General features: G+C 42.5%; 1 protein-coding gene and 1 pseudogene across 2 annotated transcripts; one reads left to right on the top strand and one right to left on the bottom strand.

Moving 5' to 3' along the window:
* Positions 1-42,960: 42,960 nt before the first annotated feature.
* GRIN3A (glutamate ionotropic receptor NMDA type subunit 3A) lies at positions 42,961-110,895 on the top strand (the record flags this gene model as incomplete). Its single annotated transcript, XM_083884067.1, has 9 exons — positions 42,961-43,575; positions 68,029-68,633; positions 74,323-75,370; positions 91,767-91,912; positions 93,473-93,588; positions 96,231-96,382; positions 107,214-107,378; positions 108,119-108,192; positions 110,215-110,895. The coding sequence occupies 9 exons, from the start codon at positions 42,961-42,963 to the stop codon at positions 110,549-110,551; spliced, it is 3,258 nt and encodes a 1,085-aa protein (XP_083740193.1). The 3' UTR covers positions 110,552-110,895.
* Positions 110,896-114,171: 3,276 nt separating this feature from the next.
* Positions 114,172-133,787, bottom strand: LOC310923121 (E3 ubiquitin-protein ligase BRE1A-like; annotated as a pseudogene). The gene is made up of 15 exons: positions 133,677-133,787; positions 133,347-133,416; positions 127,161-127,279; positions 126,617-126,763; positions 126,350-126,427; positions 125,931-126,049; positions 124,515-124,694; positions 124,185-124,320; positions 121,813-121,949; positions 121,066-121,502; positions 120,742-120,892; positions 119,603-119,815; positions 115,726-115,866; positions 115,298-115,399; positions 114,172-115,075 (listed from the first exon to the last, which is right to left on the bottom strand). The product of its transcript is annotated as an E3 ubiquitin-protein ligase BRE1A-like (transcript).
* Positions 133,788-144,179: the final 10,392 nt, after the last annotated feature.

Raw genomic sequence — 144,179 nt, 5'->3', positions numbered from 1 at the left:
TCTTAGTTTCAATAAAATTAAGAATCGAGACATTTATACTGGGAGGACTATTTCTTAGTATTCAGATTTGAATACTATCTGATATTGATGTTATGTTAAATAAGCAAATGGGAAGTGCAAAATCAGCCTGAGGCACCCAGCTGGAGTACTGCAGTATTTGTAAATCTCTGAGCAGAGTACCAGAGCCACACTCTTAAAACATTCTGGACAAGTAAATTTTCCTGGTTAAATATTAAAACAAAAAGCAAAATTGGGATAGACAACATATCAATACTGTGTATATCACAAATATATATAAAATATGGCTTTCTTCAGCTTAAAATAAGATTTTGGCTCTCTTCTCCTAAGCACGTATTCATTTCTGTCAGTGAAGATTTGGCTATGAACAAATTTTCCAAACAGGTAACCACCATTTACTATTATTTACTGCAATTCAATAGCCATTTCAAGATATCATCTACAGCTAGGGCTTTGTTAACACCCCATCCAGGTACAAACAGCTGCTAAAGAGAGAAATCAAAAACATGTGTTTGAGCAAGTAGGACAGAGCCCTGAGGGCAAAAACCCCCCCTTCACCTCTGAGCCCTGTATTGAACCCACAGGCCACAGGTTTGTCTTATTAAAAGTTAAAATTGCTTGGCGATTTTCCAGTCCTTCTCTGGCCAGAAGGCAACACAGCTGGTACCAGGGGTGACATGCTGTGCACACAGCTGTTCTCTTCCCAGGTCATTGGAGAAAGATCTACTGTCAAACCAGTGAGAACCTGCTCTTGGGTGAGGCAGAGAAGAAGCAGAGCCAGGGAGAAGCTCCTCACTGCCCTGGAAGAGTCACAAACATAGAGAGTGCATCAGTGTAGAGACATCAGCAGAGATACCAGTATGGTGGGCACTAATTAAAAGGAAGGAGGCCACTCTTCCTCAAATATTTAGATGGTCTACAGTCCTCTTATATTCTTGACCCAGTCTGTGATGGAGACACTCAAATACATGCATGAAACAATGAAGAAAGGAGTAGCACACATAAAATTAGTGCTTCTCCTCTACTCATGAGCATGAAGAGTAGAAAGTGGAAAAGACTCTCCAGAAGCACATTACATACATTACCTTGCAGGAAAACCACAGAAGAAATTCATGTCCACAGTGGATTGAGATAACAACACCTAAATAATTGGGGGGAAAATAATAATAAGATTATAATAATATTATTAATAATAACATATAATAACAACCACAATAACAATAACAATAAAAAACAATTCAATTAAATGAATGTGCTGGTTTTACACTGACTGACATTTAGTGAGTGGGGAAGTAGCCACCCACGTAAATTACTTTTCTAAGAGGAGCTGCTCAGAGTCTTCTCCATGCCTGACAAAACCAATCAGTGACTAGTTTTGAATATTGACATCTTGTTAAACCACTAGGGAGCTGAACATGCTTCTATGAATACACATGTTAAAACAAACAAAGCCCAGGAAATCTCTCTTCTTCTTCCATCCTGGGAAGAGGTAACAGGCTGGTCCAGCCTTCCTCTGCACGGCTGGGCCAGGCTCCAGCAGCTCTCTGCCCAGCTGGTTCCCTCCCCAGCAGCACAGTCATGCCAACTCAGGGCTGGAATTAAACACAGTATGGGAATGAGACCAGCAATGCAGCCAGAGAGGCCACCACTGTTTCTGGCCAGGGCCCTGAAATCCTGGCACATCCCCAGCACGGCCTGAGTCCATCACCGTGACTTCATGACCATCATGACCACTGCAGGTCTGGGCGAGATATCAACACTTTCATTGCACAAAGGAAAATTGCAGGGCATTGATCCTCTCTCAAGTGAGAGAGGATGATAGAGTGAAGACATGCAGAGAGACAAAATGAAGACACCAAGGTCAGTCAAGGAGGAGTCAAGTCCCAGATGGGAGGAGAAGGAGGGGATGCCTCAGTCTTAGGTGAAATTCTTTTGCAAGGCCATGGTGATGGATTGTTGATACACTAGAATATCCCTTTAATTCCTGAAGACAATATGGGGAGATGGAGTATTCAAATTTCAGATATGAGCATAGGCATTTGTATTGAAGCAAGTAAATGTTGATCTGTTGATGTTGTAGCTGTGCTCTTACGAGAAGCTTGAACAGAGAGGAAGATGAGAGTGATGAATACCCTCTGTTCCCAGAGAAGAAGACCTCTATTCCCAGAGATGAAGATGATCTCAGAGATAGATGATGAGAACTTTTGCTTTTAAACAGCTCATCCTTAAAATAGTACCCCATAATAGTACCCCATTTGGCATGGCCCATGAATGCAGCTGTGGGAAGGCTGAGATGGGAGGGACTGCACGATTGCAGATTTCAGGGCGGCTGCTATTCGTGAGATTTGAAGGCACAAGAGAACTGTTTTCTTGTGGAGAAGTCTCCATGACATGGCAAAAGAGACTCTTCTCCCTAAGAGAACTGATGACAGACTCTTTTAGAGGTGATAAAACTGACTTAAGTCCCAGATTTTGTCCCTATACGTAGTTAGTGAGAAAGAAAAAAAAGGTTGTGGAGGGAGAAAAATATTCTGAAAGTTTTATTCCAATTTTTTTCCTTTAGTTTTGTTAATAAAGTGTTCTTTACACCCTTTAAAGTTTGAGCCTGCTTTGTTCTACTCCTAATCCTATCTCACTGCAGAAAAGGAGTAAATAATTCTAGTGGGTGCATTGATGTTTATCCAAAAATTAGACCCACCACATCATTTAGTGCATTGGCCAGGAAACTCCAATTGGCCAACTAAAATCACTACGAGAAATAAACAAATAAAAGGTGGGGAGAGAGGGAAAGAGAGAGGGAGACAAATAAAACCCAAGAGAAAAATGTGATGCACAATACAAATGCTCACCACCCACTAACCAATGCCCAGAACATCTTCAAGCAGTGATCAGCAGTTCCTGGCCAACTCCCTCCACTGGGACATGACATTCTTCAGTGTGCAATATCCGTATGGCCAGTTCAGCTCTCCTGGCCACGTTCCCTTCCAGCTTCTTGCACACTTCTTCACTGGAAGAGCTGGGAACTGAAAAGACTGTAACTTAAGGTAAGCACAACTTAGCAACAAGCAAAACATCAGTGTGTTATCAACACTATTCTCATATGAAATCCAACACCAGCATCATACCAGATACTAATAAGAAAATTAACTCTATCCCAGACAGAGCCATGACACCATCCATTCCAAATCACCATAGCACTGTCTATTTCAGTATGATTAATCTGGTATTCATTGATGGTGGATTAGATTCAAAGAACAAATGCAAGTAAAGCTTCATTCAGGAAGGGAGATTTAAAATTTACCTGAGAAATAAAGTATATTTACTTTATAAATATAAGTATATATATATATATTTTAAAAGTGGGGAGAAAATGAAGCACCCATTACACCAGCAATGTTACCCACTGTTCCCAAAATACAAAATGGGGAAAGTCCAATTCCAGCTTTTGAAACTGGCAGTAGTTTCCCTGAGAGAAAATCTAACACAGGGCTTACAAGAAAAGCCCTGGATTTGATCTACTGGTTATTAAAACATCTGATAATGCAAGAAAGAAAGGGAGGGAACAAGTGGCAAAGTAGGCAAGAAAGGAGGCAGGAAGGAAGAGGAAAAGGATGTAGGAATAAAGGAAAGACAGAATAAAGAGCAAGTATCAAGGTAAAGAGATGAGGGCCTTTGCAAATCAAAACCACTTTGCAACAAAGACATTTCTCCAAGCAGATCACAGTATCTACACAAAGAAAACTTGACTTTAACATGTGCATAGCCCAGTTAAAAGATAGCACACATTTTCTCATGGTTTTACTTTCATGACTTTCGAGTTTAGTAGGTCTTGACCAGGAAAGCAGAAATGGCTGGTTTTTTCAGAATATACCTGAAAACTCTAAAACAGGGAGAGCTTACCCATCTATACATAGTATGGGAAAGTCTGTCTCACTAAGGATACCACTCTGAGTCCAGTTTCCTCCAATGGGGAGAAAACCTTGTGCAAGGACAGAATCTTAAACAGAGCTCTGCTTCTGCACCAAAACCAGACAAATAACCCCACAGGTAAAAAAGTCCTGTACCCTTCTCCCCTCCTCTTATTATGCAGATGGTGAAACATCTGACTGCTCATATAATGCTCAGACTCTTCAAGTAAAAAGGAAAGAATTAAGACAAAAAAGCTGTCATGGGAGAACTCATTTCTTCCGCTCCAAGGAGTGTGCTTTGAAATGAGTCATAGCTCTCTTCCACTGAGTGTATAGAGCAGGACAGCAATTTCACTGCCTGCACACACAGGGAAAGACAGCAGCCTCATCTCTTCTATGCATTTCTGCCCCAGCTCAGGGAGAGAGGGTGTAGACCTCTTTCCAGCACTACCAGTAACACCAGGAGAAGGATTATCTGGGACTGACACACTGAGTGGTCCAGTGGACTGAGTCCCACAGCTGGAGCATCGTGGGGTGAGGAGGAGAGCAACCAGCACTGGTAGTGTGAGTCCCACAGGCACTCACTCCTCAGACTCCTGCTCAGCTGGCACCTCTCTAGAGCATGACATTTGGCAGACATTATGTAGCATTCCAGAGCACTCCCTTCCTCACCCTTCTTTGGCTTTCAAGAGCCATTATGCAGCTTAAAGTGTTTTGTGAATGCAGCTTCCTTTCCATCTGCTGGTGTTGCAAAAACATCAACACCACCACAAAATCCTCTCTCATGCAGATTGCAGCAGCAGCAGCCAGCAACTGTTTCACCCAGTCAGAGCAAGGAGCATTTTTAAGATGTACCACAACAGTAACAAAAGAAATCAGTTTGGGCGGGAGGAGAGTATAAGGGAATAAAAATCAGGACTTGATTGTTCCAAGGACAAAGATAAGCTGCACTTACAGGAAAAACAAGCACGTTGTTAGTAACAAGTGATTTTCAAATGCTAGTGGTTAAGTTCTCTGATATAGTCATAGCTTAAACTCTTACTGAATTACAGCCTTAATTTGCTCAATTGCATTTAAAAATACTTTGTGTATTCTTATATCTACATCTGAGGTGACTAGTGCCTTGCAGATACTGCATAATATCTTGCAGATCTTCTGACAAATCCTCTGTTCCTCTCTCCTTGTGAAAAGAGGAGAGTTTTCATGAGAGATCTCTTTGGTCTGTACAGAGAGAAAATTGACATCTTCAAATCTTAGTAAAAGAGGAAAAAGACATTATCTAAAAATGCCCTTGAAAAGAAGAATAAAAAGACATAACAAATTCTGCGAGTTGAAGCTGTGGAAGTGAAAACAGATGTGGCCTGTGAGAATAACCAACACAAAGGAGTCTTCTTGTGAAGTCTGTAGGTGATGCTGGATAACTTTCTGCTTCAAAGTAACAGTAACATGATGGCACTGCAACTAATTCTCTGAAAAATAAAAGAAAACTTTCAACAGTTATTGCATTTTGCAATTGTTAGCTAGAAAACTTTATTCTTCTACACTTGATAGAGCATACCAGATGTCTAATAAGACTTTTGAAAGGTCAAGATCAAATGACAAATGGTTTGTGTTTCAATTCTTAACATCTGGAAACTATAATTCCAGAAACATGAATGTTAAAAGTCATTCTGCGTATCTTGAAATGATTGCAGTTTAGCATAGGTATGTGAGCAACCTCTTCATTTAGTCAGCATTATGTTTTTCTGTTCATAACTTTCAACCAGTGTTCAATCTCCAGGTTGGTTCTGTAAAACACATTTGTCACCATCTCAATACTGCAGCAGAAATGAGATATTGGAGCCTCATTTTCCTGAATCCCAGTCATCCTGCAGCAGGTTTTAGCAAAGCAGAGGTGATGCAGATTTCAGAGCTGTGACACCTGCTGGCAGAGGATGCTGCATGTCCAAATGATGCTGGATGCCACACAGGCTCCTGAAGATGTGTCACAAGGTGTTGACTCCACATTCAGCTGACCTACTGCCCCATGAAAAGGATGATATCTCAGCAGGTTTCAATTCTCTCCCGTTTTCACCAGGAAAATCGTCACTGATTTTAACCACTGGACCAAAAGTAACTCAATAATTACCTGCAGCAGAGTAGGGCTGTTTGATATGGAAATCCTCGTAGCTAGTTAGGCTTTGGGGCATGAGTCTCTCCAGCAATGTCAAGCTGAGGCTGCTCTGCAGATTTTCTGCAGAATTTCCTTGTCAGTGTAATTATTCTTCATTACTTTGAAGGCAGATTAAACAAAATCCAGCTCATCTGTTATCTGTTGTTTGATGGTATGAGATTAATGGCTGTGATAATAGCCTGCAGAGCAAGTCAAAGTAAGGAATTTTGGAGAGTTCACTGTATTCCATACATCCACATATGGCTGTCTTTTGTACTGAATGTAAAGGTTAAACATAGCCAGGATGAAGTTACAGTGTCCCTGGGGACACATCCATCCTCAGCTTTCAGCTGAGAAGGTGGAACCAGCTGGAAATCAGTAGGTGAGGACCAGGTGCCTTCCCAAAGTGCCAGAGTATGGAGCTGTAAATCCTTTGGTGAGGAAAGGAGAGGGCTGGAGAAAGGTTTCATTTTCAGCTCTGACCAGGTCACACCTCACAAGCTGGAGATCCAGGTGTGGTCCCTCATGCAAACCAACTGCATGCCTTTGTCCTGCACAAAAAAATCAGTAAGATTCAGGACAGTCAGAGCACTTTGGTACACAGTCAGACAGAATTTTAATCCAGCTTTAACACACTGCTTTGTGGAATTATTCAGAAGATCTCTCCAAGAGGAACTGATCGGAGGTCTGATGTTTCCTCCTCACCGATGGCCCTCCACAGAACACTCCAGCTTATATTATTGTTGAGATGTAGATAAAAAAATATTACTTTAATCACTGTGCTGAAGAAACACATATGGCACTCATACATTGTGTTTTCACATAGTGCTTTGTTCTTTGTTCTTGTCTAAATATGGTAAAGGGGTCAGAAAAATGAGCTGATAGCTTAAAAGCAGTGAATTTGAATTATCACATTGTTTTGCCATGTCTTCCAAGTACAGTATGCAGCTTACACATCTTAAACACAAAGAGTCTCAAATATCTAAGCACACTGCCTTTGACACCAAAATAACAACAACAAAAAGAAAGACAAATAGAAAATTATTTTGGATGATGGCTCTTACTAAATATAGTCCATCAGAATATAAACAAAGAAAACTCTGTGAACAGTGCACCAATTGCAATGTCAGAGTTAATAGCACCATCTAGCTAGAAGGTCCAAACTATTAATGCTAATGCCTTTTTTTTAGTTGTGTTTTGTCATCATTTTCAGATAATAAAAGTAATATTATTCCTTTATTCTCAGACCCTGACCTCAACCCTTTTACCGTCTTTATGCATTCATAAAGTGGGGATGATTATTGCCAGCAGCAGTTCTAGCAAAGCCAGGTTACAAAGTGTTCAGTCTGGATTTATCCATTTATTCAATTAGACAGGTAAACAGACTATGAAAATTCTATTATACATACCTATTCCAGTGATTTGCTATATTAGCTCTTTTGACATCTGCATAAAACAAATAGCAGTTTCTACTCATTAGAGCCCCGGGGAAGGCTCATTTATGATTATTACAGATTGTTTTTAAAGTTTTTTTATGCCTCCCACACAGAAGGAAATAAATGTGTTAAATTGGTACCCTTCAAGGCTGATGGGCTTGCTGGCTCACACATGTGAAGAAACTCCTATCTATATGAACTGGTAGAACTAATCTTGCAAGATATAAGATTATATCTTTTGAAACTGGAAAAACAGAGGGGTTTTTTGGTCAGTTTGGGTTTTTTTCGGTGGTTTTGCTTGTTTTGTTTTTTTTTTTCAAAAAACAGCAGCTGTGAAGTGAAAGAAAGAACAGGAAGATAGGAACAGGAAGACAGATACCTTGTCTATTATGAATCTTAATATCCATTGATTTAAATGCATTTGTTCATGTAAATTCAAGGTGTCACAGAAAGACTATAATTAATCTCGTAATTAGTCCCCATGACATCTCATAGGGATTGTTAAAAAATCAGGCCCCAGGCAGGTTTCCTTATCTTCTCTCAATTAAGTGCAGCATTCAATAGCCTACTGATTTCAGGACACCTGTACATCAGTCCTAAATTTGGGAAATATCAGTTACTACATTTTTCAGGCATGCTCTGTATCTTCTTGCTTTCACATGAGTGTTTCACTCTACAGAATAAATTAAATTAGAATGAAACCATAAACCACTACCAAATTTGGTATCTCAAATGTCACCAGAACTTGGGAAGAAAATAAAAACCCTCTAACACTGTATTTGAAGTGATAGAGAACCAGGCATTACTTTATCCTGGCCAGGATGTGCCACAGAAAACGTTCCATATACACATGAGTTTTACTAGATTTTTCCCAAACTTTATACCCCTAGTCCAAAACCCATAGAAATCCATTGGTTTAATGTTCATTTGTCCCAAATTGAGTATTTCTTAGTATTTGATTTCCTATTGGATCTGAATTTTTTTGCCTCTGATAATAATTAGGTCCACACTCCTTGATTTCCTTATCAGCCTTTTCCAGACCAGGTGTCTCCAACTGTGCTAGGGAGTAGTGTAGATGGGGTAGATATTCATTGATGTTTTCTGATGGTCATTGATGTTTTGCTGATGGTTGTTATTTTTTTGGGGTATCTTTTGGGCTGTTCCCAGTCTGTTGAGATATTAAGGTCATCTTCCTTGAGAGGTGGAACATCCCTTAAAAAAGAAACTTTAAAATTCCTTTCACCAAGGCAAAGGCAAAACAAGCCTGACTATGGAAATAAAATTTTAAAAATTTCAAGTTATATTATTTCCAACAAAAGGACAAGACTTAATCCTATAAGTAGGTCAGCTACAGCCAGATTTCATCCTAGCAGAGGTTTGGATGCCAGGGCAGGAGTGTCTGGGCTCCTTAGAGGCCTTTATTTTTTCTGAAGGTCACTGCCAGGGCTGCAGTTCTTCCAGCTGTACCTGCTGGTGTCACTGACACAGCTGCTTTGGGAGCTGGTGACAGGATGGCCCCATGCTGGGAAAACATTGGTTTGTGTTGGTGCTGCCTTTGGGGTTAAACACTGGGCTGGCAGCAGTGCCCTGTAATTCACTGCTGCAGAGCTCAGAATTACTGTGAGCAGAGCCACAGCTGCTGCTTGCACCCCAAGAGACCAGAAGAAACACAATAAATTGCAGGAATTCTTTAGCATATTGTTAATATTGTCAGCAGACCCTTTATGCTCCTTCCAAGATATCTTTTGGGAAAGCCTGAGCTCTTTTATTTTGTGGCTGATGAGTGGCCACCTTGTCTAATAATCCCTGTCTCAGCAGAATTGATTCATAATAAACTCAGGTAGATCATGGATATCTTTTAAGTTCTTTACAAGCCAATAAAGGGACTGATTCCTTTCATTATTACAGTACAGATTTATGGCACCTGATCCTCCTTAAAGGATATCTAGCATAAAAAGAGGGATGTGAAATTGAGTTACTGATTTATGAGAATAACAAAATACCCAGATTTATTTCTGTGTATACCAAAGCAAGCACAGTATGGACTCACAAGAGCAAGCACCTCTTTCTCTCTGAAGCATGAATCCATGGCCAGACAGATCTTCATTTTCTCTCATGGTTTTTCACCTCATATGATGCTTTCATAACAACAGTTCTAAAGAAGGATTTTCACTTTTAAATGCACCTTTCAAACTTTGCTGATTTAAGCCTCTCATCCAATGTTAGCTGCAGTGTCAGTGTGTGAACATTGCTTTGCTTTTCTAATTATTATCAGGTGTTTTGCTAATGCACATCCAGCACTTGCTGTAGGCAAGTTCAACTGGGAGCAAAGCCAGAAATCAGACCAAACGAAGCAAAATATTTCACGTTATTAAAAGACCATTGTGAATTGAATTTTCTGTTTCATTTCTTTCACTGTCACAATCAGAAAGGATTTTATTGTAGTTACAAGAATTTTCTTGTAGTTACTTATTTGGATAGATGTTTTCACTATTTTTTTTATTTTAGTTTTTCAGGGTAAAGTGAATGAGCTTAACACTGTTTTTCTGTTCATCAAAAGTATATTTGGGGCAGATGAAGGTCTAACTGCTGAATTTTTAGCTGATGCTTCTTTTTTTTTTCTGTCACACAACTCAAACCCCTCCTACATATCCACTATTTAAATTATTAAAGAAACAGTTACCTTTTATTAAAACTGTTAAGAAAAGTGTTTGTTTTTCTTAAAAACATGAAGAGATTGATGAGATAGGGTGAACTTTTTTTTTGTGCTTTGTTTGACAACAAACCAAAAAACCAGTTTTGACTAAATCTTCATGCTTTGGAGTATATAAAAGCCAAAACCAAAACCAACATACAAAACAAACAAAAACCAGAGGAAAATAGCTAAAAAGCTATTAAAAAAAAAAAAAAAAAAAAAAAAAAAAAAAAAAAAAAAAAAAAAAAGGAAATGCTACTACAGATCATCTGTAGGTGAGCTACAGGGAAGAAAGTTTGTTACTGTTTCATTCTTGTCTCTCCCTTCCTCCTCAAATACAACTTTTAAAATCCCTGCACCTCTTCTACAATGCCCCTTGCTGTAGTAATAAATGTATCTGCATGAGCTTGCAAATAGAATAATTTAAGAAAATATGTTTCTCTGTTGCTCAGCCGCTCAGCAACCCAATTCCTCAGTCTGAGTCCTAATAGCAAAGATTGGAATTAATAAATCCTGATCTTAAGCTCTTTTCTACCTTCTAAGAGGTATGTAGACACAGCTATGTCTGTTTTGTTGTAAACAGAGGGATTTGGTACTTCTAACTATGTAATTAGATTTGTTTTAGCCTCTGTGAGATTGAGGTAACTCAATTGATAGTAACTCGAAGATATGGAAGAACTCTGGGTCTTGGCATATCATAAAGAAGAGAGCACAAAAACTCATATTATTTTCTTGTGGAAACCACAAGTGTGGCAGCTGGAATGTGTCAGCTCAGGGTTATGGACTGCAGGAGTGAGTGCTGGGCACGCAGACCCTTAGACAAAGGTGAAAACCTCTTATTATCCACCCAGACAATTCTGTTCTGAGCTGCTTGATGGATCTGCATCCTTCCTGCAGCCTGGCTGTGCCACAGGCAGAGCTCCTAAGAGCCTGTAAGACCCACATCATGGAGGAAACCATCAGAGTGATCCACAAAATTACTATAAAATAACAAATCCAAACACTCCTACTAATATAAGCAAGCAGGCAGACTGTTGGGAAATAATTTTAAGAATTTTAGCTCCATTTTCCTTTGTTTAGAAAGGAGAAATATCTTTGCAGCACCACACCAATTGCTCCTTTTGTCCTTAAATAAAAATATGATGATCCTAGGATTTAAAAATATCTAAAAACTTGTCTGCTAAAATAAAAGAAGAGGATTGGTATTATTAGTAGTAAGCAAATTGAATTCTCTTTTTTTCTCATACAGGTCCCTAAGCTAAGGGGACCATCCATATAAAAATATCCTTCCAAAACCTTCCATGGTGGCTTATACAATTCTCTGAGTCTGCAGAAGATCTCTGGAAAAACTTGCAGAGACCAGTGAGATCATTTCACTTTTTCTAGATATCACAACTTTTCTACTATTCCAGGTACTCCCCCAGGAAGGTATAAATTTGTCACCACAGCACTCATTTCTTGTTTTATAGGAAGGTATAAAGATCCATATACAGAGCTCCTCCCTGTCTGAAAGTGCAGGAAAGGCTACTTAACTCCATGAAAGGAACACAAAAGATCTCTGTTTTTTATAAAGGCTGCCAAGAGATAAAATTCCTCTATTTCATGCACTCTTTCCTATTTAACAAAATGAAAGAAAGCTCTTTTAAATCTGCCTTTAGAAGAAGATGAAAGTAGAAAAGGTCTGATTTAACTAATAGAAGATCAAATGTTTCTTCTGTCAGTGTGGTACAAATCAGTTCTTCTGAAATTAATGCTTTTGCCTGGGAAGTTCACAGAGGAAATTCAGCTCACAAAAGAGCAGAGCAAAAACCATTTCTGACACCTTGTCTCTTCACTGTCACTACCAAGTTAAATGGAAGAAAATGGAACAACTGTACATTTAAAGAGATCCAAAATCTGAATTTTTTAACCTAGTTGAACCAATACACTCTTCTACTGAAAGAGGAGCCCTACAGTCCATATTGTTTACTCCTTCTGATTAACAGATAATAAAAAGGGGGGGGAAAAAGGAAAAAAAAAAAAAGAAAGAAAGAAAGAAAGAAAGAAAGAAAGAAAGAAAGAAAGAAAGAAAGAAAGAAAGAAAGAAAGAAAGAAAGAAAGAAAGAAAAGATTCAGTGAAAACAAGGGCCTCTCCAGCTCCCTATGTGTCCTGAAGTATTGTAGAAGTAATTTTCCTCTCCCCTGTAGTGTAAACCTGAATAAAGAAGGAAAGTAACATTTGCTCTGTGTTTTTCTCTATTTAGGCCTAAAATCCCACCATGTTGTACATGAAAATACCAATACATCTCTACTGTAAACTTCATGCTCAGGAATATTCTCTGAGTTTCTTATGTTTGAGTCATGAAAAGCTAAACAGATTCAGTGAAAAAGTAGGGCTGGAAGGGATTTCAGAAAAGTCATCCAATTGCAACCCTTTGCCCCAAGCCAAGAACATATTTCAAGGTTTTAAAATCCATATATTAATTGTGATCTATTAAGCCAGACTTGTAAACTACAAAAAGGAAAAAATAAAGCTTTTTCGGCATGACAATATTGCAGATAATGAAGAGTAGGGAAGAGCATAGCTGCCAAAAGTTTGAATACATTTTAATTTGACATATCTTTGGTAATGAAATGCAAAAATATAAAAAATGTGATGGATACAAATTGCTGTTTACAGGCTGTCTTGCCTACTACCCTCATTGTAAACTTCAGCAATTTCCTAATGACAAAGAAAATAATTGACTTTTAAAGGTATATCTATCATGTTTATCTGTCTACATTTCCATTACATTATTACTTCTAAACATCTCTACCATGTGTTTCTGGCTACCTGAATACCCAGTTAATACAAGAAAATATTCCTTAGCATGTAACTGATACACTCTGTCTCCAGAAAAGCTAGAAGATTTCTTGAAATGCAAATGTCCTTTCAGAAGGACAGAGGTCATAGATCTGTACACACAACTTCCACTTCCCTGATCCCTAAATTCCTGCAGGAGAGGATTACTATTTCTGGGTAGCCCCTTCTCCCTCTCTTCTGTGGTATAATTTGGTAATTTTGACTCTACAAAATATCTACAAAATATTACCCTTATTTCTCCCTAAAGCATCCAGAAAAATCTATTTCCTAATTTCTCTAGGTAGGTCCTTTCATTGATCACCCACCCATTCTTAGTGTAAAAAGTTTTACCCAACCTCTCACCTGATCTTTTTCCTTTATTTTAAACTGGAAGTTTCTTTTAACTTTCCCCAAATAGAGGTCAAGCAGAATGGTTTGTTGCTGTCCCTTATGTTCCATAAATCCTGTTTCATAAATCTGTCCTCACTCCTTGTGTTCCCTCCTCCAGTTTGCAAAAAACATCCCTGCCCTCCTCTGCCTACACTATGACACAGAGCCTGTGAGCCCTATCCTCACTGGTGCCTAGGCATTATTTCCTTCTACATCCAATGTGTGATTTGCCTTTGAAGAGATATTTTACCTAAAAGTGCCTTCCCCTCATCCATCCTCCTCAACACAACAGCTGATGCAGACTCAGTCTGTGATCTCTGCATCTCTGTCACCCAACTTTTCTTTGTTCACTTTTTAAAAAAAAACTTTAAATAGTACATTGCATTCACTTTTACTGGATTTCATCTTGCTAATACCATGAACTTTCTGCAATGTATCAAAAGCATATTTAATTTTAAACCCATTACCCATCATGCTCATAGCCCTTCCCAGCCCCACACCATCTGGATAGGCACAACATGTCCATTTTATCATTTAAGTCATTAAACAAGAAATTATCTCCCTGCTACAATTGACTCTCATGACATCACTTGCAATTTCTTTCCAGAATAAGACAGCAAATAGGTTCACAGGTCCTAATTGTGCTTCATGCTCCACTATCCAGTTTATGTGGATGTCCCAGAGCACTGTGTCAGGAATCAATCACATTTTTTGTTTCTCTTACACCCAGCAAACCGTGTACCCTGTCAAGAAAAAGCTTTAGATTAGATCAGATCTGCTATTGTCATTTCTGGAGGAAATGCTCAAGTCCAATTTTTTTCTGCAGCTGAATTTAGAAAACTGAAACATTCTTCATACTTGAGACTCAAAGAGAGCTCAAGACCAAACTTCAGGCAGGTTCTCCAGGAATTTCAGTCCTTATGGAGGAATTTCAGTCTTTATGGGACATTTCTCTTCTTCCTTACTCTTCAAAATCTTACTGCTGCTGTCAATACCAAGCTGTAGTTCATGTTGGTGTTATGTTGAGCTCAGCTCCACTTTCTACCTTCTGTTCACACATCCTTCCCACTGGATGGTAATGTAAACCTCAGCCACCTGTATGTGAGTGTACACACAGGCCACACAAGCAGATCCAGAGAGTAAAGACAAATTTGAGAGGGAGGAAATGATCAAAGATATCATTAACCAGCCCAGCTTCCTGAGTTATACTACTGAGAGTAAAAATTACCTTCCAGGCTTTGCATCTGAAACATTCTCAGGCTTCTAAATTCCCCTAGCAATTCTCCTAGGACATGGACTGAAAAAGCCACAGCACCTGAGTAATAATGTCCTGATCTTCCACCGCCAAAATCAGCAGGAAAAGTGTCAGGAGTACAGGAGTGACAGGGTTGATGCTGTCACTTTCAGAGACAGGTAGCCAAACACCCACCGTGCAGCCTCTCTGTGTCCAAAGAGTGCAGGACTAAAAAGTAAACAAATGTCCAATCCAAATCCAAGCAGGAATCGGTGATCTTTTACACAGTGAGTACTCCTGTGCTACAGAAGCAGAGAGACACTTGGTCTCTATCCCGCACTACCTGAAAATTCTCTGTTCATCCCTGTCTTCTCCTGGTCTTCCTCCTTCCTTCCAGTCACTTAAACACAGACCTCATACTCAGCAGTCTGCCACAAAATTGTGTATCTGTCCTGCCCTGTGGCCCCCATCACTTCGATCCAATTACATTTCGGTGCATAGATAAGAAGCATCAGCAAGAATTGGTTTCTAATTCTGACACTTGTGACAGAGCTGCTATTTACTGCATTGTGTGCAGCAAGCAGCCTTGCTTTGTTGCAGCTCCTTTTTATGATGATCTAGGACAAGCTTTATCAACAGAAAACTAAATTCCTGTTCTGTGGCCTTTCTTCACGATCTGAAAGAAAATTGGCACTTGATATGTCTAAAATAAGTTCCATAATGGCAGCAAAACTGCCATTCACATTCAGTGTACTGAAAATATCAGATAAATGGCAGGCTTGGCTCATGTTAACAAGCTTTGCACTTCTTGTGTTCATTTCATCTGTGACAAAATTCAGCACTTACAAGCCATTAAGGCTGCATTGTGTGAGTAAGAAATGCAGACAGATATTCTGAAAGAATTTTAATCATGTAATCACTGTACAAGACATTCAGATATTATATGCTCAGATTTTTTGATTTTTTTATCTTTTCTCCTCCTTACAAAACATGCACACAGACAAAATAAAGAATTCTAAGAGACCAGCTTTTATTTATGCTCGTCAAAACAGCTGCTTTGAAGGTGGCAGGGTTGATGCTGCTGTCAGGGACCACACCAAGCCAAAAGGTCATATCCTAAAGCCGAGAGGAAAAGACATGTTATGATGGGATGTTTTCAAGCTCCAGAAATTTATAAATGGTGCCAGAGGCCTTTAGAGCAGCATAAGCCTGCACAAGCTGTCACTGGATAAGTCACTCTTTAACTGATATCCAGAACAAAACCTGCCTGAATGGAACATGTCCACTGTCACCTCTTTGCTTTTATTGTTCCTGTTATCTGTTCAGTATGGTGATAGGAAGTACCAGCACTTCCTTCCTGTGGACCTGGTGAATGGGGCAGCAATTCAACATTTCAGGGCATTTCACAGAAAAAGAACAAAGCAGAAACTTCAAAACTACTCATAGAGCCAAAATATAGGGAAAGCAACAAAGGGGTTAGGAGGAGCTACACACAAGGTTGCTCAGTACATTTCAGCCTCCCAGCTGCCTGCCCCTCTGTGAACTCTTCAGTTCTTTAATCCTGCACCCACAAAAACCATGGGAAGGGAGAGCAGTGCAAGCTGAGTAGAAAAATGCCTTGTCTCCTGCCATCCATCTTCAGTCCTATAAAATTTTACCTTTACAAAAAGCAATGCTTCACCTCTGTTTTAATCTGTCTGTCACAATACAGAACACATGGAGGTGACATCCTCGGGTACATGATAAAGGGATGAAAATTAAAGAGGAAAGGATCATGGCTTTAGGCTGGCTTCACTTCTGCCACTTCAAATTTTCAGTGGGTTTCTGGGCCTGCCAGTTCAAGACAAAGTTATTTCTGAAAACTTGATTTCTGAAAGTCAGAAACAAAAGGAACACTTTTGTCATGGTAGCCATGTTTGAAAGTCAAACAGAAAGTACTTTTAGGCTTGGTGAAATGTAAGAGAAAAAGAGAGAATCTTTCACGGTGTCTGAATTTTCATGCTTCAGAAACTGGAAAGACTAAACCCTCTCTGAAAAATCAAAATCAAAAAGTTCTCAAAATCCACAGCTAAAACTTTTTCTCAACAAGAAAAAAAAGGAAGTCCAACACTAAAAAGCTCACAAATTAGGCTAGTTTCCATATCCTTTTCATTTCAACAAAAAATATAAGTAAGCTTCAGAAAAATTTTGGTTATCAGACCTCTCAATCTCCTGCCCCAAAGGAAGGAGCCCCAATACAAAAAAAAAATCTCAGAGAATAGGTAACTCTTGCAGCTTTTCTTCAAAGCTGTTAAAAGGCCAGCCACTCTATCTGTTTTGAGAGCAGAGCTCCTCAGAAAGGCTTTCTAGCAAAGCTTTGGCTGTTTGCTGAGCCAAAAAACATGACTTTAACAACTTGGCAGCTGCAACAAAAGCAAGACCCACTTTGTGTTATCAAAATGACATTTATGAGGCAACTTCTGCTTGGAATCAGAGGGACAGAAACCCTGGTTCTGGTGGTGAATTTATTTGGTTTCAGGACTAAGGGTGCTTTTCATTTTGAGGTCTGAGTATTTATCAGCCTTAACTGATCAATCATTACAACATCCTAATACTATGACAGGAAAACATTATGAGACTGAAACATTACAAGTGAAGCAGAAGTGATGAGAAATTCCTTTTCTGCTATGGTTTCAGAAGTTATCTCTGGTTCTTGGGTTGACATGAGTTGTAAGACAAAGAGACATATTCTGTCTGTCATGGGAATATGTATTTTTTATTCCTGTTGAAGCACTGCAACATTTCTTTATAGGACTGCATTTAGCCAATGGCATGAGTTATAGCAGGTGTTAGTTTCATCTTAATTTTCTTTAAACTGGATGATTTTTTATCATAAGGATTCCTAAGAAGTCTGTTCACATTATGACAAATGTCAGTGAACATCCATGAGTCACTGCTCATCTGTTTAGGCCAGTGGCCTCTGGCTGTTTCAGCTCCTGACATATTAGCCACATGAAAATATATGTTCCTATTCCTAGAGCATTTCTAGAAACACATCTTAGCCTGACTCTTGTGGTGAACAATCCCACATCTCATTCAGGAGCTTCATGAAAAAAATTGGGAATTGCAGAAGGAAAGTTTTTCATGTGGAAGGTGTATTTCAACTCTCTTACTTCAGTTCAGAAAAAAAAAAAAAAAAGCCTGAAGAAAGACATATCTAGCCAAGATGTACCAAAAAATATATCTGAAATTAACAGTATGATTTTTTTTCGTGTCTATAGCCAAAGGGGTAAGAAAATAAAGGTGGTAAATCTGTGTATTTACTTATAATTTCATTCAAGAGACTGGCTCTGAAACAAGGGTAAGAAGCTGCACCATATTTTTTAGTTTTCATTGTGTTGGAAAATCCTGTTGTAAGAATCAGGTTGAAAGACTACAGGAAGTTCTAATTTGCATGCAAAGATGTTGCAAATTCACAGTCAAGCTTTTCCACTTAAGTCAGGCATGTCCAGGGCATTTATTTAAATAGACTCTAAAAAGTTAGATGCTTCTATTGTGTCCTTGCCTCAGCATGAATTTGAATCAAGTGGCACGTCAGTGGTCAGAAGTTGGTGAATTTATCCAAAGCATCTGCCCTGAAAAGCTTCCAGCAAATACTGTCAGAAAACTTTCTAAACCATCATGGCCTTAGTTACCTTTTCTTTCCTTGATTCTTCAGAGTCTTCAGTTTGGAGGTGATAAGGACATATGGTCACACTCTCTTCTTGGTTTCCTTCAAATAACAACTGTCTCTGTCTTGTGTCCTGTCTGGCATTTGACCTTTCACAGCATGGAAAAGGTGACAAATAACTTTCACTGTTTTCTCTCTGAATGTCAGAATTTAATGTTTTCTGGTTTATTCTTTCATATGTTGCCATCACACTTTGTTTTTCATCTGATCATGACAGAAGGGTAGGGAGGGTACACAGGTGTAATGCATGTAAGATGAAGGGTATAAAAAGTTGTACTGGAGAACAATAAAGTGCTGATGGTTGAAGCCCTCTTCAGTGTCAGGTGTAGCTCCTCTGCCAGCTGTTTTCCCATTTGATTTATTATGAACACAGAAGAGTTTGCTGCAGTCCAAGTACACTTGATATATTAGGTATTGGGAAGCATTTTAAAGTGTAAGAAAGGCATTTGATTCTAATAACAGATGTCCCAGAGAACCAGGATTTATTGTTTAGTTTCATTTTACTGGATTCACCATAAAGAATATGAGGGGGGAAACAGCAGACACGAAATTTAAGTCCAAATCTGGATTTGAAATGAGGTTCCTCATTAACTTTTGCTATGATTTCTGATTTCTAAGTAAAACTCTGACACAAATTTTGTCACCATATGCTTCCAACTGCTCATACCAAGCTGGACCCAGAATTACCCATACAGGCATGATCTGCAACATTTTCACCAGTTTAGAGACTGCCATGGAACTTCAAAAATTTGCATTTAATTTGCATTAGAATGTATTTTCCAAGGAGATCCTGGATTTACCCAGCCCCACAAATGGAGATGTTTGATTAGCAGTTGGAAGGGTAGTGGCAGAACTCCCTTTCCTACCAGCCTGGATCAGGTAGTGGAGCAGGATCATGACAGGGAGGATGTGAAAACAAAAGAGCTTCCTTGTCACACCACAGAAGTTCACAGCTCTCATTTCCAAATACTTACGGCTGCCCAAGTCAGAGTCAAGAGCCTAAAGGAAGTCATGAGATCTCAGCACTGTGGCAATCTTTTTTGTAGTCAAAGAAGAAAAGACAGATCCATCTGGCTAAATATTTTACAAGAACTAGATTTCACATGTAGATGCACTGCTTTATTGTGAGGAATTCACTTATTTTCTAACCATGATGTTCTCAGCTACTACAGACATCAGGAACAAACTGGTTATTTCATGCCCCACTTATTTAGATTTTTCTAAAACGGATCAGGATAATGGTATGCTATTCCAGCAAGGAGGAAAAGAAATGCACCTTTTTACTTTAATGGTAAAGCTGATTTGTCCCTGTATCTGTGCAAGATGCAAAAACATTATTGAATTACTGCACATCCAAATATACATTTTTGGGAGAGAAAATGGAATGATTATGTTAGCTTTATTATTCAAGAATGAAAAAGAAACAAGAAAAGTAAAACTGGAATTATAGGCAAATTTCCAAAACTGCTGTTGTTGTAGTATTGCAGAGTGTCATTAACAAGAGGAGTTGTTTTTTTCCATAACAACCATCCACAGATGGTGTGCCAGCTGTATGAGGCATCAGTTAAACCAGAGCAGTGTGGCAGTAACCTACAGGTCTGTTATTCCATGTTTTCCTTAACCTGCTGCTGGTGTTGACAGGGTTACATGACCTGAAATATCTCTTTACTTTCCTATTCAAGGATCTGTTTGGAGCTGCTAGGAGTAGTCTCAGACAGTTTCTGACTAATACCAGGGTTTTTTTGCTTTACTCAGCCTGCCCAGATCCACTGATCACCTGGGGCTGGGGGAAGCTCTGCCACCAGTGAGAGCTTCCAGCATGCAGCCCCTCCTGCTCTTCTGTGCTATATGGTAGCTGCAACTTGAACGACAAAATCTGAGAACCCCAGAGACTTGGAGAATCCTGGAGTCACTGAGGTTGGAAAAGACCTTTCAGATCACTGAGTCCAACTGAGAACACAACACCAAGCCCACCACTAAATCATGTCCAAAAAAGGCCATATCCACCTGTCTTTTAAATCCCTCCAGGATATTTAAAGCCCTCCCCAGGACTCCATTCATTTTTGGTGTCACCTTCTCCAGGTGTCAGCATCAGAGATGGGGTTTATGCAGTTCAGCTCTTCATTCTTCTCACCTGCATCCTCTTCCTACACTTGGCAGAGCACTAGTATGCAGCTAGGACTCATGTTTGCACATCGTTCTGCCTTTCTCATCTCAAAAATCCTTCCTTGGTGTGCTTCAGAGAAAGTATCTTATGAGTTAGAATCATTCTGTATACTTTTAAACCTTGTTAGCAAGCCCACTACTTGCTAAGAGCTGAACAGACAAAAACATTTGACATTAAAAAGCTGCACACAAAGACAGTGTAGATTTTTCTTATGTGTGCTAGTTTTTGTTTGCTTTGCAAATTAACATCCTGGGCAATTGTGCCTTGGTAAGGACTGGAATATTTGGTAGCAAGTTACTGAGCCTCAAGTACCTGATATGGCTTAAAATACATTTGGCCAGCTATTGGCTGTCTTCTCCAACCAGCAGCTCAGGAAAAATTATAGTGCATCATCACATAAGTCAATGCATTTAGATGTAATCTCATTCCTTAATGACCTTGCCTGTTTAACTAAGGACTAACTAAGGAATTTCAGTCTTTTGCAATAAAAAATATGTGGAATTGTCCCATCACATTCCAAGAAAGTTGTAAATATTTTAATTGCATCTCCATCTCCAAACTACTATGAGACCTTTCATAAATTGCTGCAAATCACTAAGGTTCATGCATCCTGAATACTCTGGCTTTTGGAAACACAATCTGGATCCAGGCAGCACTGACTAATCATAGAGGGCTCCTGCAGCCAGAGTTTTCAGCATGCAGCCTGCTGCCCACAGATGACTTTTGTGAGGTGATGAGAGAAGCCCTTCATTCAGCTGAAAAAGCCACCCAGTCCTCACAGTGCTCTCAAGTAACATAGAGCAGGAAACCTGTGCCAGGGAAAAAGGACAGAAGTGGAGCATCTCCTAAAAAATAAACTCATGGTACCAGGCAATGCTGGAAGATTAGGAAAGATGCAAACATAACTCATTGTGATAACATACTGGAACTGCTAATTTTAAAAGATATTTTGTCCTCTGAAACAAGTCCCTCCTTGTAGGAATACATTTCCACACCTGAACGGATGTTTTCATATAGGGAAGGTTTAGGACTCGTCCCAAAACCTTTTAAGAGAAGAACACTAGAAGTGTCTTTGCTCTCCTGATAGTAATTGACTCAGTACCAAGACAAAAACCCTGATAGGTCTGTTTACCTTTTCCTCAAAAAAGTAGCTATTCTCTATCGGGCTGTTTGCCAAAAAACCCACCTAAATCATTCAGTACTTAAGGGAGAGCACGAGGCTTCTCAGTGCATTCTTGAGGTGTAGCAGGTGTATGGGACCTGTCCCTACACTGTGCTCAGCTTTGTTAGTTGTTTCTGCATTATTTTCTTTTTTTATTAAAACCTTTATCCTTTTCCAAGACATGCTCAAACATGCCATCTCGCTAAATTCTTTAAGCCATTTTCTGTAAGGTGCTGGACACCCTCAGAGGTACTGAACCCCTTGCAGAGCTAATTCTGCCTGGCTCTTTGAGAAATTCAATACCTCCTAATCTGAATATGATATAGTAGCCATTACTACCATAGCTGTAATACTTTCAAGCCCCTTTTCTTATCATTGTTCAAACATGTGAATCCCCTTGAATATCAAATGAAGCACAAAATATCCACCATCCTCCATTAAAGTATCCATGTAATGCGTCAGAAGAGACAAAAATCCCCAAAACAATTCTAGGGGAGAGATTATGAACCTGTGTTCATAACCACATTCTAACCAACTCAAGGAAGAATAAATGGGTCAGTAGAGAAACAACAACACAATCTCTCAAAGGAAAGAGGGCAAACTTTGAGTCCATGTAAATTGCAGCTTCATTAAAGTCAGGGTATCCAGGCCTGTGTACACCAGAAGAAAATATGGCTCTGGATCTCTTCTTCTTCTGGTGGGGACCATATGGCAAAGCTTCACATGACTGAGCTCTCTTCATAAATGAATGCCTGTGTAAAGCTGACTTTATACACGAGTTTCCTGTTTGTAACTTGAGTAACACCATGAATAATTCATCATGGAAAATTACAGATTTACAGTGCTTTTCCATCATTTTACCACCAGACTTGTGCTCAGCACACACAGGCTGTACTGCTTCTGAAGACTTCAGTAGGCAAGACAACATGCTTCCAGTGGAAGAAGTACTGGTTTGGGTAACACCTTTCAATGCCTTTCTCACATAATTCCTTGAATTATGGCAACACAGTAAAGGACAAAACACTGAGAATGAAGACAAGGATGCCAGACCATTAAATCTGCTGTGGGGGCAATTTGATTTACATGCAGTTTATAGCATGGGGAATGCAACAGCTCATCATCCTCTAAATTATCTGAGAGATGTTTTTCACCTGCTGCCTCACATTCAAGATCACCTATGGCACAGGGCAAACTGCAGCACTGCCCAGAGGGCTTCCCCTTTGCAACAGAACCACTTATTTCACTCAGTTAATCACAGCAGACAGAGCGATTCTCAGTGCACAGGCTTTTAATGAAAAAGCATGAGTGCTCTCCCTACCCCTCCAGTTGCAGAACATGCCATTCCCCTGGTATACATCCCTTTTGCACTGCTAGCAAAGGCAATCAATCAACTCTGTCTCTGGCTACAAAAACTCCACATACTTATTCTGAATTTTTAATTGCAACTCTTTTGGTGTTTGTCTGTTTGCAAAAAAAAAAAAAAAAAAAAAAAAAAAAAAAAAAAAAAAAGTAGTAGTAGATTTCCCAGTGTGCTATATAAAGGAAAAGTCTTAAACTTCTTTTTTTTCCTGTTTTTTTTCTCATTTTTAGTCTTTTTTTCTCTTTTCCCCTTTTGCTTTGTTTTTGGGTTTGTGGGGGTTTGGGTTTGTTTGTTTGTTTGAGTTGGGGTGGTTTTTTTGCTTGGTTGTGTGGTTTCAGGGTTTTTTGGGGGTATGGGTTTTTTGCTTGATGGTTTACTTTGGTATTTTGGGTTTGTTTGGCTTGGGATTTTGGCTGGTTGGTTTGTTTGTTTTATGTTGTTTGTTTGGGTGGGCTTTTTTGTTTGGTTTTGGTTTGTTGGTTTTGGTTTCTTTGTTCTTGTTGGGGTTTGTTTTTGTTTTTGTTTTTGTTTTTGTTTTTTGGTTTTTTTTGTCCTGCCCTAAGATGCTGGCCTTTTCAGCAAAGATCCAATTCTTCAAAATCAGTTAGTAATTTTGGACTTTCCATTTTAGTGCATCCCACATCAGATACATCAATATTACCTCATTTTCTGAAATAGCTCAGTACTCAGACTTGGAAAATTGGACCTTCAGGATAACCAGTCACTAATCCTCAGTTCTTATTTTACTCCCTAGCCCTTCAGCCATAAATCTCTTTTTCGATGAGAGAGAGAGAGACTGAATTTGTTTCTTCAATGACATATTCATTTACTCATCAAAGGGAGAAAAAATGGGTTATCAAGACACGAGAAAAAAAAACCAAGAAGCAGCAACAAACCATGAGTCAGACTTGAGTCTGCAAGGAACTGTCTGGAGTCAGGGCTCTCCTAAATCCAAGCCATCACACACTGATGAAGAACACACTCATTTATTGCCTACAGGATTTTTTCTAAAAGTATTTCAATCCAAAATTCAGTTTTGAGAAGGAGAAGGAAGTTGGTGAGTCATCAGTTAGCAAATCTAATCTACCCATCAAACTTTAATTCTGCCAGCAGTGCCTATGCAGGTGGTTAGAGAAGGACTAAAGCACATAGGTTGGACATGTAATATATGTGTATACAAAATAATTCATGCAAGAGAATAAAAACTACAGCATTTGTATAACCAAAGCCAGTGACAGGGAAAAAACAACTTGCATCAAGAAAGAGAGATTCACCAAGGAAGGATAAGCTGTCTCCACAAATATTTATTCCAAAGGATTTTTCCATCTGACAAGGCCCCAGTGATATGCACTCGATATGCACCAACAATAAGATAATATTCATCACCAAAGATGTTAATTCCAGAACAAAAATTCCAGGAAACTTTTTGTCGGACCAGCAGCAAGAAAAGGAAAGTATATGACTATGCTGAAAGGATACAAAGAACAAGAGGAACAAGGAGACCCCAGCTCAGCTGAAAAAGTACAAAACAGGACCCTGTGAAACCAGGAGTGGTGAACCATGGAGATTTGAAGTGATAGATTTCAAATCTGGTTCACCCAGTGCCAATCACCTGGCTTGACACTGAGTGGCTTATGGCTTTTCCCAAAATTTATACTTTGATTATTTAATAAATTCTCTTTAATTATTAAATTGGCTAAGTAGTTTGTAACAGACAGGAGTAGGACATAAGACAAATCTAAACAGAAAAGAAACCCCAAACAAACAAAAAACCCAAACCAACCAAAACATGTCTTGGGGATTTGCAAGTTTTCTGTTTTTTTTCTCAGAAATGAAATACTTTTGCCCTCCTTTCACTCCTCTAGCTCCAGCAGCTAAAAACTCCTTGTCTTCACATAGTCACTGTGCCCTTCACCAGTACTTGTTTCCTTCTTAAGTCAGAGAATACAGCATCTTCTGCTTTTTCCTTGTCACTAGAACCAAACACCTCAACTAAAAACAGGCAATCAGAATAGTCTAGATAAAATTGCTTTGCATTGCATAGCTTGCCCATAAGTACTTGCTATCCTCAAGTATGGGATGAAAAATATCAATATTGCAGCTTTCTTAACTGGTAATATTCTCACTTTTTCTTCTCACTCTCATTTTTTTTTGTGTTTCATTTCCTTTTTGATTACAAGCCTCTGTTTTCTCAGTATTTCACCTTGATTTTTGAATTTGTGGTGGGGATTCCCCATTTTAGATTAGATGCTGAATGTTATCCCTTAGCTACACTGACACTAACCTGAAGAGAGGAAAGTGAAATTATCAGGTCAGGAATATAAAAAGGTAGAACAAAAGTATTACAACATGAATCCACTACAAACTTTTCATAACTGGGAAATCCTTCCACAAAATGTCATAAATTAGATGGGAAATATTTTAGTTAAAAAACCAAACAAAGCCAAAACCAAACCAAACCAAACCAAACTAAAAAAAAAAAAAAAAAAAAAAAAAAAAAAAAAAAAAAAAAACACCACTCCAACACCCAAACTAAAATCTTAACTCTTCTTTGTATTAAATCCCAAGAAGTCTGATGTTTTAAAACATTTCTCTATTATGAAATTCCAGACATTAATATTGACATTTTTCATCTTGGTGTCTGAAAGCTGACTTTTAAGTAAAAATGTTTTAATGGTTGGAAGAGGTTCTTATCCATTTCAGAAGCTGTTGTGAAAAGATGTGAAGTTCTCTCAGGGTTTATGTACTTAACAATAAATTCAAAGTGCTACCTTGTCACACTTCCAGGCATGTAAATTCTGATTCTAATCTCTAGGCTCAAGGTTTTCTGTTTTGATGACAAACCCTAAACTCATAAAGTAATTTCAATGTTTAATGTTAGCATTTGCAGCTCTTTTGTTGCTACAAAAGCACAAACATTATAAATCATACTACTGCAGTCATCATTCCTCTAATTAATTTGCATTTTAAATAGGCCTGCTCCTATTAAATAACCCAATATCCACTGTTGCCTCTCTATAATGAAGGAAAATATCTTTGTCACCTAAGTATTAACACACATCTGTTATTGGTCATTGCCATGAAAATCAGAGGAAAAATGTCTTCCGGGGACACTAGAAAATTGTTTTTGAGAATTTCATTTCAGTCCTAGCAATCAGGCATAGGTGACAGTCCCCTGGGATGCAAGAGTTGCACAAGCAACTTAAGGCATCTTTGGGAAATCTGATCCTCAGTCCCTTGAATGACTCAACACAAAGAATACTCTCTCAAGCAGTTTCTACTTGAAAATAACAAGGAGTGGGAGAAATACATTCAAGACATGCAATTTTCTCATTGGTTTCTATGTTGTGAAGATCATTAAATTAAAAGAGATGAAATGAGACAAAAGGAAAGTACTAGAGTTTTACAGAAGACTACAAGACAGCATGGGGGAAATTGCTTAGATAAGACTAACCAGGTCCCAGATTAGGCTAGAAATAAATAATATTTACATCAGGAATCCAATATTTTGCCATTTTGTAAGTCGATAGACTTGGGATTGATTTTGCTCATATACCTTTTATGGTTAACACAATGTGTTAGTAGACTGCAAATATATTTTGTGCCATGTATTTCATGACACAGAAATACTCCAGAACATTCCAGGTCTACTTCACAGATCTGCAAAAATCCACTGTGCACATACTCATCTGTGCAACTTCACTCTCATGTCACTTGGAATAGAATTACCAGCTCACTCAAGGTTTGCAGAGTGGCAGAAAATGGATGTATGAGTTACAGACAGGACAGAAAAAGAAACATTACTGTGTGAGGGGTGACTACTGATGGTGCTTGGAGGGAGCAGAAATTTTTAAGGCAAAGTGCTGAAAGATCTCAGGCCGTGAAGCTGTAGACAGTGACAAAAAGAAGCAAGGAAAGGACAACTGTCTGACAAGCTCCGCTGCAGGAAGCCTCTACTGTGCTTTGACATACTTCCTTTTAAGTGAGAAAATAAATGCCCACCACCAGGGAGTTACTGAGTTTATCTGAATTGGAGTAGAAATAAGGCAATATTCTGAAATGCCTGTGAAACCAGTGATTGATTGATTGATTGATTGATTGATTCACTCACTAACTTGGGTTGTATCACTGATTTTATTTCCACCATTGAACTGCAAAATCTACACATCACATTCAGACATCTAGATGATGCAAAAAGCTGTGAAGGCGGAAGAATTATAGAAAAGTTTGGCCTAGAAAGGACCTTTAATGGTCATCTAGTCCTTCTGCCACAAATAAGCACACCTACAAGTAGACTAGGTTGCTCAGACCCCTGAGCAACTTGACCTAGAAGGTTTCCAGGTATGGAACCAGCTCTCTGGGCAACTTGTGCCAGTGCTTCTCCGTTCTCTTCATAAACAATCTCATCTGTCTTAGATCAAAAACATTACCCTTTGTCCTATCACTACAGGCCCTACTAAAAAGTCAGCTCCTACTTTCTTGCAAGCCCCCTTAAAGTATTAAATGGCCTCAATAAAGTCTCTCTGGAGCTTTCTCTTCTCCAGTAGGACTTAGCAGCAGAAGACAAAGGCATAATCACTATCAGAGAACAAAACAATCTATGTTATTTTGGTGTGAAGGAAAACACACAGATTAGGGGATGAGTAAATTTTTTTACTCTTTCAGATTTGTGGGATTTTTCACATGACCTTTCTTTGAGCTGCATAAGCACATATCAAGACAACAGGCTGATTCAATCAGACAGCTGTGCATTTACCAGGTACTCCATGGCCCTTCCTCAAGGAAGCCTTTCCAATTAGGAAAGGGCTGACCTAAAAGCAACTTTTCCTATAATTCGCCATCATAGGTTTGGTTCAGCATCATCATGGTTCGCACCATTCCCAAGCTCTTGCCCTTTAAAATCTTTATTCTCGTCACTGTGAGTTTTCAAATGCAATAGCAGCTCCCAGCAGAGTCAAAGAACCTCCCCCAAAATGCCATCTGTTTGCCACAACAGTAATGTCTGCTCTAGGAAAACCTGCAGTCTTCTGGAAGCAGGTTGCTTCTAAAGCTTTTGAGAATCTTTTGAATCCCTAACAAAAGATTATTATCTTTTCTAAACTCCTGATCCTCACGTGGGCATAAAAATAAATCTCCACTTTATATATAACTGTTGATTGAATTAGAAAGCTGCCCTTTATCTAACAAAAAGAAAAATAGCATTTAAAGCACGTCTAATTAATTTGGCTTTCTGTTCATTCATTAGCTGAACATGCTTTTCACCTGTATTTTTCATTATTCACAGTAAGTCTATTTTTACAAGAGTATTTTGACAACTTTTTAACAGCAAATGCTCACTGATTTTATGGCAGTACTCTGCAGAATGTTCTACAGAATATGTTTCGCTGGCATGGTACCAGCAGAACTCGATATTTGCTCTTCCTTCTTAGTTCAGTGTACTAATACCATTTGGAGGGTTCTAATATTTAAAACTACCCAGTCCCCAGCAGATGCCATGAATCTATACAAGCACAGGACCACAGGAGAGCAACAGCAAATAAACCAACATGGACTCTCCCCACTTTGCCTAATTCTGCCAAGATCCTGCTGCTATTACAAGTTATGTGGTTTGATGGCAAGGCCTTCAGCTAGATAATTTAAAGTGTTCAGTGTGATTAAAGCATTACTACACTCATATGCTTATTCCTCCCACAATTGATGACTTCTTGCTGGAATAGTCAAAGGGAACCTGGTTTCTACTGAATGCTTATTGGGTTTATATTCATAAACTCATTTAGGTCTAGTACTCTATTAACATATGATTCAACTGTATCCAAGCAAACTTTAAAAACACAGAACAGGCTCAGTCACACTCTTTGCTTTCCTTGACTCTTCAGAGTCTTCCATTTTCAGGTCACAAAGACACAATGGTCACACTCTCCTCTTGGTTTCCTTCAAGTAATACCATGGATGAAAATCTCTGGCTCATGACTAGCCTAGACTTTGACCTTTTTCCACACAGAAAATGCAACATGCAACTTATTCTAAAAACGTAATTCTGTCTTTGTTTAAAATGCTGTCAACATCACCATTGTCATCACAACCTCAAGTTTTGCAGATTAGCTCACAGAAGAATAAATAGCACTTTTTTAAACAAAAATGTATTTTTTTTCCCCCTACAGGACTTATTTAAACCAGTCTAGAGCACTGCATAAAAGCATTATATTTTGGTCTGAATAGTGCTTATTTTGGATTATGATTGTTTTCGTGGGTGTTTGGCACCTCTGTAACTAACAATTCCTATATTAGGCTAAAGAGATTCAACTTCTTCCTGTAGACAAGTTTAGCTCCTTGACAAACTTGTGGCGCTCCTTATCAGCTGTGAGTTGCCAGCAAGGCAGGGACAGCGCATCCAGACAAATAATTCAGAGAGTTTTTAATTATTATTAGTCATCAGTGAATAACTCACAGCAGCCTTGTTTCTTTTCTGTTTTGCAATCAGCTTATGCTTCTTTCTGGAATTGTTGTTCCCCCCAAAATTTTGTCAGATGCAATCTCAGCTTGAAGATCTATCAAAAGCAGCTTCTTGTAAGTAGCTGCTGGACAGATTTCAAATTCATGTTAGGTTTCATCACACACACAGGGCTCAGGACAACTTTCTTATTCTAGTAATTGCATAATTATAACTGGAAGACATGGATTTGAGTTAGAACTTTTTCATTTAATTAACCAGGTGGGGATTAATTCAGAGACCAAGAGAATGTTAGCTTATTCCTCCCGCTCTAAGAACACGGCACACAGTTGTGCCATTTCCAACTAATCAATATTGTTTAGGACTCTGATCACATCTGAACTGACGAATTACTAATTTTAAAAATATATTCAAAAAATCCAGTGTCTTCATGGAGTTCTCTCTTCTTAATTTGATAGGATATCTGCAAAACAAAGCAAACCCAAGACAAATAAACTTACATGTTTAAGTAATTTCAGGGGACAAAATACACATAATTCACTCGGAGTGCAAGAACTCTGTTACACACAACTGAATCCACTCTTGTAAACAAGCCACTAGCTTAATTTAAGGAAAAAAAAATTAAAATAAAAAAAAAAAAAAGATTTTCTCAAAATACTGGCTGCAGAAACCAACTGGTATTTTTGGTAGACTCAGATCATATCAATTTATCATGAGGCTGTTGAATATTGGACTTCCTGTGCTCACTTTTATCCACCCTAAAATACTTACATTTCCTTAATAGACAGAGATTTTACCTAAGTCACATCAAATACTCCTATTTTATTATTATTTGTTCAGTGGGTAAATTCCTGCATTTGTCTTCTCCCTTACTTCAACTCCTAGCCAAACCAAATAGCTGTGTACTCCATACTCCCAGTGTACAGATCCATAAGAGATATCCCCAATGGCTGAGGACTTTGGCACATTTAAGTAATGTGTGTGGCTATATTATAACTCTGCTGTCATCCTTACATATTTATTCAGGTTTAGGTCATGAATATGTGTGTGTGTGGGAAACAATTCAGCTTGCACTTAAAGATGCCTCCTCCATATCAAAAAATGTCGCTGAGAATCTAGAACATCTTTCTCATTCATATTGAAATTCAGCACCTAAAATAATATCTTCCCAAATGATGTTCCCAAGGAGTTCCCTGCTGCCAGCAGAAAAAGTCTGATGTAGGAGACCCTGAGCACTTAAATCTGATCTGCATTCTGAACAGGCTCCAACATTTTTCTCTCTCTTCAGCCTTTGTCAGCTATAAAAATGCTTTGCCATTAATTTAGGAGCCAATGCCCAGGTGGCCAGCTGTTAATGTCACTGACAGACTGCTTGCTCCTGTTGAGTGGTACCTCACTCCATCCCTGCTCCCACTGAGGTCAACTTGCTGGGGGCAAGCAGTGCACAAATTCAGTAAGATTTGGCCTTCAGTGGGAGTCTGAATTGTTCTATGAAAACGGAGTAAGGGACTCTTCTGGTTTCCCGCCCAGCCAAAACTTTTATGTAATGTAGAAAGGGATTAAGTTCCTGCAGCACACATTAAAAATATGCTGGGGAAAGCAGCCTGGGTTATTCCTGCCTCAGGCAAAGAAAAACCCATCTGTGGGATTGATTTTGCTCAAGGACCTGGCTGCATCAGGTGGTGATTGGAGAGGATAGGGAGTTCTAGTGCCTGCCTCAATGGGGTTGATTCTGGCTTCCTACACCAGCTGTACATCCATCACCAGACCCTCAGAGTGCCCATCTCTGCCACTCCACATTTGGGGATCTGAGCCCAATCACGTTGATGAAGAAAGAGTGACCAAACTGGACAAGTCCTGCAGTAATGGAATCAGGGCTGACTTCAGCACATGACAGTCCACCACCACACATCATCTCTCCTGCTGTGAAAGACTGTTTGACCTTCACAGGGGCATTCTAAATCACAGAATATTCTGAGTTAGAAGGGACTCACAGGGACCATTGAGGCCAACCCTTCAGTGAATCCCCCACACAGGGATCAAACCCCCTGCCCTGTTGTTATCAGCACATGAGCCTATCTCAACTCATTAACTCCCTTCCTGAGTAAAATAATTTTTATTTCTTACTGTAACAGCAGCCTCAGCCAAAAGCAGTAGCCTAAAAAGTGCATGGGGGAGAGTTGACTGTGTGAAATGTTTCCATCTCTGAAATGAAATGCTGGTTACATTGATACCCATAGGCAGTTTTAAAATGCCCTTTGCATGCATATTTTGAACTTTCTGTCCTTTTTTTTTCTGTAATTGTGGAGATGAAGGTGACTCAGAACTGTGCTAATGGGATGTTAGCATTCACCTTCCCCACTGTGAGTCCTGGTCGCCTTTCCATGCTCCACTCTTCCTGTGACCACCAACTATTACTCAAAATCAGCTTTCTCCCACATGTTAGTGGGATCTGTTGGGTGACAATCTGGCCAAGAGAACCCCAGGTCTGGGGTTTTGAATGTGTTTTGTGAGTCTCTTTGCAAGTACACACATTTAAAAATTAATTTTAAATTAAATTAAATGCCAACTACAGTACAACTTAGGGAAACACAGAGTAGCCTTGCCTGCCTTCCTGTAATTTTGTCTTGGCACTGAATTGCAGCAAAAATCCTGTTTTTTAAAATTTTAAAATCAAAAAAACCAATACACTCATAACCTTTGTGCTTGGGGAATATCACAGAAATGAGCACTGGTAGACTTGAGGGTTGTTGAAGATAGGAAGGATTTGACAATTACACCAAATGAAGTAATAAAATACTGGGGCTTTTCTACAGTGCTTTATTAATTGTGTCTATGTCATTGTCATGCTAAAACTGCACATTGCTTTGGGCATAGAAGAGGATTTTTAAAATAATTGGAAAGCTTTATAAGTTCATTGCTGTGGCTGTTAAGAGTTGCGAAAGTGTTGTCTTAGCCTAAAAAGCTAAAAATTTTGTCCAAGCTTCATACTGCATATATTTAAACCCAGACGCTTGTCAATTTTTCAATTGATTTCAAATGATTTACTGTGGTTTGGACTGGTTTTCAGTCTGAAAATTACAGGTTGTTGCATTCAATCTGCTGTACATAGACTTTCCCTGATCTGAAATAAGTGTACGGTATGAATTTTACCTTGTGTAAAATAGCATGAAATGTACTACAAACACAAGTTTAAACAGGAATAGCACTGAACTGAGGCCACTAAGAGAAAAAATAAGCCCTTGATTATCCTCTTACTATACAAACTCTGCATCTTAGGTTTTCAGCCTGGAGCAGCAACATGTTAACTACAGTAGATGAAATAGAATTGAGTAGGAATTAAACATTCCAGGCATTTTAAAAATAAACTTGGTGGACTTTTATGGGAATGGTCCATAGACTAAGGGAAAGACAGTTGTAAGAAAATCTACCAAAAGATCAGAAAGTTAATGGTGCATTGGGAAGTGCGAGACCTGGTGTGGCCTAAATGGTTCATAAGGGGTGGACACTGTTTTGGTTTCAATTATTAAATAGCTCTCATCTCAGTCCATGAGTTGTTGAGGGTTTTTCAACTGACTCTCCTTCCCATCCTATAGGGCAGGAAGTGAGCAAGGAGCTGTGTGGCACTTAATTGCCAGCTGGGGTTAAAACACAGCAAAGACAGACCATAATTTTGCTTCTGTAGAAGTAAGAGAAGCAGCTAAACTCAGGGCACCAGTACTCTGTAACCTCTTTATCCCTAGAGGCATGTAGCAGATTCCCACTCCCACTCTCATCTCAGTTGCAGGAGCTGCTCGCTGAGGAAATGACCAGGAAAACTGATTTCTTCTGGAAGCCTGGCATCTAAACTGTCCATGGTCTTATCAACCCAACCAACTTCTCACATAAAAATTATTTTAAAATACAGAAGACAAAAAGGTGAGCTCACTGAAGAGACTTACTTAATAATTACAGAATCACAGATTTTTTTGGGTCGGAAACTACCTTTAAATGTCACATGGTTCAATCTCCCTGCAGTGAGCTGCGACTGCTTTGTCTTCCTATTCAGTACCTCTAATTAAAAGCAGAAAGGCAGTTTTTTTACACAGCTCTTTTTCAAAGGATAGGAATGCCCAGGGTTTCTGACAAACACACACAAAAACATAAGTTCTACATGTTATGATTATGCCTTCATTTCTGATGCTTTGGGGGTTTCTCTGGAGATTCACACATTAGGATCTCTGTCTATAAGAGTTACAGCTGACATTTAGCTTTTCTCCAGGTTTGCAAACAAGAGAGCAAATCCTTGACTTCCTTCCTCTTCGTCACAGAGCTCTCAGGTGCTTAAAGCAATTTGCCAAGAGGAAGTTTTCTTCAGGATTCTCTGGTGCTGTGAAAGTGGTGTTCTGTTTTCTCAGATGTTTAATTCCCAGTGACACCCATGCGCCTCCCTGTGATGGGCCAGAGGAGTGCTGGGCTCTGTTTGACAGGAAGAAATGGAAATTCAGAAAGGACTCATGGAATGTGTAACAGATCTGGAAAGCACCATCACAATTTCGTAGCCCAGGACTACATCATAAAGCCTGAGCTCTGTCTATTCTTTCTTTTCACATAATATACCTATCCCTTGCTATCCAGCACCACATTAAAAATAAGTGAGCTTGCTCCGAGAGAGCACACTTGCACAACAGGAATGATTTGACACCAGCATTTCTGCTTGGGAATTGTGTGAGTGTGCTGTTAAAAAGGACTTGTGTTTTCCAGAACAGACTTTATAAAGATCAGGGTCCATTTTCATCAGGCAGATTGTGTAAATTCTTCAGTTCTTAGGTTACTTTTGGAGTTTGACAAAAACCATTTGTCATATGTATGTGTCTGGTTGGACTACTGCTTCTCCTGCACCACTTTACCAGGAGAGCATCACATTATTTAAAGGCTCCATGGAACAAAAGCCACATATCCAGTTCACTTATTTCCTCCTAAAACCACAGCCTTGGGTGAGTGCCATTCTCACTTGTACTTTATCTCATGTGTCAGCATTTTACAGACATTTTCCTTCTGCCCGTTTAATCTCCTATGTGAGCCTAATCCTGCCAAACTTCAGAATTATTTGCCCTTCTAAGACATTTCCTTTGTCACTTTTTTTTTTTTTTTTTTTTTTTTTTTTTTTTTTGACACCACTTTGAAGGGGATTTAGTTGTAATCTAGACCACAGCAGACAAAGGAATTTGTTGGAGAGATCAACAGCCTGCTCCCCCGGATCACAACCATGTAGGACTCGACCCACAGGTGTGGGCACCACTTGGCTGGAGGCTAGAATGGACACTGCATTCAAGGAGGTATTTTCTGCTGTTAGGAGGCTGGGAGGGAGCTCTGCACAAGGTTTGTATCCTCATAGGGATTCACATTTCTTTCAAGAAGGCACCCCTGGCAAGCTGCATTTTCTGCTGTGCTGCTCCAGACAGTGCCCAGAGCACAAGCAAGCCCACAGACTTTAAAGAATGCAGCTGACTCCTGCTCAAATCCATTTTGCTTGTACCAGAAATCCTCATTAAAGCCAGTAATTTGAGTAAGGTCACCCCAGCTGATTTGAGGAAGGGTTTAGAAAGTCAGTTTCTAAAGCAGCAGACAGAAGGGTTAAGCCCACGTTGCCTCTACGCTTCTCCAAGGAGATGAGGCAATTTGCCAATTTTGAGCTCTCAATAAACTTGACAGAATTGTTTAGCTGGACAAATTGGGCAAATTATTTCTTAAATACATGCTGTTGTGTCCTTTCTCTCAGCTTGCTTGTTCAGTCTTTTCCTGCTTTTTTTTATTCTTACCATTCTTATAATTCAATTTTGATAAGCCCCTGAGATTTCTTATTCTTCCCCCACACACACCATTTACCTCCCCATCTAAGCCAGAGGGAACAGGAGAGAACACTAAAAAGCCTCTGATCCTGCCAGAGTGATGCAGTAGTGGGGTGCCCTTCTAACCTTGTGAAAACTGAAGCCTTTCTCTGAAAGTTAAACAGTCTTTATTCATCTTTATTGAGCGTTTACACCATGTAGCCTTTTGAAGCAAACCAAAGCAGTGCAAGGGTTGCATACTGCCTGCAATAATTTAATATTTGCTGCAGAATTTTTTTTTTTTTTTTTTTTTTTTTTTTTTTTTTTTTTTTTTTTGGGGGGGGGGGGGAGATATAGTGCAGAAACACCACGATGCCAGAAAAGCATTATTGATATTTTTTCGAAAACTCTGTGGTTTCTCCATGAGGTGTTTGTCTGACCTCACTATTCAAATGACATTGATGCTCATAACAATTTTGACACTGACTTCAAACAGATTTATTTTTTTTTTTCTCTTTGCACCTCTCTGAATTTTCACAAGCACTCAAACTGTCATCTTGGAATAAAGAAGCAAAAAACATACAGGGAAAGTTGCATTAAATCCAGCCTGGTCCCATGGAATGGCATCATGTTTTCATGAAGGATATCCTGAGCAGGGCCATGCTAGGGGATCTCCCAGTGGAACAAAAACTGGAGAAGCAATCTTTCTTGTGAGCCTGCCTGCTGAAAAAACATTCAGGTAAAAACCCAGTGTACTCACAGCAAAGATACACAGCCACATGAGCACACCACTCCAGGAACCAGTTCCATGCTCTGGGTGAGGGCATGCCAGCTCAGGGAATGAACAGTGGGGGTTGACTTTTCTTCTTCAACAATTCACTGTGGATATTGGGATAGCACCTTCCTGGCATCAAGCTGGTTCTTTTTTGACAGGGCTCTAGCCTGATCTTTGTTTTATCTTCAGTTCTGGAGTATCCAGACAGCTCTCTCCTGTAAAGCTGGTTCCACAGGAGTTCAAGATCCAAGAGAGAGCCTTTATATCCAAGCAGCTCCTGGATTCCCAGCTCACCAATGGCCTAAGATCAGGACCTTCTAAAGGCTCTCTGTGCCACCCATAATGATGGTGTAAACAATGCTGTGACCAGTCTTATCTGCTGGAGCTTTTTCCATCACTGTCATATGAATAAACAAGACAGAAGATATGACAGAATGGAATACATGCAAAAGTAAAAATAACTAAAGGCATTGATTGAAACGTCAGGTAGAGGATCAAGGTACTAAGCCAGATAATTTTACAAATCAACCAAATCACTACAAATCACTGGCTTCTCTTCCAGTTGTCCCTCTGTCCAGGATTAATGTATCTCCAAGATGAGAACAACAGGGAGTATTAAAAATTACTTTCAATGAGGAAAACATGACCAAGCGTCAAACTCAAAACGAATGGCATGACCAAAATATACAGCAAGTGGAGATCCCAAGAGAGTTTTACAGCTATTTGTTTATAAAAAATATACACTGCCACCTCAGACAGGGAGCAATAAAAACAATCAGCTGGATCACTCACACTGACAGAGAGAATGATGCTGTCACATGCAGCTGAACACTTCCACCCTCATCCTGGCAGTGGAAACAGGGCCCATAGAGTATATTTGTGTCTCCTTTAGGCATCTTTAGTCAGTCCCAGTGATAAGAAGCTGTGACTGAGCACTAGTGACTTTTTTTTTTTTTTTCTTTTAATAGGTACTTAGAATGTCTTGAGGTCTTCCTGTGGTAGCATTAGTTTTAGAGAGGAGACTATCAAAGCCAGAGGGAGTGGTGGGCTCTGTGCCACTTCCTGTCAGTGTTACAAGGTGCCCTGCTGCTCTTCTATCCAAAAGGGATCACAGAGACAAAGTGGTTGACTGCCTGTTTTCCTTGAGCATCCTCTGACGGGATCGGTCTATCTGGATTTATACTGCCAAAAGAAACAAAGTGGAAGTTTTGTTCAGGTACCAAGAACTGTCTCAGCCTCTCTTCTGAAGCAGTAAACTATCACATAGCCCAACTGGTGCAAAACAGTTGTTTGGATTTGACACCAAACCTGCCCACAGAAGGATATTTGCAAGCCTTAAGTGTTAAGTGTATGAATTTTAGCAGAAAATAAACCCTCTTGCAGATCAGAGGGGCTGGGTTCAGTTCTGGTTAGAAGCAATTCGGCACCATCAGCCTGGTCACGTTCAGTGGGAACAATCATGATCACAGATTCACACATGATCACAGATCACAAATAGTGCAGTTTATTGAAAGAACAGAAATAACAGACTCAGAATTGCCATGGAAGAATGCATACCAGCTGTGACAGAATTCCAATAAAAACCATAATATTGTGTTAACCTGTGTAATAGTAATCCTACACAGAAGATTACCAAAGAGGTGTCCTCTCCTAAGGGAAGGGAGAGCAGAGGAACCAGTCATCTGTCTCCATCTAGTTTTTTGGGTCTTCCTCCTAGCCAGGTGAAATTTCTACCCTCCTGATATGCAGTCAAAATTAACCTCCTTCTCTCTCTTAAAAACAGCAGGACCAAGACAGACAGTTGAGTCATATAGTCATATATGTGGTAGCACATACCTCATTAAGCTTATTAGCATATGCAGGGTGTAAACTTTAAAAGACAGGCAAAACTCACTTTTTGGCTGTGCTGTCCTTCAAATTTTCAAGTCCCACAACCTTGTTCCCTTCTTCGCATGTTACCTTCACAGGACCTCCCCCACAGCCAGCCCAGCTTTCCTGATGTCAGCCATTCAGATCTCCATCTGCAAAGATAACAGAATAAACACAGCAAGTGCTGCACATAATAATCCTTGGCCCTTCCCTGACTCCTTCAGGGATCACCATCCATCTCACAGTAAGTCTGGAGCAGCCGGTGCACTGATGATCCACCACAACAAACTGAAGGTTTTTAAACATGACACTCAACATCCTTAATACAATTTTAGATATCTGAAAGTGTTTGCAAATTTATTTCTTCTGGCTGGTGAAAGAGTGTGGAGGACAGAAAGTAAGAAACATCCAGATGACTATTTTTCTTCCCCTTCAAGTGGCAATTCAAGTGAAAAATATAGCATTTTGAAATCTTGGAAACTGCATTTAGATAAATTGGAGCATCTAAATAGAAACAAAAACAGTCCATTCCTAGTAAATGAAAGTATTAACTTTATCTGAACAGTTTATTTTTCCCTAATTCTCATTTTCTAACTATGGTTATGAAAAGGGGAGTGGAGGACTCATTCCAGGCTGACCCAAAATAAGCCTCTCACCCACTCCAAGGCTAAAGAGACACTGAGAGATGTCCTGCATCTCAGCTCATGACTTGGGCCTTTTAGAAGATGTGAGCAACTAAAAAAGGGGCAGATGAACATGAATTTCAGTAATATAACACTTTGCAAGGCCTTGGGGTTTTTTTCAGCAATGAGAGCAGAACAACACAGAGCTGGACAGAAGGACTGTGATAATCTATTTTCAAACAAGCCCAGTTGCTCAGAGGAAACAAGCTTTGTAGAAGGTCACTGTGATACATACAGGACAAATGTTCTGCAGCCCAGAAAGCAAACAAACCAATTCTACTTCAAAGAAACGACAGTGAGCCAAGCAAGTGGAAAGAGCAGCAAGAGAAATATGAGTGGTGATTTTAATCACATTTCCCTGCTGCATTTTTTATTGCTGAAGGGCTTTCACCAGCTCTGCTGTGATGCTCAGACATCCATGAAGGATGGATACATACTGTGGCCACAGTTCTCCAGCAATCAATGGCACCAGCACTGCTCTGTTCATGGTTACACAGGGTGACAACCAGCTCAGAGGAGCTGCATCCACTTGCCTGGGTCTGCCTGGTCTTATTTCAGTTGAATAACTAACACAAAAAACGAGCAGAATGGACATTCCTATGGCAGCAACCACTGTGAGCAATAGAAAATGAGGGAGGAATGTTGAAGGCAGCCAGTCTTTAGCATGAAGTTGAAAAAAGTCAACAACTCTGTCAAAAATTATAATCTGTATTTTATTCTGCCCAGGCAGAGAGACTGCAGTACTTTTAAAAAGCAAAGTACAACTGATAGCAGTCTCCAAGTACTTTATTAGGCTAAAACAACTGTGGTCTTTTGCACATGAATATTTATGGAAAAAAAGCAGAAAACTTAATGACACAACTTTCCAAATATATAAACTTTGGTGGTATTTATATACTTTTTCAGGGCATTTTCTGGAAATATTCCAGCCCCTCACAGAGCAGTATTTAAGGAGTACTTAATGTCCTCTTAAAAACAAAGCCTCTGTTCAAGCCTTTTTTTAGATCAGGGACATTGCAGAGAATTTTATTAACAGAAATATTTGAGCAAAGAGTAAAAATAAACAATGCCAGAGAAGACCATTTCATAATTTCTTTATCGCTATAAATAATCAAGCTGTAAAGATACTTACAAGATGTAGAGCCTTTGAGTCAAAAGCATTACAAACAAAAGTTTGACCACTGTGTACAGTTCAGGTTTCTAACAGTGACAACTTGCTATGACTTGTTCCAAACTGAGTCCAGAGCAGGAATTGTTTACAACCATAATCCCCAGAGTAGCCCTGATGACCAAGAAATCATATTGCAATCTGGTCATGAATTATCCACAAATGAAAAACAAACAAACAAACAAACAAAACCCCCAATAAAACAAAATCAAACCTAAAAAAACTAAAAACTCATCAGAAAAGTCACAAACAACAAAAAGAAGTAGATATTGAATGACTTCACTTTATTAATTGATTTCTAGTGTAATTTTCAGAGCTCTTTCAATAACAAGGTTCATTACCTTTCCTGGAACACATACTTTTTTAAATTAGTATCACCTGTGCCCAAAAGCCAGAAAAGATTTGCTTCTATAATGATGCATTAAATGAACGACAATTTAGGGTTGTCTGTTAAGACACAGAAAAGTCACCATTTCTTATAAAAATAATTCCCACATGAAAACCAGTAATTATCTAACTACAAAGCATAAAATTTATGTGCTTGCCTTTTTTTGTTTTTTTTTTTTTTTTTTTTTCGCAAACCTGACAAACAGGATGCAGACAACAAAGACAACACCTCTAGAGCTGTACAAATCTCAGGTGATCTCTTTCTCACTACCTGAAAGGTAACCCCTGTGGTTCAGGGAAAAAGAAAAATTTTTTCTGCACTGTGTGAGATTTACTACATCCAAAGCAAATTCTCCCAGTCAATAATTCATTATTGCTAACAGAGGAGACTTAGAACACCTGTGTTAGCACAATCCGTTCCTTCAAAGAAAATGAGGAAAAGTGACAGGAAGAAGCTGGGCTGATCAGACAAGAAATAAAAATGTGATTACAAGAGTAGAAGAAAAAAAGGAAGAAGAAAGGAGAAATAGAAAATTGTTGCTCACTCTTAGACATACTATCAGCTCACCTCTACAGGTAGAACATGGTGCAGTCTTGGGCTACAGACCACCACTCTGCCATCCCTAGTTTTCCATGTTGGGAACCAATTTTGCCACCTTGTACCAATTTAGAGAGAGCAGTGTGACAGGAACACTAGCTTTAAAGCACACTGGCAGGTGTGATGGCAGCATGCTGGGGATAAGGACAGGTTGGGAAAAGGACATATAAGACAGAGAAACAGCAACATGGCTGCCCAAGACCTTGGTAAGACCTTGTTTGAAGACTTTGTACACCTCCGGTGACCCCCACTCAAGAAAGATGATTTTAAATCAGAAAACACACAGTTCAGACCTATTGGGAGGCAGTAACCTCCTCTTTTATGCAGCGTGATGAGAAGTGTTTATTCCTATGCAGATCTTGTGCATAACAATGTAAGAAAAACCAAGGGAGGAAAACAGAGCTTTTTTAGAAAGAGTAGTAAAATATTGTCAGAGGTCATCCAGAGATGTGTGACTGTCCCATCCCTGGGAACAGTAAAGTGAGGCTGAAGGGGTTTTGAGTAACCTGATCTACCTGAAGATATTCCACTTAGCCAGGAGGGCTGGAGCAGATGGTATTTAAAGGTCCCTTACAACCCCAACCATCCTGTGATTCTATTATTACCTTCTTCTTCATAAATATCTATGAAAATAAACCTCAGAGAAAAGGGGAAGAAGGTTAACATTCAGAGAAGAGCTTAGGTTAAAGCACTAGGTCAGGGTAAGCTGCTGGAGTTGACACAAGACTTCTAAACACTCCAGGAGTGAATGTCTCAAGCCATCCTTCCATGCAGGGCGGCAGGATGCTGCAGTGCACTCGGGACTCAGCCAAACAGGGGAAGATGACAGGAATCCCACGGGCAGAAAACACATCCCGGTGTACTCCAGCAGGCAGCCAGGGCCTCGCTGACAGGGAGCCCCTGAGATGATTTCCCCGCCATGGCAAGGGGCAAGTGTGGCTGCAGAGAGGGATTCCTCCGAGATCCTGGCGATCCACCACGGGGCGTGGAGCGTGTCCATGCCCCAGGCACAGTATTGGCGTCTCAGACTGGGGGTCAGCACGGCTCCAGGATTAAACCCGGCTACCAGGACTAAGACAAGGACAGGGACTTCCCCTGATCGTTTCAGACGCGCATCTCAGCTCTGCCCTGTTTTCCCTTAGCACAGGAGCGTTCTGTCCTAAAAGCCACGTCAGGCAATGTCCCGGGTTTGCGGAATCAGGATCTCGGGTCCCACAGGTCGGAAAATGGTTCTGCTGGAAACAGCAGCGCCTGTGAAGGCACCGGGCTGCCTTCGACACGAGCAGCAGCGGCAGAGACAGCTCCCCCGCCATCCCAGGGGGGACCGCAGCCCACCTGGGGTTCGCAGCCCCGGGGGCTCGGAGAACTGTTCCTCTGCCCGGGAGCGGAGAGGGGGAGCCCCAGGGCATCACCGGACTGACAGCTCCTTCTGGGCTGTCCCGGGACCGTCCCCGGGGGCGAAAAGGGGCGGCCCCCAAGCCCCATCCCACCCTGGGCGGCCCCCAAGCCCCTTCCCAGCCGGGGCGGCCGCGGGGGCGAGTCCCGGGGCCCGGGGAGGAGCCGAGCGGGGCCGGCGGTTCTGGTCCCTCCCGTTGAGAGCGCAGCGCAGCCCAGCGACCGCCCGCAGCCACACCGGCAACTTTGCCCGGCGCCGGAGCCGGCGGGGAGCGCTCCCAGGGCTGCGGGGGGACAAGGGCACGGGGCTGGAGCGGCGAGCCGGGCCGGGATTAGGGGACGGGAAGGCTGCGAGGCGGGGAGCGGAGCCGGGAGCGCGGAGCGGCGGCGGGGAGCGGGGCAGGGGCGCGCTCGGCGGGCTGGGAGCGAGGGACGGAGCCGGGCAGAGAGAGCCCCCCGGGGCTGGGGCTGCGGGGAGCGGCCGGGCAGGGCAAGGCGAGCAGGGCAGCATCCCGCTCCCGGCGGGATAGCAGCGGGCACCGGGCGGGGGTCGCAGGGGCTGGTGCCGCCCCGACCCCGCGGACCCGAGGGGGGCGGTCCGGGGGCTGAGCCTCCCACAGCCCCGGGGCGGGGGCGAGGCGGCGGCGGCCCCATGGGCGGCGGCGGGGGTGGCTCCGGGCGAGGCCGGCCCGTCGCTGATGCCGCTGTAGCCCGCCCGCGGGGCGGTTGATGCGGGCGGCGGGGTCGGGGGAAGCGGCGGGGGCTCCCGGCCATGTGCGGGCCGGGGCTGCGCGGGGTCCTGGGCCGGGCGTGCCTGCTGCTGCTGCCGCCCTGCGCGCTGGTGCTGGCGGCCGTGCCCGGCGCCGCGTCCCACCCGCAGCCCTGCCAGATCCTGCGGCGCATCGGGCACACGGTGCGGGTGGGGGCCACGCACCTGCAGCCCCGGGCGGCCCCGGGCCCCGCCGCCTGGGCCGGGGAGGCGTCGGGGGCGCGCCCCGAGGGGCCGCGGGGCCGGCGGGCGGGGGGCGGCGGGGAGCGGGGGCGGCCGCCCCCCTCGCCCCGGGACGCGCTGCTGCTGGCCGTGGCCAACCTGAACGGCGTGCCCGGGCTGCTGCCCTACAACCTGTCCCTGGAGGTGGTGATGGCCATCGAGGCGGGGCTGGGCGACCTGCCCCTCTTCCCCTTCTCTTCGGCCAGCGCCTCCTGGAGCAACGACCCCGTCTCCTTCCTGCAGAGCCTGTGCCACACCGTGGTGGTGCAGGGGGTCTCCGCCATCCTCGCCTTCCCTCAGAGCCGCGGGGAGATGCTGGAGCTGGACTTCGTATCGGCGGCGCTGCGCATCCCGGTGGTCAGCATTGTGCTGGGCGAGTTCCCCCGGCGGAGCCTGGTAAGGCGCCGGGAGCACGGGAAAAGCGCTCGGGAACGGGCTGGGGTCGCGGCGGGAGGACTCTGACCGGGGGAGAAGCGCCGGGACTCCAGGGCTGCCGGCATCTCCCCTCGGTCTCCCCTCCCTTTGGCGCCCCGGTCCGCCTTATCTCCGGGGTGGCCGGGGACGAGCATCCTCTCCGTGTAAAGAGACAGGAGCTCGGTGGCACAAGAGAAGTTGGTAGCGCGAATTCATTCACTGTTGTGAGTTGTAGAGCCGAGAGCAGAAGGGGGATCCAGGACACGCATTGCATTATCAAGAGAAGGTTACTGGGGAGGGGGATGCAAACAGAAAAGACCCTAAAAGGCTTTCAGAGTGTTTGTTAGTGGTCTGTTTATGGCCACTGCAGGTTGGGCACCAGGTGACACTTCTCAGGGAAGTTGCTCAGTGTAACTTGACTTTGCATCAAGCTGAGCTAAAGCACCAGCATTTTCTGTACTTGTAGTTGGTACTAGGTCAGATTTTTGCTAATTAGAGTTGCCTAACTAAAGTACTGGAAACTGGCAGCCCAGCTTGACTGTTTGATTGTCTAGCTAAAATAGAAACTGAATTCTTTGTGTTTGACAAAGCCTCAGGCAGAATTAGAAGTAGCATCAGGAGGTGGACTTTCTGTCGTACAAATATGGCAACTTAGTGTTACACGCTCTGGAGAGAGGTGAGAGGTACAGCATTTTGCAGCTGTGTGTCAGGAGTCATCTTCAGGTAAAAGAGATGGAAAAAAAATGCTCTATTCTGTAAAAACTTGGGAAGAGAAGTCATAAGTAAATTGGTGCAATCTACTTTTTAAGTACAGGATAAATAGCTGTTTTATATAAAAATAGGTAGCTCGACTTTGGTCCCAAAATGTAGTTAGAAAAAAAAAATTGCCAAGTGAATTTGCTTTGCAAAAGCAAACATAAACCACAGTGTGGATCACATTTCTGTGGGTTGGGGTTTCCTTTTCAGTTTCTGTGTGTTTGAATTGTGTCAGAAAATGTCTGTGTTTGTTATCTCCGGGTGTGTAACTGTAGATGTGACTGCTGTATGCTGGTCTGAATCACAGAGTGGTTTGGGTCAGAAAGGAGGATCTCGTTCCACCCCCTGCCATGGGCAGCGACACTTTCCACCAGACCAGGCTGCTCCAAGCCTCATCCAGCATGGCCATGAGCACCTCCAGGGATGGGGCAGCCACAGCTTCTGGGCAACCTCTGCCAGGGCTTCGTCATCCTCAGAGTCAAGGATTTCTTCCCATTAACCCATCCAACCCTGCACTCTGATATTTTGAAACTGCTGCCCCTCTTCCTGTCACTTTATGTCCTTGTCAAACTCCCCACTCCAGCTCTTTTGTAGCCCCTTTAATTCAGCTAGGCTTCTCTACCTCAGCAAAACCCATGTAACTCAGGTCTCTCTAGATTTAAGCAGAAACTCAGGGGTTATCAGTGCTGCTGAATTCTGTTACTGGTAGTGCCAGCAGCATCCAAGTTTGCTGTTACATCTACTAGCCTTGCAGCTGCAGTCACTATGGTGCTGGAGTCAACAGCCAAAGCTCCCCAAGGGCCAAATCCTGAACCCAGTATTTCCTTGCCTTGGCTGTTAGCATTATTTTATCTTCCATCTCAGAGAAGGGTCTAAGCTGCCTGAGTTCACAACATGTTTTCAACACACACAGCACAGGGTTTGATTTCATTGCTGCTTTCCACGGACTTCAAAGCTCTTGCTTAACTTTCAAATTGTTCTCAGTGGGGAGCCCAATGGTTCTGTCTATCCAAATCAGGACTTTGTTCTTAAGCAAACTTTAGCTGGTATTGTCTTCAGTGACAGTAAAACCAATGCCTAGCACTGCGCTTGTGCTGAACAGACTCCCATTTTTCTTTCAGGCTGAGCTAAAAAAATTACTTTTCAAGGATCTGTGGATTTAGAAAAAGAACTCAGTCTTACTCAAAGGCTAGCAAGTAATACAAGTGTGTTAGTCTCTCCAGGTTGTCTTGGAGGGGCTGACGCCTTTCTGAACACTATTTTTTCACACTTTCACTTATTACATACCATTTTAAGGCTAACACTGCAGGCAGTGCTACAGCTGCCTTGCCTTGCATCCATCCTAGAATTACAAGGTTTCCAAGAGCATATTGGACCCAGGAGTCCCTGGAGTTGTTTGCCTCGTCAGTCTCTGTTGCTGGCAGGGATTCTGTATTGCTCACAGTCCTATAGCAGCACTGACATGAAATGAACATGCCACAGACCTTTCACCTTCCTGTCCCTATAGACCTGGAGCTGCAGATTGGCCTCTTCTACAGACTGGCCATCTTGGAGAAGGCAAATGTAAATCACATTATTGTAGACAAGGCAGATTTTTTGCTGATAGGCCCAGCATGGAGATTTCCAGAGAAGAGAAGACTGATTTCTAACCCTGCTTCTGAATTCTTGGGCTTCCCTGGGGTCATCCTTCCTACTGATGCTTGGACAGAGCATCTGCCCTCCCACAGAACCACTGCTGCATGCCCTTGGGAGTGCCTGCAGGTATCTTTCTTCCATTCAGGGACAGAAGCAGACCCAAAACTTGTTTGCCCTTGGAGTGCGTTTTGCCCTGTGTGCATGTGAAGACGATGGCAAACATAACAAACCCAGTATTCACTAAATGCTGTCTCATACACTTTCTCTTCAGCATTCAAATCTTTTATTAGGGTGATCTTGAAGTAGTTATGTCTAGCAAAGTCTCATTTTCCACACTACACTAGGACAGGAACATACACATGCCATGTCTGGTACTGCTGCTGAATGTTAATGTCATTACTTCATGCAGAAATTTACAACAGGCAAATATTCACTGTAATTGAAAAACACTTTGATCTTGGAGCAAATCTTCTCTAACATGACAAAAAGGAGTGCTTAGAATGAAAGAGAAGGTAAAGATCCAGAGCTGAAATAAATGTCAATAATACTGCCTGTTGTCTCTGTGGTATTTGATGATGGTAATACTTCAGACGTAGCATGAGAAGAGACCCACAGCATCACAGATGAGCAGCTATAGTCATGTAAGATACTTAGACTGTGTTTTCAAAAGTTTTGTGGTTGTCCAAGCATATTTAAAAATCCATTTCTCATTAAATTCTACCACCCCAAGGAGGAAAACAAACAAACAAACAAAAAAACCCCCACAAACAAGCAGTTTCCCCATTACCTGAACAATCACAAGACAACACCCATGACAAGGTGTGGTATTACACTTGTTCTCCCACAAGCAACAGCTTGTTCTGGAAGTCCAGGAGTATGTTGGTTTCAACGGAGGCTACAGAGTTAACTGTGACAGACTTTTAAAATTTTATATCTGTAATTTAATTGGTCACGTACACTAACAGTAAATCCAAGTGCTGTTGTGACCTGAAAAAATGCTACGTACTTTTCCCACTTTACTGTCATTTCAGTAAATTTTCACACTCAGTAAGCAACAATAACAATTGAACACTGTCATTCAGCAAGGAAAAAAACCCACTGGATTTCTTCACCACTAACACAAATGCAAATTGCAGTGCAGCGTTGACAGCTCATTATTTTGGATGCAGCAGCTCACAAGCACTGATGCCACTGAGGCATGGCTTATCACCTTATGTATGTTTGTATCAAGAGAAGCACTTTATTTTTTGATTCAGAATTGCCAATATCATTAATAATTTTCCCATGGATGGAACAGGGAAAAGATCTATACATCCAAAAGATCCAGCAAACGTGAACCTTACATAAATACAGAGCTATTGCTTCTAGTAGTACAGCTCAGAGCTGACAGTCTGGGAAGAATAGCCCATAAGATCCATTTTGTTGATGATAGTATCAGAAACACAGGGGAGGTCGTGTTTGAAGCAGTGTTCTCTGAATTTAAAGGAATATTTTTAGTGGGTTTCAGATAAATCAGGACCTCTGATGACTGTCAACATGAAAAGGAATCTTCTCAGAGCAACTAAACAGAATAAAGTATTTGCAAATCATCAGCCCCTGCCAGTCTGTGCTTTTCCTGGTTTCTTGAGGAACTGAAGCTGCAATGCTACTGATGGATGCTGTGGCTCAGAAGGGGTCAAAAGAATAAATAAACCAAATCAGAGTTCCAGGTTAGACTGAATTTGCCAGTGAAATACCAAACTCAGCCTCAGAACGGATGCTGTAAAAAGAAACTGCCTATAAACATTTATTTTTTCATTTGTTTTTAAAGGAATTAAGCTATTTTTTAAAACAGCATCCTAATATATATTTATATTATATATATATCGGACTACCCTGGGTGAGGAATTATAAGTCTTTTTGGAAATAGGAATGCCACTGTGGATACAATGTCCTCAGAAGTCATATGGACGTGCAAGACACAGACTATACATTGCACCAGCGAGGGCAGGCAGAAATTACAGCAAAGGGATGGAGATGTCAGAAAGCTTCTGTCCAACTGAATTCCCAGAGACACTTTTTTTCTTGCCTTCTCAGAGCCAGAATTTCATTTTTGCAGAAAAGTGGTTTTGATTGGCTGGGGGAAGAAGTTTTAATAATTCCATTTTCCCGGGAGAAGTGCAACACACATTTGGTTGCAGACTCTTGTTATTTAAACTGTCTCTGCCAATCTGTCTTAGTCCAGATACTGAAAGCTTGTACTAGTACCTGTGTGGATGAGGAATATGTATTCAGTCTTCCCCTGTGGCCAGCAAGCCTCCTCACCTCACACCAAGTAAACAGTGAGGTGGCACTTGCCTTTTGTGTACTTCAGAAGGGTTTATAAGAGGGGCCTTGAGAGGAAACAAGGACAGAATTTGAGAGGATGTGCAAACAAATGCCTGGTTGCTTCTCTTTCAGGCAGAAACCTCAGTTATATTTCCTCTATCAAAAATCTTTGCATGGAACAAAGAAAGGAGGAAAAAAAACACCCCCAAACTAGTATCCTTATTTGAGTTAGAGAGTTTAAGGAAGTTAATCACAGCTGAAGAAAATTCCTTTTCAGAATGCAGGAGAGTGGTGAGAATGTTTTTACTTCAGCTCTCTCCTCTGGTTCCTTCATTTTAGAGTACCTTGGAGACAGAAAGAGGCAGAAGTCTGCTGGGATAGCACTCATTCAGAACTGGCCAGTAACAAGATTTTCTCATTGCTCATCCCATGCTGATTCTTCGATGCAGAAAAGCTGAGTTAACATAAAATTCAGTAGCATACATGATGTTTATTTTGGGTTTGGCTCTTTTCTATTTTGGATGTTCACAAAACAATGTCTTCCTCACTGCTAGGTCTTTCATAATGCATTGCGCAAACTCCTGACAGTGATGAGTATTAAAATATGACAGCCTTAAATCATTGATTATTACTTTGCTGAAGAACAGGCATTATCAGAAGAAACATCAAAGAATACTTGGCTTAATCCACTGAGTAAAAATTATAATTTTGCCTAGAATAGACAAATTTAAAGACAACCTGCTGTCAGATTCTATATGAGTACATAAGTTACTGTGCTGAACAGATTGTTAACAAAGAAAAGTAAGTTGGAGTATTCAACATAATTTCCCCTAAGAATTTGTCCAGAAAAGCCAGTGGAAGCAGAGCTATAGAAACTAGAAATCATGAAAGGATCTTGTGATGCGTTATTCAATTTAATTCTTGTGATTAAATTCAAAGACTACTTACAAAAGTTATCATTTAGGGTATATTTAATAAATTGTTTGCTGTTTAAGCCCATGAAATACTGAAAACCCATAGTGTTAGGTCTTTAGGCTGTACTGGATCTTGTTACAGTTTTAAGCCCTCAAATAAAATGTTTATATCATGTTCTATTATTTCCCTTCCTAGATTTCCAATTATTTTTTAAATGTGAAATAAAACCAGGCATAACATGGCTAGAATTTCTGCATTTATTGTAATCAGCACAAAATTGGAAAAAGCAGTTTCTTTTAAAAACATAAACTTGCCTTCCAACAAAGAATCAGACTATAAACGCGTGTTTCTGTGGGTCTTACTGAAGGGCTTTTAAAGAGTGGAAAGGTTGTGTTCTCAATTTGGTGGAATGAGAGTGCATCAAATCTCACTGCAATACAAATAGCTGTACATTGCAGAGTTTGTTCTGAAGAGCTAAAAGCATCCAGAGAAAAGAGGAGGAAGAAAACAAGAAAAGGAAGCAAGAAACTGGAAACATCACATGGCAGTGACGCAGGGGAAGAGAAGGAGAAAATAAGCTGAACTGAGAAGAGAAAGAAGAGGTGCCCTTCCCTATGTCTTTACTCTTTGTAGTTCTGGCAGCATAAAGCAAGAGAACTGAGTTTTGTAGGAAAGCACTGGGCAAAGAGCTGGGATCACCAAGCACAGAGAGGAATGGCTTGCCCAAATCAGGGTTGGAATCACAGAGCTGTCTTGATCTCTGGCTAAGAACGGTTACTTCCAGTGAGTAATGCTGGCCCAAAAAAACATTTTTTCCACCCCCAAAATACATTGTCTTCTCTACAGACTTCTCAGGAAACTGATTAGGCCAGCATCTAGCCAGCAGTGATGGGGACAGGGATTATGTCAGAGGTAGATAATGGTTTTTTGCTGTTGCCAGAGGGACATCTTGCAAAGGGTGTGCGGCTTTGGTGTGGTTGGAAGCCTTGGAATTTTCTGATTAATGGAAGCCTTTTTTCGAACTTCATGCCAAGAATTATGGTCAGAGTCCCTCATGATGCTTTGGGAACCAGAGTCAGACATCTTCTGGTTAGGATGTGGGAGCCGCAGGTTACTGGGATGCATGCAGCTTCATACCAGTAGGTACCCAGAAGGGATTTCCTAATAAGTGGGAGCATGTTCAGGCACAGAGACTTCAGAATTGGAGCTCTGGGCATTAACAACTGTTCTTTACTTCTAGTCTGCCCCTGAAAAACTCCACATTTTCCCCAAATCCTGTCAGTCAGCTAGATTGGTTCTCACCACCACGAGGAAAGGGTGTGCAGATGGTGGAAGTAGCATAAGAACTGGGAGAAGGATTTAAGCTTGAGTAGGCAGCACTGGTAGATGATTCATTTATTAACGGAGTCACACTCAAGCAAAGCTGCTTGTTCAAGGGGCTCCTCATCAGTGTGACTCAGAAGTTCTCAGCCTGGCCCCAAGTGCTTTGCAGCTGTCACAGCAAGCTGATAACATTGCTCTTGGTAATTATGGACAGCTCCATGAAGAATTGAGACAGGCATACCACAGCCATTGTAATGGTGCATGCTGCCCTTGTGGGGCATTACGACCAAAAGTTTGTGTGCAGCTGGTGTTGGGACTTGGATTTGGCTGCAGATAGGTTCCAGAGCATCTCTCTATTCAGGCTTGATGTTCACCCCTCAGACCTGAGCTCTATGTGTCATTTCCCTGCAGTGTAGGTCCATACAGCCACTGATGAGCATCTTGCATCCCTGGAGAGCAGGAATACCCTGTTGGTACAAGCAGAAAGCAGATGCCACCCCCAGCCAGGCAGCCACCCCTGTGCCTCTGCAAGCTCTGAGTGCCTTGTGAGAGGGCAGATGATGCTGAACCTCTTGGATGCTCCCTGCTGCAGGAATGGTGAGCTGGGAGTGCCCTCATCAGCTGATGGGAGAGTTCCCAGTTGGCAGCAGTTCGGAAGGGTCTGGTGTACAGTGTTAGTGCTGGATAATTAACTTTTATCTGAAATATTTTGACCTAGGTGGCTGCAGGCTGTGAAAGGGTGGGGTGGAGGAGTGGAGGTGGGCACAGGTGTACCATCAGCTGTGAATTACAGTACTGTAATTACTAAACCACAGTAAATGGGGAAATTACTGTGATAATTTCCTTCTTATTAATATACAAGAAAGTTCAAATGTTGGGGAGCTCAGAAGAAGCAGCCACCATTTTTTCCTCTTCTTTCTACGGTATTTTTATTACTCTTCCTTCACCCACTTTTATCTGTGATGATAATTTCCAAAACCTGTTTTACAATGTGGAAAGCATTTGAGTGGATTATAAAAATCTATGAACGTTCTGCACAGGCATATTTTAAACTCTTAGTATTTCCCTGAAGGCATGCTATCCCACTTCCAACCTCTTTAAGACTGTGAAGGAAACAATTGCCCATGCTCTTCATGCGACATTTTGCAAGACATTCTAACTTGAGACAGAATTAAAAGACAAGACAGATCTTCAAGCATCAACTGAGATTTTAAAAATGAAGTTTTGCATTTATTGCAAAGAAAGAGCTATTGGACATACCAAATAATAACCAGAAAGAGCACCTGAATTATGTACCAGCCTCTCTCAGTGATGCTACTGATAAAGCAGTTGCATTACATTCATTTCAATAGAGTACTCACTCAAACTGGCTTAAAAAAATCTTTTTTTTTTTTTTTGCGAATCAGATGAAAAGTCAGCATCATTGAGTTCACAGTTAGATAATTTTCCAGTGCTTTTTTAGGTGCAAGCATAATTATTACTTTCTGAGCCTGTAAGAATCACTCATATGTAGCTGCTTTCTGTAAGACAGCAGTTGTTTTTAAGGATTTTCTGTTCTCAATGTAAGTATCAAAAGTGGGGAAAACAGATCCAACCTTTACTTCAAGCTGCTCCATTTGAGAGTGTACTGAAAATGTTTTAGCTGTGATTTACATTGTTTTAGTGTGCTAATACCATAGAGCTGATTTTACCCTTGCCTTGGAAGGGCAGCAAGTTGAAGAGTTAATGTGCCTGGGTTTCCTCTAAAATTTTGTGTGTGGTAAGTGGCAAACTACATAGCTCCGAGGTGACGTAGACACTGACAGCAAACACTGTTGAGGCAAACACAGGTAGTTACAGCAGACAGCATTGGTGTTTTTTGTTTTAACGTCAAAGAATGAAAATTTCAGATGTCTCATCTTCTGTCCCTGGAAGTGTTGAAGGCCAGGTCGGATGGAGCTCTGGGCAATCTGGTCTGATGGAAGGTGTCTCTGCCCATGGCAGAGGGTTGGAATGCAATGTTACTCCCCACCCAGAACATTCTGTGATTCCATGATCTGTGAAAGTGTCTGCTGCAGAGCTCATGACCAGAGAAGTGGTAGAACATGGCATAAGTGTTTCTTCCTCAGAGATAATGGGGAGAGAAAAAACACCCATCGATCACCTCTATAAAAGTTCCTATTGCAATGTATTAGTATAGAAATATCCTGGGTAGGCTGGTATGGTTAAGAATACTCTTGTGGCATCTGATTAGGAATCTTGCATCAGCAGTCAACACAGGGAAGCCAAAATTGTGATTATTCAGTCATCCTTATGATCATCTCTATATACACATGAATTATTTACATAGTACAGGATGCTTACAAGCTTGTTAATTAAAACCTCCTTTTTCACTTCTGTTATACCCCTAAGATTTCTTCAGAGCTTGTCATCCTTCTAATGACTTTTATTTCATGTACATTAAGCAGTATTTTGTTTAATGTTTTCTTCTGTTGTCTAAATTGAAAATCCCTTAATGTGGAATACTCTTGGGAAAGGATTCCTTCACACCGAGTTTGTTGTTAGAGAGAGAGCTCAGTGGTAGGTCTGTTTTGGATATTGATGCCCAGAATCCCCAGGAATGCTCACATATTTTTTCGGATGCTCTGTTATCTACCTACTATTCCATTTTCTGTGTGGCATGCTCATTTCCTCCTTTCTTTATCTTGCCCACTGGCCTTTGTTCTGAGGTCCTGTCTTCCACTGTAGGATACTACAAATCCTGAACTTACACTGCAGAAAAAGACTGCAAGGTTCTATTGTGATACAAATGATCAGCAACATAAATTGCTCATCACTCACTGTTCATCTGCACTGAAGAGCACCAAAAATAAGGCACTTATTTATAAATAGCTCAGCCTGCTGGATTCCAATGAAACACAGTTTTGTATCTTCCCACCATTTTGACAGTGCATATAAATATGTAACATGCAGTTATGTGGAAGTGAGCTGTGCCACAATGTCCTCCTGGGGTGTTCACAACCTTTACAGGTTTGTGAGTTGCAAATTTAGACCTGTGGTGGGATGCAGCAGTGCCACATGATTAGCAGAAGAAAGATGCTCTGTTTGACAGGGAATGGGAGCTTGTTGACCAGCTCATACTGCCTTTGTTTTCCCTCCCCAGAACTGTACTTTAAGAAGAAAATGAAGTGAGAATTCACAGTGAATAATACATCTGATAATCACAGACATTTCTTTTCTCTGCCTGAAAACCACCTGAAATTTCTGGAACAAGCCAGAACAAAGGAATGGCTGCATCCCATAGTCATCAAAAACATCTATGGGATTACTTCCTTTTACTTCACTGGCTTTCAGTAAGGACCAGTCTGAGACACAGTTTTGGTTGTCTTGCTAAGCCCATGATTCCTTTTTCCCCCAGTCAAATAAGCATGGGAATTGGAGATATACATGGAGTCTGGAACTTGCAAATAGTCCAAGTGTTTGGTTTTGCTGTGCATTTTCTATGAGAATTTGTCCTAGTATAATTTGGTTACCGAAGTGTTCATGAAAAGGGGAGAATATTCTTGTGAGGAGAACAAGAGCAGCCAAAGCAAATCCTTTCAGTTGTATGAATGCCTGCATGCTGTTTCTAATGCAACTGACATAATTTAAAAAAAAAAAAAAAAAAGTATTCAGACTTAATTTAAGTGTGGTATTGTTTTGCTTTGAATGAGGAACTAGTCCAATAGGATCTGTGGTTTGTTGCTGTGATACAAAAGATATATTCATAAACAAACTTCAGATTTCTGTCCACTCCAACCTTTAATTTTACCTGAATTTGACTTATTTCACAGAGCATTCCCACTTTGCCTAAAAACCTATAGAAATCAATTCACTATGATCAAGAATAATTTAGCCAATTCATCTTTTTGTGGATCCATTTTATGCCAGCACTATGAGAGCAAACACATGTCTTCCGAGAGTCATACAAAATTATTACAATTTCATTGGAGAATAATAAGCAGCAATAGCAAGAGAAATGAGTCTGCAGTCTGACCACTGAACAGGGGCCTCCAATGGGAAATTCAGTCCTCTTCAGTACAGTTAAAACCACAGAAAAATACACTGGTCTGAGTACTAGAATAGCTGCTGGTCTACCAGTCCAGGCATGAGGAAGTCCAGATGTATTTGTGCTTTTTCAGAAGTGTCCCCTGGAAGATGAAAAGTTGCCGGGGGATGTCAGAATTACCCATGACATGTTGCTTGTCTGTAAACGATGACTGCCTGATGTGGTTGCCACTGAAAATGTGTGATGCTTGGGCATGCTTTAACAGAAGATCCAGATTTCTGTGAGTCTCCCTTTGTTGCTTTTATTCTCACTTCTGAAGGTTTCACTCTAGTTTGCCAGGTACCTCAAGGAGCACTTCTGGGGTATCAAAGCTTTATTGCAACAAAATTCAATTCAGCTTATTGTTTTCCACCTTCTTTAGTTCCATCCCAGGTCACTGAAGTGTGTAAAACTATAATTCTGCACATTGCTATTATGACTGTAATACATTCCCCATCCCTGGAAATGTTTAAAGACAGGCTGGATGGGGCTGGTAGCAAGCTGGTGTAGTGGATGGTATCCCTGCCCTTGGCAAGAGGGTAAGGTCCCTTCCAACCCAAACCATTCTAGGATTCTGTGTCTTACACTGGCCAGGCTTGCATTCAAGTGTTAACGTAATGTAAATAATGAAAACTGAAAGGTGGAAAGAAATAAAATCCCAATATTCCTGTGTCTTCAGGGAATATACCTTCTTTTTGTGACTGTTTTTGCTGGAGGTTCTCTCTCCCTGAAGCAGCACCATTTCCTGCAGAGAGAGAGACAGCAGTTTGCATGCTCTTGCCAAACTCTTAGGAGCAGTGATCTGTCATCCCTTCCTCTCAGGTTGTCTGGGGGAATTAGATACTCCTCTGCAACACTCCCCCTTGTTCAGAGTGTTAAAAAGAATCGTGGTGCCAGAAATAGTTGACACAGATTCCTCGTCCCCAGGTTTTGGTTCACCAGACTCTGCAGAGTCATTGTGGATTATTTGCATGAGGATGGAGAGACACAAACATCTTGCAGAGATTAGTGAGACATGATGCTCCCGTATTTTATCGAAGGCACTTATCTGTGTTAAACTCCCAGGGCACGCCTCATTTTCACTGGTTCTTACCCTCTCCTTCAGGAGGATACAATCACCCACTCAAGGAGCAGAAATAGTGCATGACTAACTATGTCACGGAACAAATGATTAACACTAAGTAGTTTGTGCAAGCTGTTTGCAAACAATCCACGTGCCAACAATTACGCTGGAGTAATTTTGTGAATACCTAACTCAGTGTGTTTCATATAACTCAAGACTGGCTCCCATATCATTAAATTCATAACTTCTGTCTTGTTTGCTAAGGTCGTGAATGTCATTATTTCTTCTAACCTGTAAAGCTGGTAGTGTTAGACTTGATTGTGTTAATTAGTCTTGGTAACACCGGACTGGTGAAGCTGCCGGCGGAATGGTGGGTCTGATGACTGAGGAGCTGTTTAAGAGGAGTCACAGCTGCTGTGTTTTTAGAGTTTCTAAGTGACTTTCTAAAACTTGACAAATTTTTAAGTGCAGAGGAGGGCAGGCTAACCCAGGCAGGTCCGTTAACACATCTGGTGCTCCCAGATTCTCAGCAACGCAAATAAAGATGCTGTTCTGCTGCATCCAGAAGACCCAGAGACTCAACCACTGGCGCCCAAGTGCATCAAAATACTTTTAGAGTTCGTTTCTGAGAGCTGAGAGCCTCTTTGTCAGCTGAAATAGCTCATTAGCTGTCTTCAGGGTCAGAAAGCTGACCTGTAGAGAGCATAGCATCCGTAGGCATCATCCCATGAATCAGGGTGGGGAGAGCTGAGCCATGAGGAAGAAAGATCTCGTGCATCTATAAGAAGCTCAAGCCCAGACAAGAGTTTATTGATTCGTTTGGTTAAGAATGTTTGGGTGCCTTTTGACTAACAAAAATGTGCAACCCAAGCAGATGCTAAAGGTCTTAATAAATTAGCTAAATGCCCAATGTGCTTGGGTAATTGGTGCTCTGCAAGAAGTGTAGTGGCTTTTTGGTTGTGGCAGTTTTTCAAACCCTACATAATTCTAAGGAGGAGGTACATTAATTTTTAATGGAAATAATAAGACATTATTTTATAACTGGAAGATATAGAGGCAGTGGAAATTTAAAGGAATTGCAACAAAGATACAACCAGTATCAAAACTAGATTTTGTAGGCCTTTTTCATAATTTCCGTGCTGCAAAACATTCTTCCCATCACCAACATCCAGTCTATTAAATTGTTGCCACAACAGATTTTTTTCCCTTTCTCCTCAAGCAATGTAAGGTATCAGTACACATAAGATTTTACATAAATAGGTAGGTGAAGAACTTTGTTTACAAAGAAATTAAATTGGTATTTAATTGTGTCTCAACAATTTGTGCATCTCCTTCTGACTATCTTTTTCCTACGAGTGTATTGAACTTCCCTACCGTGAAAGGTCTTGCCTGGTAAGAGCAGTATGCTGAGTTATTTATGGATGGACACATTGCTTAAAGCCTCACTTATCACTGCTCCACTGAATCTAAACATGATTCAAAGGAGGGATTAGTATGTATGATTCATATTTAATTGTGACTTACAAATGTTGTGCAATCACTTCTTTCTTGGTCCAAATGACTATGGTAGGTGCAGAGTTAAACCAGACTGGTAGCACTAGTCATGCAAGTATTTGTGTGTAGTAGGGAGGTGAAGGTGTTGTGTATTCTGTCAGGCATTTAGATGAGCCCAGAAGACTGAGTCACAAGTAGGAGCTGTAAATGCTCGCTTGATGATCTTGCACGTTATAAATCCAAGAGTGAGACAGGGATGGGTGATGATTTTTGCCACATTCTCACAAACCTCCCCATAATACTGGCTGTAAAACACCTTCTGCCCTCTGAGGTGCCTGCTACAGCAAGGTCTTGTTTCATGGCTGTATCCAGGACACTTTTGGAATACAGTGGACCATTAGTAACTTGCTTATATTCCCTTAAAACTTTATGAGGAAATCGTGCTACCAAAATGCCTATAGACATGGGGTGCTGATGAGATTTTCAGTGGGATGTTGGAAGAGCACCAGTGCACCAGAGCAGTGTAATGGTGCAAACACCCAAAATATTTAACAACTCATAAAACAAATGGCTGTCACTTCCCATAATTTTTATATATTGAGGCAGTTGTGTCTAGCACAGCAAAGAAATGTAGATTTGGGCCTTAGATTCTGCTACTGGCAAAGGCTTGATATATTACTTAATCCCTTTTTTTTTTTTTTTTCCTTTTTGCCTCTGGTCTGTGCCTGTGTAAAAGGCTGTGAAGTATTTATCTTGCTTGTAAGACTTATGATGGGTGAGAATCCTGGTGGATGTGTCTCCCTGGGGCACTGTGGAGGGGGTTATCCCCATTTTACAGCGGGGTTTGCACACTGAGATGAGGCAGGAATCTCAAATTGGATTGCTCAGCTTCTATATTCAACAGCCAGCCGGTGCCCCTTCTTCCTCCACCTCCTCTTCCTCCTCCTCCTCCTTCTCCTTCTCTCCCGTGTGCCTGGTAACGGGCTCTGTGCAGTCACATAGTTTTTTGGGTTGTTGCTATAACGCTTTATTGGAAACTCAAATGCTTCTGCCTTGGGAGCGGAGGGTGGGCACTTCCTGATTACAGGATCTTGCCTGATTTTGTGGTTTGAATGCTCAGAAAAAGCAATTTCAAAATACAGACATGAAACTTCTACACAGTGGCTTGTCTTTCAGGTTTTTGTTTGTTTGTTAATGACAATGTTTCAAGAGAGTATTGGGAATTAAAAGTACGGAGCACTGGTGAAAGCATTTGCAGTGGGTAGAAGGCTTTGGTGCATTTTCAGAAGTTCAGATTCCTGTATTGTGTTGAAGGTAGTAAGTCTGGACCTTACAAACATCACAGCTCCCAGTTTATCTGGGTTTACCCCCTGCTGAGGAAGGGAACATCACTGTCTGATTAGTGAAAGGTACCCAACGAGCTGAGGATGCCCATGCAGGATGAGACCCTCTGACCCTGGGCAGCACTGTGGGCTTCAGGTCAGCAGCAAGAGGCATTTCAAGTCCACTCAGGACAGCACAATCCAGTGGCTTATCCGCTTTGTCAGCTCCCTGCATCCCATGCAGACTGAATTTGTTTTTAAAAGAGATATTTGATTTTTTCCCCCACTCATTCCATGCCCTGAGAGCCAATTTTAACTCCTTGTTCCTAATTTCCCATCTTTCTAATTAAATCCTTGGCGTATTAAATAAGAAACCTCAAGTGAAGCTGTTTAAATTCTGATCCTGGTTTTTAGCCAAGAATTCACCTTAGAGCCATGTTTTTAATGCCTAGCCTCAGAAAGATGAACTACTAACTGCTAACTTAATCTACACTGGCTTCATTTAATACAGTTAAGAGATCAGGATTTGCAAGTTTAATTCTCAGCATTCTTTCATACAACGAAATCAATATGGAGCAAAATGCCCTTGTAGCTGAAATTAATCCTGTGAAACATGCCTGGAGCAAGGCCCAGCAGAAGAGGATTGTGGTGATGAGCTGGTGCTGGCTTTCTGAGGAATGGGACATGGGTCAGGATTAATTTCCCCTGCTGCATATTGCCATATACATCTATCATTTCAGGGGTGCCCTGTGGAGCACTGCATGGGTATTTCTTTGACAGGCAGAAGAAGAAGGAAACTATAGGGAAGAAAGAAACTTCTTGGGGACAGAGCTGCTGAGGGTATGAGGAGCGCAAATGCTCAGGAAGGGTTGAAAACACTTTCAAGCTGTGCTGTAATTGCACTGGTGAGTGAAAACAGTGCTCCATCAGATTTTATTCCTTGCTGCAGATGTTAATGAGGACTATAATCTAACTGGATTAAATGCTGAGTGCATACACCAGGTATATCTCAGAAAGGAATAGCTGCTTTTGTAAAATGGGATCAGACTCCTTTTACCAACACAGAATGAATCAGTCTTCTCCATGCCCTTTCTCCTTTTATTCTACATTTCCTTCCAGAATTAATTTCTTCTTATTCAGTCATTGTTTTGCTTGTGCCAAAAAACTTAAGTCATACAGAAAGAGTACTCACAGCCTGTCATGCCTATGAAAAAGCAGAATTTTCCAGCAGTGTGCTGCAGCATGTCCATCTTACCGATAGTAAGGTGGAAGCTGCTGAAACAAGGCAAGGATGGGAGTGCTGTTTTAAGGGCCCTTTATGCTGAGGAGCCTGGCAGGCGTGATGTGCCAAGGAGCCCAGTGTAGAGCAATGCTTGGCAATGTGCATCATAATTACAGCCCTGGCTGACAAATTCCCTGTCAGCTCTTGTGCTGTGTTAGTGGCGGTCCTCAAGAGCAAGGCAGCAGAGCAAATACTGCACTCAGTTAACGTGAACTTTGGAAACCCTTTCTATGTGCAAATTCGTTGTTAGCCTAATTGAGGTCCTAGCACTGTTAGCAAAGAAATATTGTTGGTCCCAGTGATGGCAGGCGAATTATGCAAGTGGCACAGCTCATTCTCAGTAACAACATAGTTCAAAATGTAGTCAGAGTCCCTGGGATCATCCTCTGGGTTCCCAGATCTTTAGAGAGACAGAGCATGTGTGCCTGTGTGTTTTTGGGGGCTGGGAGTTGTGACTGACGAGTAATCTGTGTTCCAGGATTTCTCAAGGCAGGAGCATTATGCTGATTTTGGGAACATCTCCCACTTCTGGTCTCTTCTATTTATTCATTAATGGTGCCTGCATGCCTACGGTATTTAGTTGCCCATTCCTCGTTTGTTTGCAGTTGTATCTTACGTCCACATTTGTGGTATGTGGTATGTTTTACACACTGGGTGGTTGTCCTTTGTTCTGTGTTATACTGTTCCTGTTATACTCAAGGTTGTAATCTCCTGGTGAACAGTAGCTGACCAATGGTGAATGGTAACTTTTAGCTCTGCCCCCTCCTGGTGCTGTTCTTTGCTGGCAGTGTTTTCTTGTTGTTACCTTGTGATGCCACTTCTGGGGATCTTCAATATAACCCTGTTCATTTTTTATTTTTTTTATCAGCCTTCAAGCTCTTACTTTTCAACAATCCAATTCACACTTTATTTCTCCAGCCTGGTAACACCTATATCTTTGATCTGGGGTTGTTGGAAATCACTCTAAAAGGCTAATGAGAGTTCTTCTATTAGCAGATCACAGAGTGCCCTTGTATCTTCTTAAATAGGTTTCTTCAAGTTAAACCAGCAGCACTGGTGTGTTACCAACATTTCTTTACAACAACAGTCTTCCTCTATCACACCTCAGATGTGAGAGGGAAGGAGACAAATTTCAGCAAGCCCAGAGTACTTGTAGTATCTGTTTCAATGTGCTGCTCCTGTTCTGGCTCTGCTGCTGTCAAGATTTGAATTGCTTGAACCGAAAATTGGGGAAAAAAGCCCCTCCCATCTGCACTGCCTGAATGACACGTGGGAAAACTCAAGAGTACCTGCTTCAGAGCTCTTCTGAAATGAATCCCTTTGGACTGATAGTCAGGATGCTAAGCACCAGTGCTTGTGAGGTGCTTCTCTGTGAAATGCACTCAGAGATGATGTTGTTAGGGTGAACGTGACACACAGAGTCAAACGGTAAAATCTTCAGAAGGCTGAGAAGGCTCTTTATTATGGCCACATGCTGTCTTTTATATAGTTTTTACAAACCTTGAGGGCAGCATCTAGTTGGTTAATAGCTTTCTTGTTAATTATTCTATTAGTTAGTAAAAGGTGTTTTACTTGTCCATGAACTATATCTATTCTCTGATTGTATTTTCTTTACTGATTCTCATGGGACAAATCCCTTGTTATTACAGGTGCACTTATTTTTCACCCTCAGAGTATATTGTTGTGTTAAAGGAACTTCTCATTCTCAAAACAGCTTCATATGGGAACTTACAGATTGCTTGTTAGTGGCACTTAGAAGAAATGACAGGGTAGCTTTTTACCCTATTCCTACACAGAGATTCCTAGGCAGTCTGCTGAAGGCCTTTGATTCAATAGAATGCTGTTTCTTCTTATGGGGATGATTAAATTCTGCTAAACACCATTTTCAAGCTCTTCGAGCCCATAGTGGCAATCAGAAGAAACCCCAAAAGATGTGCTTAGTGGAACAGCCACCGTGTTTTGTATTCTGTACAAGTGTGGGAAGACTTAAAATGGGGCAGCCAGCTCCTTCTAGCGAGTCCTCATCTGCTTCAGTTGTCCATTCAGACCTCCACATACAGCAGCTCCTGGCAGCTTTTCCTCAAATGTTTACAAGGGTTTTTTTGAAACTGAAGACAATCCTGTGGTGCCTGGGAGTGAGTGCCACACTCTGGACCTGGCCACTACTTCCTCCCATCCAAATTGTATTGCCATTTTAAAGAAATGTCATGAAAAATTAGCACGGGTCTCCCTGATCTGTTTGCACAGGTGACCATGTGCCCTTTGTTTAAACAATAAAGGCAAATTTTAGGGAAGGGAAAATTTTTCTCTATCTTGGATCTGTATAAAATGTTCTTTATTTGAATGTTGTTTTTTCTTTTTTCCTTGCTGGAGCAAAGAGCACCTTGAAGTTGAGCTAATATTACTTAGGATAATTTATAAGTGGCTATTCAGATAAATAATGGACCCTACTTTCAAAAAGCAGCTGAAAGTTCATATTTTACATCTCCTCTTTTACCTTGTAGAGAGCTGTACATATTCAGATTAGTCTGGAGTATTTTTGTGTAGCATTAGAGAAGGCGACCTCAAGTCATGTCTGTCTGGTCTAATAAAAGAAATAATTTTCAAGACAAACTAAGTTAAGATTTAAATTAAGCTAGCTCCTGTAATATAGTGATTTTTTAAATCAGCAGTCAGTGCATTTTTAGGATTTGCATGTAAGCATTGCCTGGATGGATGCCAGACTTCTTTTACTGAAGGAATCATGATCGCTCTGGCTAGTCTAAGAAAGCTGTTCTTTCTGAGCTTTTAAACTCTCTACAAAAACATACTCTTTAGTGTGGGGACCAACCCAATTTGAAATCATTGTCTTGGTCAAACAATGTATAAGGAGATGGATGGACACGACAAGGAAAAAAGGAATTTTCGACATCATCTTACTCTTTTTTTGGTCCAAAGCAGGTCTGGGATTTTCTTCCTCAGAGAACCAGAAGTCTACATAGCAGAGGCAGCATAGTACTGAGGGCAGAGCAGGTTTTTTGCTGCAGCTGGAGCACACCTGCCCTCTGGAGCAGGCGGTGGGCTGGGCAGAGACTGGGATGTGGTGCAGAGGGGGCACCTTGGCAGCTGATTAGGAAGTGGGGGCAGGACTTCCCACAGTCTGTCAGCTGTCAGCACAAACTCCTTCTTGAAGTATTGCCATTTCAGCAGAGGCAGCAGACATTAAAAAAATAAAATAGCATTTTATAGCACCTTTTCTCATAGTATGAAATAAGGAAGTGCCATAGAATTTAAGGAACTGGGCTTTAGGCCTAAATTTTCTAATTTCAACCATGGAAAAAACAGTCCTCCCAGTTTTTGAATCTGTGACATCAGCTTGCTCACAGCTGCTGTTGAGCTGTTTATAGAGCTGTGAGCCCCCACAGTGGCACTGCAAGCCAGGAGGGCTTTTTTCCTTCAGTGGAACTTACTCAGATGTAATTACATAGACTGTTTTCTCTTTTGTGTTTCTTATCAAAAACGTGTATAATTATATATATATATATATATATATATGTAAGAACTGCTTTTGCCCACAAGAGTCAGAGTGGCTTAATATTTTCTGAGTGTTGTTTACTTTTGTACAGTTAGCAAAACAATGTTCGCATCTATGCTTTTAACTCTGCTAATGAAGCTATTATAATGTCAAATAAAATGTCACCGTGACTATGCCTAATTAGCATTACAAATTCGGTTGAAGAGATAAATGACCAGATCCTTCAGGGTGCAAATCAGCTCAGCTACGGGCACGTGTACTTGCAAAATTTACGAGAAGGGGCCTGCAGACTGATGAAATGGAGGCCCAGAAAATGCTGCCTTAATGAAATGCAAACCGTGTTTCAGCTGTTAAATGAACCTGCCCTCTCAGGTGTCTCAGGCAATGGGAAAAGCCTGTAAAAACCGCTCTGGTTGGGATGCAAAAAGGAAATCAGTAGTTACAGTCTCTGCTGATGGGCAGGAGAAGAGACACATCAGACCATGTAAAGCTTAATATTCCATGAATGGCTTGGTCCAGAGCCCACTGAAAGTCAGTGGAAAGACTGTCAGGAGCTGATCCAAAGGCAATTAGTCAGAAATTAGGGATTCAAGGCCTGTTCTTTAGCGGGTAAACAGTGAAGTCAGGTGGTCATGGCTGGTTTATAAAAGAAGAGCAGGTGACATGCAATAAAAAATTGGGCACTCTTGGACATAGAAGATGGTTCTGCTACTGGCACTATGTAAACACATTACTAAAAATAGATAACAATTAGCATTATTCAAATAAGGTTTAATTGTCTGTGTAGTTTGAAGAAAAACTGGTGCAGATCACCAGTCTTCAATGGCAACCTAAAGTCAAACTTTGAGACATTTAAACTGAATTTCCATGTGAGCTTTAATTGTAATTTTAACTGAAATAGTCAAACTCTACTAATTTCAAAGGGAGGTAAAGAAGGAGTTTGCCTGAGAACTTTAGTAAGAGTGGAGCAGAGCTCAATACACAGCTGAAATCTTGTAACTCTTTGTTCCTTTATAGCTACAAAGTTGTGCATGTTTCATTTCTCAGAAACCTTCACTATGAAATTGCACTCTCAGCAATTACTACTGAACGATTTAACAAATAATTGTTGAAGTTATTAATTAAAAAGGAGTAATTGTTGACTTTAAAGACGGACGAATCAACAAAAATTATGTAAAAGCATAAAGAACACTGTAATATGAAAGGCTCTCTACGGAAGTGTGGATTCTATGTATTTTTCTTCAACTGCAACCTACATACAAAGGGTAAATAAACCTTTCAAAATATAATTAGGAAGGCATTAAATCCAAACATCTCCAAAGTAGCATTCCCTTCCCTCAGTCCGAGCACAAAGGAAACATTAATTACTCTTCCTCCCAAATACCTACAGGGGTGTTCTCATGGTGTGCAGACACAATTAGCTGAAACTTAAGCAGAAGTAATGCCTGGTGGCTAAATTTTATGTATGCTATTATGTCAGAAAAATTCTGAAGACATGTTTGCAGTCCTCAATTTGCAATACTCCTCACAGAGAAAAGAGACTGTTTGCTGCTTTTTCAGGGCTGAATGTTTATCTTTCAAGCACCTTAGCAGGGAATTTAGCAGCTAATAAATCACAGTGATGATAAGCACTCCTGTCAGTGCATCTGTGGGCTCTTGAAGGTGATGGCTGAGGCACAGATGGTCTCACTCTGAGGAGCAACTCTATAGCAGGCTGAGTCCAAGCCAGGTTGTCCCAAATAACTCTTCTGTTCAGGGAGGAGGAGTGTCTCAGCGTGGGAATAGGCTGTTGGACCACACTAATGCATCCAGATGTGCTGCACATAGGACAGGGATCACAGTGCTGGAGCTTCTGAGGACTAATCCTGTGGATGTAGTTCTATAGGAGAGTCCACCCCTGCACCTGAGAACTCCCAGTCAGGTGGAAACTGCCTTCACCTGTATTGCTGAGTAAAATTGCATCTATTTTTCTGGCCCTGAGGCAGAGTTTCACCTTCTATGGACTGTGTATGCTTGGAGGTCCCAGGGTAATGCCCAGTGATCCTCAGATGTGGATATTCATCAGTTCAGAGTGTTCTAATACAGGAAGAATTGTTCAGTAGAGTAGCAGAAGAAGTCTTGCATTTGTGAAACTGCACATGTGCACTGGGCTTGCCATAAAGACACAGAGATCTTCAAAGAGCTAAACCTGCTGGGTGAGGTGGAGAACCAGTGCTCACACAATCTTATCCCTGCTGGGATGTTTGTGGATACTCCTACTCCCCAAACAGTATCCCAAATACGCTGGGACCCTAACAGCCAGTGCAGGGTATGAGAGAGCTTATTATCAGGTGCCAAAACCAGACCTAGGACAGGGTGAGCTGTACAAAAGCTCCCATTTATTTTTTGTTTCCTGGGCTGTTTGATGCAGCAGTATGGACACAGCTGTTACTGCAAACATCTGCCACTCTCTAGTTGTTTTTCTGCATCTGGTAGATTTCTTTAGTTGATCCCTGAGCCTATCCCACAATATGCATAGTACTGTGCTTGGGATGATGTTGTGTGCTGTTCTTTGTACATGCACAGAGTATGTTCTGTGTATACTGAAAAATTCATTTCTTCTCACTCACATTAACACTCAAATTAACTAAAGCTTGCAGAATTTTGCTGACGGGAGGTGGATCATTGTGTAAAAATATTTGTACTTGTCCCTAATCTTGGACAAAGAGGACAAGGCAAATCCTTTCTACTCCCATCTATTTGCAGTGAGAGACAAACTGGAGTTAATTTACCTGATTATCCCATAACCTCAGAAAATAAGTTTGTTGTGATTCTGTTTGCAGGGACTAGTTTATTAAAACCAGCTTCCCAAATCCATCCTGCACAGTGCTTTATTTCCCTCCTGAACTAATTATGTGTTTTAATTAGTAGGCCATGTTTTCCAGCTCAGAACTCAGAAATTCTGCACAGGTTAGTGCCTTGTGCACAGAGTAACTTGTTCTTTATCAAAGAGTCATCTTTCTTGTGTCTTGCTGGCAGTACATGATGTGCATTGTGGACAGTGATCCATTTAATTAGCTTGTTCTTGTGTCTTGGTTGAAAAAAAAAAAAAAAGGGCCACAGGTACCAAACCCAAGAGATAACAAAAAGAACTGAGAACATCTTCAATAACAGCATTCTTTCATATTTAAACTATCTGGAAAACAGACAATGACTTCATGTAACTGCAGATTAACACAATGAGGGCTTGCTGGTTATAACCAGTAAATTGCTCTTCAGGGTTTGGAGGTGTTTTTTGTCATTTCACCCCTTACATCTGTGTTGGAGAGCCCAGGGTTTTATTTAGTAAAACTAGTGTAAATTGACTCATTATCAAATTATTCTGAATTCAAAATGACATTTCTAAGATCCATACAAATGGAGTCTGTTATTATCAGTAAAGTACTTTTAAAACCAAAATGACATTTTTTATCAACTTTGAAAAGGTTTGGTTCTTCACATAATACAGATTAACTACTGAGGATGCAAAAGAAGAATGAAGAGATCTAAAGTGTTTAGTAACATAATGATAAAAAGATAAAATCCAGATATCTGTGTAGGCTAATATACAATCTGAGTGGACATGAATGCAGACAAATGCTGACATAAAGTCACAATGAAAATCTCACAGACCAAAAAATGCACTGGAACAGGCATGACATTTTTTGTATAGTCTCATGGCTGGAATCAAATGCCAGTGTAAAGTGATACAACTTCTTTAGGAGAGCTACAGGGAAGACTGTCAAGTTCTCAACTAAAAGCAAAAGTTGGAGTAATATATAATATACTAGCTGAAAGCCTGGTAGAAACATTTTTGTAGGGTAGAGAATTATTTCATAGCAATTTCCAGAAATTGCTTGGATTCTTTAACTTCTTTCCATTCTTACTAGAACTGTAAATAAAAAAAATATTTTTAAGACTAGGGGAAGGAGAGGAATGAGAGTAAGGGAAAAGAATGATCAATGAACTACTCACCCTAAGGGAACAGAGGAATTAGCCTCAAATCCTCCCTCCTTCTCTGAAAAATATAAAGCCAAGGGCAAAGGTGTTGGGAAACATAATGGGTTAAGTCTACAATAGCATCAATGACATGGAAAATATGAGTATGGAATGCTTCTTTATCAAATATTTTCCAGCTCAGAAATCACAGTCTGCATATCTTAGCCTTGTGCGTTCAGTAACTTGTCCTCTTTTGTTGGCAGTGCATGATGTGCCTTGATGGTAGACTGTGATCCATTTTATTAGGTTACTCATATGTCTGTGAAAAATCCTCCAACTACACACACACATACACACACACAAAAAGAGCTGTAACAAAACGAACTGAGGGGTTTGCTTTACTTTTTCTTTTTGTTTACCAAAGAACTTTCCAGCATCCATTTGTAAATGGGTCTGACTGAACTTGAGCAGTATGGTAATACCTTCTCATATCCCTGTTACGGGTGCAGGGAAATCTTTGCTTGAGAATGTTTTGAAATTCAAAAGGACAAATGGGTAGGAAGAAAAAAATATTGTCAGAAACGGTCTCATTAATGACTGCTGCAGTTGAGTCAAACTAGCAGAGGAAGCTCATGAATCACAGTCCATTTAAGCTGGGTGGGTATAAATTTTCCTGCTGCTCACACAGTTCTGTTGATTGGCAGGTGGTTACTTTGAACTAAAGGAGTGTATAAAAATTAATCAGACTCATTAGCTTGTGTCCAGTATATTTCTGATTGTCTTTCACCTTTTTAACCACAGAACCCCCTTCACCTGCAGATGAGTTTAGAAAACTCACTGAGTTCAGATGCTGATGTCACTTTCTCGATCCTTGCGATGAACAACTGGTACAATTTCAGCCTCATGCTATGCCAGGAGGAGTGGAACATCACAGACTTTCTCTTCCTCACACAACAGAGCTCCAAGTTCCACTTGGGGTCCATTATAAACATCACAGCAAACCTCACTTCAACCAGTGACCTTCTGAACTACTTGCAGTTTTACCTGGAGAGCATCAAAGACACGACGTCAACCATGGTAATGTTTGGATGTGACATGGAGAAGACGCGGAGGATTTTTGAGATAACCACACGGTTTGGTGTGATGCCTCCAGAGCTGCACTGGATTATTGGGGATTCACAGAACGTGGAAGAGCTGAGGACAGAAGGTTTGCCCCTCGGTCTCATTGCTCATGGCAAGACAACTCAGTCAGTCTTCGAACATTACGTGCAGGATGCCATGGAGCTGGTAGCCAGGGCTGTGGCAGCAGCCACCATGATCCAGCCTGAACTGGCTCTCATTCCAAGTACAATGAACTGCATGGACACGGATGAAAGGAATATCACTTCAGGCCAATATTTGTCAAAGTAAGTTTTCCTTTTTTTTTTGTTTTTCCCTTAGGTAATATTTGCTGTATTGCAATAAAAATAATTTTATTCTCCCTCCTACCATTTTCTGTGGGTTAGCTCTCATGTTGCTAACCCTCCCTCACAAAAATGTTTGTTTCAGTATTTCCTCCTGCTTCTTTACTTCTGAGCAGATAATGAAATTTTAACTTTGCCACAATGGGAGAGAAGCCAGAACTCCAAGATTCTGGTAGAAGACACTGTTCCGCAGAAGTAGAGATCATACAGTAAACATAGGCTATTACAGACTGTGCTCTGAAACTTGTATTTATATTATTCATGTAAGGTGGGCTACTGTCACATTCTCTGAGATTTTGAGTGTACAAAACACAGAATATTTGCATTATCTAAGCCCTCAGACAATATCAAGATGTGTAGTGGCCCTTGATAGTATGCTTCCATGGAAAAGAGGTTAAAAAGATGCACCTTCATATCCTCAGAGGGCTTCTTCTGGTGAGAGCACTCAACACACTAGAAGTACAAAGTCCCATCTCTGCTGCATGTCACTACATAGAAGTTGTTCCCAAAACTACTTGGGTGTTGCTGTCTAGAAATATTATAATTTTTAACATATGAGTGGAAAACGTGCATGGTTCTTTTTGAAAACAAACAAAAATGTCTTGGTTAACTACATAAATTCATCACTTAATCTACATCCAGCAACTGTTGCATGTTTTACCCCCATTACATCTGGTTTTCAACTTAAAGATCTTGTTGGATGGAGTTAGGATAAAAGTTCTTGAGGCTTTTTGTGTTTAACTTTTTTTGGAAAACATAACTTTTTCTTGGATATGCCTGCACAATAATGTATTAACAGCCCTGCTCAAATCACGACCATTTGAGACCCCAACATTTCCTTAGTCCACTCATCCTTTCGGAGTCAAAAACTCCAAAGGGTGATGACACAATGCTTGGGAAATAAACACTGGACCAACTCGCAATACCCCCGTGACTTGTGATGTATATTTTGCCTCATTATTATGGATATTTTAACTAGGTTGTAACTGAAAAGTGAAAGCAGGAGGCTTCTTAGAGTAACAAGACAACAGGAGTTTTATGAATAGGCTTTTTGAGGTTTGAAGAAGGGATAAAGAAAAAGGAAAATGAAAGTAAAACACTTAAATATATTAATGAAAAATAATTCATCATCATTGCTCTCTACAGAGAACCATTAGCTTTTGTTATATTTTGGGAGACAATATGCAATTTCACATCTGTGAAATGTCTTTTCCCTTCACATTGGTAAAGTTATTGTGGAAGTGAAAGAAAGGATTATGTGCTTCACCTTATTTTTTCCTGTACATTTGCTTGTGAACCCTATTAAAGAGAAAATAACAGGTTAGAGAAACCTTTGTCCTAAATCAGTGCAGCTGTTTTTGCAGTGTATGAGCAAGACAGATACCTGATGGCCAGAACCGATGTATTTGTGTCAGCAGCATCACTATTAACTCTGAGTGGTGCCATTAATTTCTCAGGTGTGACACGCTGATGAGTGGCTTCACTGTGACCAACCTTGCCCATCTCACCAGGGCTTTCAGACTTTTTTAGCCTCCAAAGATGAAGCTTTTGTCTGGTGCTTAACTGCTTGGAGCTGCTGTGGGTGAGGATGGAGAAGGGGATTATGGAGAAGAAGCACTGCACAGACCTCCACCTCCCCTCTCCAAACGGTGGATGAACAGCAGCCCCACTCTCTGGCACAGACAGAGCTTCTTCTGCCAGCACTGATCTCATACCTTGGCTGTACAGACATTTAAGTTCACCTAGGAGCAGAATAATGATCTAGTGCATGGCAAAGCATGCTTATATCTATGTGGATATGGATATAAATATACATCCCCCTGAAGATTTTGCTGTAGTAAGTCACTGTCCATCATTCCTCTTATAATTAGATTGATTCCCTCATCTATTCTTGCCTTCTCATGGGAACATCCTTGTTGATGGAACAAGACATTAAAATTTCAAAGTCTCATCTTGTCTTATAGATTTAATTAGTCTTACAGTTTTAACTCACCTTCTTGGGTATTTAATCAATCTGCTATTTCATAGAGCCATAAAATCACAGAATGGTTTGTGTTGCAAGGGACTTTAAACATCATCTCATTACACCCCCTCTTATGGGTAGGGACACATTCCACTATCTCAGGTTGCTCCCAGCCCTGCCCAGCCTGGTCTTGAACACTTCCAGGGATGGGGCAGCCATAGCTTTCTCTGGGCACCCTGTGCCAAGACCTCCCCACCCTCACAGGGAAGAACTTATTCCCAGTATCCCACCTAACCTTGCCCTCTGGCAGTTTGAAGCAATTCCTTCTTGTTCTATCAGTAAGAAGAACTCTACAGCTCTGTTAGAGTCCCTTTAGGTACTACAAGGCTATTAAAAGTTCTCCCCAGAACCTTCCCTTTTTCCCTGCCAATTCTAGTTCTTGCCTCCAGTAAGCTTCCCAAAAAAAGACGTGGAATGACCCAATTATCAAGCTTGTGAGAAAATCATTTCATTAAGTCATTCTTAAATACACTACAAAGATACTTCTACTGAAGAGTGATAGTACTATGAAAGATCTAAGGAGCAGTTCTTGTAACAAAGCACATGAGAAACAAAGCTGAAATGAGCAAATGACAGACTTTGGACTCATTGTTCAAACTGAAGTGACTCTGATAAAGCTCTGATGCAGTTATCACAGGCTGTCAGTGAGAACTTTAGCTCTCATATATTGACACAGCTTTTAGAAAATTCATTCAGCTGTCAGACTTAGGATCTGGCCCTTCACCTTCTGAATTTTTTGCAGGTTGTCATTAGCCCTTCTAGAACAGCACTGCTCAGATACTGCCAGCGTGTCTGTGCAATACCCAGCACTTGTAATTCCCAAAGATTCACCCTGAAGATTTCTAGCTTAAGAAGCATAGTCAGAGCTTCTTATCTGGTTCCTAAAGTTATCAAGTAAAGGAGTTTTCACTTGAAGTGGCTGGCATGAGTTTCAGTGGTGCTGCTCACAGTGCATGCAAATGCTCAGCAGCCGCAGCTGCTTGCGTATAAAGCAAAGTGTTGTTAAAATGCTTCTCCAGCATGGTTCCCATCATTTATTTTGATTCATGTTCTGTCACTAAAAAAATGCAGAACATGCAAATTAGTTGCAAAGGTAAGCCACTAGCTCGATGAGGAGGTGAAGTTGTACATTTAAATGCTGCTAAATGTCTTTCAGGGATCCGCTCCTAACACAACCACAGGACAGGTCCAGAGGGCTTGTTCTGCCCTCCTGGGTGTGCTTACTTCTTTTGTGTGAGTCAGGGAACACTGTGCATTAATTCCATATTAATTCTCATTTCACCTTCAGAAAATGAATGTAATGTGTAAAGCTATTGTAAAATGAATGTAATGAATGTAAAGCTATTCCATAGCTTCATTTACTCCCAAAGCACCTGCTTTGCAGCATTCTCATGCCCAGGTAGTGCTGTATTAGCAACATGGGGCCAAATTCATGAGAACTTTGCGAGCTTATTCCACCTGAGGACTTGTCTCCCTCAGTTTTTGCCATTTTTGTGAACTGCTAACAGTGTTTTATGCACAACTCCTAAAGAAATTTTCATGCAGGCCCATCTACACATGTGGAATGGTTTAGCTGTTGCTGTCACAGTGATGACTTTGGCCTGTGCACCCAGCACAGCTTGTAAAGAAATTGCACATTTTTTTACAGAGACTGAAGAAGATAAGAGAGAGATAAAACCTAAACAAGTTTATGGGCACATAAACCTTCCTTTAGTGCTAAAGATTGCCTCCTCCCATCAACTTTGTCTTAATAGTGTTTACATACACAAACAGGGAAGTTACACCATCAGATAGGAAGCACAGATGAGGAGGGAAGGAGTGGGCAAACAGTGACAGATACCACTGATTAGTGGAGCTATGGTGTCCTTTAACACTGAACTAAATGTTAAAGGATTTAAAAAATGAAAACTGCATTTATAGTTCATATACATTTATATTTATAAATACCTGTCCGCCTTTTTAGGCATGACTTCCAGACCCAGGCTAAAACATGTACAGATCATCTGCTTTTGAGAGTATTGTCTGTATCATCTTTCCCAAACTCAATGTACTCGAAAGAGACTGAGCAAGGACTGTGAAGCTGCCTCAGAGAAGGCTATCACACACATAACCACACTCAAAACTAAAGCATTTACTTCTATAAATTTACCTTTGCAAAGGGCTAAAATTGATAGGACCTTGAGACTTAAACAGTGCAGAGGTTTAACTGCTGAGACCCCATAAAAACCATCAAAAGTCATCAAAACAAAGTGTAGGGACCAGACAGAAGTATGCATGTACACACACTTGCAATTGATTTCGCCTTTTCAAATCAATTTAAGGGGTTTTTTTATCTTCTGTAACTATTGATAAACAGTTAACTCTACTTAAAAGTTTATGTCTTCCTTATTGAGGCTAGAATGAAAGCCTTTATACTGCTTCCAACACTTACTTTTGTCCAGTTTTCAGGACTAATGTGAAGTGCTGCATTCTGCTACAACAGCTGAGTAGTCTGTCTTCCGAATGCCTCTTACTAAAAAAAAAATGCACATGTGTGGTTTTGCACCATATTAGCAGCAATTTAACTCAGTTGTTTTTAATGGAACCACTGCTGTAAGTCTTGTGCAACCCCTGCCAAATGCATAGTAGCTTCATTATTAGCAGCGTGCACTTCAGCTGGTCATGGTGCTCACACTAAAAAGGATTTTCTCCTTCAAACACTTAATTCCTGCTGAGTTCCCAGCTCCTTTATCCATATAATTTTTAGCCTCTTTGATGATGGCTCGCCAGAAGATGAATTTCACAGGCAGGCTGGACAACTCCTAGCAAGCATTGCCTTCCAACACAAAGAAAATAAGCAACTTTATTGTCAGTATCTGGAATAGTAAAAGCCCAGAATTCTCAATGCAAAATGTGCAGTGCAAAACTGGCACACTTCATGAGATCTGCCTCAATGGCAGCATTGCACTTTTAAGAACATTACTTTTGCACATTTTTTAAAAAACTGCTTTTTCTGGTGTTTATTTTTGTAAGAATTAAGACTGACTGTCCTAGAGCAACCATCTTTCACTTTCTTTCCTTACTTTATTCTGAAGTGTCTAACAGTGATTTACCAATGCCAAATTTGCATTTTTGAATCCAGATTGGTTCGCTTGAGAGTGCTTGAAAGCTGTTGACAGCACTTCAGTAGCCCCTCTTATGTAAGCTAGATCTTACTGAGATTATAGCATTTTTCTTGGAAGGACATTTCATACATAATTTCCACTCTTCCATTTTCATATATATTTTTATCAAGGAAAGTGACAGTGGATCTGGTGAGTTCAGCTTAGAACTAACCTGTGTTTCATCAGTTTGTAAGGCAAAGGTAACTAAAAAAATTACTGTTCTTGTACTCATTTTTCTTAGTAAGTAAAAAATAGATCTTTCCCAAGGAGTTTTCATTTGCATTAGATATTTAGGAGAGCATCCCTATATAATTTAGTCATAAATTATGTGGCTGGTTCATTATGCCATAGGATCTATGTGCTGTTAATGATCCAGGTGTTCAACAACATCCCCATCTACTCTCTTCAACATCAATTCATGGTTCAGCTGTCTGCTTCTGATCACCCTGCTTTCTCCCTCCAACAGGTTTTTAGCCAACACATCTTTTGATGGTCTCAGTGGCCACATTAGGGTGAAGGGCTCATCCATAGTCAGCTCAGAAAATAACTTCTTCATCTGGAATCTGCAGCACGACCCTGTTGGGAACCCGATGTGGACACGCCTGGGGAGCTGGCAAGAAGGAAAGATCATCATGGACTATGGAATATGGCCAGAGCAGGCACAGAGACATAAAAGTCACATGCAACACCCCACACGGCTGCACCTGAGGGTGGTGACTCTGATTGAACATCCCTTTGTCTTCACAAGGGATGTAGATGATGAAGGTCTTTGCCCAGCAGGGCAGCTGTGCCTGGACCCATTGACCAATGATTCAGGTGTGCTGGACAAGCTGTTTGAAACCCTCCAAGGGGGCAATGGCACTGTTCCCATTGAGCTGAAGAAGTGCTGCTATGGGTACTGCATTGACCTGCTGGAGAAGCTGGCTGAGGATATGAATTTTGATTTTGACTTGTACATTGTTGGGGATGGAAAATACGGTGCCTGGAAAAATGGACACTGGACTGGGCTGGTGGGAGATCTTCTTTCTGGTACAGCTCACATGGCAGTGACATCATTCAGCATCAACACTGCCCGAAGCCAAGTGATTGATTTCACCAGCCCTTTTTTTTCAACCAGCTTGGGGATCCTGGTGAGGACCAAAGACACTGCAGCTCCTATTGGAGCCTTTATGTGGCCACTTCACTGGACTATGTGGCTGGGGATATTTGTTGCTCTTCACATCACAGCTATATTCCTCACCTTGTACGAGTGGAAAAGTCCTTTTGGAATGACCCCTAAGGGAAGGAACAGGAACAAAGTCTTCTCCTTCTCCTCTGCCCTCAATGTGTGCTACGCAATTCTGTTTGGAAGAACGGCTGCCATCAAACCCCCAAAGTGCTGGACTGGAAGGTTTTTAATGAATCTCTGGGCTATTTTCTGCTTGTTTTGTCTGTCAACGTACACAGCCAACCTAGCTGCTGTCATGGTGGGAGAGAAGATCTATGAAGAACTTTCTGGAATACATGACCCAAAGGTAAAGCATGTCTGTTGTTATTAACTCAGCCTTTTCTTCTCTCCACTAAAAATTCACTGCTGCATAATTTATGATTTCTAACAGAATCAGAAGGTGATCTTTGTGTAAAACAGTGGTTGCAATTACTTACAACCTCATGGCATTTTAGGAGGAAAGTTCAGTGAGATAGGGCCTTTAAATACCCATAACAGGTCTTTAAATGTGTAGGGGGAAGGATTTAAAAGATTGAAGGTGAGGGGAAAGATGAAGTAGTCTCATGTTGTCCACTACAGAGAAGAATAGTGGGTTCTACATGCAGATTAAGGGTTTAAGTTCAGCTCCAAGTTCTCTTTGATGGGAGTTGTTTAAATCAGTTGGATGATTCAGGTCATCCTGAGATCTACTCAAACAAAACAACTGCACAGAACAAGACAAAACCTTTGATCCTCTCTAGATAGGATATTTCAAGTATTTCATTCTTCATAATGCTGCTGGCAAAGGCATTGCTGACAAAATTTCCCATGAATGCTAAATGAAATGTAGCAGAACTGAAATATTTTGAAAAACCCTGCCTTATTCATCATCAAAACACTGGAACTCACTTTACAAGTAGTCAGGCATTTGATCTGCAGCGTTGTTTCTTCTGGGGAGCTGAGGAGATGAGCAGTGTTGTAGACAACCCATCTGCAAAGAGTTCAGACTTCCCAGAACTTCCTCCACCTGCTCTCTCCTCCTTCTCAAGGAGTCTTCAGTTGGAATTTAAGTCCAGTCATTTTATAAGACTGTTCTTAATTTATTTACCACTAAGTAGTGATCAGGAAAGCAAGGGGTAGAATGGCTTGTACAGAGAATAAATAGATAGATAGAGTGCAGCATCCTCTGCACTTGACAGTCACTCCAGAGGGCACGGTGGCAACAGCAGATTTCTCTTGATCATGTGGCACTTTTTGCAGTGAAGGTCTGATTCTAATACCCACAGTTTTGTACTCATGACCTAACTGCTGGTACAGAAGCCATCCACCATGTGTTTGTCTCAAGGGACTGAACTGATAGATTATTGTGTCACTGTAAAAAAGTAACTTTAATGACACGAGAACAGTGCATACATCTTGCTTTTGTAAACTGTGTGAATAAATGGTACATATGTTCCTCCAGACAGCAAAGGCCAGGCTCCATCTGTTATATTAGTGAAACATTGAAGCCAGACTAATGACCAGACAGTTTTGACTTTGTGAGTGCAGTGCCTGACTCACTCCCTGCAATGTTAACTAGATGGTTTCTACCAAAAATGTTATATACAAAGAGCAACAGTTTTGTGGCTGACCCAAGGCACTCTAAAATTGATTTATGACTTAAAGCAAATTGCTTCTAATTATCTGCCATTCCCCTCCTAGCAAAAAATATCATAAATATTACATTAATATCTTCATCAATATAAGGCACAAAAATCCATTATGTGTGATTTCTTCAAAGCATTCTGAAGAAGCTGTTGAGCTGTCAGATGAATTTCCCCAGCTCCAGGTATATCTCTGTTACACTGCTGTGTGAAGCCACAATGTTGGTTTGAAATTTAGGTTAGTCCTCTACTCTTTCCATGGGCATCTTCTCATCCATCAAATCAAATCAAATTACATCCAACTACATTGTATTTTTCAACATTATTATTGTGACCACATGCAGAATGTTTAAAACAGGTATTGGGAAATTCCTGCATCTCCAAGGAAAATTAAGTTATTCTAAAGCTGTGTGATTGAAGCTTAGTGCAAAACATTGAAGCATGTCGGGTGCTGCAGACACAAATCTTGGTCCAGAACAGAAACACCAATGACTCCTGGTTGGTAACTTCAGTGATACCATTACATTCCATTACTAGCCTTTCCTAGAAAAGCACTTCTCTGCTTTATGGAATAAATCAAAACCTCTGAGTTCCCAGTTGGGAACTCAGTTGGGAATAAGTTCATTATATAATAACACTTGCCATTCTGGGAATAAGGCAACACAATTTTAGGAAAGAAGATGATTTTCTGCTATTACATGAGCTGCAGAATAATTTCATGTATATCGTTCATGCATTTGCCTCCAAAGTCTTAGTCTGAAAGAGCAGTTGTAATAGAAAATACACTGGTTTGACCTTTGCTCACACAGAGCCTGAGCTGTGGCTATTCAAAGTTCTCTTTAAGAGTTAAAGCTTAGGTTTAGGAGATGTTTGGGGCAGAACAGTCACACAGTTACAGGCACCACGTTTTAGTTAGTTAATTAAAGCATTTTTTATATGACTAAAAGATTTTAAGCTTGGGTTTTTCTTGCCTGATATGTTTACCTCTTTCTTTTTAGTGGTGGAGACTTGTTTCAAAAAGAAGGCAGCTGGAGAGAGAAATAACCTTTTTAATTTAAATATACTTCTAAACATCCTTCTGCTGCTCTCAGTGTACATGTGCCCTTTGTACTGTGCTTTTGAAATTTTTTTAAAAACAAAGCCCAAAATAGAGGAGCAGCCTTCTTGAGGTGATGTAAGACATGTAATTTCTTTAGGCTGTCAGCCATAAATGGCAAATCCCGTCTGAGGTTGTGAACAGTCAGGAAGGACAGAATTAGAGCTATCTCAGTTGGACCTTTAAATGCACTAATGATATAGAAGAGAATACAGAAATATCATCAAGCTGCTGAAGGGAGGAGCAGCCAGTGAGACAGGAACCAGAAGGAAAGCAGTGAGAAGAAGGAGAATTATTTTACTGGAATATGTCTTGAATTTGGGGAACTTGCTATGTATTTTCTGTGTAAGAATCTTAACTCCTGCAGGTCACGCTTCTGCTTTAAGTGTCCATCAAAGGTGGTTCCCCCCTTTCCTAGGAAGTACAACAGGACCCAGTAGGTTGTAGAGATCTTGAAGCAATGTCCTGTCACCTTAAAATCTAGTTCTTCTTACAAAATTGGCAGGTTTGGGCCACAGCTGCCTCCTCCCCCCTCATTTTCTAATTGTACAGGTTTTAGACATCATCTGTTGCCGGTGGAAACTGGCAAATAAAGCTGTTGTGTCAACTTTAACATGTTCAGCCTCCTGTTTGAGAGCACGGGGATATAGCTACAGGACGAATGTGCTGGCTGCCCAGATAGAGCATGCATCCATGTCCTGAATCCCTCTTAAGAAGCTCTCTACAGTACAGGGCAAGGAAGTTTAAAAGTTTGTCTACAAACAGAGGAGATAAAGAAAAAAACATTGTATTCACATTATTTAATCTACTTTTATCCCTTCTCTCATATGAATCACTTTTTCTTCTAATGTCACCTCTTAGGTTGCACACAAATATTATAATATTATTCTTTTTCAGAGTGCCTGGTAGCCCAGGTACTCAACAAGAATTGAGTTCTTTCCTAGATTCAGATATTCTTCCTCCAGGTATGCAGACCAGGAGCCTGCCTTGGGGATGGTCTGACCACAGAATCACAAAATGGTTTGGGTTGGAAGAGATATTAAAGACTACTTGGTTCCACCCAGTTGCCATTGGCAGGGATACCTTCCACCAGGTTGCTCAGTTATATATAATTTAGTCTTTGATACAGCCATGCATAAGTCCTGCAAAGAAAACATTTTGCTCTGCAAAACAAACCATGGCAAGTGATTCTGCAGGATTCTCCCCAGAGAGTGGAGGGTTTTTTGTAGCAGAGGGAACTTTTGCTTTTGGGTTTTTCATGCAAGAATACATATTAGAGATGCACCATGAAGTCCTGAGTGTACTGGGTAATTCAGGTTATTTGAGGCAAAAGAATTCTGGAAGCTCATAGGGCAGAAGAAATATTTCAAATATGCCAAGATGGTGGCAAACAGCAGCAGAGGGAGAGGAGCTAGGCAGATTTTCCATAAGGTAATCCAACACCTGGCCTTCCTTTCTGCAAAATGTGTTGTTCTTTCAACAATTTAATGAGCTTTTTGGATGCTCTCCCCCCATTGTGACTTTCGTGACAGCTGTCAGCTTTTCTTTCCCATCTTTAGTACACACTTGAGTAGCCATGCCTGTTCATTTATTCTGGTTATGTTTTTACTTCTGTGCATCACTTTACCTTCAAAAATACCCCTTGGCAGTGGCAAAGTTCCTTTTTGCGTAATATTTTTTGACATAAAATATTGAACCTATTTAGCTTTATTTAACAAAAAAAGGGCTACTCCTGTGGGTCTCATCAACAGCAATTTCACTGCGTTGTCTCTCTTAACTTTCCATGTCTGCAATGAGGTCATAAGATATTATTTACTCAGTCTACTGTACCTTTGCAGTTATAGTTTGTACAGGTCGACTGCTGTTAAGGCACTGGCTTCAGAACAAGATCACCTAAACCAGTCCCTGGAAGTGCCTCCTTCTCTCTACCATGAATGGTGGTGTTTTCAAAACTCACCAAATTAAAAAAAAGACATGCCCCAAGCAATACGCTGCAGACACCTACAGTCACTCTGACAAGTTCCACCCAGCAAGTCCTTTAAACAGCCGTGGTGTGCATTGGGGTTAGTCCCCAGAAACTTCTGATCTTCTCCTAGTTCAGTGCCTGAAGACTTGCTCTTATGACATGCCGATCTTTTTATTACAAAACTAAGCTCTTTGAGTGATCCAGGCAAAGTATTTCTGGCGTTTTGTTAATCAGGAATTCGGTATGTACAACCACCCAGATATTTGTATCTAGACATATAAACCGTGAGAGTGCAAGCTCTCATTTCTGATTTATGAGCATCTTACGGCCCTTATTTTATCAATTGAATACTTTGTTGTTACTTGTACTAACACTGTCCAGAAATAAACTGGCGAGTAACTGCAGATGAGCTTTAGCAACACCAAATCATAGAAGAAGAAGGGTCAAGTCACTCTGTAGAGCATTTTCATCATTAAAGGCATGATTCAAATACTCCTTCTTGGATGATGTTTTCCATTTTGTTCAGCAATTTTTAGAGTGAGACCATAACTGTTATGTGCTTATTGGTAAATTTTCTTCCTGAAGAAGGAATTTTTGTAGGAATTACACTAACAGAAATTAGTGCTGTGGTCTTTCACTGCAGCAGCCTGAGATGAATCATTATAAGGAGCACCACTTGAACTGCTATGTTTTAAATAGATAATGAAGTAGCATTTATTTAAATATGCATTAAATGCATTAAATTGTATTCCAAAAAATTAAGTTACAAACTCAGTGGAATTTAAAGAAACCTTACTTCTGCCGTGGGGTTTAATATTTTTACAGGACCACAGGGTTCTTTTTACAATTAAAAGAAGGAACTACAGAGCATGTGTTTCTGTGAGGGAAGTTACTGGGCACAGGAAGGTCATGTTTCACAACATCAGAGCCTGCTAATTAATACATGGTGCTTTTCTGAGTATTAATGAGTCAGTGAAGGATTTGAACTCAAAAGGACTTCCAGTGTCACAGAGAGCAAAGTGAAAAACTCTCAGACAAAGGCAAAATTGAGTATCAAACTTCAGCCAGAATAAAAGAACTGCAGATCTGTCTCATACAGGAATGAAAGGCACCTCCAATTTATGGAGGTGAAAATTTGACTTCTTTAGCTTCCCCATGCAATTTATGGTGGTGAACACTTCACTTGTTTAGCTTCCCCATCACCTCATTGAAGATTTCTAGTTAAAGTTACAGCTTTGGAGGCTTAGAATCTGTTCAGCTCAGATCTACATCATTCTAATACTAATTTTATCAGACAATGCACTGCTGTTCTTGCAATTCTGCAAATCAAGTTTCCTTTCCCAATGAAACATGCTTTTTTATGCCTTCTTGACAACAATTGTCTTTTTGCAAACTTTGTATATTAACCCTTACTGCTTCACCTACACTCATTGCCTCACGCTGCTACTGGCTGCCATGCTCTTCACCTCCCCTCATTGTTTGATCCAAAGAATTTAGGGCTGTGTGTGGAAGGGAGAAAGTCCTACTGTCTTCATTCCATGTGGTGCAGGTCTTGAAGGTTGTTCTTCAAGCACCAGAAGGAAGTAATATGTTTTAGCATTTTCCCATCTATGTGGGTGTCAGTTTTTTACTGTCAAGCTAAATACTTAAATACGTAAATGTCATAAGATCTTTTGAAAACAGTACATTGAGCCCACCACCAGAAATAGCAACTGCATCATAGGTGGGACTCAGACCCTCTCAAGAAATAATGCAAGTGGAGGATTACAAGAAGTTACTGAAGTAACTGGCAAAAAGTAGCAGTGAATAAGCTGATCTTACCACTGTTGGAGTCCAGACCATCCCTCTGGGCACCCTGGATGGTCACAGACCTTGGTAGAGAGGCCTGGGACCCAAAAAAGAGGGTCTAGGGTCTGGCCAGGGGCTTTTCCTGGCACAAAGCCCAGGAGAACACAGTCTTTGATTTTAGTCCATGAGGAAAACTTCTTAGACAGAGAAGAATTGCAAGTCACAAATGTGTAACAGAGAGTAGTGTAGTTTGTCACCGGGTGGAAGATTATGTAGTTTTGAGATTTTTAGAATGTAGGTGCAAGAGGACAAGATGGAGATTTTAGGGTGGTGCCCTGGGTTCTTCTTGTTCTCCCTTGGCATCCATCTTCTTCAGTGATGTGGGTACCAAGTAGTTTGACAGGATTGGGGTAAAGTAGAAATGACCCTGTTAGTATAGGTGATAGACATTGGTATGAAATGGTAAATAATAAGTATGTAGTTATCTGTATAAAGGCAGAGTGACCTCCCATCATGGGGGGAGTCACTTTGTGTCCGAGCTGCTGTGAACATCTTGACCAGACACAAAGAACTTGTAAGATAAGAATTAATAACACGAGAAACCAAGAAAACCAAGACCTTGAGACTCCACATCATTCTCGCACTGAGCACAGACTCAGACTTAAAACTTTCAGAGGTCGGAGAGGGAAAAACACTCCCTCAAACCCACCAGAACCACCAGCCTTGGAATCTCGGGTCGGAAAGAAACATAAAACCTGAGAACCACCTGACAGGTGGAAGGTCATATATGTAGCTGACTTAGCAGCATGGAGAATGTTTATTATTGTTCACAAAAGTCACAGCCATTGTGATCTACAGAGACCAGAGTGCTAGTCTGGCTCACCTTTCTGGAGACAGAAGTCCTGCACTAATCTGATGGATTTCAGCAATGAAAAGGATCCAAGTCCTCTGGAAGAAATAGTGGTTTTCACTGAGTGCATTAAGATTTGACTGAATACCAGGTAAAGTCAAATATTAAAGCCTTTCTTTCACTGTGTAAGAGGCCAGGGTATCCAAGTATGGCTGTAATTTTTTGTTTACACTTCATGCTTAACACATTCCTCACTGATTCCAAGAAAGAAAAGATCCCTCTCGGTTCCCATGTTGGATCTGTCAGTAACACAAGACTCCTTCTGATTTACCTTCATTTGTTGCCCTTGAATCCAAAGAGAATAGCAAAGAGAATATCAAATAACGTGTTGAAGAAACGAGGACTGTGCAGGTAGACAGTTCCACCATCTACAATTGGAAGCCTCTTGATCCTGGTAACTCACAACCTGTTTACAACACAAACCCATTGTATGTTCCTTTCCTAGAAAGCACAGAGCACTATTCTTGCCTTACAGGTTTAGGCAGAGGACTGTTTTCAGCCCTGCCAGCCAGGGGATAGTTGCCATATGGCCAGGAGGTAGGAGGACTGACCTTCAACCAGCAACTGCTGGAGCAGAAGAAATTTGTAAGAAAAAGGATTTTAAAGATGACAGTTTTGAAGGTGGTAAACTACCTGCACTTCGAGTTGATGCCACATTAGGATTCCTCCTTCAGCCATCAGATGCTTGTAGAAATTTGTGATAGCTTTTCATCCAGAGACTGCAAACTCAGGATGGAAAGACAAGAGGAATCCTCTAACCGGAAATCTTCTCTGGTGTCTCTTTGGTGGCCTGAACATATTCTAAGAGACACAGCTCTCCTTTGCTTGGTAGTAATTTGAAAAGGATTTTATCTGCCTGACAGTGCATTAGCCCTGTTTTACAGGGAGCAAGCAGAAGAACATGCTGGATAAAGTGACTTCATCTGGAACACCTTTATGGCTCCTGAAGTGGAATTGGAAGCAGTGATCTACTGCCTTTTGGGAATTGTATCTCTTCTTTTCCCTCATTTTTTTTTTCCTCAACCATTCTTTTCCCTCATCGAAGCCTACCCATTTTTCTTACAATATTTTACACTTTCTACCTTATAGTCCTCAGCTTTCCCAGAATAAATCACAGCTCAAAGATTCCTCTGTCCAGAAAACTCTTAGAATGCTATTAAGAAACAGAGATAAACACACCAGCAAGTTCATGTTCTCCAGAGTGCTCTTCTTACAGAGCTTTTTGCACTGCCCAGCACCAGGCAACCCTCAGAAATTAACCAAAGACCTGAATCCCTAGTCTCAACCCTGAGCTGAACAGCTTTTCCAACACACAAAGGAGCAGAGCAGGTTTTTCAGGTCTTTAATTATCAGCACTCACACAGGAACCATGAACACAAAGGTTCATATTTTTGAGAAGACCCAAGTCACAGTTTTCTTTCATGTATTCCCTTGTTGCAGTGACGAGAATAAACTGTCAGGAGAGGACTGTGCACTTGTGTCTAGATTGAAGCTGCTCATTGACTTCAGTGCAGCTGTCAGGTTTTATCCCAACTAATGACCTCTCTGAGCTGGATTAAAAGTGACAGAATTTTAAGGAAATCTGTCATTACCCTGGCAAGGAAAGAATCAGCTCCACCGACACTTTTTGCAACAGAGAAGCAAAAGCGTTGATTCAAATGTATTCTGCAACACCCTCTCCTGGAGGCCCTGAGAATGTCTCAGCTTCCCAAGCCTGAACACTGAACACATAAAACAGTTCCTGATCAAAACTTCCACTTCCAGAAGTTGAGCTGTGAATTTTCATCTGCTAAAATCTGAAATTCTTGTGCTTCACTGTGAATAATTTTCTTTCATCTCCCTCCGCACCCCATAAATATTCCCTAGTTAGTTTCACTAGTTAGTTTTCAAAAACTCCTGCATATAAGAAGGGAAAGCCCATGAACAGCTTTATATTCATTTGTGGTTGGGATTTTTATTATTATTATTATTATTATTATTATTATTATTATTACTAGTATTTAACTTGTTCTGTTCATTTTCCCCTGAAACTTTGTTTAGCACTTCCAATTGCTTATATTTTCTCACTGGGCTATGGGAAATCTATTGGTGGATGCGAAGCCACCTAAATGTGTGAATTACATAAGGCAAAGTAAAATACTATTGCTTTATGTGTGAGAGGCAGAAGTGTTGTTGTAAAACAGCACATTTCTAAGACCACAACAGGTCTTCACCTAATGCTACCCTTCTCAATTAACAACTGAAACAGAGCAGATTTTCAAGATTCTGCAGCAGTTGCCTGGCAGAGATCATGCTGGCAATTCTGCTGATACACACGGTGTCCATTAAACACTTTACTTGGTGTTGTACCAGGTAACCAGCACTGTTGTGGAAGTGAGCTAGTAAAACCTTTTGAACCATAGTTTTTTCCTCAGAAGTTGTTGTAAAAGTTAGGGAAGTGTTTCAGCCATGTTCCTCCTTTCTATGTCCTATTTAAATTAAAGGGTAGTGGTAAAAGCTAAATCCGTGTTAAATCTCAGCTACATATTGGATTGCCTTTTTCTCATTTCTCTCAAAAAAATAGTTCATGGAGTTGAATTTGGGCACTGAAGAGGACAACAGAACAAATTACTAAATGTTTCTTGTGAGTTGAGATCATGATTAGAAATAGAGTTCCCAAAGCATTTTTCCTCCAGTTCTGTTTCACAGAATGGTTCTGAACCAGACTCAGTGAGGCATTGCTGCATCAATCAGGTGCTGGGAAGGCATTTCCTGGATTTTCCTAGATTTCATTTCTGCATCATTACTTATAGAAAATAGCCACAATTTCCTTTCCCAACAGCTGCTCTGTTTAGATGTTCATTGTTTCCTCACAGGTCACTCCATGGGATCAGAAGGCAATATTGTATTGCCTACTTTTGTGGAGCTGAGACCATAATTTTTCTGTACCTGGGGTTCTTTCAACAAAAATAAATGGCAACTGAATGGGAATGCAAACCTCAAGATGATACTAAACTAAACCAGGGCATCAAGGGGGGAAAAGTCCTTGAGGCAAATAATTTGGTTTTGCAGCATTGGAAAGTCTATGAAAGCCAGAATGTGCTAGAAAGACCTCAAAACCCCAGAGTCCCACAGCCTTGAGTGTGCCAAGGTTAACTGCTGCATTTTCAGTTTTATATCCCTACCAGTACTGGAGATTTCTGGGCCTGTTTCCTTTCAAGTTGGCATCTGGGTGTTCTCCCCAGCTGACAGCATTCTGTGCAATGGCAATGCATTACATAAAATGGAACGTGGCAAGTTATGCAAAACCGCTGTCATTCAGGATTGTGTTTTCCTGTTTCTGCTGCTGTGGTTTCATCACACTGGTGTTTATCACATTGGTATTTTCATGCATAATTGGCACCCCAAGCCATAGATGTATGCAGATGCCCAATTCATCTCAATATCTTCCCAAATAAAATGAGTTGTCCACTTCCCACTCAGCAGATGTTTTAACAACAGCAGGCCGAAACCAAGGAGATCTGGAAGAAAGGGGCCAAGCCAAGGGAACTAGTTGCTCAGTGTTTGCTTTCAGCAGATGCACAAACATTGTTTGTCTGGGAGCACCATGTTATGCAAGGCACAGAAGACTGAGAAGTCCCAAAGCTTGTCCTGGCACTGTCAGAAAAGTTGGATGTACTGTAAAGCTATTGTGATTTCTTAATCACTGCATGGCCTCCCTGTCTCAGGGCTCAAGTGACTCAACAGCCATTTCACCTCCTCATGCATGGCAGCATTGACATTTCCCTTTGTTTTCTTACACAGCACAGAAAAACATTGCCTCTTGTTGGTTTCCTTACCCATGGTATGTTTTCTTCAACAGTGAGACTCGTTCTTGGAAATGCTGGGCACAGTCCATGTGTCCTACAGTAGATACTGTCCTGGGAGGTTACAAGGACAACAGTTTTCATAGGGACACCAGTTCCAGAAATCAAAGCTCTTTAGCCTTTCTCCTGGACCTTCATCCTCTACTTCCCAGCAGCATGTCTTAGTTTTTCCTCCCAAGACTGCTGCCTTCACAGAAGATGGAACATATTCCTGAGCCATCTATCCCTGTCTTGTGCAGCAAGATCCTCTGGTCTTGGCATACCACAGCCCTGAACCTGTGAAATTCAAGCATGCAGTGTTCAAGACAAGTGCTCAGGCCCCTCTGGCTCCATGTCCCCCCCCATGTCTTCAGTCTGCCCCAAACACTAGACCAGATCCAAATGGGTTATCACCACGTGCACCAACAAAACTTCATGTGCAACACCTTCCTCACAGTAGAGTGTGGAGCTGGTTCTAAAACTTCAAGAGTGTACCTAACGAATGGCTCTTGATGGTATACACCATTTCTTCAGATATAAAACTCAGTTCACTGGTATGAAATCCATGATCTCCAGTATTTGAGATGCAAAATCAATACTGTTAGCTGCTGGAGCTGTTATCATTTTTAGGAGAGCCACTAACCAGCAGCACTAAATAAGTTTCTGACCTCTTTTAGCTTTTAACAAATAAAATACTAAAATACATTACCAGTTAATAGCTTTTAACACAGCTAGTCAATTGATATGTTCATACCCTTGCTGTTGGACTGCCCAGGCTGTTGGTGTTTCCCTGCTCAAGCTCACAGCCAACTGCAGCTAGCTGTGGTGGCCTTGCCAGGTAACACTCAAAGGGCTGGTTGCTTGATAAACACTAATGGGTCTCTTCAGAAGAGAGATCCAGGGAAAATTTCTTCGTCATTAAGGGTTGTCAGGTGTTGCCCAGGTGTTGGGAGTTGGATTTCTCCTTTTTTACTTACAGAATTTTTTCCCATAAGTTGCTAGGAAACTCGCTACTGGGTACTTACGGGTATTTAAGCAAAACAAAAGAAGGGGAAAAAGTTGATAAAGGAGTGTAGCATCTGGCTACACTTTTTTTGCCTCTGGTGAGTTTCTCTGGGCAGAGGTGGTGGGGAAGAGAGGGTCAGGGAACAGAGATGATACCGTGAGTTTTTTTGGGGAGCAGATAAAGGACAGGGCTAGGGGCAGCTGCTCTCTCCTGCATTTGGCATCGGAAGGAGGATGGGCAAGCTGTTGGTTACTGCGGGGAGAATTCACTGTCACCCCTGGAGCCCAGTCCCAGGGACCCACCACAATCCGCTCCTGTTCCCGGGAATCCTGATCTGCCTTTCCCTGCCCTGCTGGAGCCGCCGCTGTCCCGGCCCCGCCGCTTCTCCGCCCTGCCCGGGGCCTTTGCTCCGCTGTAGCCCCGCAGCCCCTGCCCTGCCGGGACATCCCCACGGCTCCAGCTGCTCCCCAGGAGCTTCTGATCCATCTCATCCCCCGGCTGGGACTGCTGCTCATTCCTGCCCTTCCAGCTGGGGGCTCCTCAGAGCCCTGCAGGGGCACAGGGCTCAGGCTGCCCCAGGGTTTGTGGGGCAAAGCCTCTCCCCCATCCCCTCCCGTCTTGCCGTGGAGGCCCTCACGGGGTTCCTGCTTCTGTTTTGGTGTTAATGCCACAGTTATTGTTGTTTGTTTGCCTTTTACACATACTAGTAAAGAACTGTTATTCCTACCCCTCATATCCTTGCCTGAGAGTCTCTTAATTTCAAAATTATAGTAATTCAGAGGGAGGGGGTTTACATTCTCCATTCCAAGGGAGGCTTCTGCCTTCCCCAGCAGACACCTGTCTTTCAAACTAAGACACCAGGGAAATGGTGAAGTCAGGATCCCTGGAGGGTTTAAAAGACCTATAGATGTGGTGCTTGGGGACATATTTTAGTGATGGGCTCAGCAGTGTTTGGGTTAGTGGTTGGGGTCTGATCTTTAGGGTCTTTTAAGCCTAAATGATTGTGTGATTCAATGATCTGATAGCTAAAGAATTTAAATATCTTTATTTGACTCACTGCTATTTTGCAATATCTGTACCCATGACAAACTTCACGTCTTGTTCAATGAATTGTCAAGCCAGGACAATTGTGGTGATGATTTTCTTGGGACAGAGCGTGCATAAACCCCACTTCAGTGTTACCTCAGAGCCTCCCTCCAGGTTTGGACAAACCTTGTTCTTTCCACTTCTTACAGCCATAAATGTCTGATTTTGGAGGGATTTTTAAGCCTATCTAAGCCAAGTGCCAAGAAAACTCATGTCTGGAGATGGATCTGCAGCTATTGCATTCATTTATTTTTAATTGTACTTGAGTCACCAGCAAATCTCTTGGTGTTCTGGATACAAAAAGTGTCAGCATTCCCTAGTGCCCTTTACCTGCTTTGTGGTGGTTATTCACCTCTGACACTGAGTGCTGAATGAAGAAACACAGTATAAACACAGAAGCAGAGAACCCACATAGTAGAAATTACTTTAATTTCAACAGCTATTTCTTCCAGTAAGCTGGTCTTTATATTTGCAATTACTGGTATAAAAGTAAGTAACTGCCTCCCCTGAATTACAAGTTTTAAAAAAATAAATACATAGAATCCATTCTTGATTCTTCAAATGCTGATTTTTCAGACCTTTTGATTTTTCTGAAGCCCTAGGCATTAACATTCCATTATTGGTTTATAGAGAACAGAAAGTATAGGACTTTCAAAACATAAGAAACAGAAAAAAAAAAAAAAAAGACAGCATAAGAAACAGAAAATATTAGAAAAAAGAGACAACTTGCCTAATTAGGCAAGATTCCCAGCAAGTCTATGGCATTTACCTATCCTGTCAAGACACAGATATTTTTGGTTTCCATCTTGTCACATAATCTTCCCAGGACATGACTACAGAAGGTAAGAAAGCAGCAATGACAAGTGATGAGTCTTTTTTCCATCCTGAAATTTTTATCTTCTGTTGAAGCAAGTAACCCTTAGCAGTCTTAGGAAATCATCAGTGGAGTGTTTTTGGCAGCATTTTGAGCTGTCAATCCGCAGACCTGAAAGCAAACCTTTTGCCCCTGGAGATAAGCAGCAATAAGAAGAAAACAGAAGTCCTTAAAAGAAGTAGAAGATTAAAACAACTGTTAACATTTATCCTTCGTAAAAGGAGCTGATTAAATACAAAGTTGCAGACATATAATGATGCTTAAGAAAAAGCAGCAATTACCAGAAGCAGGTGCAGCACTGGATAAGGGATGGCTGAACAACTCCCTTATACAGACTTCCCAAGACTTCCCACCAGGCATATGGTGTTGCTAGAGACAAGATATTAAGCCAGATGGACTTCTGATCTAATAGACATTACAGTGTTGTCATCATTTGGGGTGAAATTTGACAGTGTGCCCAACACAAAGAAGTGTGGATAGTCCTCAGTAAAGGATTTAGGATAGAAAATTGCATGGAGGTGCAGTTTACTGTTTTTGTATCAGCCTTTCTCATTCAGGCTTAAAAGTTTAGCCAAATGCAGACACTGGTGACAGTTTGAGTGAGAGATGCTTTCCAGTAAAGTCAGACTTTTTCTGCAGATCAGATGTTGCACTGCAGTTGGCATCACTAGGTGGGCCACAAACTTCACAAGAAACACCAAAGTTGACTTGGGTGCAGTGTGGTTCAGTGTTGGGTCTCAATGGGTTTTTCAGTCTCTTTACTGAAACTGCCAAGAAATAAAACCTAAAAAAAAGTAGTCCTGACTGTGGTGATGATCTTCTTGGGACAGAGGGTGCCTAAACCGCACTCCAAGTTCCTTCTTTAAGCAGGTCATCTTCAGTGTCTCAAGACTGGGGCTGGCAGCATTGTGCTGGAAGTCTCCATGATGTATTGTCATAGCCCAACTCCATTTATTTATGTCTTCTGGCACTTGAATGCTGCTCCCACACTCCCAGGCAAGAACATTTCTCTCTGTGCCCACAGTCCTTCTGGCACAGCACTATGGCCAGCTCCAGATGGAGGCACACTCTGCATTTCTTGTCCCACAGCCATCTACACCAGGACTCATTAAAATAAAAAATGCCAGGGCTCTCTCCATATCCACAGACTTGGAATTAGCTGCAAGTCTCATTCCTGGATTGCAACACAGGAACCAGATCTGCAGACCACAAGGTGATAACCACGTACCCACTTTCATTTTCAATGTCAGGTAATAATTACTAGAATGTTCATAGCTTCCATTACATCAGAAACACCATCCAAAAGACCTTTTCCTGTTCCTTTTAAACTGGGTGACGGTGAGTTTACATACTATCTCTGCCATTCTTAAAAAAAAAACTACAAACAGTCTTTTATCCATGGGGTCATTGAAGAGAAGACTGGGAAAGGTCTTTTTAAGGCTTTATGCTGCCCTGCACTCTGTTCTGCTTAGTTGATAATGCAGAGTCCAGATGGACTGTCAGAATGCTTCTTTTCTTGGTCTTTGCCAAGCAGAGTGTGGCTGTGGTGAGGTCATCTTTGCAAGCTGCTGTGATGTCCATGAGCTTCCTGGGAAGCAAATACAGCATGACTGCTCCAGTCTTAGCTCTGTTTGGCTTCCTGTGCTTTGAAAGCTTGGTGTGTTAGAGGCTGGTGGATTGCTGAAGGCTTTTAATTAGCGTGGCTTGGCAGCACTTGGCCAGCTCAAGGAAGTGCTTGGCATAGTGGAAGATGCTGCCTGACTCCTTCATGGCAGCTTAAGGACTTTCCCCAGGAGTCACTAAATGCTCCAAAGGCAGACAGAAACTTCAGAAAATAGAGTCAGTGAAACCTGAATGAGGTTCAGCCTTGGGGATGCAGACTATGAAGTCAGTTCAGAGAGGGGTAGAGGACAGAACTGCAAAAAGACTGTATGTGTGTATCCATGGTTACAACCTGGGCCATGCAGAAGAGAATTTTCCCTCCTCACTGCCAGGGGAGCAGATGACCTTTCAGTCCTCAGTTTGTCTGTGAGGAATGGCAGCAAAGACTGTGGTATGGTGTCTAGACTTCTAGAAATGAACTTGGGGTTCTACCTGTCTGCAGAAGGCTAAATTTCATACCTAAGGACAAAGTAAAATATTCTGCCAAAACAAATCTATGCTGTGTGTCCTTTGCTGGGTACCCAGAGCCCCAGAAAATGGATTGTAGCCAGCCCAGAGACTGGTTATTCTCATAATAATTCCTGAAACATCGTCTCTTCTAGAGACAAATAATCCCAATGTTTAGGGAGTTTCATGGGGATTATTTTTAACATTTGAAGAAAACCCTGAGAGTACACAGACAGGCTATTTAGTCACCTGGTAAGTCTTTCCAGGCTTTTTCTGGGGGGTGGGAAGCTGCCTGCAGGAAAACACATGAAGAGGCAAGTCCACGAATGCTGAAGATTTCTGTTGGCACACTAGGGCTGAAATACCAGATGTGATGGGAGGCAAATGGCTCTGCTAATCCTCTCTGTCCTCCCTCCCCTCAGCTCCACCACCCATCCCAAGGGTTCCGGTTTGGCACGGTGCGGGAGAGCAGTGCGGAGGACTATGTGAGGCAGAGCTTCCCGGAGATGCACGAGTACATGCGGCGCTACAACGTCCCTGCCACCAACGACGGGGTGGCCTACCTGAAGTGAGCCCCTGCATGCAGCACCACACCTGTCCCCCGGCCAGTTGTTATGATTTGGTTATTAAAATTAAGGGAGATGCCCAGATTAAGCCAAAGTCAATAGTACAGATTTTACTTAATGGTAAATGCAAGAGAGAGAGAGAGAGAGAGAGAGAGAGAGAGAAAGAGAGAGGAGTAGTGGTAATGATGATGGTGATGGGGGGAGAGAAAGACAGTGACAGAGAGACAGATGTAGTAGAAAGTGTCACCACTTCATGGATGCCATATCCCACTGGTCCTCTCATTCCCAGTGCTGAGGCTCCCACAAAACACAGGAGTTCAATGGATTAATACACATGTAGGGCAGATGAGGATGCCCACCTGGGTATGAGAGGACCGTCAGGCGAGGGCAGTGTATAAACTCCTGGCAAGTTTCTGAGCTTTGGGGCCCTTCGTCATGCAGTGAGAAACATTCAATCCAAGCAAAAGCTACCAGTGAGGTTCCTCAGTGTGGTGGGAGGAAAGAAGGTTCTCAGAGAGAAGCTTTAATTTATCATTAATGATAAATGAAATGAATAAAAATGAATAAAAGAAGCACTAGACTGGTAAAAAATAATAAAAAGTCTTATTGCTTTGGGGAGTCATGATGTCGGTGTGCCTCAGAGACATTTGTGTCTAACAGTCTGGAGGTCACACAACTCTTCCAGGAAACATGGGAGATGGTAATAAGCCTGAAATCATTCATTCTTTTAATCTTAGAAAATTGTCTGGCAGATGCCCTGAGAACTTTTCACCAGATTATTTTTCCTGTTGTTTCCTGTTTATATATTTCTCCCCAGACCCATCCTTTTGATAACTAAGACAAATGGCAGTTCTTTGGGTCAAACTGGATTGAAATCAATGAAGTAATCACTTCAGGAGAACACCCAGACTTTTAAGGGGACAGGAATGGAGGGTGCAGTAATGGAATCAGATGAGAACAGGCACTACAGCTGTTCTTTTGTATCATTATTTTATCCAAATATGCTGTTCAGAAATTATTATTTTAGTAAAATTCAGTCATTATGTTTATGAAGACAACACAAGGAAAAGATAAATTGGGTGAAGGAAATAATTTATCCTGTATTCAAGGAAAAAGGAGGAGAAATATCTTTGAATAAGTTACCCTTCTGTAGTTTTGCTCTAATATTCCCCAGTTTAACATCACAAAGAAACCAAGACAGCAACAGTATTTTAGCAATTTTTGATCTTCTCCACTAAAGCCTTGTGCTCACTTTCAATTAAGTCAAAGTCCAACACCTCATAGTGATTTCTTTCTTTCAGAACAACAGTATTTTGTGGGAGCAAAATGAGTCCCAAACACACTGACTGCTTTTAATGCACAAAGTCTGCATATCATGCACAATTCCCTCATTCAAAATATAAATCAGTTTTTATTTTAAGTGCAAATGTGCAAATAGCAGTCCCTGGTCCCTGTTTTCACGCAGTAATCTTCCAGAGAACTGCACAGACAAGTGTTCAGTGAGTGTCACTGAGTCTCAGACTGTGAAGTGTTTGTGTTTCTGACTTTGATGTTGATTACAGGCATGATCCAGAGAAACTTGATGCCTTCATCATGGATAAAGCACTCTTAGATTATGAAGTGTCAATAGATGCCGACTGCAAGCTCTTAACTGTGGGAAAACCTTTTGCCATTGAAGGTAATAACCACTTTTGTAACACACTGCTCTGTTCCTCAAGTGCTGAATTTGCTTTGTTGTGCTGTATTATTCTCAGTGAAAATACAGAGGTGAAACTGAGGACCCCTTGAGGATTATGACAAAATCCTCAGTGACTGAGCAGAGCAAATGCTCTGCCTTTTCTTGTAGTTTTTTTGAGATCTCGTATCACTTTTACAACCTGTTTCAAGGCCAGGTTGGGTGGGCCTTTGGTGTAGTGGAAGATCTCCCATGGCAGGCATTGAAACAAAATGATTGTTAAGGTCCCTTCCAACCCAAACCATGCTGTGATTCTATGATATGTTGCCATGCTCTGTATAGGAATTATTCCAAGTGCTCAGACAGCATGTCTCCTGACGAGTAGGAGGCAGAGTCCATTTCCCTGCTCACCATGGAATAAAGAGACCCCTGGAATAAGGCTTCTCTTCTGCCCGTTCACTTTGTTGACATGCATTCAAAACTCAGTTCCAACATTTTCAAAATGCAGTTCTGCAGTTTCACTATCATGTGAAGCAGACAAATACTCTTCCCATTTTAGAGGTCAGCTCAAGATTCCTACTGAGTCTGTAGTTAACTGAGACGGGAGCCTGCCCTGGTGCTTGGCCTCCTGCAGCCTTAAGAAATTAGCAAGAACAGCTCAGAATGCAGCCTGGAAGCAAGGCTGAAGTGAAGCTGCTTCCAGTGGGAAACACTAAAAGTAAAAACGATTTTTCAGAGCTGAAATAGCAGGCCTCAGACAGAAAGACCTGAGAACTCAGAATCTGCTGCAACTGGAAAGTTTAAAACTAGAAAAGATACAGTAGTATAGCAAACAAAGACATAGGAAACAAAGGCTGAGTTTCTAGGTTTGGCTTGAATGAATCTTAACACTGCAGAAAATACATGCCTGACAAGATAGTAGAAGGTCTTGAGCTTAATAAGGGTATTGTGTATCGTCAATAATAAAGCATACAAGTGAGCATTGTTTGAAGCAGGTGTACCTGTGCTATAATTGATTGGCTAAAACAACTGTATGTGAGCTTTAGCAGTATACTATTGGCTGAAAAACTTTTAAGGTGCTCTGGAACAAAGAGATCTTTGGCTGCTGCTGGCACGCTGTGAGCTGTTGCTTTTTCCCAATTGTCTCTACCCCTGTAATGAGACTTATACTTCATTAAAGATTGAGAACAGCAACCCCGGCAGTCCCGTCCCATTCGTGCCCAAAGACCCAACACAGCTTCCAGCATGGATGAGCACATAGGCAGCAGACTTTAGAAACCACTTTTGTGATAGATGGCCAGTGGAAAGGACTGGTGCTTCCACTTTTTTACACTCCAAGGACAATTGCTCCAGCTGCTCCCATCACAAAGTAAAACGACCTCCTTCAGAAACCTGATAAATCCCTTTCAGAAAGGTCAGCTCTGCTGAAATAAAATCAGAAGCTTCCACAACTTCAAATCAAGTGGATTAGATTTCAATATAGAAAAAGAAACAAATAGACCCTGAACTATATGATTTTGGATGACTGAAATTCATTTCACCCAACTGCAAAAAAAGTATGCTGAAAATATGATCTTTATGAGTCCTCGCTGTGCCAACTCTGAAACAAATCTTTTGATGAGAGTAAATTTATTCTGGTGGAATTACAGGCACAATGTAAAAAAACTCAGCAGTAAGGGAGACTATTGCATTGTAGGAACACTTAGCACCTCATCACTCATTAAAAAGTAAGGTGCTGTCCTGGCAAATTGAGCACTTGTCTGTTTGTGAGGGTTCTTTTCTTTCTTCCTGTGTTGTGGGTTTTTTTAAGGAGACAGTCTGAAATTCTGAATTCTGAACTGAAAAACAAAAATCCACTGTGGACTAGAAATGAATCTCTGCAGGAGATGAGCATGCAACTGCATGTCTTCAAGGGATCAATTGTATTTGCTTAGAATTTCTAAAGTCAACCCCAGATTCTGCAAATAGAAACACTACATTCAGAGTTACTGAATTCATTTTCACTTACACTAAGGCCTTTACCAGCACTTTAACATGTCAAAAGACAAAACAGTGGCATTTATTAGTATCTGAAAGTCCCTGTCAGAGCCAGAGCAAAGGTGCACAAACTAACGCATAGCCCCAGGGGTTTAAATTGCTGTATGATAAAAATGAAGATTGCTCCATGTATTTACATGCATACAGCTTCTCATCAGAAAATGTGTAGGAAGAAAATGTCACGTCTGACACCACAGTCACATCCACTGCTCTAAGAATACAAGTGGACCACAAAACGGTTTATGTGACATTGACGCCCTTTTGCATTGCCGAAAGGATCTGTGGCAAGGGCATGAAAAGGTCTGTGTTTTTAGAGAAAAGATTTATTCATCCATTGCCTCTATTTTCACTTTTTGAACCTGCAGTTTAACATATTTCTTGTGTGGCTGTAATAATTTTGAATTTGCTTATTCTGTTTATATCGGATTATATTGGGTGACTTTATTTTGCACAAAAAGAGGTCTTGTCTCAGCATTCTCAGACCACAGTAAACCAGGGTTGAGTTGGCTGGCTGAAACAGAGTGCCAGCTTGCTCTTCCACCCTGAAATGAACGTACATCAGCAAAAACAGAAAAAAAAGAGAGTGATTGGACTGTTCTTCCTTCTAGGATATGGCATTGGTCTTCCCCCCAACTCTCCGCTCACCTCAAACATCTCTGACCTGATCAGCCAATACAAATCCCATGGATTCATGGATGTTCTGCATGACAAGTGGTACAAGGTTGTTCCCTGTGGAAAACGAAGCTTCGCTGTCACGGAGGTAAGCGATGAACTTGAGTCACCTAAGTGAAGCTCTGTGCATGCTGACAATCATTTCCCCTCGTTCTTAATGACACATCCACATGGCAGGGATGGGTGGCAGCTGAAGGGAAGGAGGAGACTTCAAAGGCAAGAGCTGCTGACCCAGGCAGCAGCCAGATCAGAGCAGGAGAGCATCAGTGAGACCACACTGCTCTCTGGGACACCAGAGGGCTCCTCTGTAGACAAGCAGGGCATGAAAAGGGCAGTAAAAACCCTGATGGTCACAGTGCATAGCAAACTTGTCTGATTCCACTCAATTTTATATGTATCAGCCTCCACAGAGAGAGAGGGAGCTCAGGACATCCCAAATTTTTAATACATCCTGACCACTTCCCAACATGGGTGGCAGCTACCTGTACCAAAGATAGTATTTCGGTCTAGAAATTATCTGCTAAGATACCATGCCAAGAATAAAGGGGACGTAGATCTAACTTCTGTGTAGCTCTATGAGAAAAGGAACTAAATCTTCATGGATGTACATCCAAGTGCCAAATCAGACGAGTCACACCAGCTCATGGCAGCTGAAGAGGTAGGCCATTATTTATGAGAAAAAGATGACTCTTAGCAGAATAGCAGTTTTCCCTCAAGTTCCCCAGACTGTCAAGTGAAAAAATAAGATAAAGTATTGAGGAATCAAAAGCACCAGCAATGTCTGAAGCTTATAGCATACTCTTTTATCTCAAGGTCTTCCAGGAGGGATAGGTTACGTATTCTCACGGATACAAAACAGTTGGAACTCTGCTATCTCCTTCTCAGAGTGTTCAGCCAAATGCCAGACACACACTCAGTGTTCCCCAAGGAAGTGGCAACATTCTCCTATCAAAGACAAACTCAGTTTCCTGGGCTCTGACTAGCACTTTGCAATGGTCACCTGCAAACCTCTGGTTGCTGACTAAATCATTAGAAAGTTGGCATTTTTTTAGAGATACAAAATAGCAAATCTTTATTTGGCATTTTTAATATATAATTTGTTGAGGTACTTCTGCATGTTTTACTGCATTTTTTACTTTTTCATTATGGTTGTGTCAATAGAAAATAGATTATATTTTAACATCAGACATTCATAGAAAATAATTCAATTTATTTTTATCCAACTTACTCATTTTTTCTTTCGTTTTTTATGTGATTAATTCAACACAAGAAAGCAAACTTAAACAAAAGTGTGTATTCACTGCTCTTTTTGATTTAGCTTATCTGAAGATTGCATTATCATCTAAAAAGGGAATTGTGTTTTTAAAATAGCATTTCCTTCAATGACTTCTTGGTACTCTACATTTTAACAAGTCTTTTGAATTAAATCTCAGCAAAATTACAAGGTGGTATAATGGTATAAATTACCTCAACGTTGCTTAAAACTCAAAACTCTTACAGCAGAGAAAACTTGCCTTCCTAATAGTTCCCTACTGATGTGACAAAAGGAGCTTCCTCTGATCGGGTCTTACCCCACAGCATTCATCTGGGGCTGTATGCTCTCTATTCTTAGTCTGAGAATAAATTCCAGTTATAAGTAAAATTTTAATTAGTACTGGTTTTCTCCCAGAACATATGGTTGCTTCTTTAAGTCTGTAGAGTGAGGTGCTTAGATCTCTGGGAGGGGCATGAGACAATCCACTGGGCTGCAGGAATAAAGTATTAGAACCTGAGTAATACTATAGAAATTGTAAGTAGATGTATGTAAATGAGAGTCCTTGCTCAAAATGTTATCAATAGAAATTCAACAAGATTCCTCAAGGGCTACCAACAAAGGGAGAGGAAGTGGGACAGAAATCTGCTCCAGTCTGAAAAGAAAATTCAGATTTTTCCCTGTGAATAGTTTCATGGAATTTTTTTCCCACTATTGAATACTTCTTTTACTGCAGGATTTTAAGGGAGGCTTTAAGCATGGCATCACAGCTAGAGGACATGTTGTGCCTTAACATAATTAGATATTTTGCATATAATCTCCATCTGAAGTCCAGAAAGAAGGGCAGGTGTAGCTGCTTGCAGGTTGGTTGTCTGACCATAGTCCTTACCCAATCATCAGTTGCACTAATTCAACATACACAGCTGAGTTTTTGTTCATAAACTAAAGTCCAACAAGTTGGTTCAGGTGTCTGAACTGAAGGACTCAGTTCATGAAGTCCACTAAGGCCAAGTTCAAGATCCTGCACCTGGGTTGAGGCAATGCCAAGCACAGATACAGGTAGGGCACAAATATAGAATGGGCTGAGAGCAGCCCTGGGGAGAAGGACTTGGGCCTTTGGTGAATTAGAAACTCAGGATGACCTGCAATGTGCTCTGGGAGCCCAGATAGCCAAAGATGTCCTGGGCTGCATCAGTAAAAGTGTGGCCAGCAGGTTGAGGGAGGTGACTGTGCACCTCTGCTCATTCTGGTGAGACCCCACCTGCAGAGCTGCATCCAGCTTCAGGATCCTCAACATCAGAAGGATGTGGAACTGTTGGAGGAAATCCAGAAGAGACCACAAAGGTGATCAGAGGGCCTCTCTGCTCTGGAGCCAGACTGGGAGGGCAGGGGGTGTTCACCTGGAGAAAAGAAGACTCCAGGGAGAGCTTAGAGCCCCTTCCAGTTTGTAACTGGGATCCAAGAGAGCTGGAGAGGGCCTTGGACAAGGGATGGAGTGACAAGATAAGGGGGAATGGCTTTAAGCCGAAAGAGGTAGATTTAGACGAGATAGAAGGAAGAATTTAAATATTTAGGTTATGAGGCTCTGACAGAGGTTGCCTAGAGAGGCTGTGGCTGCCCCACCCCGGAATTGTCCAAGGCCAGGTGGGACAGGGCTCGGAGAAACCAGGTCAAGTGGTTGGCATCTCTGCCCATGGCAGGGGGTTGAAACTAGATGGTCTCCAAGGTCTCTTCAAAACCACACTATTCTAGGATTCTGTGAATCTAAAAAGTCACTTGAAGGTCCTTATGCAATCAGAAAGTGAGCAGAAGCAGAACACTGCTTGCAAGTTTGTGCCATGTAAGCTCTGCTAAGTCTAGATCCTCATTTTCATGAGTTGCCTCACTTTTAATGCATCTCCCACATGCATTCCCTCTTCTTCATGCATTTCTGTTGGCCAAGAACTTGCAGGTTTTAGAACGTGTGATTTCTTAGTTGGGAGAAATTTACTAAACTTAACAGCCAAGCAGCAAACACTCTCCAAAGCACAGGTTCCCCACTGTTACAGCAAGAATCATGGGAATTAGTCTTGGACTTAGCTTAGTTGGTTTGTATCATTTACTCCTGTACAGCCCAGAAATCTCTGTAACTTAACTCCCTGCACTCAGTCACAGTAGTATTTTACAGATTCACAGTAGTGTGGTCCATGTTCAACACAGAAGCAGATGATTCATTTTTTCTTTTTTTAAAGTCTCAGATACTCAGGGGGTAGTCATTCACTTGGATTATATAGCAAAGTGAGACCCAGCAATTGCATTTTGACAGCAAGAGTAAGGCTTTATATTCTTCTATGTCTTTTTGATAAATTTGGTCTGAGACATGTTGTACCTGTTGACCAAGAGTAATGACCCCAAAATGGGAATATTTGTAGGTGAAACACTGATCAGTATGGCCTTTAAATTGGTGGGATATCCATCGTCCATTTTTGTTATTACCTCTTTAGCTGTACTTGATTCTTATCCACCTGACACTCCTGCCCACTGAAGTTAATTTCTCTACAGATTTGTTTTGAGACCCATCTTCCTACTCAGGATTTTTTTAACTGATCTTACACTGGGAAATTATATTTCCTGTGGCAGAATTCACTGCTGGCTCTTCCCATCTCTCTCTATCTGGCAGTGCGTGAGCACTTTGCTCCTTCTAAATTGCATTTCAAAACAAAGTTGTCCTGGAAAGAAATGATTCAGCCTGGGGCTAGGAGCTTTGCAGTGATTCTTCAAGCTGGGAAATCAGTAAAGGTGGTTTCTGTTCTGAAAGGGCAGAGGTCTGAAGTGCTTGACTCTGCTGTTTTGTATGAACTTCTCCAGCAGAACCACTTACCCAAGGCATCTTACCCTGGCCAGCACCCACTGGCTCATTTATGGGGGATGCAGCTAACTCAGGCTTGGAAGGAGCACTGCAGTGAATTTCACTTTACCCTCTTCACTGCTGGCAGTTGTGGGTGGCAGTGGCTGTTCTTGGTGAATGCTAGCTTCTGGCAATATTGCTTTAGTACTCTGGGTTTAAAATTATCATATTCTGGTTTCAAAGGAATGCCTCTGTGGCAAAGTTGTTGAGTTCCCTACTTAGGGTGAAACATGGTGCAGGAGGATGAGGTGTTGATGGTTATATTTGCACATCATATTTGGACATAATCAATGTAATTTGTTTTTATTTTGCATACAGTACACTCAGCCCATCCTCTACCCTACTATTACTCTCACTGATGCCTCTTCAGAAGGAGCCAGGCTCTTAGGACTTGCCCTTCCATCCCATTAGCTCCACCCAAGCTCAGAAGAGACGGCAGAAAGAAGGCTTTTTACGAAGAGGGTGGAAAATCACTGGCAGATGTTTCCCAAAGGGGTGGTGGATGACCCATCCCTGAAAGTGTTCAGCCATGCCTGAAAGCATCCAGGGCTCCAAGCAAGATGTTCTAATTGAATGCCCCTACTCATTGTGGGACTGATGGACCAGGTGGCCTTGGAAAATCCCTTTTAACTCAAACCAGTCTATAATTTGGGATTTTTGGGAACCAAAAGCTTTGCAATATTCTGCTCCTGGCAACAAAGCAGGTGGGAAACTCAGCATGCAGGGCAGCAGGCAGGGGTATCCCTGAAAGGCAAAATGCCTGCAGTCAGTGGGTTTGGCTGCTCAGGCCAGGCAGTTATAACCAAGACAGGGTTTATCAAGACAGTACAAAAAGAAAAGTCCTTCCTGCCATGCTCTGGGAAAAGCTAACTAAGTGTACACACTCTTTCATATCTTTTTAGCTACCTTTAAAAAAATGTTACTGTTGAAACTGTATCTTCTATTTTACTTGAAAGGCTTATATATTCTCCCTTTTATGTTCACAATGGTCACAGGACATCTGGAATTCTAGAACTTAGACTGATTTCCACACTGACTGGCAGATAACAACAAACACATGGATTAAAAAATATCTTGCCACATGCCTTTATCCCAGCTATTAGTATCAGGAACTTTCTGATGTTTCACACAAGTGGTGTGAAACCTGACATTTAAAATAACAATATATGAAAGCACATAGACCCTGGCAGCCCAAAAGCCCTGTTGCTGCAGTCCCTCTACTTTCCACAGTGGTGATGCTGGGGAAGGCACAGTGCCATGAACCTCCTTGCAGTGCCTGAGGGGCAATGCTAACAGTGGAGATTGGTCCTTGACCACAGCCTTCCATCTGATCCAGACCAGCCACATAGCAAAAATAAAATCTTTTTATCTTATAATCATGGAATAATTTAGGTTGGCAAAGACCTCTACAATCAGTGAATACAACCATTAACGCAGCACTGCCAAGTCTACCAATAAATAGTGTCTGTAAATTCCAGAGGTGTAGGTCTTTTAAATCCCTTCAGGGATTGTGACTAATCCTCATTTCATCTGCCATCAGTGGTGGGGTCCATGGATGGCTTTTCTCTCAAGTCTCTGAAGGAAAATGCTTAAACTCACCATGTCTTGTACCTGAATTGATGATTTTTGGCCTCAGCATCACCCAAAAGGCACAATCAGACAGTGCCTCATTCATCTTGCCATGATTTTATCCAGAAAATTGTGCCTTTCTGACGCTCCTTTTTCCTAGTCCCCTTAAAGGTCAACCAATAGTTTCCTTTTTTGTTACACTTATTGCCTGACAACTCAACAGTGACTTTTCCAACCTTGAAGCTCTGGTTTACGTTTGTCCCTGGTGCAGTGCAGGTGTCAAGGGAAGGCCATGCAGACACTTCCAAAAAGGAAACAAAGTTCCCTGTGCTCATAAATAGCAGTTGCCCATCAAGTCACCTTTCACAGCACCTTGTTGCCAGAGCATGAAAAACAAACACAAAGAACAGGGGAATAAAAGTTCTGCTGTACCAAGACAATTTTCTCAGTCTGCATATATGCTGTCTAGGGAGGAGAGGTGGCCTCTGCCCACAGGAGGAACCTGCTACCAAAAAGAGTCTCACAAAATGTCAGATGTTGCATTGTAAAGGGGTCATCTGTGTTTGGGAAGAGACAGCGGGTTTTGGCCTTGCACTGTTGAAAAAAAATACTTTGCACAATGATTGTGCAGAAAGGAGTGAATGACTATTGACTCTGTCAACAGAGTCAGGAAAAGATGTCTCCTGCAAATGTGTAAAAGATTTAGATTCATCCATTGAAACTGCAAACAAACAACAGAAAAGGGTGACTGTCTGAAGAGGTACTGACAGGGCTTGGAAAATTGATGAGTAGAAAATAAAACATTTATTACAAAACCGTTTTTCTAGCTCTGTGCAAAAATCCTCACAACAAGCAGAGAAAGGAACTTGTCTTGGCATTGTGAAACAATATTTATAGTATCTTGAAATTTGTCACTTGAAACCCTAAAGCCACAGTCACCAGTCTTTGTTAAGGATAATCGCCCTAAAGAGATTAAATATTTATTATTTTTAAGCTGCCACTTATTTGAGAGCACAGAAAGCCCTAAAATTGAAAATCAAATGTAAAAATAAGTCTCTCTCCAGCTACAAGAAATGCTACAATATGGAGAGGGGGACATGTTTCAATACCTCTTAGCTGACTAAATAAAAACATCAGCATCAGTAGGATTTTGCAAGCCTACTGAGATGTGTAAATGAGTTTAGAATTCTGCCCTTCATATCCATTTATCCCTACTAATTCCCTCTCAGCAGAGCTGCTGCAAAACTTAATGTCTAAACATCAGCAAACCTTTTTAAAATCCTTACAGGGAAAATGCAATCAAGAAAATACAGCTTATTATTATAGTTACGCACACATGATACCCATATTTAGTGTTTGGGTTCAGCAGTGTGTAGCACCAATATCCATGCTGTGCTGCCAACCTGCAGATTATCCACAAGGATCTTTACAAGCTTCTAATTAGTCAATATTGGACCACAGGAATATTTGATGACTTTTTCAGGGAGAGTAAAGCATTTACAGTTTCCTATAGTAGTAAGTAAAACAGGCATTCTTCCCATGAAAACAAATGCTGAAATCACTAAATGTTGTTTTTGTCTCTGCTCTCTACTCCAAAGGGAACACAAATGTCAGTCTGTCTTCTCTGCATCCCTTTGCTTCTATTCTGGGTTAAAAAATAAAAATAAAAATAAAAATAATAATAATAATAAAAAAAGGTATACAACTGCAGTAGAAACAATAGGAGTATTTAGATAGCAATTGCATATATCGGTTGATAAATTGGAAAGGTTTCTCCAAGAATATATTTTTTAAAAAGCACGTACCTTCTCTTGTATTTGGTGGTGTCCAAAAAATGCCAATTTCCCAATATGCCAGTGGGAAACTACTTGGAGGCTGTTGCAACTGTCATGCTTAGCACCCATTAGCAGTAATTATCACAGGATTGACTACGCTGCTTATTGCTCCAGAACATGGAGAACATGACATGGCCGTAACTGAGTTAATTCTCCTAAAATGCAGGGAGCTACCTCCTGGATTTATGATTACAAACTTGGAGCAAGCACTGTATATTTTTCCAGGCTTAATACAGAACACACGACCTGGTGGACTTTTATTCAAAAAAAAAAAAAAAAAAAGGAACAAAAGTTAGGAATTCGATCAGTTTGTTTTCTGTTGCCAGCACAGTCCCAGCCCCCACATCCAATCCCCTGGCCCCTACCCTTTGAGCAGAGAGGAAAGCAGTGATGCAGAGAAGTTTTTTTCCTGCTCTTTCCACATATATTCTATGTATGCACCTAAAAATACATAAAAGAGCAACAAAATTAGTATTAGAGCTTCCTCCTCTAATCAGCATGAAGCAATGAAAATGAGAGGTGCCTCTATTAGATGCTTTCCTTTATCATTTACATGTGTGTCTCAACAGTAATTATGGAAAGCTGATAAATAGCCATTTTACAATGGCTTGTGAGTGTGCTGATACTGCTATGTGTAATCACTCCATAAACTCCACACTGTGTTAATTATTTCTCCCCTACCATGTTTTCCCCTTTAATTGAGTCTCAAAAATTTCTTTCAACTGTGCAGCCTTTAGGCAGCTCTTCCAATGCATTACCTTCTTTATTGCTAGATGAAAAATTATTGATGCTTTGTTTTGGCACTTCCTTTTCCTAGGAAAAGATTTCTTGTTTAGGACAATTTTAAAATCCATCCATTACAGGTGAAATACTCATTTGGGATGACGGTGCCTGGAATTTCTTTCACTTGCTTCCACGGAAGGTAGAAAACAATTCTGCAGAGCTGACAGGACAGGGAGCCAGACCCTCATAAGCATAAATCAGAGAGGCTTTGCTGAAGACAAGGGGGTTATTTTTCATGTAAGGAGCTGGCAACGTGTACTCTGCAGCAGTGCTGGAGTGACATCAAACACTGACCCCAGGCTAGAGGAGACATCCCAGCATGCAGGAACACCTACTGCAATAGGGCTTTTTATTATTGTTTTCAATGGCTGGAGTTTAATGATATTACATTAAACTTAGTTCCCATGGCAAGAACCACCCACAGGCTGTTGCTCTCTGTGACATCCAACAGCTGGAGCCTGGCGGTAGCAGTAGATAAGTGTGTTCATCAGATGACTGAGCAAATTCATTCCTTTTTAATTATTGTTCTGTTTGTTCTTATGTTTACTGTTAGCTCTGCATCTTTAAGTAAATTGTTGCATACTTGCCTTTGAACACCCTTTCTGGGAAGGGAGTGATTTGCATTAGAGCTTCCTGGAGAACTGGCAAATCACCTTTAACCAATATGTTCAGCTATTTGGGATAGCAGTTTTTTTGCTTCTTACGGATACTTACAGATGTGCCAAATTCAAAGATGGGACATACTGAGTTCTTAGCTCTGAGACCTCGGAGAAAAAGATTAAACATGGAACCTCATTCTGATTTTATTCTATCTGCCAAGTTGGGCTTCACTGCTCAACCTAAAGACTGCACAAGTTAAAAGAAACAGGTCACACAGACCTACAGTCAAACACTTTGGTTCTTGAGCAGTGTAAAGCATTACCACCTGTAATCTTTGTGTAACCCTCCTGTTCCCCTAACTGGAAGGACAAACTATGGGACAGCATGTTCTTGTCAATAAGAAATTGTGATGTGGAGAAGCACATTTTGCCTTGAGGATGAACTGATGCTGTCTCCATATCAAAAAAACCTTGAGCCAAAACTCTGACACACTTCTACCCCAGAGCCACTTTGCCATGGTTTTTTTATGGTTTCCAGGCTGCAGTAAGTTTCTTTAGAAATTGCTTTTACACCTCCATTATACCATTCAACACCCTTGAAGTGTTTATTCACTGGTGCAAAAGTTATCATCCTGAAATTTCTGCTCAGTGCTTTGGGACAAGGAGGTTGATTTTGGCAGAGGATCCCCAAAACATGGGTTCATTGCCAGTGCCAGCATGGGAAAGTTCTCACTCTGCTAGATTGCTGAAGCTCTCTTCTTGTAAAAAACATGTGATATGCTATCTCATACCATTGTGTTCTAAAGAACAGAAATCGAGCGTGCAAACCAAAAATCAAATATGCAAACCAGAAGACAGAAATACAGCTCACAGTTGCCCAATAAAAGTACAAAATGGTACTTCCAAGCCCTCAACTTCAGTGGACTCATCAGTTACCAACTCTGTGGCTTAAAATGACCTTAGAACAAGACTTTACAAATATTCTGTGATGTATCTTTTGACTAATTCCAGTTTCTTTTTCCAGCTTATGGAAAGAGTCATAATAAAGCATAATGCTCACCCCCATCCACAGATCAAATGAACACAAGGAATGCAACAGGTCCAGGGTAGCAGCATTGCAGGTGACACACAACCCTACCCAAACTCTGCTCCTTCTTTTTTTATTTATTTGGGAATAACATTGTTTAATAGAAAGACAAGACTGGAATTTATATTCCTAGAAAAATTTCTATAGTAATCTCTGGGCAGTAATTTTTCACAAGAGATTTTAGTTATTGGTGGAGGCCTGAGAATAAAGGTGCATACCTCACCCACACATTGCAGTGCAGGTGTCTGTGGTACAGATTTCTGCTCTACATAGTGTTCAAACATGATTAATGCCAATAAGACAAATTAATTAAAGGCTTCCTACGCTACATGAAAAGGGTGGGTTGGCAGAAAAAGATGGGAGTGTTCCTGTTTTCCATGGTTGCAGTCAGAGTTCCTAACAAACACAATTTCAGTCCTGTTAATGTAGGGAGTGGAGGGGTGCCATGTTTGTGCTATTTGTTTCACATTTTCTTCATGACTCACCATCAAGAGTAAAGCACAAAAAGGAAAAGTTAATGATCAATTCCCAGAGAATATGAACATTAGCTCCCTGCTGATGAAGGACTTACTTTACAGTTCATTGACATTCTGTCAAGCAGTACTTGCTTTTACAAATGCAAAGACACTGCAAACACTAGATTCTTGTGCATGTTTAATACTCCGCCTCATTAGGGGAATGGGACCAAATTCCCTGGTGTTTGGCTGATTCTCTTCCCATGACAGATCTTTTGCTCTGACTGAACACCAAGCATCACAGAATGGCTTTGCTGTTAAGTATGTCTGTTCTGTATTATTTCACCACTGTGTGTTCAGTCAGATCACATTTCCACATGAGAAAACAAAGCATCTGCTGCAGCACACTAACAGGCTCCTGCATTAACTTTCCCCTTTGATTTTATTCATAGACACTGCAGATGGGGATAAAGCATTTCTCAGGGCTCTTCGTGATGTTGTGCGTTGGCTTCGGTTTGTCTATTCTCACCACCATTGGGGAACATATCTTGTACAGACTGGTCCTGCCACGAATCAAGAAGAAATCCAAGATGAAGTACTGGCTCCATACCAGTCAGGTACATGTTCTGAAGGGACCCTGTGAAAGTTATGTGGCTGACTAAGAAAGCCTGGACAAGAACAAGGTATAAAATGTTGTAAGAGCACTGTCAGTCAGCATTTGAAGGATGACAGCAGCTTCTGGCGCTTGAAATGGCTGACCTGAGGATGGAATGGGAAACACAGAGGAAACTATTTAAATACTCAGTTGAAAAGCTCAGAGAAAGACCTTTCTATTTGTGCGTGTAGCCTCACAGCTCAGCTCTTTTGCATGACAGAAGCAAGAGTGTTGTTATCCTGAACTGGCAAACCAGAACATTTTATCTCAGTGCTACAGGCCCCCAAACCTGTGAGGCTTGCAGGAAATGCTGGGTAACCTCCTTCATGATTCTAGAGAAACTAAGGGGACAGATTTGCTCTGTGTGTTTGCTCTAAAGGAAGAAGTTACTTTACAGCAAAAGACACAAAAGGGAAGAGCTTCCGTTGCTTTAAAGAAGCACAGTGGAAGAAATCTTTTAAAACTATTTTAACACTAAGGATTATTCCCTAACTATTCATCAACCTTTCAGCTTGCCCTTCTTTGGGAAGGTATGGGAAAATAAATCTGTTGTAATGGCACAGCACAGACAATTGCTTGTATCCTTCAATGTGCAAAAAAATTTATGCTCATGTCCATCAGACAAAGCCTAAATTGTTTACCTATTTGTGGAGCCATTTTTAATCTTGCTTTTACTAATTTATGTTCCTCTTTTCCCTCTAGAGATTACATCGTGCTCTGAACAGTTCATTTATTGAGGAAAAATGTCAGCCTAAGAAAAAACGAGTAGAAAAGAGGTAGGAAGTTCTCTATGCCTTAAAACACAAACTATAAAAATTACTTTGAAATTAAATACCTTGTGTCTGGATATGTATTTATGGATCTAATACACCCCAAAGGTAACAGAATTAAAAATTAAAAAAAAAAAAAAAAAAAAAAAGGAAACAAGATAGAAGTGACTCATGAGGGACGCAGAAATTTTTTTTTTGTAGTATTAAATCTAGAAATCGTGTTATTTCATGATTTTGCATACAACTAATAAAAAAAACCTCCCATTCCAAAGAGAAGCTTTGCAGTTGAAGTCCACTGCCCTTGTGTTTAGGAGTTGAATGATTCCCATGCCAAAGTACTGGCAAGTAACCAGGGCTTTGGGAGGCAGAGCCTTTAGAGAGAAAGAGATCAGGCACTCACATGCCTGAAACTCCTTCAGGTCTCTTGGAGAATGAGAAATTAGAAAGCTAAGGAGAGGAAAATGCAGTCCTTTCAGAAAACACTGTGTCCAACAAGTGGTCTTGGAGTAAAAAGGAGGCAACAACCTTCCCTTGTTTTCACAGCCTGTGTCTTCCGCAGAGGAGACAGTGGGATGTGCAGCTTCCAGGAACACAAGGCATTGTGTGGAACTGGGCACATACTCAGCAACTCAACCCTACTGATGCACTTTGTAACAACACAGACAGCTGCATTGCTTTTCTGCAGAGAAGTTCAGGCAAAGAGTATAGAATAGAAAAAGCCTTCCAGAATGTTATTGGATGTTTGGCCTGATTGAAACCTAGAGATGTCAATATATGTTGTGTTTCTTTGATATTGCTCTGCTAGAGGCAGCAAATATAAACATGTGAGCTTCTCTAAGATCCTAAGCTGTCTTTATACACACAAGTGTCTAAAAATGCCTGCAATTGATCTCCTCTGTTCATTCCTTCATCTTATCAAAGAACACCATGTATAGCACCTCCTTGCATGCAGACACTCCTGGCTTTTGATCTGTGGGCAGCAGGAGAGGCAATGACTGCTGCAAAATGTCTACTGCTGCACCCTCCTTGCTGGGTGGAACAGGAGCCGTAAGGTCTATAAGCCCCCCAGGCAATGGCTTAGAAAAAGATCCAATCAAATAATCTTCCAGCTTGAGAGAGTGAAGATGTACTGCTGTCCAAAACCTCCTGCCCACACAGCAGTCAGCCCACGGGGGTTTAGATGCACACTCACCCACCCTCTTTGTTCTTCTCAGCATCTTGGGGCTGCTGTTTGCACAGAATTGGGATAAATTTAATTCAACAGACCCAAGAGTGGGATGTCCAGCTTGTCATGTACACCGATGGCAGTTTGAAAGCCAACTCCTCCAGAGTTTAAACCTCCCTTTATCAAATGAGCACACACCAACCTGTCCCAAAGGGAAAGCAGGCAGGAAAGAGAAACTCCTCTCCCACAACAGCATGCTCCGTGCTTCCTTCTGTTCCACCTGGAGAGGCCATGGCCTACTTCTCAGTTTGGGAAGGAGCCTTGGGAAATGGCCTGATTTGGGAGGGCAGCAGAGAGAACTTCCCCAGAGAGAAGGAAAATGTTCATCCCCCAAAGCACAAGCAGCTCCCCAATAAGATGTTAAGACCAAAGGACAAAACTTCCCCTTGCACCTCTCTGCACCAGCTCTAGGGAGTCTCTTTCCTTCTCCATGCAAGTGCCTGAGCCAGGACAGAGTAGCAATATGCAAAGGACTAACACTGTAACAAACTTGCGCTGAGTTGCAGCTGAGTAATTTCGTAACTAAAAAAAAAAAAAAAAAATTAAATTTGGGGAAAATTACATTCACGGTTCTGTTCTAGCCTCTGCTATGGTTAAATCACAAAAATTTGGTCATTAACATTCATGATTTGTGCTTTGCAAGAAAACATAATTCCAGGGATAAAGGAATAATATTTCTATGTAATATGTAACAACAGCCTTATATTTTTCCAGGATGGAAAAATAGGATGGCTCACAAGGGAGGTCAGCACACATGCAAGAGCAGGCTCTGAGGTGGTATTAACTCTCTTCTATCTGTTCAGGGCTCATGTGGGGAACAGCCAGCATGCAGTGTGGAACACAGCCAACCTGGGCAACTGCCACAGAAAAAAATATATCTGCACTGATGAGGGGCAAAATGAGGTGACAATCCATCAGCACCAGGACATCCCCCTGCCACAGGGGAGAAGAGAGACTCCACCTTCCTTAACCACCAACGGGAAAGCAGAGTCCATCAACACTGCGAGGACCTCAGTGCTGCAAGAGCTGACGGAGCTGGAGAAGCAGATTGAAATCATCAAGCAGGAGCTGCAACTCGCCATTGTCAGGAAATCAGAGCTGGAAGAGTATGCAAGGACAAACAGAACTGCAGAGCCCTAGACCAGCATACCTGGGCCCTTCCCCTTTTCTTCTTTTCTCCCTTTCCTCTGTAAAATTTGTAACACACTTTTGTAATGCCAGAAAGGGGTGCAGAAATAAAGCGGGCAATAAGCTCTTCAGGAGAGCAGAATTGCAGCTGCCCACAGACACTGCCACCCTCCAGAGTCTCTCTCCTTTCACAACAAGTTTCTTACTCTCCTGGAAAACGGCAGCCATTCCCAAAGGACTGGAGAGACAAAGGAGCATCCCTATGAGAGTTCCTTGTTTCTCCACCTGACAGTACAGCGAGGTTCCACTTTTTTAGCCCTTTCTGTGCATTAATTAAAAAAAAGAAAAAAGATACCAAAAAAAAAAAAGGTTTAAACTGTTCATTGGCAGTATGTCCCTTTGTTGGTACATTTTTGTTGTGTTCTGTATGGGTCTAGTCTCAGTTCATGTGAAGGCTCCTCACAGATGCCTCTTTATGGCAGGTGCTGTTCTGTGTTGGCAGTCCCTTCCCTCCTGGCACAGGCTCACAAGACAAATTCCTGGTGGCAAACCCACCACACACCATTCCCTCATCTCTATCAGCACAAATGCAGGTGTGGCTGCTCTGAGGCTGTGGTGAAGGAACTCACCCAGCTTAAAAAAATTGGCAAAAACCAAACCACCACTTCTATCTGCCTGTGAGCCTAGGCTGGGCTTCCCCTCCCTCCTAGAGAGAAGCTGTGCAAACACTGCACCAGCAGGTGAAGGGATGGAGTCACAGTGGCACAGGGAAAGGATGAGAAGGAATAGGGGGCACTACTGTAAATCAGTATTTACCTCAAAAAGTGAAATATTTGCCAGTGTGAAACTACTCCCTTAATATTGTCTGTCTTAAGATGACAGTAAGTCCTTTCTCACAGATGAGGTGACTAAGGGGGATCTGGACCATGATTTTTCAGATACCAATATCCCATCAAAAGCAAAAGGAGTCATCAAAACTGCCCTGTGAATGAAGATTGAGAATTGTGGTTTCAGAGATAATGTACTGAATGGAGCTCTCTCCCTCCTGGGTGATATGGGGAAGGAAGGGTAAGCTGTTCAGCATCTGAATAAACACTGCATCAACCCAGCTGACTGTGTTTTTTAAGTAGGGTTTCTACCAATTTTTAAAAACCACTTCCCCACACATCCTGTATAACAGAGAAAAAGAAAGTTTTTAACACTGTCTCTTAATTCTGGTCTCCCAGATAACTCACCAAAGTAATTTTTATCCTCCCTGTATCTCCAGCCACCTGCAGGAATGTTGCCCAGGATGTTCTTGTTAGGTATAGTTCAAAGGCTGCAGGCAGATTGATGAAAACCTATTGCATCTCTAAGCTTTGAAAAACCTTTGCACACGAAAAGCTCTTCATCTGCACTAAAAGTTGATCACATCAAGACCCAGACTAATTAGCCTAATCGAGACCTGATGGTCTTTCCCTGCTCAGGGCTTGTTCTCTGCTCCTTCCAATGCAGTAACAGGGGGAAGAGAAATTAGGACATAAAACAAGGAAGTAGGATGCAGGCATTCACCTTGGTAGGTCTAATAAATCTGGGATATCCCCACATTCCTGACAAACTTGATGGGCAAGGCACTGAGATTACTTTCACTGCCTTCCCTTCCCCTCCCTCCCTCCTTTAGATAATCAGCTTTTTAGAAAGAGCTTTTTCTTTGTGTAGCATCCAGTATCTCACAACCGCCAACATCACTTGGTTGGAACAGATGAATATTGTTCTTTTCATTAAAACCCTAGGAAAAGAGTATTTCAGTCCAATTTTGTAAGTATTTTTATCAAGGCTTTTATTTTTTTATTTCTACATGCATGGGCCCAGAAACAGACTTTTAAAAAAAAAAAAAAAAAAAAAAGTAATTGAAAATGTTAATCATATCTTAAACAAAAATGTTGTGCTTCAAAGCTCCAAACACCAAATCCTTCAACAAATCAGACTTTATTTAAAAGCAAAAATATAAATGGAAAAATGTCAACCACCTCTCATAACTATTGTTAAGAAAGTGTTACTTCTGGTGATTGTCTGAGGAGCATCTCCCCTGTCAAATGCAGAATAGGGATTGCTCTGAATTACTGCAGCACCAACTGTGTCTTTTCTGAAAAGACCCAAGTTACTGCTGCCCAACAGAGACATACTTTGCATGTTATTTGCTTGTTCAGCCACTGCTCCTGATCCTCTGGAGACTGGAGATTGCTGTGGCTTTCTGTGGGGAGTACCACAGGTACTTCAATGCCTGCAGACTGTGGCAGAGGGGAGGATCTGTTGTGTCAGATGGTGCACAGGAGACTGGAGACAAGGCTTTTTCTTTCTTGTCTAAGACACTGAATTTAGAGAACCTTTTCTTAAGGAATACGTGTCACCCCTTTACTTTTTTTTACCCCAATACCTACCAGTCCTGATAAATTTTAATTATTTCCATTCATTCTGTTTCTCAGTATTTTTTATTAAAAGCAGAGAGAAACTGAGTTATTTCCAAAATGAGCTTGAAAGAAACTATTACTTTGAAACAAAACCAAGACATTTTTCTTGCTAAGGGAGAGCAGAAGTTTCCAAAACTCCTGTGAAACTCATGCAGATTGTTTGAAGTTCATTTCCTGCCATGAGGTGAGGGAAGCCAAGCTGGGCAGTGTGCACACAAAGCCCAATTTCAGTAGAAAGGTGATACAAGAGTGTCTAGGGAAGGACAGAGGGGCCTTGCAGCTCTGCTGGGGCTGTTCAGATTGCTGTTCATAGCTGTAGAAGGAGCTCTTGCTGCTGTAGCAAAACTGTTTGAAGATGCAGTTTGCTCATGAGCCAGGTCCTGGTTGTGATGAACAAGCATTTGTACCCCAAAATTTACCAGCAGTATTACCACACCATTCTTTAGCCAACTTCCTGCCAGAACCTGTAATCCCAGGAGCAACTTCCAGAGAAAGGGAAGAGGCTTCTACTCTCATTTCTTCTAACAGCTCTCACACCACAGCAGAAATTCTCAGCAGCCCAGATTCCCGTTGGAAAGGCAGGATGCTGCGTTCCTTCTCATTTTTCAGGATTCCTCATCATTTACAAGGCTTTATTCATATATTCTGAATGTTTTCCCCAAGATAATAAGGAATAGTGTAAGAGCCTGTGATGAGCTCCTTTCACCTTGTATCTGTTATTTCCTGCAGAGAGGGGATACAGGAGGGCAGGAGAGATTCCATGCCTCAGGGAAGGGACACCCATGAGACAAACCTCTAATAGGTGCACCTTCCACGCAAACTAAGTTTACAGGGAAAACACTACACTCTAGGAAGGAATGTTGCAAATCAACAACTTCCCATGTTGCTTTTAGGAGCACCACATCCCTGCCAAAATTCCCAGTAGCCATGACAAAATGACTGCAGAAACAATGCAGCACCCTGGCCTTCCTGTTGTGTCAGGAATAAGCTACTGGGGATACAGCTAAAGGGGCCAGAAGATATTCTAGTTGAGCATATTCTGAAAGCAGAGGAAGGAAGGAATTAAGCGTCTCTACTGTTGAAGTTTCAAGTTTTTGAGAAATGTTTCCAAGAGCTGGACAAAGGATAGGAGCAAAGATAGATAGTACCAGAAGCAAGAGAACCAGAAGAATAAACCAAACAACAACTTTAATAAGAATTTGTACATAACAAGATCAATCTTTGTGGTAAAGTTGCAGCAAAGGAACCACTAAAAGTCCTTTTCTGAGAAGGACAATGACAACAATGCCTCAGCCTAGGGGAAGGTGAGCACATCAACCAGGGCTCATGAGTGGCATGCTGTTTTCTAAGGGTCTCCAAGGTCTTTCCTTTCTCCCCTTCTGGATAGTAAGATGTTTAGGGTTTGTTTGGGGCTCAAGAGGATGTTCCTAGTGCACCAGAGGTTCTTGCCCTGACTCAGGAAGATACACAGGTACCTAAGGAGTTGCTCCACTGAGTCTACAGATTCAGTTCCTTGGCCTCCATTGGGCCTGCTCACTGGGAACCACTTCCCTCCCAGGAGCAGTGCCATCCCTTGATGGGATTTAATTAGCATCCAAAGCAGAGCCCTCAGATGAAGCCCTCACTAATTGCTGCCACAGCTCAGCTTCCATCCCACCACGGCAGCACTTCAGCTGCACGTTCCCACCTTGGCAGTGTGAAAGCGAGGGACGGGAAATTTCCTCCCAGGCACAAAGAGCAGACAAAATCTGAGGGCAAGACCAAAGGGACAGGGCCAAGGAAGGAAGCAAGATCCAAAGTCTGTTTCTGTAGAGACCCTGAACGCACCTGGAGAAGACAGTGCAGCTGAGGCAGCAGCAGCTGGCAGAGAGCAGGGGCTGGCTCAGCACAAGCAGAGGCTCTGTGAGGCTCAGCCGATGTAGATCCTGTGGAAGTCGTTGGCCCCAAAGGCCGCGTTGCACTTGGGGCACTTGCGCTGCCGGGTGTCGTAGCGCGTCTTCACGCACTCGAAGCAGAAGACGTGGAAGCACTTGGTGAGCACCGCGTCCTTCTTGCGCATGTTGCAGCACGGGCACGTCAGGCGGGCCTGCAACACACACACACACACACACACAGAGCTGGGAGAGGCCCCAGCCCGGCTGCTGTGCTCACAGATGGCTCAAGGTGAAGGTCCTTCCCTTCCTCAGAAGGACAATGTGGTTTCCTCGCGGCCAGAGTACAGATGAGAGATGGCAGATCTAATCTGTAAAGTGTGCTATGCACTTTGTGACTCAAGTAAAAAGGGAAGTTGACAGACATAGATACTCACCTTATAATCCGTGATTTCCTCCATCAGGATCTCATCACAGTTGGGAACCATGTCAGGCTTCTTTGTGGTCTCCAGCTTCCTGCTCAACCTCGAAATATCTTCCTGCACAAAAACAGAAGACCAAGTGAAGGAGCAGCACATTCTCTGTCACAGCTTCTTCAGGGACCAAAGAGAACGTGCACCTGGCTGGTTAAGTCATGCCACCCATAGTTTTATCCCCTATAATCCAAGAGACAACATGATCATCTGATGCCACAAGTATTGTCAATTATCAGCAGACAAAATATGAAAGAGCCAAGACCTGATGAAGACAGAATCAAAGTGAAACTGGACACCAAGAGCATTTAGCTGAAACCCTCTGCAAGCTCAATGTACAAGAAGGACACTAAAGCAGACAGATCTTGCAGGATTGTGCATAGGATATATACCTCAGCCCTTTTGAAGTTGAACATCTCTTTTTATCGAGTTACTATGTTTTCCACAATCTCCTCCTGAAAATCATGTAACGTCTTCTGAGCCAGCTCTAGCTGGGCCTTCAGATCATCTGCAAGCTGTGCTGCATCAATGGTCTGAGAAAGAAAACAAGTATAAAAGGATCAAATACAGAAGAACATCTCTTGTGATTTCTACTCTCTTGTTATTACCTTATTATTAACAAGTTCTAATCATTTAGCTTCAAGATTCCTTGGGGCAGAGCCAAGCCTTGGCACACTGCAAAGCACATCTCTTAGAAAAACACTAATGATCATCTAATTCTCTTAAAGTATTTTCAGCTTTCCAGCTTCCATGTTTTCTCAATTAAATTGTTTAGAGGCATTTCTACAGCTGAACTAGACAGAACTGCAAAATACCTTTCTAAAAATCTTCTCTCTTCACCACCTCTCTTCTAACTTTAGAACCAAATTTCCTTAATCCCATGAATTGTTGTATTAAGCACAGGTGATTCTGCTGAATTCTCCCCAGCCCCTCTTCACAGTGATATTCCTGCTTTCCTTTCTGCCTGTTTTAGTATAATTTCTGCACTTCTATTAAAACTTAACAACAAGGGCAGCATCAGCCATAAGACTTAGTCCTATTTTACTGGTGACACACCTACTTTATTGATCTTAGGCATTTGTTAAAAGTGTTCACGTTCCCGAGCTCTATTTTCCTTTTGCTTACCCCATCTTTTCTACAAAAGCTTTGACCACAGTTAACTTCACCTGGCTGCTGTCTCTTTCTTCACCATAGGTCTCATGGAAACACGTATGACTTTACCTAAAAAAAAAAAAAACAACCAAACAAAAAACTCTATATGGTTTGCAGCTTGTCTAGAATGAGGGCTGAGATGTCCAGAGGAGCTGATGAGACATCTGACACAGGAGTAGATGCAGGTGTGGAAAATCCTCAATGGTATGGAAAATGGGAGGGAATGGGCCAAACCTTGAAGGAATTTTCTGATCCCCTAGCTTGAGAATTTTCACATGAATCAACTCAGAACCCAGACAAGAATATACCTGGAAGAGAACTGCCATGATGACTCTAAGGAGAAAAAGATTATTGCAATAAGCTGAGCCCTGGCATTTGCTTATTGCATGCTGCTAGATACTGTAGGGCAGCAGATAGAGGCAGGACAGAGAGACAAATCAGCAGCTACCCCGTCACAGTCTGCAGCCAACACCACAGTCACTCAGGTTGTAGCTAAACCTAAGACAGTAAGCCTAAGCCAGCAGCTAAACCAGATAGGGAGCCTAAGCCACTGGCAGTTGCCATAGGAAAGAAGCACACAAACAAAACTGATCGACCAGTGGATGATGATCCAGGTCCAAAGACCCTCAAAGTGAGCTCCTGACACAAAATCAGAAGTCAATGCAAGAGACACAAAATCAGAAGTCCCTATTGAGTCCTTTTCCCTGAAGGACCTTCATTGCCTAAGAAAGGATTACACTCAACGGCCTTGTGAATCTATAATTAGTTGGTTAGTCCATCTTTGGGATGCTGCAGGTGAGGCTATAATTCTGGACTGTACTGAAGTGAGGCATTTGGGGTCCTTGTCACATGATCTAGTAATTGACCAAGGAATTATGAAGGGTGTAACCCTCACAGCCTCTGGGAACGGGTCCTGGGAAAGGTGGCACAAAGATATCTGTGTGCAGATGATTTTTATATGCAGTAAACCCAGTGGAAGACCATAGAACAAGGGATTCAACACTTGAGAGAAATGGCAGTGGCAGAGACTGTCTTCTCAGATGACTGAAACACTAGGAACCCAGACTTGGTACCACATACAGCCTTGATGTGGCAAAAACTTGTACGACTTGGACCACAAGAATATGCTTCTGCTTTAGCAATAATGAAGTGGGATGACAAGGAGGAGACCGTGCTTGATATGGCAAAGAAGCCTTTACAGATGCTGTGCATGGCCCAACATATGCAAGGATTGCAACTGTGGAAACACGTCTGCAGAAATTATACGATAAAAGAGAATCACAAGAAACTCAGGGAGGAGATTAAAGAGGACATTCTCCAAATCTTGGCAGTACAGATCAGAAATTCTGTCACCAAATGCAGACATTCACCAGATAGGGAGAGAAGGTACACTCCATGGGCTGAGCTGTAGTTCTTCCTGTAATTGTGGAGAAAACATGAGAGGATGGGATGGAAAAATCTACTGCTGCTCTGGTACAACAGGATCTTGAATTGAAGGACAGCAAGACTCAGAGAGGAAGTTCTACCAAAGGAAGCAGCTCTAGTAGCTGGACTGCCAGGTATGATGATGACATGTTCGATCTCCTTGAAGGAACTTGCAAGACATATGCCCAGGGTAAGAAGGATAACCAAGCTTAGAGGGGCCCTGCCTCTACCCAGGTACAGGCTAGGGAAACCTGTGTTTTTTGGACTGTGTGGATTCATTGGCCTAGCACATCAGAACCACAAAAATATGAGGCCTTGGCTGACACTGGTATGCCATGGACATTAATCCCATCAAGACACGTGGGGGTAGAATCTCTTTCTATTGCTTGTGTGACAGGGGGATCACAGAATTTTACTTTGGTGGAAGCCAATGTGAGCCTGACTGGAAATGAGTGGAAGAAGTATCCTATTGTGATTGGCCCAGAGGCCCCATGCATTTTGGGCATACATTTTCTCTGAAGTGGGTATTTCAAAGACCCAAACAGACTCAGGTAGGTGTTTGGGATAGCAGCTGTAGAGACAGAGCTGGATGCAGCACTGCAGCTGGGGTCTCATGAGGGCAGAGTAGAGGCAGATTCCCCTCCCTCAGCCTGCTGCCCACACTGCTCTGGAGGCAGCCCAGGCTGCAGTTGGCTTTCTGGGCTCCCAGTGTGCACTGCTGGGTCATGGCTGGCCTCTGGTCTACCAGAATGTGCAAGTCCTTCTCTGTTCCAGTGCTCCCAATGCCTTCTTCTCCCAGCCTGTACCCATGTCTGATGTAGCTCAGACTGAACCATGGTTTCCAACTCCTCCTGCTTGTTAAAAATATATACAGGTACAGATAGAATATACAGGTAGAAATAACATTGCAACAGGAAAAGGACTTCCCAGTTTTCCTCACCCATCTGCTCTCCATTGCAGTGGAGACAAGAGGAAAATGTCCTAGGACATTTTAATGCTCATACAACATTCTCAGATTCTTACAAAGGCAGGCCTCTTTGAAGCCTGATGCAGTCCTAGGGTGGTGAGAGGGACACTCCGTCCTGGACTGATTTTGGTGAGGATAGTTAATTCTCTTCAGAGCAGCTCACATGCTGCTTACTCTGTTTCACATTTGGGAGCAAAACACTGTCAGTAACACAGCACTGTTTTAGCTGTTGCTGAGCAGTATTTACACAGCACCAAGACCTTCTGTGTCTCATGCTGCCCCACCAGCAGGTAGGCTGAGGGTGCCCAAGGAGCTGGGATGCCACACAGCCAGGACAGCTGATCCAGCAGGCCCAAGGGGTGTTCCTGTGCTCAGCAAGAACAGCTGGTGCAAGGGAGAAGTGGGAGGATGTTCAGAACTGCAGCATTTATTAAATAACAACAAGGTATGATGAAGCTCTGCCTTCCTGGAGATGACTTAACTCCTGCCTGCCACAGGAAGTAATCAATTAATTTTTTGTTTTGCTTGTATGGACATCTTTGCTTTAACTGTTAAACTGCCTTATTTCATCTCACCCATATTCTCACTTTGTCCCTTCTGATTTTTCCCCCTTCCCCTCATTGGGGGAGCCAGCAAATGGTTATGTGCAGCTGCCTAAAACAGCTAACAAAAAACACCTCCACCTTCCCCACCAGCTCTTTTGTCCTCTCATTTTTCCATATTACCTGTGTTTTCAGTGTCAAAACTTGGTCTACCAGCTCTTCCTTTTCCTCTTTCAGCAGCTTATGGATCTGGTTGGACTTGATACGTTCTGACATCAGCTTGAAATTGGCATCATCCTTCTCCCGCAGCTGCTGCATCAGGCGGATGTTCTGCTCTTGCATGTCTTCAAAGGCTTGGCCTGTGACATCTATTTCTGACAGTAGGGCCTCTTCTTCCTGCAAAAAAATCACAGGCTCTGGCCAAACTGTGCCTGTACCCCCTACAGTGACCCTGAATATTTTATTCAGAGACACCAAACCTAGTGAATATGAAGGAGGATTCTTGGTGTCAGGGAACACTATCATCCCAAAAACCAGAAAAACAGACTTCCTACAAGTCTGCATCACAGCAGAGATATTCTGAATTTGAAGGTGCAGAGAAAAGATGGTCACCTATTGTTTGTCTGGAAAAATCAGCTATGACACAGTCATTGCCAGAGCTGGGCAGAAACTAACTCCCAATTCCCAGACACTGAACAGAGGTCAGATACACCAGGCCAAAAATCCTACATGTGGACAGCTTGAGAGCTTCCAACTAACAGGCTGCCAAGTGCCTTAAACTCACTTTGGCCATTTCAGCATTGACAAGGTAGAGCATTCTGTTCTACAATAACAAGTATTCTAAAAAAGTACATGTCAATTATTGGCTTGCCTCTGCCCTGCTGAGGTGGGCCTGCTCTCTCATTGGATTAAGCCTTCTTTTGGCAGAAGGTATGTAAGAATTCCATGCAAACATATTCACCAGAAGAACTGAGGAGATAATAACTCTTAAAAAGAAATTGTAATCTCTTCCCCTAATGGCTGATAAAGCCAATTCTCCTCTGTGTGCTTCACCAAGGCCACATGTTTACTTGTTTTTTAATGTTTAATTGTTATTAAACGTTCCCACCATGGCCTGCCTATGATACCCCACAGCTGAGGGTGGAGGGGGTTATTTTGTTGGTGGTTCTTCTGCTTGTTTTCTTCCCCTTTGGTAAACAAGGATCAAACTCATATCTCTGGCCCATACAGATATAAATTCCTTCTCTCTTCCTGGACCTAACCTGAAGGCAGCTCCTTCACAGGTGCTCCAGCCAAAAGAGAATTCATCAGAAGCTTCTCACCTGCTTAGCCATGGCAAGTTTCTTCTGAAAATATTCAATCTGTTCCTCCACTGCTTGGATCTTTTGCAGGGCATCCTCATCAGCCAACTTTTTTACTCTCCTTTTTTTCCTTGTCTTCCAATTCTTTCATTCTCTGCCTCAGTTCTTCAAGCTACAAAAAACAACCAGAAAAGACACTAAACACAAGGATGTGCATTCATGCTTTAGGCTATTGTCAGAAAAACACTTGACCACATCACAATCAGATACAGAGGGTGAAAAGAAACACTCTTGGCTCTAAAGTCCAATAATGCTGATCCCAAAAAAACAGGAATATGTGAACACCCCAGCTTTGGGCATAGCTCCCACAAGAAAGGGAGAGACAACAACTCTTACCTGAGCTCAGCCTTCAGCTGCTTGATCACTTCAGCCTCCTTCTTTCTGCCATCTTCATGCTTCCCTTTCTCCTTCTCTTTGGACTCTCTCTCCTTCTCTGATTCCTTCTGCTTTTCCCGCTCTCGTTCCTTTTCCTTTTCCTTCTCTCTTTCTCTCTCTTTCTCCTTCTCCTTCTCTCATTCCCTCTCCCTTTCTCATCTCTCCCGCTCCCATTCCTCTTCATCTCACCTGGCCTTCAGTTTATGAACATCTTCAGAAGCAGCCTTGGCAACAGGCACTTGGGCAGAAGGATCATCAGGCTCCTGCTTGATCTTTGCAGGTTCCTCCTTTGTGTTTTCAGCGCTGGACTGGGACTGCAGGAGAGCACTGCCACTGTGAGAGCAGATCTGGCATGGAACAGCAGGAGAGATGATCAAGAAAGCAAACATTTAAGTTCTTAGCCAGGAATCTTCCTTCCCCCTTCTCCCTTGTCTTCCCAGATCCACACTTCTATGCCCCCTTTTCATGGAGCACTGCACAGCTACAAAAAAGAGCATTCATTTGGTCAAAGGAAGCAGCAGAGGGCAGAGCTCCGCAGAAAATTTCACTACATCCCACACAGAGTATCAAAAAGGCTGATATTGCTGGCAAGAGTGGCAGCATTCCCCCTTCTCCTGAGCACTTTCCCCTCTGTTCTGGCATTTCCTGCTGTGTTACCTTGCTCAGGTCAGCCTGGGCCTCTCTCAGTTTGCGCTTGTATCTCAACACCTCTCTCTTCAGCTGGTGGTTGTGATTCTGGAGGCTGCTGATGAGGTGACGCATCTCCCGGTTAATGGGGCTGTTGCTTCGCGTATCTGTCTCTCAGGTCAGCTCAGCGTCAGCTGAGCCACCTGCTAGCTGTGATACGCCCAACAGTACCCTTGCGTGGGTCCTTGGCTCCGCAGCCCTTTTGCCTTAGCTGTCTCGGCCGTGATTTGAAAGAGGGGACACTCCGGAGGCTCAGGGAGAAAAGATTTTATTCGGGTAACTCAGGGGGCAGCCCCTGGTTCCAGGCCTGTGCCTCTGGGGAGTGACCCCGGGCCTCGGTTACAGGGGGTTTTTGTTCCCCCAAAATCTCAGGGGTGGACACAAGTTACAGAGACCAATCACACAAAGCCAGGTGGGTAAGGTCAAAATGCAATACACAACATTAACAAATCAGGTGGATTTGGGATGTGGCCCTGGGAGACCCACCAATCCCTGTCAGACACCTCTCCTGAAGGTCTGGGGTCTGGGGGATGGTGGACATGTGGGGGAGAAGTACAATGGGGTGGGGGAAAACACAATAGGACGATCGAAACCCAGGGCAGAGGATTAGAGTTGTCTTGGCAACTCTTATCAACCTCTGATAAGCACATTCCAAGACAGTAACTTTACCTGGCTAGGGTTAAAGTCCAAATCACATCAAACCTACAACTAAGAAACTTATGATACCATTCCAGCACCCCCACATGGGGCCTGCAAAAACAGAAACACCTCTGTAAAAAACACACTTCTGTCAACCTTCTTGAGGACTTTCATGACATGGAGAACAAGCTACATGACAATGACAAAGAACAAAATAAAACTATTACCATTCTGCCACACAATAGAGCAACATAAATTCTTGCAGAAAAAAGTCATGCTAGTTTTATATGCAACCACAAGTTCTTGCAAATTCACAGTCTCTAGTTCCCACTTTGTGACAGCTACAGCAGGTCTGTAGCTGCACAAATAAAATTAGCTATAGAGACACCAACTCGACCAGCCTAGCTCTTTAGAGAGCAGAAATAAACAAGTCCCCAGACACAATAATGGTAGGTCAGACTCAAGTTCAAACAGGGGACCTCAGCCAATCCTTCTGAACCATGAATGCACCCATATCATTGGCCCATGAGATGGGCAGAATTAAGACCCTTAACCAATCATGTTTGTAAGCATCAGAAATTTGAAACCCCATAAAAGGGGAGGCCCAACAATAACTTTGGCTGTTGCTGCATGAACTTTGTGTGCTCTTGTCGCATTCACGTCTCCAACATCAGTGATACCATTGTCCTGGGTTGCAGTGTAGGATGTACACAAAGTATTTATTCTATCACCATCTTCATGAACTGTTGAAACTAGGTGGGCTGGTGTTTTCCCAAGCCCCCTGCTTCTTCTGCTAATGGCCTTTGGGGTGTCTTCTGCTAATGGCCCATCAACACCTGGCCCATGAGTCACAGGTAACTCCCTCCAGGGGTTATCTCTGTTAATGGGCCATCAAGGACCCACTTCACACTCCTCATCCCATTGGGAGATGCTCTGCCCAGGGGGAGGAGCCAAGCATTCTCACCTGGATATAAGCTGGTATGTGGGACAATGCAAGTGGCACTTACCCACTGGATTCCCAGAGGAGCAGAGCTACCAGACCTTTCTACAGGATCACTGCTTCAGGAAGAGCACTTGGACTGCTTTCACCATCCTGCTCAGGTTGTATTCTGACTCTGTCAGTGATCCTTTGTGTTATTGCATTTATTTTATTTTATTTTATTTTTACCTTTTTACCTTTCTTCTTATTAAATTATATCTCTGACTTGGAGCCTCTCATTCGTTTTGCTTTCAAACCACAACAACCATTTAACATTATTTTTATACCCATGATCCTAAGGGAAATGTGTCATACTACAAAAGAAATCTCATTTAAATGCTACTTCAGAAGTCATTTATTTCCTCTGAGGAAATTTAAGAATTACTGCTTTGCTATCTAGATTGTCCTTACAGACTTGGAAATGAATCCTCCCCTCATAAGTAATTTTTAATAATGCAAAATATCCTGCCATAAACCAAACTGTTAGCAAAATGTATCTATTATGCAGCATCGAGAAGGAAGTCAGATAACATGGAACCGGCCTCCCAATAAAACAAGTGATAAAACAGGTGAAGAGCTTTGTTTGTTGAGATGAAGAGACCTGCCAGAACAAGTATTTAACAGTAACAAAGAATCAAGCCAGGCGTTCTAGTGCACTGTAGCCCCAATGGGCATTGGTGGGTAGGTGGTGGTTGTTTTTAGGCACAGCAGAGCAACATCATACCTGCTTGCTCATTGGCAGCAAGTGTCTGTTCAAACTCTATCCTCAACATCTCATATTCTTTGCGGACTTGTGCCAGGGTGTCCTCCAGCTGAATCACCTCAGTGTGCAGCTTCTTGTGAAGGCCAACCTCATCCCTCTGAGGAACAAAAGGGAAACAGAACTTGGTGCTCTGAACCTGGACTATCTCTCACCTCAGCAATATAAGCCACCACAGCAGCCTGAATCATTGCCAGAAATGTCAATTCCCTGAGCATTCCCAGAGGCACACGCCCCCAGCAGTGATGGCTGCAGGCACAGCAGAGCCCCAGGCTGAGGGAGCAGAGGCGTTACCTCGATCAGCTCCACCTGGCGCTGGTGTGTGGCGCGGGTGCCGTGGAGCAGCGTGCGCGCCTCGTCAAGGTGTGCCTTCAGCTGGAGACTCTCGTTGTACAGGACAGAGAACTGGGACTGCATGCACCGATATTCCGGGGTCTCCTTCACAGCCTCTTCCACTGCTCGGCGCAGATCAACCTGGGTAACACACGGGAAAATGCCACAAAGAGGAATATTATCCCCTTGCCTTTGGCTGCTGTCTTTCAAGACAGGAGAACAGTGAATCAAGCTGCCACAAGCAAAGACAGAAGTAGAACTTCAACAGCCTTGCTGTCAAGTAGCTCCAAGTGATGTGCTTCAGTACCAAGTTTAAAAAGTCTCTGTGCTCTCTGCATACACCAGGCTACTTCTCTTGCACAACCAAATCATGGAAGTTTTTGACTCTTGGGTCCTGAAATAGTTTCTCTCAAAGATATGAACTTGAAAAACATAAGAAATTTTAATCACTCAGATCAATAAAGATGGACACATAGAAAAGTATGAGAGAACAGAGAAAATGCACATGTAAGTAGACATTATGGTTGCCTGCTACTAGTATGACATAATGACTGACAGAAAGAGAAATTAAACACCCCAGAGGAACAGAACTGAATTCCTAGAAAAAGAGTTAGTAAATGATTGGGACTAGTAGCAGTGAAATAGGCCCATATATACATGCATTCAGCTTAAAAGTAATTAGGGGGAGAAAAAACAGCTGCAAGCTACAGATTATTTCTCTCTAAACAAACTCATGTGGATAAACAGACTCAAGACAGTTCCCAGCATCAGATCTTTGAAATTTAGATTATCAAGACAGACATTTCTTATAACTGGCACTGACTACTACAGTGATATTTGGATTATTCTCCCCACCATATACTGATCTACCACAGAGTCACAGCTTCTTGTGTTACCACCTTTAAAACACCACAAACTCATAGGCTGTTTCCTATCTATCCATCCCCTACAAGGGAAAAGACATAAATTCATTGACTCCTTCAAGAGTCTCTGCCCCAAACAAGTTCCCTGATTGTTTCTGTTCTCTGGTTCCACTTGCACAGGGAGTGGGGAAGGTGGAAGGGGAGGGTCTCTATGTGTAAAGAGGTGAAAACGCTTTTAACCAGACATGGTTAAAATGGACCCAAAGATCAGAACGGGGCACGGGCAGGAAACCATTACAATTTCCAGCGGTGACCACACGGTGTCACCAACGCACCGAGCTGCAAGTGGAGCCACAGACCCGACGAATTGCACCTGGAGCAAAGTGTAACACAGCTAAACAGGAGGCTCAGAACAGATACAGCTAATGAGGTTTTTGGAGACACAGCACTGCAAATCTGAGAGCAGCCCATCCCACAGGACACCTTCATCTTCACACAGCTACAGATGTCTCACCTTGAGCTTTTCATTCTGGGTTTTACTTGTTCAAGATCCTGACGTAGTTTTTCCAATTCATTAAGGCGATTCCCAGCAAGCTCTTTATTCTCTTCCAGCTCTGCATTCATCTCCTCAAACTGTTGGGATAAACTGCTTTTAAATCCTACTGTTAATGTGTTTCCTGAGACTATCTGCTAATGAACTATCTGTTCATGCAGTAATAGCAATTACTAAACAGTGAGGTAACTTGACCAAGTGAGAAAGAGTCTAATTCCATCAGGTGTTTCTTAAGTAGGAAACTCAGACACAAACAAATTGGCTTGCCCAGAGTCATTCAGCTTTGTGGTACAGGATCTGTTCAATTCTGTTCAAATTGTGGTCCTTCTTCTCTTTGACTTTTCTCTTCCCCTTACCCACAACCAAGTTCCTGACTTTACCTTGAGGGCATGAATGGTGATTGTCCTCCCATAGAGGCTGCTCCCAGCTCCATACACCTTGTAGCTTTTGGAATTTATCTGCAAACAATGCAAGAGATTTCCTCCAGACCCAGTGGAATACTAACAAGAGTGATGGAGCAGATTCAAGAGCAAAGAAGGTTCACTGCAGGTCTCAGTTCTCACAGGACAGTCCCAGAGAGGATGTCACACACCCACCCAACAGCACCCAGCACTCCCAGGGCTCCTGGCCAGCAGGGCAGCCTTTACTCGTTCCAGGACATCGGCCAGGTGCCGGTTGAGCCTCTGCTCCCTCTTGCCGATCTTGTCGATGTCCCACTGAAGGTCATCAATCATGGTCTCCAGGACAGACACCCGGGATTCTGCTGTCTCCACCCTCTCTTGCAGCTTGGAGAACTGCAATCAAAGGAGTGCTTCAGCCAACATATGTAGAGAATCAACTTTTCCTAAGGCTGCTCATGAGGAATTTTCTCTTATTCATCATGTGCTTTTCATCTTTCATTGTGACAACAGACATTCCATGGACTGTCCTGAATTTTACACTGGCCAAACCTCAAGACAGCAACAAATATATATATATCCTTTTCTTTAGTGATTTAGTAACAAGCAAATCAATCTCAATTATACAGAAAATCTATCTACAGCTCTCCACAACAATAACCATTTTCATAACTTTCAAACCATGTTGCTCCTGTACCTCTCCAAGGAAATAAGTTGCTTTCCAATCCATGGTAACCATAACTTATGCTAAGCAGGACCCCAAAGCAGATTACTTTCACTCTCCTTTTAATACCTCCTGAGACATGACTCTGTGCTTCTCCTGAAGAACATCAGCCAGTTCCTGCAGCCGTCCATTCTCATGAGACAAGTAGGAATTCAGCTCCACTACTGCTTCTTCCATCAGAGAAATATCTGAAAGGTGCACAAAGAAAAAGAAATTAATGGAAATCAAGGAACACTGGTTTTAATTCTGGAAGAGCAAAGAGAGAAATAAGAAAACAGAAAAGGAAATTTCTGGTTCTAACTTCTGTTTACCTCTCCCACAGGGGCCACTTTCTGAGGGCCTGATCTCCATCCACGAAGAGCTTGGACTTGCACTCCCTAAGCAAAAGGCTCTGCAGTTTACCAGTGCTGCACATTCCTGACCTGGAAGCATCCCCTCACACCACAGATCACTTCAGCTGTGTCTGTGCCAGCAACCCAGAGCCTGCCCTTGGAGCCCAGGGACATCCTATTACTGCCCAAATTCACGTATAAATCTGCTACAAGTGACCCGGTGTGACAGACATAGGTGGTCTATAGCTGCACAGATGATTTGGCTTAACAGATACCAGCTCAACCAGCCTAGCTCAAAGTAAACAAATCCCTGGACACAATAACAATAGGTTATTAAACCCAGACAGAGGACCTCAGCCAACCCCTTTGAAGCACAGATGCACCCATATAATTGGCCAGTGAGCTAGGTAGAATTGAGACCCTTGACCAAATATGTCTGTAAGTGTGAGAAATTTGAAAGCCCTATAAAAGGAGCTGCAAGATAATAAATTGGGGTTGTTGCTGCATGAACTCCATGTGTTAATGTCAGTCACATCACTGTCTCCAACACCACAGCAACAGCCCAGGATGACACACCTGGCCAACAGACAATGTGACAACCACAGCATCTGGGTGACAGGGAAACCAGAGCACCTGAGGACAGGCTCACATGGCACCAATGTCAAAGCTACTACAGTTTATGACTGCCAGCCAAGCAACACTCCCCTGCACCAACGCCAGACTTGCTCAGAGCACACAGAAGGCACACCAAGCATGATCTTCCACCCAAGGTATCATTCAAAAGATTAAAATTCTAACCTTATGCTAATCAAGTTTTTTCAACAGTCATCAGAGTGTAAAGTGAATCTGCTACATTATTTTTAAAAGCTAGTCATTTGGCATTCCCTGCAGAACTCTGCTATGTTCAAAGCTGACAGCTATATTGAGCACACCATTCCATTAGATGGGTACCATTTTGGTGAGAACTCAGTGGAAACAGTTGGTTATTCCTACACCTTCTACTCAGCTGCAAAGGAGGACTCCACCATCAGTTTGCAATGCTGATCTCACTTCTTTACTTGTAAGTATGATGCCTTTTATGTGGTAGCTGAGGACAGCTGGCTGGTAAGGTTCAACTGTGCTCTGACTTCTCAGGCACATGAACAGTACTGGCAGAAAGAAGCTGCTTCTTAGCCCAACACGCTGGGCAGAGCTCTCAGCATTCCAATACAGAAGTAGCTACATTACACTTGTTGTGGGAGGTTCACAAAAGCAGGTTTTCAGGTGGCTGTTTTTGTGAGAATTAAAATCCACAGTATTGTTCTATATTTTCAGTGGTGAAATTCTATGACAGACCAAAAGAAACTTCTCTCTCCAAATGGACTGATAAAAGACTATTTTATAAGTGATACTGAGTTCCAAGTTTTGTCTTTATATTTTGTCTGTGAGAAAGAAAAGAAGCTGTTGGGGGAGTGGGAAGTGTTTTGAAGGTTTTGTTTTGATTCTCATTTTTTCTTCTTTTAGTATTTGTTAATAAATATGTCTTTATACCTTATAAGTTTGAGTGTGCTTTGCTTTTCTCCTAATCATATCTCACAGTAGGAAAAAGAGTAAATGATTCTGGTAGATACTCAAAAGGCTCATTGGTCAGGAAACTAAATTGGCGAAACGTGAAACCTCTACATGATTTCTGGTGCTTCCACCCCGTTTGAACTTCAACCATCACACATTCCCTTCTCCATGCCCAGATTCAACTGCTGTCTAGAAGGGCTCAAAGACAAGGGATCCACAGAAAAGGGGAGCTGGTTACATCCCATTTGTTTGCCTCTTTATACCCCTTCCAATTTCAATGACAGCACAAAACAGCTTTGAAAAAATTTACATTTTGTTTACATTTGTGTAACTTGGAAATAACACAATTTTTCTTCAATGACAAAAATTCTTTGATTCAGTTCTATTAGGAAAGGGTCACCTCTGAACACTTACTGTTTATCAGTGAGTTTCTCTCACATCTAAGACTGACAGAAAAACTACTTTCATATTTATTTTGCCCTGCTAATAATAAAAAGTATTTGGTATTTTAGAAAAATCAACATCCTTGTGGCAGATTGGTAAAGAGAATAACCTTGTTAAATAACTTCTAAGTTTATTATGGAGGAAGATGGATCAGTTAAGGGATCTAACAAGGCTGACTGCTGGCTAAAGCTCCTGAGCTTTTCCTCGGTCAACTGGACTAAGTTTGGGTGAATGGACTGAGGAAAAAGACATGGACACATTTTATCATCAGCATCCACACACATAATAAAAAATACATAAAAATTTGAAGGCAGTGTGGGTCCTCAAATTGCACTGTAAAATGAACAGCACATACATTTTCTACAGTGACACACTGCTCCAGACCAATCCATGACCATGCATATTCCCATAAACACCTCTGATGATCATAACTCTCTCACACAGTGTGACTTTTAGCAGGTCAGAGCAAGCAACTCCCCAAGAATAAACACAAGGTGTAAGTTTTTCATTTAGGAAACAGAGACAACCATAATCAACTGGAAACTTTTATTGAAGCAAGAAGGTAAAAATAAAAACTATTTTACCAAGCAGATATTGTGCAGCAAGAGTCAAACAGCCAGTGAGGAAAACAGCAGAATTAAGGAGCAAAAATTGTAGGAAGTAACAGCTTCTCCAAACTTGCTTCCACTTTGTGTAAGTAACTGCAAAACCAGCACCCAAAAAACCCCTCAGTAATACGCCAATGTCCAGTGCAAAGCCCTTTTAGCTAATAAAAGTAATTCTCCAACACTCAAAGTGCATGTTAGATATCATGCACCCCTCTCACCTACTGGTACAGAAGCTTGCACAGAAGCACCAGTACCAGCCTATATGAAAAAGAGAACAATTTAAGTATTAACACTTTGGAGGCAAAACCCATAGTCTGTGAAACTATCATCAAGGACTTCTGACACTGGTGAGGTGCTGTCCTCTGAATTACGTATTTATCTCCTTCGGTTTCATGTCTCTTACCACAAGACCTACAGCACATGCACTTAGTGGGGACTGTGATGTAAAAATTTAGGAAAGGAAGACCCCCTTGCTTTCCAGGTTATCCACAGATGTACTGGGCCCAGAGGTGTCTACATCATCCCCTCCTTAGTCTGACTGCCAGGGAAACCTTCACAAATCATATTTTAGAGTGAACAGTGCAGCACTCTAAGTCTGCATTAGAACTCTCACCAGCACAGATGCACAAAGGTACAGCATTAAGAGTGGGCACATTCCCGATTTCAGAGGCATAAACAGTGTGGTTTACTGACCACTGTGACAGAATAAGGGTCATAAACTATCATTGATAAATACACTGCTATGAGAAAGCACAAGCAGTAGTATCCCCTTGGAATAAGCATTACCTGACAGGCACCCTTGTGGAGAAGCAGGGGGTACAGCCCATCAGCCACCCCAGGATACACAGGGCAAGCCTCCTGTGACCCCCCTCCCCTCCTGTGTTGTATTTATAGTTTTCTTTGGGGGTGGGGAAATGACAAAGTTCCAGCTGATGTCACTGCATGATTACATGGAGATTGAGTGACTTTAGTTCACACATGTGAGACATGTACAGGTTTTACTTCATTAGCACGTGCAGGCGTAAAAAGTTTTATGTATTCTCAAGCCAATGAAACAAAATTCAGCCTTTGGTGACTGTTGGGCCCATCCTTGGCTTAGCTCCCACTGGCTGCCTTGATTTAAACAGAGCATGGCCACAACTCCTCCATGCCACTCCATCCTTTGTTTCCTGCCTCTCTCAGGGTAGCACACCAAGCTCTCTCAGTATCCCTGGGGCTACACTTTGTTTCTGGTGGACTACTGCTGCCATGGACACCTCTCTTTGCTCAGACTTGTCTTTTAATATTTCTCCACAAGGACTGAAATGAAATGCTAGCTTATGACACCTGTAGTCTAAAGCCACAGTCAATGTATGTGAACACTGTGCCATGACCAGATGGCATTGTTGTGTGGGCACTGACAACAGTCAAAAAGCATCTTCTGTTTGCAGTGCTGAGAGAATACACCTCCACCAGGTGTGAACATGCCAAGTGTCTTAGCTGGAGAGTTCTGCAAGAATGCACACTATTGGACAAAAACATAATCCAAAAAAAGAAGAGAACTGGAACAGCCTACAAGAACAGAACACAGAACAGCCTACAGGCATGCCAGGAGGCACCAAAATTTCACACCACTTTATGAGAGAACAGCCTCCATTCGAAAGAATCACATTAGCAACACACGGGAGGTCTTTAAAAACCTCTGGACACAACCCTGAGTAATGTGTTCTACAGGATTCTGCTTAAAGCAGGGAGGCTGGACTTGATGACATCCAGAGATCCCTTCCAACCTCACCCATCCTGTGATTCTGTGATAATAAATAGCAAGTCCAAATCCCTTCTCACATTTCCCGTTACATATTTTCCTGCTGGCTTTCAAACCATGTTGTTAACATTGCTCTCATGCTTACAACCAGATGACAAAGAGGGGGAAAGACACAGCAAAACACAAAGAGCAACTTTTTTAGGCATCTCCTCAATGTTTATTTGCATTACTTTGCGTAATCTCTAGCACTTTCTGGATGCAGAGATGTTTATTCACTGTGCAATGAATAAGCTCCTTCTGCAGATATTTCCATGATCTCTAAGATCCCTGAGCCCAACCACTGACCCAGCCCTGCCCTGGGCACCCTGTGCCAGTACCTGACCACCAGTGCTTCACCACCTGTGTGTGAAGAAATTCTCTCCAACATCCAACCTAAACCTCCCCTGACACCACTTGAAGTCACTTCTTCTCACTCATTCCCTGGGAGCAGAGCCCGACCCTTCCCTTCCTATCGGGAGCTGTGCAGAGCCTCAGGGTCCCTCCTGAACTCCCTTTTCTCCAGGCTGAACCCCTTTCCCAGCTCCCCCAGCCCCTCCTGGAGCTCCAGCCCCTTCCCCAGCTCCGTTCCCTTCTCTCGGCGTTCTCCAGCCCCTTCCCCAGCCCCGTTCCCTTCTCTCGCCGTTCTCCAGCCCCTCAAAGCCTTTCGTGTCCTGAGATGCCCAAAGCGCCCCAGGCTCCGAGGTGCGGCCACAGCGGTGCCCAGCACAGGGACAGTCACCGCCCCGCTCCCACCGCCACAACCCGGGCCCGGCACAATCCCGGGATGGTCTCCCCGCCCTGGTGATAAAAATGAAATTTAAAATGTTTATCCTGTAATGTAACAGTGAGAGGCCACCTCCGTGGCACCTCCCCCCCAGACCACCTTAAAAACAAAAAGAGCTCCATTCAAAGAAGCCCGGCACCGCGTCCCCCCCCACCCCCAACGACGGAGCGAAAGAGACCAGCGGAGCAGCCGGCGCTGCCACCACCGGAGCGAGAGAAAGAGGGGCCGGCCGTTTCCCCTGTCCCACTGCAGAGCTAGTTCCCGAGTGTCCCCGAGATTGCCGGGCCCAGCGCTGCCCGGCACAAGAGACCCCAGCTGCCCGCAGCTGCCGCCACCAGAACGAGAGAAAGAGGGGCCGGCCGTTCCCCCGTGCCGGGGCCGAGAGGGAGAAACCCCGGCCGCCCGCAGCCACCGCCGCCAGCGCGGCTCCAGCCGCGGAGCCGCCCGCCCCGGGCCAGACCCCCCCGCCAGACCGCCACCCCGTTCCTAAAGAAAGAAACCCACGCCCGCCACGTTCCACCCCCACCTCACAAGCCCCGGCCCGAACGCCCGCAAACGTTGCCACCGCTGTGAGGCAGCGTGAGACCCCCGAGATGCCATGACTGCTGCAAAACTGCCACACGGTAGCAAGAGTCTCCAGCCGCCCGCCCCAACTAATCCCACATGCAAATAAAAGACCCCAGGTGCATCTCGGGATGCCGTTTAACACCAAAAACCCCTTATAAAATAAAACTAAGCAAAATTGAAACGTACAGAAACCAATGCTAGACCGTGTGGACCCTGGAGTATATAAGGAGTTGATTTCTCCGGTTTTGCTTACTAGCTGTAAGTTAAAAAGACCAAACCAGAGATGAGACCCCGGAGAAAACAAAAGAGACTCAGAACCCTGGGGTTGCTCCCAGCGAGGCTGGGTTCTCCAGCTCTGTTGAACTGCCTGCAGCAGAGCTGATAAAGACCCTCCTCCTCCACGGCGACCACGGGCAGCCAAAAACCCCTTGAGCAAATATTGAAAGAGCTGATTAATAAAGGCATTTTAAGGAGATTAATATTATCTCCACCCATTTTTATTCATAACAACGGCACTATCCCGGCCCCGCCCTGCCCCAGCTCCCCCTTGCAGCTGCTCTTGGCGAACACCCGGCCGAGCTCGGTGTCGCAGCTCTGGCCCGGGGCCCGCCTCAGCGCCTCCTCCATGGCGCCGCCAGCAGGGCAGGGAAGGGCGGGAAAGGAATTAAAGGCACGGGGAAAGGCGGGCCGAGAAGGGGCGGGAAAGGAATTAAAGACACGGGGAAAGGCGGGCCGAGAAGGGGCGGGAAAGGAATTAAAGGCACGGGGAAAGGCGGGCCGAGAAGGGGCGGGAAAGGAATTAAAGACACGGGGAAAGGCGGGGCGAGAAGGGGCGGGAAAGGAATTAAAGGCACGGGGAAAGGCGGGCGAGAAGGGACGGGAAGGGGCATCCGGGGTGGAGAAAGGATGTTTGAGGGGGCACGGGGAGGCTGAAGGGGGCAAAGGGCGGCTGAGGCGGCAAAAGGACGGCAGGAGCGGCTGAGGCGGCTGAAGGAGCCGCGCTGAGGACCCGGGAGCTGCGGCCAAAGGGCTCTCGCTCCTCATGTGCCAATTTGCCCTCGTGTTCAGTTTTGTTCTTGTGTTTGTGACAGCAACAATTACAAAATGGCAGAACTTTCTGAGCTGGAAGGGCCCACGAGATCCGTCGAGTCCAACTCCTGCCCTGCACAGGAGGACACTCCAGCAATGACACCTGTGCCGAGAGCCTCGTCCAAATGTGCCCCTGGAGCGCCCTGAGCTCTGTCAGGGGGTGCTTCCCCCTCTGCGGGAAGAAGCTTTACTAATACCCGACCTAAACCTGCCCTGACACAATTCAGGGCCCCTTGGGTGCTGTCACTGGGCATCACAGAGCAGAGATCAGTGTCTGTCCCATCTCTTCCCTCACAAAGTTGAGCACAGCCATGAGGTCTCTCCTCAGAGTAATTGGGAAAGAGCTCTGGGATCATCAAGTCCAGCCTGTGACCAGACACCGCCTTGTTAACCAGACCATGGCACTGATGTGCCACATTCCTCAAACACCTCCAGGGACAGTGACTGCAGCACCTCCCTGGGCAGCCCCTTCCAGTGCCTCATCACCCTTTCTGTGAAGAAATTCCTCCCAATGTCCAACCTAAACCTCTGCTGCTGCAGCTTAAGACTGTGTCCTCTCATCCTCGTGTCCCTCGTTCCCTGGGAGCAGACCCTGACCCGCACCTGGCTGCACCCTCCTGTCAGAGAGAGCCAGAAGGTCCCCCTGAGCCTCATTTTCTCCAGGTTGAGCCCCCCCAGCTCCCTCAGCTGCTCCTCATCAAACTTGTGCTCCAGCCCTTCACCCATCAGTCCAGTTGGTGGGTTTCTTGGGTTGGTGACCACGAGCTGGTGATCACAATTTCCCCTGCCACAATTCCACTTTACCCAGTTTGATGAGTTGGCCTTCTCTTGTTCCTCATAATCTGGCCTTGTCTTGGCTGTTTGGCCAAGTGCCCTTGATTTGAAGACATCAGCATTTTGTTATGTCTGGTTTTAGTTGTTTTATTACCTCAATTTACTTGCTTTTATTATTTTGCTGTGGCTTCTGCAATTGCTGAGGTATGTTAAACATGATTTATCTATCTGGAAGCCTGATGGTTCATCACTATCAAGTCCTTGATTTCTGCCTTGAGATTTAGTTTAATTAGTCTAATCCCAAGGATGGAGCTCCTCTGCTATGGAGACAGGCAGTGAGAGCTGTGGGGGCTCAGCCTGGAAAAGGGGAGGCTCTGGGCACGTGCTTTGAGCCCCTTCCAGAGCCTAGAGGGACTCCAAGAGATCTGCAAAGAGAGTTTGGACAAAGTCTGGAGTGTCTGGACATGGGGTGATGTCTTCCAAGGCTGGAAGAGGACAGGGTTAAATTGGATATTGGGGAGAAATTCTTCCCTGTGAGGGTGGTGGTGCCCAGAGAAGCTGTGGTGCCTCTGGGCACCCTGGAAGTTTCCAAGGCCAGGTTGGACAGGCCTTGAAGCAACCTGGGACAGTGGAAGCTGCTCCTGCCCATGGCAGAGGGATGGAATGATGTGGTGTTTAATCCCCTTTAAATCCAAATTATTCATGGATTCAGTGAAAGCAAAGGTCCACAGAGAGCTTTGCCTGCCACTACCATTCCTTGTGTCTCCTTTGAAAGCTTTCAGGAGTTACAAATCTTTTCCTTTTGAGAAACAAATCCCACTTCATCCTTCTGTGGTGGTGTTGGTGAGGGTGGAGGAGCAAGAGTGAGAAAAAGTGATGGGAGCAGTGATTGGCAATAATGGTGTGTACCTGAGAAAAGAAAGAAATCATCAATGAAAGTTTTTTATAAGTGCTATGATTCATGGTCTACGCAAATGAACTAACCTTCTGTTTATACTCATTTACCTCCCATTTTATTTATCACAGTATTGCTGAAACTAGCAGAAGTTTTAGATTTTCAAAGTTTATGCTTTCAAAATACAACGTAAGGTATTCAAAGCCTATTTTGATTTTTCACACAAGTGATGTGGTTAAGCTGTATCCCATCAGTGAGCAGAACTGCATGCCAGAAAGACCAAAGCCAGGATTTCTGCTGATCGTGTGGAATGCCTTGAGCTGGGGTCAGTTATCTGCACTGGCATGATGGTGGAGAGAAAAGAGCAGAGAGATGTCGTTTGATCACTGCTAAATACCAGCCTGAGGATTTACAGCAGCCAGGATCAAGGATTAGTAAAATCCCATTTGGAGCTCACCTGTTTACAGCACCTGCAGCATCAAAGTGTTGATGGAGTGGAATCCTCCAGGAATGGCACTGGATTTCCAGCACCTTCTGAAGGAGCAACACTCAGATGGGCCAGAAGAAATCCCCTCCTGTTCTCTAGCACCTCTTTCCTGTTTCTCTACCTGCACATGACAGCAGCAATCTTGCTCACTTTGTCACCCACCCCAGCCAGGCTGTCACCACAGGCAATGTTTGTGTGTCTGTGTGAGGAGGTCAGGTCTACAGGGCAGGCAGTAACACCATCACCAGCCCTGCTCCAGTGGGCTCCCAGCTTTGGGTGAACAGCAACATGCACTCCAGGTACACAAGAGAGACGCAGATGCACAGTGCTGTTTTGCAGCACACAGGCTGTTGTGGACACTCAGGAGGCTTCAGAAATGCTCAGTGCAAGTGGAGCAAAACCTTCCATGAAAGCCCTGTCAGGTCCTGATGATGAACTGCAGTGCTGGACCTCTGCAGCAGCCCTGACCTCCAGCTGCAGTGTGGGCACAGCCTGTAACCCAGAGGGTGCAGGTGAGAACAGGTCAGTGCTGTGACAGGGGCTGAGGAAAATAATCCATCAGCTGTGCTGGGTCTCAGTGACCAGGGACAGGGCTGTGAATGGTCACACACATTGAGGCAGCTGTGGCAGCACGCTGTGTCCTAAAGCAGCTCATGTCAGACCAGGCACGTGGCTTAGATGCGGGGCACAGACCTGCCAGAATGGGTCCCAGTACAGAGAGCTCCAAAGCACTTCAAGCTGAGCAGCCACAGTGTTCATCAGGGGGCAGCTCCCCAGTCCAGAGTGCTGCAGCAGGACCCCAGTGGGTTCAGCAGCCACTGTGTAACCCCTGGGCACTTGGGCATGGGTGTGCTCAGGACACAGGGCAGGCACACCCAGGGGAGTGCAGCTCTGCATATGGGAGGGCTTCTCTTCTTTTGTCTGTACTGAAGGGTACAGCTGAAAACAACTGCATTAACCCAAGGCACCCAGGGCCAGCCTGGTTTCAAATAGGAAATACAAATGTTCCATCCATGCAATAGAAAGGGATGCACCTTGCCTGCCTTTACACTTTGAGGAATGCAGTGCCTTTGAACCCACAAATTAAGGAAAAAGTCACACAGATCCTAGTTACTGAATGCCTGTTTTCTGGAAGGGAAATGTTTTCTGGTTCACAGTGACACACAACAGGGTGATTTGATGCTGGAAATGAAGCCTGCTAGCCATACTATGAAAATCTTGTCAAGAGCACCAAAATCAGATTTGAAAACATAATGCTTCCCTTTTCACTTGGCAGCATTTTGAAATGACAAATGCAGTGAGACACTCAAAGATTTGGCTCTGTTTTGACCAAATAATCTGTGCTTTCATAGGATAAAGTAAGCAACAATTTACATGGAAATAAACCAAAAAGCTGCATAAAATGAAAGTTTCTGCAATTAGGTAATCTCAGTAGTTGATCATTATAGACATGTCATCTTTGCTGTATTTCTGGCATCCAGGGTAAAAATCTTTCAATAAATATTTAGTGTAAACAATACCTTCTTTGCCTCTCTCTCTTTCAAAAATACTTGATAGTAGCATGTTGCACCGTGTGGCAACAGTGTTCATCGTGTCCAGAGAGGTCACAGCCGCCGGCAGGGAAACAGAGGAGACAAGTCTCTTTTGTTAAGCAGGGGAGTCCATTTTATTTCCCCCCACACCCCAAGCCAGGGAGAGAGAGGAAGGCAAAGAGAGACAAGGCCAAGAGAGAGAACCCCACCCCCGTCTCCCCTTCAGTAGAGGGTCTGGGGCAGAGCAAAGGGCAGGTGAGGGCATTGACCTGAAGCCAGTGGAGACACATCAAGGGGGAAGGAACCACAAGGCCAAGGTCATGGAGGGGGGACAGAACCGCCAAACCACTGTGTACAGAGCACATGGGAAGTGTCCCCTCAGGCAGGAGGGGGAGCTGGGGGTCTGTCTTGCCAAGGCCAGACCCTGGGTATTGCATTGAGTGGCTGAGGAGACTCCACAGTAGCATATAAATAGACACTAACATGTTTAAGTTACAATCTTGCCCAAAACCTAGACATGTCTCATTTTTGTAAAACATTAATTTCCCCAATATTATTAAACCTGAAGAACTCTTAGATTCCTAAATACTCTTATCTTCCACAATGGAAGTAGCATTTTATAGGAAAAACCTACAGCTGCAAGCAAATACTTTTAGCTGTCACTGCCATGGGGGCTGAAGTTGCAAGGGTGGGTTACTGCCTATTTAACCCTCCAAAACAAGGTGATTTCTTGTTCTTTTGTGCAAATTTCTAGTCCTTCTATCACTTAAGGCAAAGAGTTAACATTAGCAAGAAAGAAGAGAAAACGACCTTGGACTTATCCTAAAGTATTTCAATTCCCTACAATATTTTTCTTAAAATGTACACAACTTCACAGAAGTATTGGGTCTCCAGTGTCTAAAGATAAACTTATTTCAGTGCACAAAATCTGAGCCTTGAAAAAGGAAAAGACTAGACAAAAGCAGCTACAAATATGGTATAAGCAATAACAACAAAAGTAGTTACAATGCTGAAATGTCATACTAAACTTTGACACTAGTTTACATAATCTTACATAATCAAGTGTCTCGGGTTGCAACGTCAGATGTATTCTATTTCCATCTGTTGAAACTGTTTGGGGTGGTGTTTTTCTTTATCTCTTCTCTGACCCATACCTCATAACTCCAGTGGGGCAGCTGCGGGTGCCTTCTGTTAATGGGCCAGCTGTTAAAACCTGGTGGAACCCTACTCTTATATCTTTCCTGACCCATCCTCCCTCCAGGGGGATATCTTCTGTTAATGGGCCATTAAGGCTCACCACATGACTGATAAAAGTACATCATCCCATTGTGAGATGCTTCACCCAAGGGGAGGAGCCAAGAATTCCTACCTGGATATAATTTGGTATTTGGGACAGCACAGGGAGCCCTTACCCACTGGATTCCCAGAGGACAAGAGCTACCACACCTTTCTACAGGATCACTGCTTCAACAAGACAACTTCATCTGGACAGCTCCCAGCCCAGTAGCTCCTGGGAGGGGATCCCCACCAGCAGCCCTGCAGCCTGCAAGGTGGAGAAAAAAAGCTGCTACATCAGCATCCACCTCCACTGGGAGCCCCAGCTTCTCCTCACCTGCACCCAACCCTTCAGAGTGGGACCAGAGGCAGGAGAGACTGCAGCAGCTGGTGGTGGCAGGTCCCTCTGCCCAGGGCTGCAGCCACAGCCCCTCTGCTCCCAGCCAGGGCAGGACCTCTTGTCCAAGGGGTCCAAGCACCCCCCAAAGAAGAGATTCCCCAGCTTCCAGGATTCTCCTCCTCCCAGGAAGAGGCCACCCTGACAGCAGCAGTAGCAAGACTGCTGCAACCCTTTAGTCAGGAAATAATAAAAGGAAATAAATCATTTCACTCACACACTCTCTGAGATTCGCCTTCTACTAATGCCTTTATTCTTCCCCTCGTGCCCCCCTGTTGGTGGCACCTGCATGCTGAGGGCTACAGCCATGGGCCCTGGAGCCTCCTCTCACAGGAAACCCTGCTGCAGCCACACACCCACAGTGCAGCAGATGACAAAGGTGAAGCAGGTGGGAGGGGCAAGCTATCTTGTCACAGGTACATTGATGATCCAACTGGGCATCACCCCTGGCTTGTGCTGGCTGCTCCCTCTTGCCCCACTTGGTCCCAGTGCCTGAGGGTCATCCCAAACTCTGCCCACCCAAAAGGTGTATCCCCGGAACCCTGGGCAGCACTCCAGGGTGTCAGCATGGGGATCACGAGGAGGTCTTGCCCCACACCAGGTGTCCCTGAGGGGCTTGGCAGGGGCTTCCTCTCACAGCTGGCTATGTTGGGAAGCTTGGGTTGCCTTGCATAAGTTCACAGACCAACACAGAGCATTTGCTTTGTGATGTCAGGGCACGGTTGCCATGTGCTTGTGGTGACATCAGAAGGTTGCTGTGCTGCACGGAAGCCTCAGTGTCAGAGGAGCTCTTGGGCTTTCTCGGTGCAGGAGCGTGCTCCTGGTTGCGGCTTTGGGCAGTGAGCAGTTGCGCACTGGCACGAGCCTTGTTTTTTCTTGTGTATTTTTCTTTTTCTTGGACCACAGGCTGCAAATTTGCACAGCAGTGCTACAATGATTAAGCCACTCGCTGCTGCAGTTTGCACTGTGTTTGGCATTTCTTATTCCTACTATTACTTCACCAACCTGACACGTAAGTAGAGGTTTTTCCTGGGTGTAACCTAACCTGGCTTTTGTAGGTTTTCCTCCTCTTTCTCAGTGACTGGGTGGATTCTGAAACAGAAAGACCATTAGGATGCCACTGGTTTGGAAAAGCTCCTGTCAACATGTTCACCTAAAGAGAGGGTGTCTGTAGCCAGGGGTCTCTGGGCAGCATTTGCAGGGGTTCTGTTAGCTCCATGGGAGAGTCTGTGGCAGCAGAGTCTGTCATTTCCTCAGTTTGCTAGGTCAAGCATGATACCTTTGAAAATGTAGACTGGGAGACCTTTGCAGAAGGCTTCTAAAAATGCTACAGTTCTCTCCAGTTTTCTCAAAGAATCTGATGCATTTTCCCTTGCCCACTGCAGGTCACCTGACCAATCTATTTAGAGGTGCCAATCCAGAGGTGAGTGAGAAAGGAACATTTGATGTTCCTGTAGTTTAAGAACTGTTGGAGCAAGCTGTGAGCTTGGCCAGTGACAGTAGAGGGTTAGAGGGCTGGATGGGGAGGTTGCAGCAGTAATAGAAAAGGCGTGACTTGGTATTTCCTAATTTTTCATGTCAGAGTTTTAAAGAACTAAAAGCCCAGTTTTGCAGAGACAATGTTGCTTCCTGATAGTAGCTAGGGAGAAAAATCTAATTCAGAGAAATTTGCAATACAGATGAATCAGCCCATTTAAATTTAGTCTGAGTGACTTAGAATCCCGTTGCTATCAAAGCCTATCATTTCTCCTTAGTAGAGTTGGTTATAGAGCTGAAGCAAAAGAAGCTTATCAATGGTAGGTAATGGCCTGTCTCTCATGCTTCTCTCTTTCCACAGAGCACAGAACAAATAGCAGTCCCTCCCCTGGCTGCTTCTGCTCCTGGAGAAGAGGCCAATGAGGAGGAAATTGAGCAAAATGGCCACAACTCTCCAGCTGTGCTCACACCACAGCCTGAACGTCCTGAGCCTGTAAGTGCTAGATCTGGAGGGTGCTGTCTTTAGGGCAAGGTAGAGCTGCAAGTCTCTGACCAGCCAGCACTTGCTGTTGGTGGCTGAGGATGCTGAGTGCTGGAGTCCTGCCAGGATCTAGCAATACTCCCCAGCCAGTGACAGCTGGAAAATGGGCTTTGATCTGTCATGTTGAGGCACCAAAGAGCTGGTGCCTCCGTGTCAGCATCTACCTCCTTGGCTCTGTGAAGCTCTGTCTCTCTCTGCATTGCTACGGCCAAGGGCGCACGTGGTGGTTCTGGAAGTCACAAGGCTTTGTTTGTTTGTTTTGTCTTTTTGGAAACCCGTGTTTGCCTTGTGGAACTGTTCTGCAGTTTGCTAGAGTAATTCTACAGAGTCTTTTGGCCCACCTATCTCTTGGCTTTTAATAAGTTGCAAGGACATGATTGTGCTGTCCATGAAGCTGTGGGGAGCCGTTCTTGTCCCAAGTGGCAAAAGAAACAAATTGCATAGTTCTGAGCCCTTCTTCTGAAACAAAAAACAGAAGCAGCAAGTTTCTGATGCTCCATTTTGTGGTGAAGGCTGCAGCTTTGAAAACTGCATTGGAGCCTCAAGTTGGGGGTAAAGCTGCAAGTCTTGTGTTGCCGAGAACAGGAATGATACCTTGAAATTCTGGATGCTGTATTTTAAGTCAAAAGTGCACCTTTGTGCCTGAGTAGCTGCCTGGGAAAAAAGGAGCCAGCAGTGCCAGTTAACAGCAGCTGAACATGAGCCAGTGTGTGCCCAGGTGGCCAAGAAGGCCAAGGGCATCCTGGCCTGTGTCAGCAATAGTGGGGCAGCAGGAGCAGGGCAGTGACGTCCCCCTGTGCTGGGCAATGCTGCAGCTGCAGCTCCAGTGCTGTGTCCAGTTCTGGGCCCCTCAGAAACAGAAAGTCATTGAGGGACTGGAGCGTGTCCAGAGAAGAACAAGAGAGCAGGGGAAGGATGTGGAGGACAAGCCAAATGAGGAGGTGCTGAGGGAGCTTTAGTCTGAGAATAAAAGGCCTTCAGGGAGGGACCTTTAGGCAGATTTCCAGAAATCCCTACCTGACACTGCTCAGCAGAAGGGCTGTTTCCCTGCCAGACATCCCCACGCTGCATCCAAGTGCTTTAGACACTGGAGTAGGTGACATTTTTACCTTTTGGTTTGTGGGGTTCTTGGTTTGCTAGGTGGAGAAGCCCTGTTCCTTTTCTTTTTTTCCCAGCAAGTAAAGATGCTTCTGCTCAAACTGTCCTGCCCTTTTCTAGCACTGGCGGACATTCTGCAGGAATTTTAGTTTGCAAGGTGGCACTTCTGAAAGATGCAGTATTTCCGCATGAGAACACATAGTTTGGGGCAGGGACATCGGTGCAGAAGGAACTGTTGTGGTGCCAGGCCAGCCAGTAAGGCTTGCACATCACTTTCATGTTAACAGTGCCTGTGCCTTTTGGCAGCCCAGGGGATCAGCATGTTTTGTGTTTGGCAGCTGAGCAGAAAGTCAATGCCCTTGCAATTCCATCTGGTCCTCAGAGATGAGAGGAGCTGGGAGGGGCTGGGCTTCCTTAGTCATTGCAGCCACTTCAGCGCCGTCACTAAGGTTGAATCCAAGAGAAGAACTTGCCCCAGCACAGATGCACAAAGAGTGCAGTTCCCAGTGCAGTGCTCTGGCTCTGATTGCATTCCATAAGGACCTACACACTCCAGATTCCCCAAGAGTGTAGTTTATTGAAGGAACAGGATTGCTGCTGATCAAGGCACTGGCTACTGAGTGTAGTGGTGTATGGAGTGACAGAAATACAGTAAGATAGAGATTAGAATTGTGAGATCTCTGTATGTCTGTCTGTCTGTCTATCTATCTCTCTCTCTCTCTCTCTATCTATCTATCTATCATTTAAATAATTGAATCTTCCTGGCTCTGCTCCAAGGCAGTTGGAGCTGCAAAGCTTATCTAAAATCATCTCTTCTGGAGAGAAGCAAAGACACATTCTGTTGATGCATCCCAAACAGACAGAGAACACAACACTTCCAAAGATGGTTGTGTTCTCTCAGCAGAGATGCCTTCCTCCTACAGCCTTTTCAGACCTGAAGCCTCCTTTTTATGCCATAAATTTCTGCCTATTCTAGCATACTCTAGGTGGGGCTTGGTGACTTTGGTCGTACATGCTTTACATGACACATGGTTTCCTTCACTGGCATCCCCAGGGGTGTGTAAGTTAATTTGTTGATGAGGCCTTATGAGGGTCTCTGTTACTGTTGGTCTGAATTCTCAGTTGACAAAAGAGGGAGAATAAACACCTTGGTCCTCTTCCATAGACTGAGATGGCCCTAGAGGCTCTCTGACCTCCATGAGAGGATCTTTGCACACAGTCTTATCTCCCGAATAAGCAGGATTTCTAACAAAAATGTAGATGTCAGAAAGGCAGGAATGGCAGTGCAGGCCTGAAGAAACACAAACTCCAGAAGTGTCTCTTACAAAGAGTTAACTCACACAAGAAGCCACTTGCAAAGCCAGGATGGAACTGTGGGACAGGCCTAGGTGTCAGTCCCTACAGAAAGACAAACAAGATGCAGCAGAAGCAGAGGGAGGCCCTCTCCAGACCCTT

The sequence above is a fragment of the Zosterops lateralis genome, assembly GCF_965231275.1.
Source record: "Zosterops lateralis genome assembly, chromosome: Z".
NCBI classification, from domain to species: Eukaryota; Metazoa; Chordata; class Aves; order Passeriformes; family Zosteropidae; genus Zosterops; species Zosterops lateralis.
The sequence above is the reverse complement of the archived record's forward strand: the minus strand, read 5'-3'. Positions and strand labels throughout refer to the sequence as shown.